The 144,179-nt window shown below is 39.3% G+C and overlaps 1 protein-coding gene across 1 annotated transcript; it reads right to left on the bottom strand.

The window, feature by feature from the left end:
• Positions 1 to 22,593: 22,593 nt before the first annotated feature.
• On the bottom strand, positions 22,594 to 139,846 carry Trpc6 (transient receptor potential cation channel subfamily C member 6). The gene is made up of 13 exons (XM_021172271.3): positions 139,409 to 139,846; positions 74,656 to 75,430; positions 66,464 to 66,646; positions 64,359 to 64,523; positions 54,801 to 55,017; positions 48,988 to 49,221; positions 45,286 to 45,550; positions 43,075 to 43,270; positions 41,706 to 41,909; positions 40,078 to 40,152; positions 25,376 to 25,459; positions 23,848 to 23,923; positions 22,594 to 22,987 (listed from the first exon to the last, which is right to left on the bottom strand). Exons 1-13 carry the CDS (start codon positions 139,573 to 139,575, stop codon positions 22,836 to 22,838), a joined length of 2,793 nt encoding a protein of 930 aa, XP_021027930.1. The 5' UTR covers positions 139,576 to 139,846; the 3' UTR covers positions 22,594 to 22,835.
• Between the last annotated feature and the right edge of the window lie 4,333 nt (positions 139,847 to 144,179).

Below are 144,179 nucleotides of genomic sequence, written 5' to 3'. Positions count from 1 at the left end.
CATCTTCTGAGATTTTCTTAACTTCTTTCTTCAGAGACTTGAAGTTCTTGTCATACAGATCTTTCACTTCCTTAGTTAGAGTCACACCAAGGTATTTTATATTATTTGTGACTATTGAGAAGGGTGTTGTTTCCCTAATTTCTTTCTCAGCCTGTTCATCCTTTGTGTAGAGAAAAGCCATTGACTTGCTTGAGTTAATTTTATATCCAGCTACTTCATTGAAGCTGTTTATCAGGCTTAGGAGTTCTCTGGTGGAATTTTTAGGGTCAGTTATGTATACTATCATATCATCTGCAAAGAGTGATATTTTTACTTCTTCTTTTCCAATTTGTATCCTCTTGATCTCCTTTTGTTGTCTAATTGCTCTGGCTAGGACTTCAAGTACAATGTTGAATAGGTAGGGAGAGAGTGGGCAGCCTTGTCTAGTCCCTGATTTTAGTGGGATTTCTTCCAGCTTCTCACCATTTACTTTGATGTTGGCTACTGGTTTGCTGTATATTGCTTTTATTATGTATGGGCATTGAATTCCTGATATTTCCAAGACTTTTATCATGAAGGGGTGTTTGATTTTGTCAAATGCTTTCTCAGCATCTAATGAGATGATCATGTGGTTTTCGTCTTTGAGTTTGTTTATATACTGGATTACATTGATGGATTTCCATATACTGAACCATCCTTGCATCCCTGGGATGAAACCTACTTGGTCAGGATGGATGATTGTTTTGATGTGTTCTTGGATTCGGTTAGCAAGAACTTTATTGAGGATTTTTGCATCGGTATTCATAAGGGAAATTGGTCGAAGTTCTCTATCTTTGTTGGGTCTTTTTGTGGTTTAGGTATCAGAGTAATTGTGGTTTCATAGAATGAGTTGGATAGAGTACCTTCTGTTTCTAGTTTGTGGAATAGTTTGTGAAGAACTGGGATTAGATCTTCTTAGAAGGTCTGATAGAACTCTGCACTAAACCCATCTGGTTCTGGGCTTTTTTTGGTTGGGAGACTATTAATGACAGCTTCTATTTCTTTAGGGGATATGGGACTATTTAGATCATTAACCTGATCTTGATTTAACTTTGGTACCTGGTATCTGTCTAGAAACTTGTCCATTTCATCCAGGTTCTCCAGTTTTGTTGAGTATAGCCTTTTGTAGAAGGATCTGATGGTGTTTTGGATGTCTTCAGGATCTGTTGTTATGTCTCCCTTTTAATTTCTGATTTTGTTAATTAGAATATTTTCCCTATGCCCTCTAGTGAGTCTGGCTAAGGGTTTATCTATCTTGTTGATTTTCTCAAAGAACCAGCTCCTTGGTTGGTTGATTCTTTGAATAGTTCTTCTTGTTTCCAATTGGTTGATTTCACCCCTGAATTTGATTATTTCCTGCCGTCTACTCCTCTTGGGTGAATTTGCTTCCTTTCATTCTAGAGCTTTTAGGTGTGTTGTCAAGCTGCAAATTTGTGCTCTCTCTAGTTTCTTTTTGGAGGCACTCAGAGCTATGAGTTTTCCTCTTAGAAATGCTTTCATTGTGTCCCATAAGTTTGGGTATGTTGTGGCTTCATTTTCATTAAACTCCAAAAAGTCCTTAATTTCTTTCTTTATTCCTTCCTTGACCAAGGTATCATTGAGAAGAGTGTTGTTTAGTTTCCTCATGTGTGTTGGCTTTCTATTATATATTTTCTTATTGAAGATCAGCCTTAGTCCATGGTGATCTGAAAGGATGTATGGGACAATTTCAATATTTTTGTATATGTTGAGGCTTGTTTTGTGACCAATTATGTTGTCAATTTTGGAGAAGGTACCATGCGGTGCTGAGAAGAATGTATATCTTTTTGTTTTAGGACAAAATGTTCTGTAGATATCTGTCAGATCCATTTGTTTCATAACCTCTGTTAGTTTCACTGTGTCTCTGTTTAGTTTCTGCTTCCATTGTCTGGCCATTGGTGAAAGTGGTGTGTTGAAGTCTCCCACTATTATTGTGTGAGGTGCAATGTGTGCTTTGAGCTTTACTAAAGTATCTTTAATGAATGTGGCTGCCCTTGTATTTGGAGCATAGATATTCAGAATTGATAGCTCCTCTTGGAGGATTTTACCTTTGATGAGTATGAAGTGCCCTTCCTTGTCTTTTTTGATGACTTTGGTTTGGAAGTCGATTTTATTAGATATTAGGATGGCTACACCAGCCTGTTTCTTCCTACCATTTGCTTGGAAAATTGTTTTCCAGCCTTTCATTCTGAGGTAGTGTCTAACTTTTTCTCTGTGATGAGTTTCCTATAAGCAGCAAAATGTTGGGTCCTGTTTGTGTAGCCAGTCTGTTAGTCTATGTCTTTTTATTGGGGAATTGAGTCCATTGATATTAAGAGATATTAGGGAGAAGTAATTGTTGCTTCCTTTTATTTTTGTTGTTAGAGTTGGCATTCTGTTCTTGTGGCAGTCTTCTTTTAGGTTTGTTGAGGGATTACCTTCTTGCTTTTTCAACGATGTGGTTTCCGTCCTTCTATTGGTGATTTTCTGTTATTATCCTTTGAAAGGCTGGATTTGTGGAAAGATAATGTGTGAATTTGGTTTTGTTGTGGAATACTTTGGTTTCTCCATCTATGGTAATTGAGAGTTTGGCTGGGTATAGTAACCTGGCCTGGAATTTGTGTTCTATTAGTTTCTGTATAACATCTGTCCAGGCCCTTCTGGCTTTCATAGTCTCTGGTGAAAAATCTGGTGTAATTCTGATAGGCTTGCCTTTATATGTTACTTGACTTTTTCCCTTACTGCTTTTAGTATTCTATCTTTATTTAGTGCATTTGTTGTTCTGATTATTATGTGTCGGGAGGTATTTGTTTTCTGGTCCAGTCTATTTGGAGTTCTGTAGGCTTCTTCTATGTTCATGGGCATCTCTTTCTTTAGGTTTGGGAAGTTTTCTTCTATAATTTTATTGAAGATATTTGCCGGTCCTTTGAGTTGAAAATCTTCATTCTCATCTACTCCTATTATCCATAGGTTTGGTCTTCTCATTGTGTCCTGGATTTCCTGGATGTTTTGAGTTAGGATATTTTTGGATTTTGTATTTTCTTTGATTGCTGTGCCGATGTTCTCTATGGAGTCTTCTGCACCTGAGATTCTCTCTTCCATCTCTTGTATTCTGTTGCTGATGCTCGCATCTATGTTTCCAGATTTCTTTCCTAGGGTTTCTATCTCCAGCATTGCCTCAATTTGTGTTTTCTTTATTGTGTCTACTTCCCTTTTTAGGTCTTAGATGGTTTTATTCAATTCCATCACCAGTTTCGTCTGGTTTTCCTTCAATTCTTTAAGGGATTTTAGTGCTTCCTCTTTAATGTCTTCTACCTGTTTAGCAGTGTTCTCCTGTATTTCTTTAAGTGTTATTAAAGTCCTTCTTGATGTCCTCTACCATCATCATGAGATATGCTTTTAGATCCGGGACTAGGTTTTCTGGTGTGTTGGGGTGCCCTGGACTGGGCGAAGTGGGCGTGCTGGGTTCTGATGATGGTGAGTGGTCTTGGTTTCTGTTAGTAAGATTATTACGTTTACCTTTCACCATCTGGTAATCTCTGGAGTTAGTTGTTATAGTTGTTTCTGTTTAGAGATTGGAGCAGACTCTGTGTCCCTCTCACCTGAAGTCTTAAGATCCAGTGGCGGGTGTCCTGGGCAGCTGGCAGGTGTCAGCCAACTCTGCGCCCTCGCTACCCCAGTACTGGTCGGACCGGAGGTAAATTCATTGTTTTTAATAGCTGAGTAGTACTCCATTGTGTAAATGTATCACATTTTCTGTATCCATTCCTCTGTTGAGGGACATCTGGGTTCTTTCCAGCTTCTGGCTATTAAAATAAGGCTCCTATGAACATAATGGAACTTGTGTTATTATTACCAGTTGGAACATCTTCTGGATATATGCCCAGGAGTGGTATTCCTGGATCTTCCAGTAGTATCATGTCCAATTTTCCAAGGAACCGCCAGACTGATTTCCAGAGTGGTTGTACAAACTTGCAATCCCCCCAACAATGGAGGAGAGTTCCTCTTTCTCCACATCCTCACCAGCATCTGCTGTCACCTGAATTTTTGATCTTAGCCATTCTGACTGGTGTGAGGTGGAATCTGTTTTGATTTCCATTTCCCTGATGATTAAGGATGCTGAACATTTTTTCAGGTGTTTCTTGACCATTCAGTATTCCTCAGTTGAGAATTCTTTGTTTAGCTCTGTGCCCCATTTTTTCATGGGGTTATTTGATTTTCTGGAGTCCACCTTCTTGAGTTCATTATATATATTAGATATTAGTCCCCTATCAGGTTTAGGATTTGTAAAGATCTTTCCCATCTGTTGGTGGCCTTTTTGTCTTATAGATAGTGTCTTTTGCCTTACAGAAGCTTTGCAATTTTATGAGGTCCCATTTGTAAATTCTCGAACTTACAGCACAAGTCATTGCTGTTCTATTCAGGAACTTTTCCCTTGTGCCCATATCTTCTAGGTGTTTCCCCACTTTCTCCTCTATAAGTTTCAGTGTCTCTGGCTTTATGTGGAGTTCCTTGATCCACTTAGACTTGACCTTTGGACAAGGAGATAAAAATGGATCAATTCACATTCTTCTGCATGATAACCACCAGTTTAGCCAGCACCATTTGTTGAAAATGCTGTCTTTTTTCCACTGGATGGTTTTAGCTCCCTTGTCGAAGATCAAGTGACCATAGGTGTGTGGGTTCATCTCAGGGTCTTCAGTTCTATTCCATTGGTCTACCTGTCTATACCAGTACCATGCAGTTTTTATCACAATTGCTCTGTAGTACAGCTTTAGGTCAGGCATGGTGATTCCACTAGAGATGGTTTTATCCTTGAGAAGAGTTTTTGCTATCCTAGGTTATTGTTATTCCAGATGAATTTGCAAATTGTCCTTTCTAATTTGTTGGAGAATTGAATTGGAATATTGATGGGGATTGCATTGAATCTGTAGATTGCTTTCGGCAAGATAGCCATTTTTATTATATTGATCCCACCAATCCATGAGCGTGGGAGATCTTTCCATCTTCTGATATCTTCTTCAATTTCTTTCTTCAGAGACTTGAAGTTCTTATACAGATCTTTCACTCCCTTAGTTAGAGTCACACCATGGTATTTTATATTATTTGTGACTATTGAGAAGGGTGTTGTTTCCCTAATTTCTTTCTCAGCCTATTTATCCTTTGTGTGGAGAAAGGCCATTGATTTGTTTGAGCTAATTATAAATCCAGCTACTTCACTGAAGCTGTTTATCAGGTTTAGGAGTTCTCTGGTGGAATTTTTAGGGTCACTTATATATACTATCATGTGGTCTGCAAATTGTGATATTTTGACTTCTTCCTTTCCAATTTGTATCCCCTTGATCTTCTTTTGTCGTCTAATTGCTCTGTCTAGGACTTCAAGTACTATATTGAATAGGTAGGGAGAAAGTGGGCAGCCTTGTCTAATCCCTAATTTTAGAGGGATTGCTTCCAGCTTCTCTCCATTTACTTTGATGTTGGATACTGGTTTGCTGTAGATTACTTTTAACATGTTTAGGTATGTGCCTTGAATTTTTTATCTTTCCAAGACTTTTATCATGAATGGGTGTTGGATTTTGTCAAATGCTTTTTCAGCATCTAATGAGATGATCATGTGGTTTTTGTCTTTGAGTTTGTTTATATAGTGGATTATATTGATGAATTTCTGTATATTAAACCATCCCTGCATCCCTGGAATGAAGCCTACTTGGTTATGATGGATGATTATTTTGATGTGTTCTTGGATTCGGTTGTCCCTTGCTCTAGGTAAAGGGACACTACAGCCAAGTGGTACACAGATGATGAGGGGTTCAATCATTCTTAACAATTTTTTTTCAAATTTAGTCAAAATTTGTCAAGAAAAATTAAACCTTTACTCTGCACATTTACCAGGTTCTTCTGTGTGTGTCTGTAACTAGACCAGATAATGAGCAGCCAGTGGAGGACTGGGCCACACCTTGACCAGAACTGTTCAGATGTGCATATACTTGGCTCACTAACTAAATTTTGGTTTCACTTCAGAACACCAAAGTTGGACCTATGAGGTCATGAGGAATGGGGCCTCAAATTTCCTTTCCAGTGTCTGCTTCCCACCCTTAATTCATCTCTGTCTCCTGAGGGTGGGCCACTGAACCTGGCTTGGATCACAGGTTTTAAGTCCCACATTCTGTGGTCAGTGGCGAACCTTGGTCTACAGATTCTCATTACTGTGTATGTTATGCCTCTTGAAATAGTGAAGGGAAATCCACACAAGACCAGCTTCAGCCTAAAGCATCTCTCAGGGTACAAGGGCCAGGATTTTCTTTGTGTCTCAGCATTGTTTTGTGTGCTTACGTTCAGTCACAATAAGTACATGGCCTTTCTTAGTCCTCGGTATGGTAATGTAAAGCCATCTCTTGGGGGCTTGTGTGTCTGTGGCTTTGGGATGTCACAGGTCCTGTAAGCTACAAGTTTTCCCCTAGGGCTGTGAAAGTGTGTGTGAGGGGGTGGGTTGGTTTTCTCGCCAGGGTAGGACCTGAAATTAAGCTGAAAATGAACCACCTCAACACTAAACATGCACACATCCTACTGCAGAAAGAAAGGCAGCCACAGCCCTGGGGTACTGGCATGCCAACTCTCACTCCTCACTCTGTCCATGTCTCTGCTCTGCATTTAAAGCCCAAAGCTCCCAAATACTCTCTGTGTGGCTTTGATCATAGTCTGTGGATTGGATTGAGCTTGAGCGCTGTCATCTCTTCCTAAGAAGTAGCATCTATGTGATGGAGTTTTCATGGAGATTTGAGTAAATAATGCAGATAAAGGAAGACCTGGCATGAACTCTACCTGGCCCCTATGTTTTAATAGATGGCAACTGTTGTTATTACTTCTAAATTATATGCAATATATTATTTCTAAATTTTATGCAGCACAAAAGAACTTTTTAATGGCAACATTTAGGTGATAAAATAAATTAGTTAAAAAAAAATAAGGTCTGTGTAGTAAGATGCTTGCTGTGTAAGAGAACCTGAGTCCAACTCCCAGGTGTCCAAAAGTGTAGGTGTGGCCATGTGTGCACCTATAGCCTAAGCACTGTGCAGAGAGAAACAGTAGGGTGGCTGGGGCTTGCAGACTGACAGCCTGGCTCTAGGTTCAGTGAGAGAGTGCATCTCAACAGGACAGTGATAGTGACTTAGCAGAATATGGATGCCCAGTGTCTCCACTGTCTTCTCAGTACCTGCAGACCATTGACTGTCTCCCTACACCTATCTCACCTACACCTACACCTACACCTACACACACACACACATACACACACACACACACACTTCACACATATGCCACATACGCACACAAACATCACATACCACACACACAGTACATAGATATATCTCAGGTACACACACAAACAACACAAAGCAGATCTCTCTCTCTCTCTCTCTCTCTCTCTCTCTCACACACACACACACACACACACACACACACACATTACCACACACAATATGCACACATACCTCATAGAAACACACACACAGAGCACATATCACACACATCAACACACACACATAGGTCCACACATAAAACCCTTTATTATTTTATTGTGCTTTTTGTTAAATCTGAGGATGTAAGCCTTCACAATCCAATATTTTAGTGCCATCCAACTCACTGCTGGGAAAACCCTATGAAGGGTTGGGTAGAAGACGATGTCAGGCCTTAACTACACTTGCTGTTTAGATGGTCTTCAGAGTTCCTCTCAAATGCCAGGATTAGGAGCACTGAGAACCTGAGGTGATCTCAGACAGCTGTAGAGCCAATCTGTGTCATAATGATCTGAACTGCTAGACAGCCTGTACCAGGGCACTCTGTCACTCAGCTGCCCACCCAAGCTCGCTCCTTGCCCCTGATTCAGCCAGGCCAGCTAAATGAAGGGCTGCAGCCATGACCTTTGCCTCGCCAGACAGTGGTGCTAGAGAGTGAAATGGAACAGAGATTATTACTGTATGCTGCTGCTGCTTCATTCTTGTGCCCTGAAGCCAATTTCTGGAAATAAAAAGAAGATATTTCACATTTGTTTTATAAAAAAAAAAAAAAAAAAAAGAGTTTTATGGGCCTCCTGATGTAATGACTCAGTGGGTAGAGCTACTTACCATCAAGCCAGACTAATAGAGGTCAATACCTGGACTCCCACATACCAAAGGAGGAAACCAACTCTGTCCTCTGACCACATCCATACGGTGGCACATGGACATAAGGGCATACACACATGTTATAGACAGACAGACAGACAGACAGACAGGCAGGCAGGCAGGCAGACAGACAGGCAGGCAGGCAGGCAGGCAGGCAGGCAGGCAGGCAGGCAGACAGGCAGGCAGATAGACATCATAAGAATTCAATAGGTTTTCTTTTTGACATAAGGATTCTGAGGCTAGTCCTTTGCTGAACATGCAGGGAGATTAGAAACGTGAAGGGTTCTTCTAATTTAGCACCAGGCAGTTTCTTGCTGCTCTAGCACTGGCTTCTAAGAGTTCACACTTTAGTTAGGTCCAAGTTTGTGACCTGCTGGTGGCAAAGAGCACATGTGGAAGGAAATATGGGGAAATGAGGAGGGGAGGAGGGAGAGTGATACAGCTAGCCATTGGAAGGAACTATGAAACAAGGGGTAGGATCAGAGTGTGACACAGATGTGAGGTCAACAAAGGACCACACTTTGCATGGGAGGTCCGACAAGCCTGCACTCCCCGTAACACACCAAACTGCATCAGGGTGGTAATGCTGTTGGGATATCAGGTAGAGTAAGAAAGGCAGACACTCCAGGCAGCAAAGCCATGCTGCCCTAGCTGACATCAGTATCCTGCTTTGCATCAGAGTGGAATCCATAGCCTTCCTGTGTCCTTCTCCACCTCCACCATGCTCAGTGGACTGTGGCCCTCCACCCTTGGCCCTTCAGTTCCTACTATACCCATCCTGTGCTCTGGCCTAAGAGTCATTTGCTTAGGCTCTTCCTGCCTGGTACATTTTCCATCTGCTTTACTCATTTCTCTGCCATCTTCAGATATTTTCCTACTTAAAACAGTGACTTACTAACTTGTCTTCACGATTCCTTGGAGTAATGATGTAATTTTACTTATGGTGGGTCTTCAGCCTCCTGGCTTCCAGGTCCATGGGAAGGCAAAAGTTATCTTTGTTATCAGCCTCACCCAGGTGAGCCTCTAGGATACACAGCACTTGGGGGATATTTATGGGACCACAAATGAATCATTCACCTGCTACTCATCAATCCTGTCTGTAGTGAGGTTAGACCTCCAAGGATCCCTAAGTTTCAAGCCTGAGAAATAACACGCATGTTCAAGGTAGTCAGGAACCCCATCGAGGCAGGTGAGTGAATTCATGATGTAGTAACCTACCTGACTTTTGCAGAAGACTGCAGACCAATGGATAAGCCCTGAAGATACCAGAAAACATACAGCCCCACATAGAAGTGTGTCTTCACTGGAAATAGCAGTAAATGTGCAAGCAAGACCATAGTGGACATTGGAGCTAAAACAGAACAATATTTGCTAATGACTACTCACACAAATGGATATGTTGTCTCCTTGTGGTTCTTGAACTCTGTCCTGTGTTTATGTCCTCTCTACATCCTGGCAGTGCTCTGTGTGAGGCTCACCCTGGTATCTGGTAACCCATATGCATACCTTGAGTCTTGTTTCAAGATTGTTTAATAAGCGTGTAAATAGCACTTCACAATTTAGTTGGGACATTGTGGGTAGACAACATACAGAATATAGATAAGGCCTGTTTCCTGGCAGTATCATCCAGGTGAAATTCTTAAAGACAGACCTTCTACATTTCTTATTCAATCCACCCTCCAACCCCTGACCTGGCAGGGTTCAGGGATATTCAGCAGTTTCCCAGATTCCCAGTAGCACCCGGGTTTTTCTTCCAGTCCTTCTCTATCTCTCCATCCATTTCTCTAGGGCCCCACAGCAACAGTAGGCTTTACCACTTCCTGTCTGATCCTCCAGGGCCTTGTCACAAGCCTGCCTGAACTGTGTCACTGTGACCTCCCAGTCTAGATAGAAAACAATGTGGTCTGGCCAACAACCACATATAAAGGAAACAGAACCTACATCTGGCCAGGTTTGTGCAGAAAGAGGTAATTGCCTGAGTATTGGAGCCCCATGCCCCTCATGAAGTCTTGGTGCCCAGGAAGCCTGAAGGGAGTTACTGAGATGCCACTGCCAAAATATTTGGCCAGCATATCTTGACTTGGTCCCCTTTGAAGTCTTTCTCTGCCTAGAAATTGTCCTTTTGTTCTCCTCCTGCATGAAGGCTGCCAGCCCTACTGAGGTTGGAAGTGGCACCAGAACATTCATTCATTAAACACAACCATTCATTAAACATCCTTTGCATCTACTAAAATGTACTTAGATCTCTGATAGTGTCTGCTAAATAGCTCCATGGGTCTCAAGCTTATGCAAGTTGTGGTTTGTTAGTTAGTTAGTTTGTTTTTATGGCCATGAGAATATGAATTTAGAGCACAAGCCCTTCAAAGGGTGCTTCTTGGTACATTGCATAAAGTATATGCTTCATTCTTGCATTCACTGAGGCTATCCAATACTTCCCTCCATCTCTCAGGTCAGAGACTGGCTGTGATGTTTTAATCCTACTAATCTGAGTTATAACCCCACTAAAACTAAGAGAAAATGCAGAGTGCCCAAGCAAATGAAAGCAACATGCTGACAATAGAGCATGGTCTGACGTCATTACCCAAAGCAATACAAGTGACTGCGTGGAGTTGAAGCAGAGTCTTCTCAAACAAGCACCTTATCCAACTGGAAGTCTTTTTGACAGGTAAAACCAACTCTTCCCCATACCATAAAACACATGTAGGGGCTTCTCCTGATGTATTACAGTGTTTAAACGGGCTGTATGTTTCAGAATTCTAGTAGGGTATGAACCATCTTAGTTACTGTCATGATTGTAAATAGAATAACTGAAGAAGCCATGAATTCCTTGTGCTTGTTTAGGAGTTTTGCTAAGCCTAGAACAAAAGTGAACATCAGACACTGCCTTGTAAGGCACACGCCAAGACACTTTGAGGACAGTATTACTGCAGTAAAGTGAACTTACCATGCCTTCCTGTTGGATAGTTTGTAATCCTACCAACAAAGGATGCAGTCCTCTTAAAGGACTGTAGAATGAGGAATTCAAGATGATGTAGACTATCTTATTGGTCACAGCTTGCAACCAACAGATTAGTGTTCAAATCTAATGTTTAACTTCAGGATAAATGAATCTCTGGAGATTGCTATGACCACAGAGTGGTGGACATTGCCATAACCACGGGTGAAGGAGGTTGCTATAACCACATAGTGTCAAAACTTTAGACCAGACCACTAAAAGGGTTGTGTTTCTTACAACCAAAACCAAACTCTGGATCTCAATATATTAAACACTTTTATCCTATATTGTCAATACTGATTTGTCCAGAATAAGAAATAGTCAAAAGGCCATGGGGACCTGGGAAGATCCACATACAGGGCTCCCATATGGAACTTCATTGAGCTCCTAACCTAGCAGGAAGAGGCCAAGAGTTTAATAGAAAAAGCTTAAATATATCTTATGTTCATGCCTGACTGTACTGAAGATGTATCAGAAATATAATGAGGTCCCAGAACAAACAGCATCCAGCAGAAGTGACATGCTAAGATGGGCCATGAACAAGAAGAGGCCCTTCCCATTGATGAAAACCATGAAGATGGGACCATGCTGCTGAAAAAAGAAAAAACAAACAAACAGATAGGTGTCAGCAGGAACTAACAAGTGTGTCAATTTGCTATTGCTTTCTTGAATTGCAGGATGACTTTTTTTCCTACAAAACAGAAGGAAGAAGTGAATAAATTAAATTCATATGCCTCAAGGAGGACTTGAAAACATGCCAGGGATCAGCCAGCTGGCATCTGCACAGTATCCAGGGTGTCTTCTAAGAAAGAAGAAACCACAGACCATAGCAGGAAATCTGAACTTAACAGAATCTTTTCAGATTTGCTTCTCCACTGAGGATCTAGAAGGTTCTAATGAACATTCATATTTTCCTAAGAAGACAGGAGCCCCTGCCCCTCCATGACAGCCCCTGGATCTGTCACCAAGAGCCCACTTAGTCAGTTCTGTGTCGAGTACTGCTATTGAAAGCAGTACCTAGAAGATTCCCACAACTGTCACAAGCTCCCAATAAACGTTTTATGGGTGGGATCTAACATAGTCTGCATCCCAAACAACCTCTCAATGCCATTATTTAAATGAATACATTATTGGGATCCAAAACAGAAAAGTACTTTGAAATTATCCCAAATGAACAAAAATGTTCAAGTGTGACTCATCTATTTTTAAGCATGAGAGACATGTCTCCTTAAGGTCAGTCTTATCCTAAACAGAGAGAACTCCTCTGTCATTCTTTTCTGCAATTCTAGCTGGGCCTCAGGATCCTTCTTAACTCTGTGCTCCAGGTATGGTATAGCAGATGATCAGAAAACATTAGTCGAAACCCAAATGGCACTTGGTTTGACTTGGCTTAAGATGGAAGAAGCTAAGACAATGGAAAAGGGAGTCTGTTCATCCTGCATCCCCCTCCTTTTTGGAGGGAGGGTCTCTTGTGTCTCAGACTAGCCTTGAATCTATTATTAAAGTTAGCCAAAGATCTTCAACTTCTGTTTCTCCTGCTTCTACCTCCCAATTCTTTGATTACAGGCCTGCACCATGACACTCAGGTATGTGATGCCGAGGTTCAAACCTAGAGATTCATGCACATTAGGCAAGCAGTCTACCAATGGAGTTTTCCCCATAGCCACAGAAAAAGAAATTTTTGAGCCACATAATTGTTGTACAATGGCTCCCATTAATGGAAGGCTTACTATGTCCCAAATACTATGATCTGAGTCTAAAATGTCTAAACTTATTTGATCCTTAACATCACTCAGTGTAGAAGGTGGCATTAGTTTTCCATCTATATAAGTGTGATACTATAGACTGGGAAACAAAAAGGGAAATGGAAAAGAATGCACAGATGAAAATTCCAGAGCTGGGATTTGAACCCACATATCCCGTTTCAGAGACTAAAAAGGGGGGAAATATTAAAATAATAATAAAAATCTAATTGGAAGGACAAGTAAGAAGAGAAAGGAAACAGTCAGCTTTGATTTGAAAATGTCTTTGATTACATATACATGTTTGTATAGGTGTGTAGTGCTATTATTTATTGTATACCACTGCAGATTATATGGATGTGTATGCACACACACACTTCTTCTGCATATTAATAACTTATAGCAACAAAGTGGACACGAGTGAACCTTTTTTTAAGATATGAGGAAACACTGTAATATTTGACCTTTTACAATTATCCTACTAAAAGTCCACCTACTGAAGGAAAGATGAGGGTAAATGTCAGACAGCAAATCACAGACTACTGAAAAGGTTACAGCACAGCAAAGCATCCCCACACTGCTTTAGCTCAAGACATGGTAATAAGGAACTTAATTTATTCTGATTAAAAATTCTTCTTGTGGTGATATGAGAGTCTATTTTCATGGACAACAATTAGGACCCAAATGCAAAGTTCAAGACTTATTTCCTGAATGGCATCATCAAGGTTCCTCTCTAGGGGTTTAGAAGAAACATCCACGATGTTCTTGTGTTTCCTAAAGGAATGGCCAATCCACCCACCTCTGTACACTCTCCCTACTGTTTGCCAACAAGAAAGAATAGCCCCTGCTGCCAAGTTGACATGAGAAAAAAAAGATTATGTATATACCCATGACTGTGGTCTGAATATTTGTATCTGCCTCCCAAATGCAGATGTTAAAATCTGAACCACAAGGCAGAGCTGTCTGGAGAGATAATTGTGGTGGTCAACACAGATTATCAGCTTGACCAAACTTTGGACATACCTATGTTGAAGTATCAAGATTAGACTAACGTAAGTAAGGAGACCCATATTAAGTGTGGACGGCATGATTTCATGTGCTGGAATCCCAAACTACATATAGAGAAATGGGAGCAGAGCGCGGACATTCATCTCTCTGCTTCATAAGTGTGGACTAAAAGTGATCTGCTGTCTTATACTCCAGCCACCTCCAGATGGTGAGTGCAGATACACTCCTGCAATCACAATCACAAGACAGGGAGTGTTGATACACTTCTGAATCAACAGTGAGCACAGACACACTACTGCAACCACACACAGTGACACAGACATACTCCTGCAATCACACACAGTGACACAAATATACTCCTGACACCACAGAGAGTATGCACAGATACAGTCCTGCAACCACAGACAGTGACACAGATATCCTCCTGCCACCACAGATACATCTTGCCTCTTTGTGTTTGTCAGAATGTCAAGAAAAGAAAGAAAGCCAGAAGCCTGGAAAGTATTAGTAATGAACAGAGTCAGAGAGGTCATGATAGATATCCCAGAGAATAGCATGGCCCCATCTACCATACAAGGGCACAGTAAACAAGGGTGTTCATGAAGCAGGAAATGGTCTCTCCCCAAACTTACTCCTCTCTAGAGTGTGGAAAGTGCAGGTGCTATTTATAAACTGCTTACTTTAGTGACATTGTTTAATAGCAGCAGAAACAGACTGAAATACATCTTTCTCCTGTTTTTTTTTCCACATCTCATGTAACACTGTAATTACTTATGATAATTGCTGTTAGTATTTGACCTCTTTCCTTTTCCATGAAACAAAATGGCTTCTAACATGTCATGTTTGAGAGTTTGAAATATATTTCTTGTAGACAGGATATGAATCCCAATCTCTGTCATCCACTCAATATAATTAACTATAAAAAATAGCATGATATTTAAAAAGAATAATCACACTGCTGGATAGCATAAAGTTAGTTACACACCAATCTCTGTAAAAGTTGATTCCAAAACAAGAGACAATTTTTGGTTATGACCAACCTTATCACCAGATCGTGTGTGTGGCTCTTCAAAGTTGGTTCTGCTGGGATCTAGAACTAAAAGACTTTAAGTAAAGTGTGTGGTTGAATATGATAATTGAAGCAGCTATAGCAGATGGAGCAGGTCCACTTTTGAAGATTATATACAGTCACTAGACATTGCTGTTTGTAACAAAATCTAAAACCTGTATGCAAATAAGTGTACTTAAATAAACACATGAAAGATTTAAAATTTGAAAATGATCTCTAGAAAGTTCTATAAGTACAAACATGAGATAAAAGAAAAAGTCGGCGCTAGCACCGGGTCACTGTGGGTGCAGAGTCAGCGGACACCCCCAAGGTCCCTAGAGGATTCTCCATGTGATCTTATGACCACCGGTGAGTGGAACACAACTTCTGTTCCATTCCAATCACGTAAAACCTGAGACAGCATTAGGGAAGCAGAAAACCCGGCCTGACCAGGATCACAAGTCCCTTCTGGTTGGTGCCAGCACCTGGTCACCTTGGGCATGGAGTCAGTGGAGACCCCCAAGATCCCTAGAGGACAGCTTCTGAGGCAGACCCCGTTTCAGGCTCCAGACATCCGGGCACCTTCCCTGCCAGAGGAGAGGAGTCCGCCCCACCCGGGAGGGCTTTGCTGGAGAACCTGGGGGAACCATCTTGGTTCCTGGATCCCACCAAGACTAGTCTGTGCAGGTGGGAGTGTGGACTACAGAAGTTAACAGCTTCTAGGACAGGCCGAAGCGACACAGCTTCTGGGAAAGGCCCTGTTTCGGGCCTTCATCTTCTGCCAGGAGGCAGATCTGAACACCAGGTATCTGTGGACCTTCCCTGTAAGAGGAGAGCTTGCCTGCAGAGAGTGCTCTGACCACTGAAACTCAGGAGAGAGCTGGTCTCCCAGGTCTGCTGATAGAGGCTAACATAATCATGAGAGAAAAAAGCTCTAACCAGAGACAACTATAACAACTAACTCCAGAGATTACCAGATGGCAAAAGGCAAATGTAAGAATCTTACTAATAGAAAACAAGACCACTCACCATCATCAGAACGCAGCACTCCCACCTCACCCAGTCCTGGGCACACCAACACACCCAAAAAGCAAGACCCGGATTTAAAAGCATGTCTCATGACAATAGTTGAGGACATCAAGAAGGACTTTAATAACTCACTTTAAAAAATACAGGAGAACACTGCTAAAGAGTTACAAGTCCTTAAAGAAAAACAGGAAAACACAACCAAACAGGTAGAAGTCCTTAAGAAAAACAGGAAAACAAAGGTGATGGAAATGAACAAAACCATACTAGACCTAAAAAGGGAAGTAGACACAATAAAGAAAACCCAAAATGAGGCAACGCTGGAGATAGAATCCCTAGGAAAGAAATCTAGAACCATAGATGTGAGCATCAGCAACAGAATACAAGAGATGGGAGAGAGAATCTCAGGTGCAGAAGATCCCATAGAGAACATGGGCACAACAATCAAAGAAAATGCAAAATGCAAAATTCACACATTATCTTTCCATGAATCCAGCCCTTCAAAGGATAATAACAGAAAAAAAAAAATACAAGGACGGAAACCACGCCTGAGAAAAAGCAAGAAAGCAATCCTTCAACAAACCTGAAAGAAGACAGCCACAAGAGCAGAATGCCAACTCTAACAACAAAAATAATAGGAAGCAACAATTACTTTTCCTTAATATCTCTTAATATCAATGGAATCAATTCCCCAATAAAAAGACATAGACTAACAGACTGGCTACACAAACAGGACCCAACATTTTGCTGCTTACACAAATCCATCTCAGGGAAAAAGACAGACACTACCTCAGAATGAAAGGCTGGAAAACAACTTTCCAAGCAAATGTTCTGAAGAAAGAAGCTGGAGTAGCCATTCTAATATCTAATAAAATCGACTTCCAACCCAAAGTTATCAAAAAAGTCATGGAGGGACACTTCATACTCATCAAAGGTAAAATCTTCCAAGAACTCTAAATTCTGAATATCTATGCTCCAAATGCAAGGGCAGCCACATTCATTACAGAAACTTTAGTAAAGCTCAAAGCACACATTGCACCTCACACAATGATAGTGGGAGACTTCAACATCCCACTTTCATCAATGGACTAGACAATGCTGCCCACTTTCTCCATACCTATTCAACATAGTATTTGAAGTCCTACTCAGAGCAATTCGACAACAAAAGGAGATCAAGGGGATGCAATTTGGAAAGGAAGAAGTCAAAATATCACTTTTTGCAGATGATATGATAGTGTATATAAGTGACCCTAAAAATTCTACCAGAGAACTCCTTAACCTGATAAACAGCTTCAGTGAAGTAGCTGGATATAAAATTAACTCAAACAAGTCAATGGTGTTTCTCCACACAAAGGATAAATAGGCTGAGAAAGAAATTAGGGAAACAACACCCTTCTCAATAGTCACAAATAATATAAAATACCTTGGGTGACTCTAACTAAGGAAGTGAAAGATCTGTATGAGAAGAACTTCAAGTCTCTGAAGAAAGAAATTAAAGGAGATCTCAGAAGATGGAAAGATCTCCCATGCTCATGGATGGGCAGGATCAATATAGTAAAAATGGCTATTTGCCAAAAGCAATCTACAGATTCAATGCAATCCCCATCAAAATGCCAACTCAATTCTTCAACGAATTAGGAAGGGCAATCAGCTAATTCATCTGAAATAACAAAAACCTAGGATAAAAAAAAAAAAAACTCTTCTCAATGATAAAAGAACCTCTGGTGGAATCACCATGCCTAACTTAAAGCTGTACTACAGATCAATTGTGATAAAAACTGCATGGTACTGGTATAGAGACAGACAAGTAGACCAGTGGAATAGAACTGAAGACCCAGAAATGAACCCACACACCTATGGTCACTTGATCTTTGACAAGGGAGCTAAAACAATTTAGGGAAAAAAAGACAGCATTTTCAACAAATGGTGCTGGCAAAACTGACCGTTATCATGTAGAAGAATGCAAATTAATCCATTCCTATCTCCTTGTACTAAGGTCAAATCTAAGTGGATCAAGGAACTCCACATAAAACCAGAGACAGTGAAACTTATAGAGGAGAAAGTGGGGAAAAGCCTCCAAGATATGGGCACAGGGGAAAAATTTCTGAATAGAACAGCAATGGCTTGTGCTGTAAGATCCATTATTGACAAATAGGACCTCATAAAATTGCAAAGCTTCTGTAAGGCAAAAGACACTGCCAATAAGACAAAAAGGCCACCAAGAGATTGTGAAAGGATCTTTACCTATCTTAAATCAGATAGGGGACTAATACCCAATATATATAAAGAACTCAAGAAGATGGACTCCAGGAAATCAATTAACCCCATTAAAAATGGGGCTCAGAGCTACACAAAGAATTCTCAACTGAGGAATACTGAATGGCTGAGAAGCACCTAAAAAAATGTTCAGCATCCTTATTCATCAGGGAAATGCAAATCAAAGCAACCCTGAGATTCTACCTCATGCCAGTCAAAATGGCTAAGATCAAAAATTCAAGTGACAGCAGATGCTTGTGAGGAAGTGGAGAAAGAGGAACACTCCTGCATTGTTGGTGGGATTGCAAGATTGTACAACCACTCTGAAAATCAGTCTTGCGGTTCCTCAGAAAATTGGACATAGTACTACTGGAGGATCCCGCAATACCTCTCCTGGGCGTATATCCAGAAGATGTCCCAACCAGTAAGAAGGACACATGCTCTACTTTGTTCATAGCAGCCCTATTTATAATAGCCAGAACCTGGAAAGAACCCAGATGTCCTTCAACAGAGGAATGGATACAGAAAATGTGGTACATTTACACAATGGAGTACTACTCAGCTATTAAAAACAATGAATTTACGAAATTCCTAGGCAAATGGATGGACCTGGAGGGCATCATCCTGAGTGAGGTAACCCAATCACAAAAGAACTCACACAATGTGTACTCACTGATAAGTGTATATTAGCCCAGAAACTTAGAATACCTAAGATACAAGATACAATTTACAAAACACATGAAACTCAAGAAGAACGAAGACCAAAGTGTGGACACTTTGCCCCTTCTTAGAATTGGGAGCAAAACACCCATGGAAGGAGTTACAGAGACAAAGTTTGGAGCTGAGATGAAAGGATGGACCATCTAGAGACTGCCATACCCAGGGATCCATCCCATAATCAGCCTCCAAACTCTGACCCCATTGCATACACTAGCAAGATTTTGCTGAAAGGACCCAGATATAGCTGTCTCTTGTGAGGCTATGCCAGCACCTAGCAAACACAGAAGTGAATGCTCACAGTCAGCTATTGGATCGATTACAGGGCTCCCAATGGAGGAGCTAGAAAAAGTACCTAAGGAGCTAAAGGGGTCTGCAACCCTATAGGTGGAACAACAACATGAACTAACCAATACTCCCCAGAGCTGGTGTCTCTAGCTGCATATGTATCAGAAGATGGCCTAGGAACTGCATATGTATCAGAAGATGGATCATTGGAAAGAGACGCCCATTGGCTTTGCAAACTTTATATGTCTCAGTATAGGGGAACACCAGGGCCAAGAAGTGGGAGTGGGTGGGTGGGGGAGTACGGGGGAGGGTATGGGGGTCTTTTGGGATAGCATTGGAAATGTAAATGAAGAAAGTACCTAATTTAAAAAAAAAAGAAAAAGTCAAGTAATCATTTGAACACGTGCATGCACTCATTTGCATGCACACACAGGCACACACACAGGTGCATGTACACACCCACACAGTACACAGACACACAGGCACAAGCACATACATATAAAAACATACTTAATGAGACTGAAAATATGAGTCTCATTAACCATCTATCTAAATATTTGTTCATGATTGTCTGCTTTTCATCAAACTTAAAGCAACATATGTAAGTTGATATATTCTGTGAGTATTTATTTCTGAAGGCTCAATGTCACAGAAGGTTAGTACTACATAAACCTGTATGTTTGGCTGTGTTTTGTTACAAGAGATTCAGTAAAAAAAAAAAAAAAATGTGTGAGTAACAAAAAATTTCTTTCTCCCCTATACCTACATCCACTTGGAAGCAGATCTTCTACTGATAAAAGCCTTCCTCATCAGAGGCTGTGGTCTGCTTCAAGCGGACATTGAGTGCTGGGTACAGACCAAAATTTCTTATTGAGAGATTAAACACAGTATGAGACTCCACCTCTAGCCGGTGGAGAGTAGCAATAATGGTGAGGGAGCTGTGCTTCACTCTTGACCCTGGCATTTCTATTCACAAGTTATTTATATTTTAAAAACTTGGTGTTTGTCTCATTTCTAAAATAAGTATATGGTTTTCATAAGCACGGCATCTGAGTAAGTTAGATAATGGATGTGGTGGTATTGTCAAAATGACAATCTTGAATCATCTTGGAAGGGACTCTCAGTGAGGAATTGCCTATGGAAAATTGCCTATGGGCCAGACTAGCCTATGAACATTTTTATGATAGATTATCTTAATTATGTTTATTAATGAGGGAAGACCCAGCCTACTGTGGGTGGCACCATTCCCTGGGTTTTGGTCCTAGACTGTAAGACTAGAGAAAGCAAGCTGAAAAAGTACCCATGCGTGCACGCATGTCTCTCTGCTCTTCCTATGATGAGCTGACTCCAATTCCTACAGTATTGACTTTTCTACTGTGATGGACTGTGACCTGGAATTGTGAGCTAAAATAAACCTAACTCCCCATAAGTTGCTCTCTGTTTTTGAAACAGCAACAGAAATGAAACTTTGGTATGAGAGGTGTGAGAGGCTGGCACAAGGTACATGCTCAGTAATCCTTTCTCCCAAGCGTGTGATGTCTCATTCCAATTTAGGTTCTGGCAGTTTCATCCATAGGCCTAGAAGTTGAGCTAGTTTCTTGTTCCTGTGTCTAAACACCAGACAAGAAGCAGCTTCAGGGAGGAAGGATTAATTTTAGCTCATGGCTTGAGGAGTATAAATTCTCTCATGGCAGGAATATCATGCTATGTTGTTGGATCCATCACATCATATTTGACCAAGAAACAAGGAACACTAATAAGGACAGACCAATGAACTTTGTGCTCTGCTTTCCAGTGATTCACTTCCTCCAGCAAGATCAGTGTTTGCAAATTCCCACAGGAAATTGAATGTGGGAGTTTGTCTGTAAATTGCTCAGAAATGGCACAATATTGTGCTGTCAAGGAACCAAAGAATTACAGTGTTTGGGACTTTGACACAACTGTAATAAAAGCGTTCTTATTGAATAGTAACTTTTAGCTACAATTTAAAAAGTCATAATAAATAAGTTTGAGGATTCATATTAGTTACAAAAGAAGGCAAACATGTAGTATGTGTGTATGCACACACAGACTTACATAAATGTGCATGCACATATATACTATACATATGTATGAGAACATGCATACACACATACACAAACACACACACACACACACACACACACACACACACACACACACACACACACACACACACTGGATAGCCCTGGTACTATTCACATTTTGATACTAATTCCGCTTCCCCAGGAGGGGATGCCTGGGATGAGGAGTGAATCACTACTCAGGTGACTTCTTGTGAGCCTTCCCCTAATGAATAAAGATTTCAAGGAACTAGTCACTGGGCATGTAGGTGGGATTTCTGGATTAGAGAAAGGGATGGCAGAAGAGGAGAGAATCTTGGTTTTGGGGACAGCAGAGGAGCATGGAGGTCAAAATGTAGAAAGCAGAGCCCCCCAGGTCAGGTGGAAAATATGTTGGGATCTGCTACCTGAGAATTAAGTTAGAATGGCTTACAAATTAGAACGCTTGTTGCTGCACCCAACAATTGTGCTAACTGTTGATTCTAAACTAAGTTTGGGTGGTGTTTTCCTTCATGTGGTGCTCAACTGGGTTCCAGAGAGAAAGGTACAGAGGCAAAGCATGGGTTTGTAAGAAGTGTACCCCAAAGAGTCTTGGGAACCTGGAAGTGTGGGCTGGCGTGGTAACGACCAGCCATGGGACCTGAGTGAGCCAGTGGGAGAGATTTAGGAGCTCTAGATCAGAAAGTCTGCCAAGACGAACACAGGCAGGTCTGCCCACCAACGCAATGCAGGTGGTAGCATGAATGCTTTTTAATATTCCATTGCCACACACACATACACACACACACACACCATGTTCCCTAGCCAAGAAAACCATTTTCATTGTTAAGTGTTTTTAAACAGGTGTGGCAGAAAATTGAACACAAGAATGGGCTTATTTTGTTTTGATTTTTAGACATGGTCTCATGTAGCCCAGAGAATCTTAACCATGTGGCCAAGGCAGACCTTAAGTTCCAGACCTTTCTCTATCTGCCAAGTGCTGATCTAACAGAAGTTTGCTACCACACAAGGCTCTAAAGCAAGTTGGACCAGGCAGTATCAATTATTTTGAGTACCTAGGTAGAGGTTACAGCACACTCTAGATTATTTTCTTCTATATTCTAGGGTAGGAAGTCCCTGGTGAAACGAGATGCTGCTACTCACTTTGTCAGGGAACAGCACAGAGCACAGGGAACAGCTTAAACATACCCTAGGCAATCTGAGGCCCATCACTGAGCAGACAGGAGGGGCATTCACACCAGCACAAGAGTTACCCTCCCCCTACCCAAGAAAGCTATCCAGAAAACAAGCTCCAAGGAATTGAGCAGGCTTTTCAGCATCTCAGCAATTGTTAGCCTCAGCAATGCAATTTAATCACCAAAAAAGTTGATATTAGGACTCTAAATGATCCAAGTTATCAGTTAACATACTTTTTATCATTGGCACTTAAAAAAATAAGTCAGAAAATAATATGGCTTCAAGTGGAGAAATAAATATGCACTTCTGAGGGGCTCTGCTCTATCTGTGGCTTTCCTCCAGCTTTGGCTCTAAAGACAGTCTCTCCCCGAGTTTCCTAATGAGCTCTGCTAGGTCTTCTGTGTTCTGCGATTTTTCTTCAAGGAGTTCATAACGGAGACTTGAGATGTCTTGCTTAATTTCCTTCAATTCCCCTGTGAAGAGGAAGAATAAAAAGAAGTTAACTATAAATAACAGATGAAGTTATCTATGAATATGAAGTGTAAACCAATGATCCTAGGTTAGAATAAAGACAATCCTGACCATATTCAGAATCTTTTTAAAGGAAACAGCTTCCCAATCAGAAAAAAAACTTTCTATTTTACTTAGGTAAGAAAATTAATTACAGCAAGTGTTAGTTATCTGCAGACTTGGAGAGTTGTGGTAGCACCGCTCGCCTTTCCCAGACACCTCCAGCAAGACCCCATAAAAATTACAATGTTTCATCTAGGCCATGCAGTCTCTGGACAAAGAGCTTGTGCCCTACCATTTTGTACCTCTGATGGTTGTGATCACAGCAAATATTGATTATTACTTGACAAGATCTAGGATCTTTTGGAGACTGACTAGCATCTGGACTAGTAAGGGATTTATGTCTAAGTGCCATGGGAAGATTCATCTAACCTGTGGGCTACACCAGACTCTTGGCAAGAGTTCCAATGAGACAAAAGAGAGCGTGAGCCTTACACAGCCACTCATTTTGTTTTGCAGACATAAGAGCTGCCTCCCGTCCCTCCCATCAGCACAATGTGCTGTCCACTTTCACTCTACTTCTCCAACATAGTGGACTGTCCCCTTAAACAGTGAAACAGAATAAATCCTCTTTCCTTTAATTGCTTTGTAGGGCAAGCTGCTTCAGCAGTGGGAAAAGCTACTAACACAGTCAGAGAGAGCTTATTCTTTATGGCTTCCTAAGGCTCATCTACTGCATGCCCAACTCTCTCTCTCTCTTACCTCCACATCTGAACACAGCCTTAACTCACACTGGAAAGCTTTGTTCTTATGGTCAACTCACCTTCATTCACCTCATCGCTCTCCTTATCAATCTGGGCCTGCAATACATATCTTTTAATGAGTCTCTTCATGATTTTCTAGACAAGACAAGGAGAAATCCACCTCAGCATTATGTTCATGCAAATATCTCATTTAGAATAGGGTTCTGGTCTACCTGCCTTTGGAAGTGATGGCTACCAAAGCACAGGTAATATTTAGTTCAAAAGGAGTATATGTCTCCATAATTTAGTTTTCTTTTGAAAGCAATTCTCACATTATTTGAGCTAATGACTCAAAAGTTAATTCTCAAAAAAAGGAAGATCATAGAGCAAACATTTAATTCTTTGTGCTTCTTCTTGTATTACTTGAAAGTAAAGCACAAACTTCCTGTCAGATAATTTATGCAGAACTCTTTGAGGAAGGAAGGAGATAAAAAAATGTCCAGTTCCCAACTCTACCAAGAATTGTAGACACTTTTGATTGTATAGTTGCTTTAAGAACCACCAGTTTCAATGAAATAAAGGTTCACTAGTGCCTTGGCTTGTGCATAACTATAAATATATATAAAATGTAAACTAATATGCAACAATTGTACAGAAAATTCTTATATTACTACACCAAAACTTACTACATAAAATCCAAATTAAAAGGTAATTAATACAGTTCGGTGCTGAAAAAATTCACATGAGGATGTAGTTTGGTTTATAGATGCAATGTTTTTAACATTGTAAAAACATTTTATATGTTTTAATAGTGTTTCTTACAAAAGGAAATATTAAGAGTCCACCAATAGTGAGGTTTTTCTTACAAAATTTCCATTTACTTATATAAAAGAATAAATCCATTATTAGTCACAAGAATATATGTCAGAGTGAAAGCACCCACTATAGAACTATTACACAACTTACTACTAATTCATGTGTATAACAGGACACATATATTACAGAACATTAGCATTTATAAAGTTGTACATATGTGTACATATATACAAGCAGCAGATAGACTATTCACAAGTAGGCCATCTTTATTTCACAGTGGGAGAATGTGAGGTAAATTTTGCTTTGGTTTTATTTAAAAACCTGTAGGGTTTTTATTTAAAATCATGTATATGTATGTATATCTGTGTGCACATATATGCACAAGAGTGTAGGTGCCCTTGAAGGTCAAAAGAGGTCAGATGTCCTGAAGCTGAAGTTATAGGTCATTTTAAACTGCCATGTGGATAATAGGAACTGAACTTGAATCCTCCGTAAGAGCAGTTTGTGCTCCTAAGTTGAGCCACTTCTCTAGCCCCTCTGTCTTGTTTTGTAAGGTTGGCCTTCCACAAAGAACCTAGGCTCTAAGCTATGTCATTGTCTATTTACATATTTTCCACTTGGAAAGTACCAGGCATATGATAGTTACTCCATAAGCACATGTTAAATGGATCGAACCTTTGATGTTGAAAAATATCTTGATACTTTATTTTAATTTAACAAAGTTCAGAGCTTGAAAACCTGAACTTAACCAACAGCTAGCTAGCTTTACATCTTTAAGTACTTCGTGCTTACCTGATATTGTCTTGGAGGATTACTGAAGCTATTTAAACGATAATCTTCTGAGCTCCTTGTACTTGATTGTTTGTGGTGTGCCAACTAAAAAGAGAATTAGAAATTCTAATTTAATTTGCATTGTCAAGTCATGTGTGTGAGATTATCAGTTACTCGTGTGAGCTAATGTCTGGTGCCATTTGTCTTAATTTCATAGTGCTGTTATATAAGATATAAGAATTGGTCCTGCTGGAGTCTTCAATTTCTGCTGCTACTGGAGATTGTGTGTGGAGCCCCTCAGACTTTGTGACTCTCACAATGTTCCCCTAAGAGTCATTTTTTAGCCTTGCAAGAGGTAGGTGTGTGGTACAAGAGGAAACAAACGTGCTGGGAACTTTGTGGTGATGCGAACATATCCTGTGTCTGATTGACAAACCAGCACCTGCCTGAGATGCTCACCAGAACACCAGGGGCCTCACCAAACAGAACTCAGATGCCATGGAAACTCTATTGAGTCCGTTTCAACTAGGAGATCTGGACAGTGTCCCCTTCAGTTGTACCCCTCACAAAACTCCCACTGTGGTAGCACTTTTAAAGAAAGAAAATGAAGTTTGGCAACACATAACAAAATGTGGTAATGCTAAAAGCCTAACCGAGAACTCTTCGATGCATTTTTTTCTAGGAGGAAAAAATGATTCTTTTTTTCTCAAAGAAAAAATGATTTTGTTTTACAAATAAACATGAGGTCTTGAGAAAAACAGAATATTTCTAAATCTGTATATCATGGGAATAAACCATCTTCCAATGAAATAAAACTTCTCCAACAGTCAGAAAAATTATTCATGCTTTAGATTCCCTAATAACATTTTAACATCATGCCTGGTTCCTAAGCCCTACATCTTGATAGCAGCCCCCTACCCCATTCAAAAACCCCAAATTCCGCAAATCAAATGCATCCCTGTGGAGGGTCAATGAGAAAATCACTTCAACTAATAGTTCATAAGCAAGCAGGTATTAACTAATAACAATCCTTTTCTGGCTAGTTCTGCTTTGAAGACATAAATATGTTATTTTAGGACATAATATTATCATTTTCTAATACATCACATCAACACAACTAATAGTTATTTGAAAATTGAATCAGGCAATGAAATGTGTAAGAGAAAATGTACTCAATGTGCAAAGAAGCATTGTTACCACATGGTGGCACAAAATCCTACTTTATCATCTGGTCCCATGCTCAGCTGCCTAGCTGGCTCTAAGTCTAGACAACTGCATAGCAGCAGGCTTGCCTTTTAGCACATACAAGGGAATTCAATTGCCAGTACGAAGAATATTTAAAATTTAGATATATGGGTACAACAGAGGCACAAAGGACCGAGTGCAAGCTTTGTTCTTACTATCTGTAAATATTCACTCTCTCCAATTCAGAACAAAGCATAGATTGCTCTTTCAAAAACTTTGTGTTTTGTGTATTTCTGGAAGAAATGGAGATCAAATGCATGAAGCTACACATGCTAAGTAGGTGCTATTCCATGAACTACATATTAATCCCATTTCTGCAGGTAGAGAGTTCTGGAAGTCTTTTTGACCTTGTAAGGATTAAATTACCAGAAGCCAGGAAAAATCAAGGAAATAAAAGTGTAGAGGTGATATTCTCAGGCCTCCCCAAATGTAGATGTGAGATGGACCACCGTGTACATTGCTGGCATGCATCCTTCTTTAGAACTAAGTAGCTGTGTGTGGGCTTGGGTTTCAACTGCCACTTGTCTAAGACTAGAATTTAGTCAAAGTATTTTACCTTTCTGAGCTGCAGAATGGAGAAAATATTGCAGAAGAAAAGGTATGTCAGTTCTGCAGCTTGGAATGGTGGGTGCTTCCAATACCTGTTATTATTATTATACAGAGACATACGTATGCACTATATGTTTTGAAGTCTGTTCATAGACAGCTCTGATCCTAGGATACTCTGCAAACATTGCTTTTGATTCATGTGTCCAAGTCCATAGCTAAGAATTTACAGAAGTACATAATCGTATTCCCCCATAATCTCCTAAGGTCGTTTCCATTTCTTTAAACAGGTTTTCACCACCCAGCCCTGGGAGGCCTAGGGCTCACTCTGTACACCAGGCTGGCCTTGGGCAGTAATCTTCCTGCATCTGCTACCTGAGCATCGGGATTAGAAGCATGAACTCCACACCCAACTTTCCTTGAGCAAATACATGTTTCCAGGATCCTTGGTCATATATTAATGTAAAAAGGAAACATTGAGAGTTCTTACAAGGTCATGTAGAAAGGCAGTCCAGCATTTCTTCTGCTTGCTTTTATAGATGATTTACTTTTCAGTAGCTCCTGCCCTATGTAGTAGCTAAAACTACAAGTCCTAGATATAGAACCAGTAAAAAACAAAACAAAACAATATTCTCACTGAACCCAGGGCAGTCGATCAAACTACCCCCAAAGGTATGAAACCCACTCTGACATCAACAGCCTGGTGACCTGTTTTGAGACAGGAAGCAGAGCAGGAACCCAAAGCATCACTCTGCATTAGCAGGTGTGTAATGGTGAATGCCAGAGACTGATTCAATTACACTCTTTTTTGACACTATGTGTCTAAAAAGCTGATGCTATCCTCTGTCAAAACCAGTAGGCACTCAAAATAAAACATGCGACAGATGATAATGAAAAGGTCTCCTCACTTAGTTTTGAAAAGAACTTTTACTTGGCTCACTCTATTGATTTTATGGTATGCCCACAGTAAATGAGACAAGAGCCTTTCCATAGCTAATTAAAGACTGTAACTTCCAAGCAGTCAGACAGAGGTCTTGAATAAAACACAAACTGTCATTCTAGAGGCCGACTTTATGAAAAAGAATGAGCCGATCTATTGGGTAATGAAGACTGAACCATGGGTGTTTGAACCTGTACCTATAGGACAAAGACATGTTCCCAGAGAAACCTCCCTCAGCAACACTGGGAAAAGGTTATTTCCAAATATAAATGGCTGATTTGAAATTAGTTTTTTTAAATAAAATCATTTGAAACCAGAGTCTTACATGGTAAAGAAAATTGGCATTTATGTTGATTTGATAATCCAGTAAGCAAGTGTCAAAGACAGTTCTCGAAGTTTGGGACATATCCAGAATTTCAGGTCATGTCACATGCAAAATAGTGGGCTTTCTTATAACAGGTACACATGTGTTATCATGTGCTCTGCTCATTCTCTTCATTGTTGCTCTCTCTCACTCTCCCTCCACATGCTGTTTCCCTCAACACTGAGGGTTGGCTTGCCTATGAAAGAGGGAAAGATACATAGATTGCCTAGGAGAAAGTCCAGCCCAGCGTCTAGAATTCACAGGGGGTGGGGGAGAGGTGGGAGAGAAAGAGCACCTCATAAGAACACAATCATAGCAAGAGAGGGACAAAGCTACAGTGAGAGGCTGCCAGATAATCCCAGAATTAGCACTTTCTTGAAGAAAAACATGAATGTCACATGTCCATGGCTGCCACAGTATACAACCACACGAAAAGGTCTTATTGTTAAATTGACATCAGAATCAACATCTCACCCCAAACTCCACAACTGGATCAACTATGATGTCACTTGTGCTCCCTAGACATTCACACCCTCTTCTTGGCCTAGGGACTGGTTACCATGCCATGACCAAGACAACCTCACCAAGGAAAAGGAATGAGAAGAAGGCACTAGCACAAAAATGGCAAAACATATGTCCCACCACGTGCCTTGCTTTGGAGTTTTTGTTTCTTTTAGTCTTCCTTTGAGACTCAGCCTGAGACATTCATGCAATTTGTGCAAATTCTTAGCAGGAGTGTAATGGGAAAATAAATATATACTGATGTGTGTGTGTGTGTGTACTGCCAAGCACATCCAACAGATGCTAATGTTGGTGCCATTCCTCAATTAATTGTATGCTTGCTTCCAAATGACATGATGATTTTCCATTATCATTAGTTTTTCCACTTACTAATTCACTTATTTGCAATTATTTTTCCAGACACACCCATTTATATTATTCAGCCAGACTCCATTCATTGTCTGTTCATACCCTTTCTCTAGGAGTTTAGGCCTAGTCTCAGCTCTGTCTCCCCATGTGACTATCAAATGTGTGCTTGTGTTTGTTCTTGCCGTAGTAATAAAAATAGTAAGTACCTACTCTATTCTACTCCACCTCAGATACTGTCATAAGCACTTTATCTGCATTAACTGAATTGATGCTCCGAATGCCTCTGGGCTGGCAGTGTTTGTTGCCTACATTCTACATATGAGCAAGGAGCCATCCTGGTAGTGTTTCTAGCACAACACTTATAGCTATTCACTATCATGTGGAAATCCTTTATAAATATTCAAATGTACTCTGTTTTCAAAGTGTTATTGTCATAACATCAGCACAAGCTCAGAAGCAGGAAGCTTCTATAGTGAACAGATAGTAAATACTGCAGAGTTGGGAGCCACATACTATTTCTGCCAGATTCTTCCCTTGTTTTTTCTATATTTCTTTAAAATGTAAACACACAGTGACACACACACACACACACAAACACACACACACACACGATGTCAGTCAGAACAAAGCAAGCTGGAGACCAAGCAAAGCTGAGGTGAGTGCTTTATGAGCTCCTTCCACTGCCCCAACCAACACACCAGCTCACCACAGAGAAAGTAGACCATGAGTTCTCTTGAAAACATTATTCCACTCTATGTCTCCTCTATCTGTACCCTTGAAAATACTTGGTGTCTTGGTGGGAAGAGAAACAGAACTCTGAATAGAAAGACTTGGTCAATTCCTCACAACACTGGTGGTGACTGCCCTGAGGGCTGAAGGTAATTTTTACTTCCCCTTCTACTACTTACTCACAGCCCCATGCTGGAAACTGAAGTCTCAGGCTGCAGCCAGGCTCATGGGTCCTGGGTCTATCATACCCATGCCTCCTTCCTACCACCCTTCCTGCTTGGGATTCTGTTCCATGAAACTTATTCCAGATAGAATTCCTAATCAGAATAGAGCTTCTATTTCTAGGAGTTCTTTGTGTATGTGTGTGTGTGGGAGGGGGTGGTATTAGATATTTTTTTATTTACATTACAAATGATATCCCCTTTCCTGATTTCCCCACTGACAAGCCCCTATCTAGTACCCCTTCTACCTGCTCACCAACCTACCCACTTCCTCTTCCGTATCCTGGCATTTCCCTATACTGGGGTATTGAGCCTTCACAGGACCAAGTGCCAAACCTCCCATTGATGTCCTACGATGCCATCCCGAGCTACATATGCACCTGGAGCCATGGGTCCTTCCATGCATACTCTTTGGTTGGTAGTTTAGTCCCTGGGAACTCTGGGGGTAATGGTTACTTCATATTGTTGTTCCTCCTATAGGGCTGCAAATTCCTTCAACCACTTGGGTACTTTCTCTAGCTCCTTCATTGGGTACTCTGTGCTCAGTCCCATGTATGGCTATAAGCATACGCTTCTGTATTTGTCAAGCACTTGCAGTGCCTCTCAAGAGATAGCTATATCAGGCTCCTATCAGCAAAATCTTGTTGGCATCTTGTTGGTGGTTATTTATGGGATGGATGTCTGGGTGGGACAGTCTCTGGATGGTCATTCTATCAGGCTCTACTCTGAAATTTTTCTCTATAACTCTTTCTATGGGTATTTCGCTCCCCTCTTCTAAGAAGGATCGAACTATCCACACTTTGGTCTTCCTTCTTGACTTTCATGTGTTTTGCAAATTGTATCTTGGGTATTCTGAGCTAATATCCACATATCAGTGAGTACATATCATGTGTGTTCTTTGAGACTGTGTAACATTACTCAGGATGATATCTTCAAATCTATCCATTGGTCTAAGAATTTCATAAAGTCATTGTTTTTAATAGCTATGTAGTACTCCATTGTGTAAATGTACCACATTTTCTGTATCCATTTCTCTGTTGAGGGACATCTGGGTTCTTTCCAGCTTCTGGCTATTATAAATAAGGCTGCTATGAACATAGTGGAGCATGTGTCCTTATTACAAGTTGGAACATCTTCTGGGTATATGCCCAGGAGAGATATTGCTGGATCCTGGTAGTACTATGTCCAATTTTCTGAGAAACCACCAAAACTGATTTCCAGAGTTGTTGTGCCAACTGGCAATCCCACCAGCAATATTCCATATTCTCGCCAGAATTGGCTATCACCTGAGTTTTTTATCTTAGCTATTCTGACTACAGTGAGGTGGAATCTCAGGGTTGTTTTGATTTGCATTTCCCTGATGATTAAGGATGTTGAGCATTTTTTTTTTGGGGTGTTTCTCAGCCATTTGATATTCTTTAGTTGAAAATTCTTTGTTTAGCTCTGTACCCCATTTTCTAATAGGGTTATTGGTTTTCTGGACTCCAACTTCTTGAGTTTTTTATATATATTATATATTATCCCCTATCAGATTTAGGATTGGTAAAGATCTTTTACCAATCTGTCAGTGGCTGTTTTGTCTTATTGACAGTGTCCTTTGCCTTACAGAAGCTTTGCAATTTTATGAGATCCCATTTGTCAATTCTTGATCTTACAACACAAACCATTGGAGTTCTGTTCAGGAATTTTTCCCCTGTGCCCATATCTTTATGGCTCTACCCCACTTTCTCCACTATAAGTTTCAGTGTCTCTGGTTTTATGTGGAGTTCCTTGATCCACATAGACCTGAGCTTTGTACAAGGAGATAAGAATGAGTCAATTTGCATTCTTCTAGGTACTGAACTCCAGTTGAACAAGCACCATGTGTGGGAATGGGTGGGTAGGGAAGTGGGGGGGCGCTATGGGGGACTTTTGGGATAGTATTGGAAATGTAATTGAGGAAAATATGTAATAAAAATATATAAAAAAAAAAGAAAATGCTGTCTATTTTCCACTGGATAGTTTTAGCTCCTTTGTCAAAGATCAAGGGACCTTAGGTGTGTATGTTCATTTCTGGGTCTTCAATTCTATTCCATTGACCTACCTGTCTGTCACTATACTAGTGCCATGAAGTTTTTATCACAATTTCTCTGTAGTACATCTTGAGGTCAAGGATGGTGATTCCACCAGAGGTTCTTTTATTGTTGAGAATAGATTTTGCTATCCTAGGTTTTTGTTATTCCAGATTAATTTGCAAATTACCTTTTCTAACTCAGTGAAGAATTGAGTTGGAATTTTGATGGGGATTGTGTTGAATCTGTAGATTGCTTTTGGCAAGATAACATTTTAACTATATTAATCTTGACAATTCAAGAGCATGGGAGAACTTCTGAGATCTTCTTTGATTTCTTTATTCAAAGACTTGAAGTTCTTATCAGACAGATCTTTCACCACCCAACTTAGAGTCACACCAAGTTATTTTATATTATTTGTGACTATTGTGAAGGGTGCTGTTTCCCTAATTTCTTTCTCGGCCTGTTTATACTTTGTGTAGAGAAAGGCCACTGATTTGTTTGAGTTAATTTCATAACCATGTACTTCACTGAAGCTGTTTATCAGGTCTAGGAGTTCTTTGGTGGAATTTTTGGAGTTACTAATATATTTTATCATATCATCTGCAAGTAGTGACATGTTGAATTTTTCCTTTCCAATTGGTATCCCTTTGATCTCTCTCTCTCTCTCTCTCTCTCTCTCTCTCTCTCTCTCTCTCTCTCTCTCTCTCTCTCTCTTGGTCTAATTGCTTTGACTAGGAATTCAAGTACTATATTGAATAGGTAGAGAGAGAGTGGGCAGCCTTGTCTAGTCCCTAATTTTAGTGGGATTGCTTCGAGTTTCTCTCCATTTAGTTTGATGTTGGCTACTACTTTCTGTATATTGGTTTTATTATGTTTAGGGATGGGCCTTGAATTCCTAATCTTTCCAAGACTTTTACTATGAATGGATGTTGGATTTTGTTAAATGCTTTCTCAGCATCTAAAGAGATTATCATGTGGTTTTTGTCTTTGATTTTGGTTATATAGTGGACTATGTTGATGAATTTCCGTATATTAAGCCACCCCTGCATTCCTGGGATGAAGCCTACTTGATCATGATGGATGATCGTTTTGATGTGTTCTTGGATTCAGTTTGTGAGAATTTTATTGAGTATTTTTGCATCGATATTCATAAGGGAAAATGGTCTGAAGTTTTCTTTCTTTGTTGGGTCTTTATGTGGTTTAGGTATCAGAGTAATTGTGGCTTCATAGAATGAATTGGGTAGGGTACCTTCTGTTTCTATTTTGTGGAATAGTTTGAGGAGAGTTGGAATTTGGTTTCTTTGAAGGTCTGCTAGAACTCTGCACTAAACCCATATGGTCCTGGGCTTTTTTTGGTTGGGAGACTATTAATAACTGCGTCTATTTCTTTAGGGGAAATGGAACTGTTTAGATCATTAATCTGATCCTGATTTAACTTTGGTACCTGGTATATGTCTAGAAACTTGTCCATTTCATCCAGGTTTTCCAGTTTTGTTGAGTATAGCCTTTTGTAGGATCTGATGATGTTTTGGATTTCCTCAGGTTCTGTTGTAATGTCTCCATTTTTATTTCTGATTTTGTTAATTAGGATACTGTCCCTGCACCTTCTAGTTAGTTATTTTTGGAGTTACTAATATATTTTATCATATCATCTGCAAGTAGTGACATGTTGACTTCTTCCTTTCCAATTGGTATCCCTTTGATCTCTCTCTCTCTCTCTCTCTCTCTCTCTCTCTCTCTCTCTCTCTCTCTCTCTCTCTCTCTCTCTCTCTCTCTCTCTCTCTCTCTCTCTCCCTTTGATCTAATTGCTTTGGCTAGGAATTCAAGTACTATATTGAATAGGTAGAGAGAGAGTGGGCAGGGTTTATGTATCTTATTGATTTTGTCAAAGAGCCATCTCATGGTTTGGTTGATTCTTTGTATAGTTCTTTTTGTTTCTACTTGGTTGATATCAGGTCTAAGTTTGATTATTTCTTGCCATCTACTCCTCTTGGTTTAATCTGCTTCCTTTTGGTCTAGAGCTTTTAGGTATGCTGTCAAGCTGCTAGAATATGTTCTTTCAAGTTTATTTTTGGAGGCACTCGGAGCTATGAGTTTTCCTCTTAGGAATGCTTTCATTGTATCCCATAAGTTTGGGTATGTTGTGGCATCGTTTTCATTAAACTCTAAAAAGTCTATAATCTCTTTCTTTGTTTCTTCCTTGACCAAGTTATCAGTGAGAAGAGTGTTGTTCCACATGTTTCCACGTGTATGTTGGATTTCTATTATTTACGTTGTAATTACAGATCAGCCTTAGTCTGTGGTGATCTGATAGGATGCATGGGATGATTTCAATATTTTTGTAGCTATTGATGCCTGCTTTGTGACCAATTATATGGTCAGTTTTGGAGAAGGTATCATGAGGTGCTGAGAAGAAGGTATAACCTTTTGTGTTAGGATAAATTCTTCTATAGATATTTGTCAAATCCATTTGTTCCATAACTTCTGTTAGTTTCAATGTGTCTCTGTTTAGTTTCTGTTTCCAGGATCTGTCCATTGACTAGCGTGGGGTGTTGAAGTCTCCCACTATTATTGTGTATGGTGCAATGTGTGCTGTGAGCTTTACTAAAGTTTCTTTAATGAATGAGGATGCCTTTGCATTTGGAGCATAGATGTTCAGAATTGAGAGTTCATCTTAGAAGATTTTACCTTTGATGAGTATGAAGTTCCCCACCTTGTCATTTTTGCTAAGTTTAGGTTGAAAGTGGATTTATTCAATATTAGTCTATTCAATGTCTATTCCAGCTTGTTTCTTGGGACTATTTGCTTGGAAAATTTTTTTACAGCCTTTTACTCTGAAGTAGTGTCTGTCTTTGTCCCTGAGGTGGGTTTTCTATATGCAGCAAATGTTGGATCCTGTGTACATAGCCAGTCTTTTAGCCTATGTCTTTTTATTGGGGAATTCAGTCGATTGATATTAAGAGATATTAAGGAAAAGTAATTATTGCTCACTGTTATTTTTGTTGTTAGATTTGGGATTCTGTTCTTGCAGATATCTTCTTTTATGTGTGTTGAAGGATTGCTTTCTTGCTTTTTCTAGGATGTAGTTTCCCTCTCTGAGTTGGAGTTTTCCCTTTATTATCCTTTGAAGGGCCGGATTCATGGAAAGACATTGTGTAATTTTTTTTTTTTTTTTTTGGTCATGGAATATATTGATTCCTCCGTCGATGGTAATTGAGAGTTTTGCTGGGTATAGAAGTCTGGACTGGCATTTGTTTTCTCTTAGGGTCTGTATAGCATCTGTCCAGGATCTTCTGGCTTTCAAAGTCTCTGTTGAGAAATCTGGTGTAATTCTGATATGTCTGCCTCTATATGTTACTTAACCTTTTTCCCTTTCTGCTTTTAATATTCTATCTTTATTTAGTGCATTTGTTGTTTTGATTATTATGTGTCAGGAGGTATTTCTTTTCTGGTCTAATCTATTTGAAGTTCTGTAGGCTTCTTGTATGTTCATGGGCATCTCTTTCTTTAGGTTAGGGAAGTTTTCTTCTATACTTTTTTGAAGATACTTATTGGCCCTTTAGGTTGATAATCTTCTTTCTCATCTATAACTATTATCCTTAGGTTTGGACTTCTCATTGTGTCCTGGATTTCCTGGATGTTTTGAGTTAGGATCTTTTTCCATTTTGCATTTTCTTTGATTGTTGTGTCCATTTTTTTTTTCTATGGAATCTTCTGCACCTGAGATTCTCTCTTCCATCTCTTGTATTCTGTTGGTATGCTTGCATCTATGATTCCTGTCTTCTTTCCTAGGATTTCTATCTCCAGAGTTGTCTCCCTTTGTGGTTTGTTTATTGTTTCTAGTTCCATAATTAGATCCTGGATGATTTTGTTCAATTCCTTCACTGGTTTGTTTGTAGTTTCCTGTAATTCTTTAAGGGATTTTAGTGTTTCTTCTTTAAGGGCATCTAATTGTTTACCTTTGTTCTCCTGTAATTCTTTAAGGGATTTTTGTGTTTCCTCTTTAAAGAGTTCTACCTATTTATCTGTGTTCTCCCATATTTCTATAAGGGAGATTTTAATGTCCTTCTTAAAATCCACTACCAGCATCATGAGATGTGAATTTAAATCTGAATCTTGGTTTTAGGGTGTGTTTCGGGTGTCCAGGACTCGCTGTGGAAGGAGTACTGGGTTCTGATGATGCCAAGTAGTTTTGGTTTCTGTTGGTAGGATTCTTACGTTTGCCTTTTGCCATCTGGTAATCTCTCCTGTTAGATGTTCTAGCTGTCTCTGGCTGGGCTTGTTTCTCCTATGAGTCTGTAAGCCTGTGTCAGCACTCCTGGGAGACCAGCTCTCTCCTGGCAAGACCAGTGCACAGAGGCCTGCTGAACAGCCCCACTTCCTGGCTGCAAATGTAGGCCCTTAAGACCCTGTCCTAGAAGCTTCATTGCCTGTGCTCTCCTGAGCAGACCTGCCTTAGACAGATGCTGGAAGGAAAATGGTGATCTCACCTGAGTCCCTGGGTCAGAGCACTCCCTGGATGCAAGCTCTCCTCTGACAGGGAAAATATACAGAGGATTGAGGATCATCTCCACCTCTTGGCTGAGGATGAAGGCCTGTAGGACCATGTGCAAGAAGCTCTCTTTCTTTCAAGACCCATGCTTTCCTGTACTGACCTGTCTTAGAGAGACACAGAAGAGAAAATGGCTATCCCACGTGAGTCCCAGTGTCAGAGCCTAGAGGGGGGTTCTTAAAGGATCTCTGTGGTGGGAAGAAATCTGGACTTGCCTTCTGAGCTGTCACTCTCTGTGAGAAGTATCTAGAAGAACAGGCCTGAGGTATGAGATTCTTGACAAGGATTATTTTTAATAGCTGTATAGTACTCCATTGTGTAAATGTACCACATTTTCTGTATCCATTTCTCTGTTGAGGGACATCTGGGTTCTTTCCAGCTTCTGGCTATTATAAATAAGGCTGCTATGAACATAGTAGAGCATGTGTCCTTATTACAAGTTGGAGTATCTTCTAGGTATATATCCAAGAGTGGTATAGCTGGGGCCTCCAGTAGTACTATCTCCAATTTGTTTTTGTTTTTTTGGTTTTGTTTTGTTTTGTTGAGGAACTGCCAAACTGGTTTCCATAGTTGTTGTCCATAGTTGTTGTACCAACTGGCAATCCCACCAGCAATGGAGGAGTGTCCCTCTTTCTCCATATTCTCACCAGTATTGGCTATTACCTGAGTTTTTTATCTTAGCCATTCTGACTACTGTGAGATGGAATCTCAGGGTTGTTTTGATTTGCATTTCCCTGATGATTAAGGATGTTGAACTTTTTTTTGGTGTTTCTTAGCCATTTGATATTCTTTAGCTGAAAATTCTTTGTTTAGCTCTGTACCCCATTTTCTAATAGGGTTATTGGTTTTCTGGACTCCAACTTCTTGAGTATATATATATATATATATATATATATATATATATATATATATATTAGATATTATCCCCTATCAGATTTAGGATTGGTAAAGATCTTTTACCAATCTATCAGTGGCTGTTTTGTCTTATTGACAGTGTCCTTTGCCTTACAGAAGCTTTGCAATTTTATGAGATCCCACTTGTCAATTCTTGATCTTACAACACAAACCATTGGGAGTTCTGTTCAGGAAATTTTCCCCTGTGCCCATATCTTTACGGCTCTACCCCACTTTCTCCACTATAAGTTTCAGTGTCTCTGGTTTTATGTGGAGTTCCTTGATTCACATAGACCTGAGCTTTGTATAAGGAGATAAGAATGGGTCAATTTGCATTCTTCTAGGTACTGAACTCCAGTTGAACAAGCACCATGTGTTGAAAATGCTGTCTTTTTTCCACTGGATAGTTCTAGCTCCTTTGTCAAAGATCAAGGGACCATAGGTGTGTATGTTCATTTCTGGGTCTTCAATTCTGTTCCATTGATCTACTTGCCAGTCACTGTATCAGTACCATGCAGTTTTTTATCACTATTACTCTGTAGTACAGCTTGAGGTCAGGGATGGTGATTCTGGAGATTTTTCTTTTATTGTTGAGAATGAATAGTTTTTGCTATCCTAAGTTGTTGGGGGGTTTTGTTTGTTTTTGTTTTTGTGTTATTCCAAATAAATTTGCAATTTGGTCTTTCTAACTCTATGAAGAATTGAGTTGGAATTTTATGGGGATTATATTGAATCTGTAGATTGTTTTCAGCAAGATGGCCATTTTTACTATATTAATCATGCCAATCCATGAGCATGGGAGATCTTTCCATATTCTGAGATCTTCTTCAACTCCATTCTTCAGAGGCCTCAAGTTCTTGTCATATAGATCTTTCACTTGCTAGGTTAGTGTCATTCCAATGTATTTTATATTATTTGTGACTATTGTGAAGGGTGTCCTTTCTCTAATTTCTTTCTCAGCCTGTTTATCCTTTGAGTAGAGGAAGGTTACTGATTTGTTTGAGTTAATTTTATATCTGGACACTTTGCTGAAGTTGTTTGCTGTAGTAAGAAAGGAACCTGGGAGACTGGGGAACATGGTCACACAGACCTTGGAGAATATCTGTACTTTGGTGTGGGACATAAAATATTCATTTCAAAGCAGACAGCAGTGGCCTCTCTCTTGGCCTTTGCTTTCCTTGGAGGAGCTGCACAACACATTTATGGGCAAGCAGAATAACAAAATTGGTGTAGAGGTGCTTTTGGGATTCAGATAGCTAGCCATGCTTCTTGGTACACATGCCTCTCTCATACCTTAACTGGGAGCAAAATGATGGGAGGAAAAACTCTCATCTTGTGTCTGTGACAACAAAACTCCAAGAGAATCACAGCCACTCACCCTTAACAAACCCCACATGCTGTCTCACTGGGGCAGAATAAATGAGGGGAGAAAAAAAAAACAACTGTCTCCCTTTGTTCATTAAGATTTGTTTTTTGTTTTGTTTTATTTTGTTTTATTGTGTACAAATGAACACAGAGCCTTCCTGATAAATCGCTCTTTGAATTTGTTTATTTAGTTTCTCTTTAGTGTCTGTTGGAACCCTATGACCTATGACTAAGAAGGAAAGGAGTAAATACCCTTATTACTGAGGATTTACTGTCTTCAATTTAGGAGGCTCAAAATACCTAGCTCATTATGAACTGTACTGGCCACAACATCTGTTGAATTCTCATGGTACCTTTGCAAACAGCTTCTTGTTGCCTGACAGACATCACTAGCTGTGTGCTCTTCACTTGAGCTTCAGTGTAATTAACACTTACGGTCCAATCCAGTGCCTTCTTCTTATCTTTAGCCTTGTGCCTCACCACCCATCAGTCCCCACAGATTTGAGGTTAACAGGTTGTTTACACATAAACTAATTTCCTTTTGCAAAAGAACATAGATGCATCCTCAGGTCTCAGTTACAAAATGTTTGAATGTTGTTGTAGTTGCAATTAATAATATTCATGTGGCTGTTATCAATTTCCTTTACTTTTTAAAATGTGCATTGATGTTTTGACTGTGTGTATGTCTGTGCCTGTGGAATCCAAAAGAAGACATTGGATTCCCTGGAAATAGAGTTACAAAAGGTTGTGGGCCACAATGTGTGTGTTTAGATTTGAACTTGAGTTCTCTAGAAGAGCAGCCTAAGCTCTTGAACACTGAGCGTTTGCTGTAGCCATTGCTAAACATCCACTGACATTGCTTCCAAACACTGATTTCTCTGACAAGATAACTCCAGTCCTGGGCAACCTAGGTGTGTCTTCCTAGTTTCAAATATTAACTTACCTGATTTTTGTCAAGTGAAAATTTTGAAAGGTCTTCGTGACTTCCTGAAATTCCAAATTTCTTTTCTTCATTTCTCTTTAAAAGATAGATATTAAAATGAGCCAATTTTTACTCTTTAATCCATATCCCAAAATTTATCTGCTTTAATTCTCTAGCATGTGACAAATTTATTGACAGAAATATATTCATTTTGAACCTTCCTTTTGGCAAGTCTTTGGACATTTATTTAAACACTAATTTTTCTCATGTTATAATTCTTATCAAATCTTACAACTGTATATTTAGTTACATTAAGTAAAAGATTTTTTTCCATTAACCCACTGAGTCCTATAAATCAGATATCTGGAGGAAGACCGTAGATCCATATTTCCCCCAAATTTCTATGCACAATTATTTTGGATTTTAAAATCACTTTTTATATTTATTTAATTTAATCTCTGCAATGCAGATGGAAGTTTGCTTCCTACTGCTGGAGAGGAAGTCTTGCTTGCTCTCGACCAGAGCACACAGCTGAAACAACTACTGAAAGGTGCTTTCCTTCCATCCAATTACAGCCAATGGTAGACTCTTAACATTTCAAGAACCCCCAAATCATTCTGTTCAGTGGGCCACACAGTCTAGGGAGGAACTCTCTGAATTCTACTTTCAAATACTCCTAGTTTTCTGATTGGCAACAGAGTTATAGGGGCACCCTACTTCCTAATATTAGCCACCACTCTGCTGGGTAAATATTATCATTATGAGTTTGTTCTTTATAAAATTCAAATTGAACTATTTATAACTTTTGCTCATTGCCTTACTTCTCAATTTTTGAAGAGACAAAAAAATGCCTATAATCTCTAACCAAAATGAATATTCTAAAAAGATTCTTGTTCCTTTCAAACTCCTTTTTTAGAAGAAACTGACAGCTACCTTAATTATTCACATACACTCTATGCACAGCTGCCCCTCCCTGACCCACCTCTCCTTGAAGTAGCTGGAAACTTAACGATAAGCCTTGGTATGCTACTCAGGAGCCAAGAAGGAGCCTTGTGCAGGGCACACATAGCACTGCATATGTGTTTGAAATATAGCCCAACATACTGCATGTACCCTATCACCCTAACACTACTCTTGATCTGTTGTTTGTTTGTTTGTTTGTTTTGAGATCAACTTTCCTGAAGGGATTCTTATTTGTAGTTAGTATTCTTAGACCGTCCTTCATCATGCACTTTGCTGCAGATACTGGCCTCCCACATTGTGTGTGAGCAATCATTACTGAACTTTGTAATGCAGATGTTATGTCAGAGACAACCTGGCTCCTATCAGATGTCCATAACTACTGACCCTTCACTAACAGTGAAGTGAGAAACTTGGGCATCAAGAGCACAATGAGGCTCCAAATGCTCTCACTTTCAGTACAAGAAAATGCATTGATTTAGTTACATTTCCTGGATTTTTCTTACATTCTTTTTAGGTAGGAATTGTTCACTGTGCTCTGTGTCAACAGATCAAGGAGCACCATATATGTAGTTAAGAGGAGTGAGAATAGAGGTACATCATTCATTCATGGGCAGCTTCCTTAAAAGAATATGGTTACTATGATGAGAAAAATTATGACCATAGAGATTATTGATCAAGCTGATTACCTTGTTCATCTCTGCATCTTCTTGGAAGCCTTGCTTTTGACCCTGGATGAGCTCAGACATCCATTTCTTAAATTTCAATAGGAGATAAAGCAAGGATTTTGGACTTGGCACAAGATTGAAGGGGACAGGAAGTGTTCTTCCCTCCTCAAAGTAGGAAAACCACAATTTGGCCCTTGCAAACTTCCACTCAACATCCGCATCATCCTGTACAAATAGATGTGATTGTTCAGCATGGAAACAGAATTATCAAGTTCTTGTAATACCACATGGCTAGAGAGAAGAGGCGAAGTCTACAAAGGTCTTAAGACTCCCAAGACTCAGAGCTCCATGATACACTTGAAGCCACATTCCATCTAAAGTCTGCTTCAGACTTTACTAGGCTACCAGGACAGCTGATCTCAAAACAAATAAGTATTTATAAACACTATGAAAGACATCAAGTGTACTTTCTTAAACTCTGAAGAACCTTGAGAAAGGGTATTCTTCACTCATTCATTCATTCATTCAGGGTACTTTTGGAATACAAACTCACATAGTCATCGACAATTGAGAATAGATTAATTCTGAACATACCTCAAAAACAGACTTGGATAGTAATATTATTTCTAAACAATTTTTTTCCTTTTTTGTTATTGCTATTTGGAAATGGAGTCTTACTATATAGCCCAACCAGGTCTGAAATTCATGTTAATCTATCTGCCTCAGACTTAGAAATGTTGGGATTACAGTTCTAGGCCACAACATCTGGTAATAACTGTTAACTAAAATAAGAATTCATCACTAAGCACAGTGGCACATGGACCCAGAAGGTAGAGGCTGGAGGACAAGGAGATCAAGGTCATTCTCAGCAATGCAGCAAGTTCTAGGCTAGCTTGAACTACAAAGAATTCTATCTCCACAAAAAGTAGAAAACCAAAACATCACCAAAAAATAAAAATTCACCTTGTTACAGTATTTTAAGTTTTTTTTAAAAAGATATTTTATTTACATTTCAAATGTTATCCATTTTCCTAGATTCCTCTCCCCAAACCCCCTATCCCCTCTGCCCTTTTCCTGCTCCCCAACCCACCCACTCCCATTTCCTGGCCCTGGCATTCCCCTATACTGGGGCATAGAACCTTCACAGGACCAAGAAACAGTGATACATTAGATATGAATAACCCCCTGGATTTTGCTGACTCAGCATATCCAATCAATACTGTGTTTAAGAGCAAGGTTAAAGTCTTCAGTATTCCTTGACCAACACTGACCAGAGAAACATGGAAAGTGGAGAAATAACAGGCAGAATCTGCTTCATTCCATTAATTATTTATCCTTATACTACTTGAAAGATGTAAGCATGAACTATAAGATCATATAGATTTCATACCTCAATTTCCTGGAATGAGCTATTGATCATCGCAATTAACATATTTAGCAAAACAATGACCATCGTGACATTATAGACACCATACAGAACGTAGCCGATGTTTTCAATGAACTTGTGATTGTAGTTAATGACCACTGACTTCACTTCAGAAAGACCAAATATGGCCCAGAACAGTGTCTTAAAACTTTCCTCAACTCTGGAGAATCAAATAGAAAGAAGAATATGAGAAAAGATATAAATACATAATAATAGAATCATCATAAATCAGTTGTTTCAATTTCCTTACAAACTACTAGATACACATGAGAAATCAAAATTGCCTGAATTTTTAGTTTCCTTTCTGTAAAACAGAGAAAATAGCAGATCTGGGTTCATTGCAAAAATCTGATACTATGAATCTGAAGCATATACCTTGAGCATTGGATAGATGGTAAAGGCTATGAGATAACGTCATAACTAATAGACATTTATATTTCAATGATTGATGGATTTGGCAAAGTTAAATGAATTGCTTTTAAAATACAACTTGTTAGAGTGATTTTGGTTTCTGGTTCACCTGTACTTCCGTTCACACAAAAGAAATAGAAAAAAATAATGTATCAGGAAATATGGCACTATAAAGATAGACAATGGCACCAAAATTCTTAGGATGCTCTGGGAAAAATTATGGTGCTATAAGCATAATGGCTTGTTCAAAGTTAAACCTATGTTTAGCCCAGTTGGTTTAATTTTCCCTTTAAAAATGCACTTCAGAAGAATATGAAAAACAGTAGGCTCCTCCTGAGATGCCATTTGTCGTGTGACATGAAGGCTATTACAGCACAGTCTTTTCTTTTCTTTTCTTTTCTTTTCTTTTCTTTTCTTTTCTTTTCTTTTCTTTTCTTTTTTTGATTTTTTAATTAGATATTTTCTTAATTTACATTTCAAATGCTATCCCGAAAGTTCCCTATACCCTTCCCCCACCCTGCTCCCCTACCCACCCACTCCCACTTCTTGGCCCTGGTGTTCCACTGTATTGGGGTATATAAAGTTTGCAATACCAAGGGGCCTCACTTCCCAATGATGGCCGACTAGGCCATCTTCTGCTATATATGCAGCTGGAGACACGAGCTCTGTGGGTTCTGGTTAGTTCATGTTGTTGTTCCTCTTATAGGGTTGCAGACCCCTTCAGCTATTTGGTTACTTTCTCTAGCTTCTCCATTGGGGGCCTTATGTTCCATCCTATAGATGACTGTGAGCATCCACTTCTGTATTTGCCAGGCACTGGCATAGCCTCATAGGAGAGAGCTATATCAGCTGGAAAGAGCCCAGATGTCCCTCAACAGAGGAATGGATACAGAAAATGTGGTACATTTACACAATGGAGTACTACTCTGCAATTAAAAAACAATGAATTTATGAAAATCTTGGGCAAATGGATGTATCTGGAGGATATAATCCTTAGTGAGGTTACCCAATCACAAAAGAAATCACTAGATATGCACTCACTGATAAGTGGATATTAGCACAGAATCTTAGAAGACCCAAGATACAATTTGCAAAACACAAGAAAATCAAGAAGAAGGAAGATCCACACGTTGATACTTCATTCCTCCTTACAATAGGGAACGAAATACCCATGAAAGGAGTTACAGAGATAAAGTTTGGAGCTAAGACGAAAGGATGGACTATCCAGAGACTACCCCACCAGGGGATCCATCCCATAATCAGTCACCAAACCCAGACACTATTGCATATACAGCACAGTATTTTCAAGTGTGTATGTGGGGTGGTGGTGGTGATAGGTTCTGGGGACTGAACTAGAAGAGCAGCTGTCCTCACACCTAGTGTTCCGCAGTCCCCGTTAATGAGAAATGCACAGGATTTAGGACAATGGATGCTACTTAGCAAATGTTTTCAGCACTTATGCAACACTGTTGAGCTTTAGTGAATTTTGGTTTCTTCTTTTTGTGGACTGAAAATAATAAAGGTATGTGAGGGAGGTATTTGTCATGTAATCTGACTCTAAAATCATTACATATAATTATTTTATATTGAGGAGGTTCCTTTATGCTAGTCTTCCTGCAATCCACTTTAAGATCTCCTTGTCTTGTTGACACACAGCAAGAGATAAGTACTGCATCAAAGTATAAACCTGCAAGCATAAATGCTAGTGGTCAAATGCCCTCCTAATCTGCAGTCTCTACCATCAGGACACCTACTACCACATACGTTGTGAATGCTTCATTCTGTTTTGCACCAATGTAGTAGGAGTAAAGGTTGAACATTCCAATCATAAAGGCTACAAACACCATGATGAATATGACCATGAATTTGAAGATATCTTTCACTGTTCTTCCAAGTGAAATCTGCAGAGGTCCAAAGCTTTCATTTGCTGGTAAAATGTAAGCTATTCTGGAGAAACTTAAAACCACAGCGATTGCGTAAAGACCTTCAGAGATGATCTGAGGATCAGTAGGGTCCCACTTTATCCTGGCTAGAGATAAAAAATCAGAGACAAATAATCAGATTATGGTAAGTTCCCATGAGTTGTTTATTTAGGTAAATTCTTTTCTGAGAAAATAAATGTATAATCACAATTCCCAAGTAAAACCTTGTGCTCTGAAGAACTTCTCAAGCGTGTGTAGTATATTCTGACTTGAATAAGGGGATTAGTTATGAATTCTCAATACGGTATAGTCCTGTAGACCAATTGAGCAACTGATTCTGTTGATTTTGCTGATAGTTACAACTGAAAAAACATATGCAAATTACCCCTCAGGTTCATTTTTCCCTCTCCAAAGATTAGGTGATTCTGCTGCTGTGGTTCTCATAAGCCTTCAAAATTTAATGCATTTACATATGGACAGTGCTTAAAAACATCTGGCACTTACTCAGTTGTAGCATTCATTTCAATACAATTCATTCTATTGTATTGAATACAATACAATTCATTCAATACAATCATTTGAGGCTTATCCTTCTTGTTATTTAAACTTACTAGAAATACTTTTTATTGGTTAGTTAAACAAGTCTATTTTTGCCACAAATATTTCTGTAATTCATTAAAAATTTCTTCTGCCATTATTACATCAAGCCATCAAAACCCACTTAAGAGACCATTATGAAGAAAAATGCAACACATTGTGTAAGAAGCAGGAAAATATAATTATAATTTTGCATTTCCTTATTTTCAGAGAATCAGGAAAGGACAAATAACTTATGAATATGTTTTCTTTTTATAGTGCTTTGAGTGTTCCCTATAAATAGATTGAATATATTTTTAGAAACTCTTTAAATAAAAACTTAGAATTGAAATAAATAGTAAGAATTCATAATGAGGAGGCTTTAGTGATACAGACATTAAACCCACAAAGATGCCAGTTGAGTGTTAATAGATTTCTTACTAGAGAGTTTCAATAAATATTCAAAAGGACTATATTTCCCCCAAGCCAAGTTTCTATGGGAGGGATGATTTTCCTTTGGCAAATATTGAACTTTGTTTACATTTCTTAGTCACTTTTCTCCTGGAGAGAGAAATAACTCACCTGGTTTATTAATCTGGGATGGTAACAAAGTCTGCTTTGATCTGGGGACTGGCATCATCATCTTTAATCTCATGGGGTTTCTCTGGTCCCCACAGAAGCATCCCTGAAGATCAACCACTTATTACAAACAACATGCCACCCCTCATTGAGAACACTGGCCTGACCCACTGCTAGCTGAAAAATGGATGATAATTCTTGCAACTTCTGCTACTCAGTCTTTGTGATCTATCTGGATCAGACTTATGACATCTACCCTTTTATCAGGTTTAGGAATGATGATTAGGACTCAACTCCTATTCATTTGGTTTTTTTGTTTTATCTCTCAACTCATTCAATGCCTGGTTAGAAACAGGGCCATTACTATTTACTGAGAGCCCTCTTGGAGACTTCAAAGACTCTTTTGGTTTGAAACAGTTTATATGTCATGAAAGGAAAATAGATTCAATTATAAACTTTTCAACTCATGTGTATGTGGCTTCAATGTCACATATGTTGACATGCCATAATGATTAAATTAATATAATTAACATATTAATCACCTTACATATTTTTTGTGTGGTAAGAACATTTAAAAATTACTGTCTTCTGTAATTTTCCCATGCACAATACACTGTTGGTAACTAGAGGCACCATGCTGTACAGAAGAACACCAGAGTTTGTGGCTTGTGTCTGACTACAGCATTTTCTTCTCTCTGACCCACATGACTTGATTCCTGCCAATCACCAGATTGCCAATCACTCATATGAGATCACACATATAAGTGACATCATGAGATTTTTTTTCCCATGCTTGTCTTGTTTCACATAGCATGATGTTCATCAGTGTTTTGCAATAATCATCTCCATTTTTATTTAAACTCAAATATCATTTCATCATGTGTACATAGTTCAAAAGTGAAATCTTCTATTTCAACATTTCAATAATTACTGAACATGTTTGATTAGACAAATGTCTAATGAACCCCTTCCATAAACATGTGATCCTGTCAAATGCTCAGACAAAGCCTGCATTAAGAAGCCAAGAGTGGTGGTGCTCATCTTTAACCACGACACCTAGGAGGCATAGGTAGGTAGACCTTTGTGAGTTTAAAGCCAGCATGGTTTACAAAGTGAGTTCCAGGGCACTGTCAAGACTACACAGAGAAACTCTATTTCACAAAAGAAAAGGAAAGGAAAGGAAAGGAAAGGAAAGGAAAGGAAAGGAAAGAAAAGAAAAGAAAAGAAAAGAAAAGAAAAGAAAAGAAAAGAAAAGAAAAGGAGAGGAAGGAAGAGGAGGAGGAGGGGAGGAGGAGAAGGAAGAGCAGAAGAAAGAGAAAAAGAAAAGGAAAGAGAAGAAGCCATATCTGATTCACTGTTACTACTCAAAGTTGTTCTTACAGAAGATGTATCAAAAGATGGCCTAGTTGGCCATCACTGGAAAGAGAGGCCCATTGGACTTGCAAACTTTATATGCCCCAGTACAGGGGAACGCCAGGGCCAAAAAGTGGGAGTGGATGGGTAGGGGAGGGTATGGGGGACTTTTGGGATATAGCATTGGAAATGTAAATGAGGAAAATACCTAATAAAAATATTTTTTTTAAAAAGAAGTACTACAAAGGAAGCTTGCTCAGGTCTATGCATTAGGTGAACAGTCAAATGAGTTTAAAAAGTGAAAGAATCAACAGGTTACTAAAATAGATGAAGGGGAGGGAGGGGTTCACAATGAGATCTCGGCTTTTTTTTTTTTTTTTTTTACAGTGTTATAGACAGAAGTACAGCCAAAATAAGATTTTACTAGAGGCTTTAGAAGGAAGGGTATGATTTCATGAAATGGAAGACATGATGGGTCAAATACCTATTCTAGCTCTTTTTGGATTACTGTCTAATGTGAACTACCTTGATAGACTAAGAAAAAATATAAAGCTAGAGACAAGACAGGACTCAGTGTTGAAGAATGATTGCTGCTCTTACAAAGGTCACAAATTCAGTTCCCATAAGCCCTGTTGAACAGCTCATAACCATCTGTAACTCTGACTTCAGTGGACCTAACAACTTCTGGACTGTTTAGGTACTTGATCTTATATGGGAAACACACACAAAGACCCATAAAGAAAAAGAAAACAAAAATGCATAAATGTAAGGTATGAGATAGTGATTCTCAATGGATTGATAGCTATCTAGTTGTTCTAAGAGAGAATGGGAGATGGTTCTTGTCATTAATAAAGGTTTCCAATCAGAAAGTAAGGAGAGGCAAAAAGCGTGATTTTTCAGATACTGATGCTATTTGTCAAATACAGATGCTATCAATAAACAATTTTGTGTGAAGTAGAGAAAAATTACTACTACTGATGTCTCTTTCATAAAACAATATTTATCTTCACTAGTTTAATCAGTATTATAAACTCACCCAGATTGTAGTATTTAACGTTGTCCCCCAGTGTGACTTTTGTCAAATCCTTTAAAGTGTCATTTGCATCAATGATGCTCTGAGCTTTGGATGCATGCCAGAACGCCATAAATCTTGCAATGAATGATGCTGCAAAGATTGCCAGCATTCCAAAGTCAAGCATATTCCACAACTCAAATAAGTATTCTTTTGGGCCTTGAGTCCAGATTTCTTTACATTCAGCCCATATCATGCCTGCATTAGTAAAGGATTAATATAACAGATCAATTTCATTCTAACTTTAGCTCTTCCATGAAGAAAAACAATTAGGAAAGTCTCATTGGCTATTCACAGCCCTTTAAACTTGCCCCAGCCTTCTTTCCCTACCCCCAGAAACTACAATCCAACAATAGCAGTGAGCCACCAGAAAGCAATCAAGTAATATTGATCACAAATCTCAAGTGAAATGCACTGAATTGGTCTTTTATTTCTAGCAATGGAAAAAGTACTTAAGATGTTCATTATGATAACCCAAACACAACATACCCACACATTCAAAATAGAAGTACTCACACTTTCACAATGGAGTTATACAGACATTGGATATGACATCATATAAATTACCATGAGTTATAGGTCACAGGAATAGCACACTAACCTCTATATACAGAACCTTTGTTGACCATGAGTCTCAACTACTGCCTCCTTAAAACCACTTCCATTCTTCCTACTGTGTGCTACTCCCAGTCAGACAGAAGAACACATAGAACTCCTCTGATGGGAACTTTTGTTCAAAGATGAATGTCCTTGTGGTATTTCTTAGTGTGAATGAAAGTTTGGACACATCTAACCAAAGATGTTTCCTCCCCTTCTCCAACTCTCAAGGCTTAATATGCACCTGGTTTGGCAGCCCTTGCCCTCTGACCCGCTCCACATTTTTTTTCCCTCAGAAACAATTCTCCTTATTAAAACCACACTTATTCCTATGTAAATTATTGTTTATTTAGTATCTCTATGTATATCTTGGGGGTACCAGAACAAACACCATAAACGTAAATTAAGAAATGTAAATGCCTTACAGTCTGTGAACAAATTTTTAATGACCATCTTAAAAGACTAAAGGAAATTACGGTAACTAATTAGTAACAGTGTACTAAGAGTAGTTGATGTCTTTGATGCAATTACTAATAACACTTCATGGTTTTCCAAATATTTAATTCAGGGCTTAGGAGCATTGTGATATCTTGCTTCTCCAAGAACTGGCTGTAGAGTCATTGGCAAAGAGTTTACCCTTCCTAGAATGCAGCTCACAAAATGAGGATGCAAATTTACCTGCTTTGCAAGACAATGTACAAATAAAATAGCCTGTGTAAAATGTAGGATCCAATACTGGCATTATGAAGAAACTATGGCAAACACATTTTGTCCATCCTTCCTTGATTTACTCATAACATTCACATATCTCCTTCCTTAACTTGAAGAATATTATTTGATTAAAAAGAAATTAAAAATGCCTTCTTGTCTGCCATTTCTTCTTAGTGCCCTATGGGGAAGTACAATTCACCCCCATGTTCAAGCCTTACCTTACAAATAACGTCCTAACCTGATTGAGAAGTAAGATGCTCTCCTAGCCTTCAAAAACTTCTACCCCAGCTTTCACAATCACCTCATGTCTATCACAGAACATGCCAATCCAACACCCAAGGAGCCCCGTGGAGATGAGGAAAATGTCATGGCCTGTGCTCTCCAAGAACACATCATGCACTTTTCTCAGTACAGCACAAAGATTAAGAGAATGTGGTCTTACAGGCAGACAATTTCACTACTCATACTAGGAATGTCAGGCTAAGGGAGCATTAGCACTGACTTCCTATGAACTCTTATAAATTTGTAAAAGGAAATAATACAAGACTCATGTTCACACCAAAACAGTGAACAGGATGGAAAAAGCTGAAGACATCTAAGTTCTTGATGTGTCTCCCAACCTCAACAAAGACTACCGTGATTGAGAGCAATACACCGGACTACTGGAAACTCAGCAATCTAGTAAGACACAGGGACTGATGGGGGCTTCCATCAAACTCACACAATCTGCCATCTTTTAAAGCTTTCCCATCTTCCTCATATCTTTACTCCATCTTTTCTATGGTATAAATGGTATCTCGCTAAAGCTGACAAACTACAGCTAACATTCAGAGATATTCAGCTTAAAGGAAATATGCCTGTCTGCTTCCCTCCCTTCCATTCCCACCCCTGCCTGGGCTGTTGCTTAAGAACCTTTGACACTTCCCATACCTAGTCTGGCTTCTCCCTTTTGCCAGAGAGTTCTCCATAGGGACCACACTGCTTAAGCAGCACTGGATGAGTGACTTACTACTTCTGAGAAAGGCTTACTCTGCTGCCAGATTGTGAGGTCTAGTTCTTGAAAGAGAATGTGCTACCTTATTTCTGCTCTCTAGAGCAGTGGAGTGTATCAGTTCTCTCTACATTTGAATTTCTCTAAAGGGCAACCAACTTGTGTGTTCTTCTCTAGCAGAGCCATGCTTAGGTTGAATGCTTCACTGTATCCTACTTGTCCCTCCTTCCAGGCATATTTTATCTTCGTTCTTTCTCTCTAAGTGTGCCCTCTCACCACCAATGAATTAAGGCTCAAGTTACAATATTGTGCCCCTTCTTTCCATTATCCTCAGTGATAAAAAGTACCCCTCCGTGCCCCACAAATCCTCCAAGGAACACACTGTGGGGTCGCTCACTCCACAATTTGCTAATCTTCTGAGGATCACTGCTGGAGGTCAGGCACGCACTGTCACTCATTCTATAGTTGCTGTGACAGGCAAGCACCCCCCTTTGCCTACCTTGCAACCCCAGTCTCCACAGTAGGACAGTGGCAGCCCTGACTGTGGTCTTACCCTCTTAGAGTCAACCCAGGATAGCGTGTGCTTTCCCAGAAGTTCACTGTGGCTGACAAACCCTTGGACTTGTAAACATTAAGCACTCTCAAGCATGCCCCCTGCCTCATGTTCCTGCTAGACCTTACACCAACATGGATGTGAAGTTATTCTGTCTTGCCACAAACCTCCTGGAATATCAGTTATACTATTTGGCTTTTCAAATTTTCATCAAATGAAAATCACATAGATTTGCTTTCTGTATATAAAAACATGAGCATTTTCTACCAACTAATATAACACATCCAGCCTGTGACCCACATAGGCAACTTCTTCTTAATATTTATAGTAGGCTCTGTGGCTTTCTTGCAAGAACAAAAACACAAGAAAGTAAACAATAGTGTCAGAAACTCAGCAAGGAACCTCACATATACTACATGTGCATAGCTTGCTGTTTTATTTCTGTATTCTCTTCAAATAAGCATTGTGAGATAATTTCTGAAGTAAAACAAACATTGGCAGAGCAGTTCTTCTATGGAAATGCTTTTCTTTATAACATTAAAGCTTAATGTAATATTCCCAGCTTTGGTTTCTTAGTGAAAAGTATCTAATTTTATACTAAAAATATCAAATTATGGGAAGAATGAATTTTGATACAGAATGAAATGAGAATTCATTATCTCTAATTCTCTCAATAAAATGTCTTTCTTTTTAAAAGTATATCTTGTACTAAGAAGACGTCTCTTTTCTAACAGCAAATGCTCACCCTATGAAGAAAAACAGATAATACCCACTGAAAATTTTAATAATTATTATTTATAGCTATTTGCAATTATCTGAAATTAACTAAGCCTGCCCTATGTGGCAATCTCTGTGTTGCATATCTTACTTATAGTGATATATTAAAAAGCTAGCTCTTAGTGTAAAAAGATAAAGGCAATATAATAGTATTTGCGCTTAAGTCATACAACAGAGTTAAATATATATCTTTTCCAGTTTTGTCAATTAAACTAGAAAAGAAAGAGTTAAAGAAAAGTCAAAGTCTTGCAGTGTGTCCAAAATTTGCCAATATTTTAGTAAAACCTAAGGCAAAACTGTTTTTTCAGAAAACATGCCAATGAAATGAAGTGGTTTAATGGTGTTGAATAACTCAGTAGCTATTGAATTTCCTCAGAGTTAAGAATAATCATACTTAATTATCATACTACTTCCTAATATTTCAATTGATCATCCATTGGGCTCCAATATGAAGAAGCCAAGAAGGAATGGATATCCTAGAAGTGGCATGAAATTGACTGCAGTTATTTCTCTGGTGACTCAGATGGACAGTTGATGGAGCAGACCTTATGGCCTATTGGAGATTCTATATAAAGGCCTCGTGAGTCTTCTCTACATAGTTCTTTCTACTGAGGGAATTTCATGCAGTTAAGGCCTTCAGAGTCAGAGTCGTGTGAGATTGAAGAATTTGTGCAAATTTGTCTCTGGCCAGACTTCATCCAGGAGCCAAACTTCTTATGGTTTAGTTGATATTTATCTCTGGAAATCCTGGGACATTTCAAAGTTAATCAGAAATTTAACGAGCAGTTTTTCATGCTCCCCATTCTCAGCATGGCCATCCATAGACTCCCCTTTAGAATACAGTAACCACCACTCCCCATAGACACATAACAATTACCAAGTTATTCACAGTTTAACCTTTAAGCCATTCTCAGCTCCTCTGCCATCCAAGCTAAACTCAGATTACTTTCCTCCAATTGGGCTCAGCCTCTGAACTCATCTCTCCTTCAGGCCTCCTCCCTCTACCTCAAAACCACCGATACATTTTTGAAATGTGCTCTGAACCCATCACCAACCACTGGAATTTACCCTCTGATCATTTTACTATCCACATCTTTCATCCACACTCATCAAACACCCTGATCCCAGGTAGGACAGAAACATAATCTTAAATGGCCCAGTCTTTTCATAGTGCCACAGCTCGACACCTAAAGCCTTCTATGTCCTTATCCTTCAAATTCTTGGTCTGATTCACATTTTCTTTTCCCTAAAACCTTAACTTAAAGATGCCATTGGTATTTAGCGAGGATTTCCTCTGCTCATTCTGCATCCTAGCTCACTCAGATTTAAATGTCCAATCTGCACTTAGGTAGTATCTTAAAAGTCTCCAACTATAGCATTTTCTGCAAATGAGATTTTATTATTGACTTATTGGTTTGTTACTCAAATTGCTTCTTGGAATGGAAAGACTCCATCCCATTCAACTCAGTGTCCTTATTGCTCAGTGACACTCAATAGCTGTTGAATGTATTTACTCATAAATATTCATGAGATATCTTTGTAATTTTTGACAATCCACAGGTATAATTGAGCTTTAAAGACAAATCAAATCTTGTAGTGCTTCATACTGAATTGCCCCTCTTTCACAAGCCACCCAAGGAAGTGAGTTATTTAATGCTCACAAACTCGATAAAATAGATATTATTATATATAACAGATTTCAAATCTGAGGTACTGTGTGGCTTGATGTATGTCAACAGCTTTGAGTATAATAAATTTTCAATAAAAACGTGTGGCTATTAGTTTCAGTTTCTATTAAATCTCAACATAAAAAAAACATGGTTGTTTTCAAGCTTGAAATCAAAGCTCTCCCAAACCACACATGAGAGGTTCTGCTTATTGATGGTAGGTTTGACTAACAATATCCTGCTGGTTTTCTTCCGTTTGGGGGATGAAGTGGGAATGCAATTATCACATGGCATATGAAGAGACTATAACTGGTAATAAGGCCACCATAGCAACTGTTTCAGATCACAAAGAAAGTCACAGTGCATGGAACACTGTTTCCTGCTGCACACATTTGTATGACTGATCATATGCAACAATCAGCATGATTCAGTCCAATTGCTAAGGCTGCAAAAAGGAACAAGACAGAAAATCAGTCTTTACCTATTACCCAGGATATAATGAGCATCTCCATCCATGAGAAACAGGATGTTTTCATCCTGAACAGCTGCCTTGCATTATCTGTGCTGGTTTCATTAGGGAGGAGCTTGGTGCCTTCAAATCTGTCAGCTGCATTCATGACGAGCAGCCCCAGGAAAATGGTGAAGGAGGCTGCGTGTGCTACAAACTTCATGAACGGTCCTCGCAATATCTTCCCCATCTGCCACAACAAACATCAAAAGAAAAATTTTAGCTTTCTCTCTCTCTCTCTCTCTCTCTCTCTCTCTCTCTCTCTCTCTCTCTCTCTCTCTCTCTCTCTCTCTCTCTCTCCTAAATAGTCATACACATTTACATGAATTGTATCAGAACAATGATTTTTATGCTGTTATAATTTTTTGGTCATTTCTCCTATGTATTAAGGTTTCTTATAATTGAGAACTAACTTCTCTATCAAGAATATTTAAATTCTTGTCCTAGAGAGATGGTACAATAGTTAAGAGTGCTTTCTGCTCTCCCAGAAGACTCAGATTCATTCCCCAGCACCCACATTGGGTGGCTTACAACTACCTGTAATCCCATCTCCAGGGATTCAATGCTGCCTTCTGCTCTTCTGCAGGCACTCACACAATATGGCAAACTCATAAATGCACATAGATGCGTAACTAAAATAAACATTTCATTAAATAATGTTTAAATTGTAAGGTATTGTTAATGTTGGTTCAAATGCACAGGACTATAAAATAAGTCTACGTTATAAAGCAAAGACCCTTGGTTCTTTCATCCTGCATTTCTCTGACATACAAGGCAATTCAGGCTTTGGATAATGCTAATGTCTTGTGGCTACTGTCAGGGTGTAAATGTCATGAGGATCAGCACAGAATATCCCATGGATGTCTGGACACTCTGGAGCAGCAGGTAAAAGGTCAGACTTTCAAGTTTAGCTCAGGCTCCACCTTTGTCACTGTTCACTGGGTGACGATAAAAACTGGATTCTTTATATAAACTAGAAAAATGATTAAGACCTACTGTATGACTACAGTATTGAATTATTTTTCTATCTGAAATGTGACCTGGGCAGAGGGATGGGGATCTGGATTATACCTCAGGGCTCTAAACATCTAAAATGATGAACGAAACCCACAAAATTCAGGGCTAGACATATATAAATATCCAATGATATACCTGTAAAAATGTGATGAAATCTACATATTTTTGTACATTGAAAATATTTAAAACTTTGGTGAATTTTAAAGCAATCAGACGAAAGCAAACAGAAAGTCAGTTTCCAGGAAGTCAAAGTAGCATATTTGAATCCTCACATTCTTTTTTCTTCCAGAAAACTAAACAGGCTCTGACTAAGAAGCTTTGGAATCCTCCAGCATCTGCCAATTTACTGCGAGACTCACAAGTATGTGTCACCACACCTGGCCTTATCTCTCCTTAAAATAAGGAGATTTTGGCATGTCTCAATGGACTTTAAGAATTAAACAATAATTATTTTTATAAATTTTGCCATTCATATTTTGGGATACAAATAAATGTATAAAATATAACTATGGATAGAAAAGTGTTGTTTACCAGATTGTCAAACAAATTCAATAGCTTAACTAATTATTAAGTTAAATATATTAAAATAAATACTTCTCAAATTCTTAAGTTACAACAGAAAGTAATTTATTTGTGCTCTTTCTGATTTTTTTTAATGCAGACACTTCCCTCTTAGAACTGCTTCCTCTGCCCTTAAATACTAGATTTTGGGCAATGGGCTAAAAGGAATGGCAGAGTTATTATTAACAGACAACACCTCACACGAGTCATAAGGGCAGCAATTGTGTCAGGAAAAAGCATAGAGACCGGGGCCTGAAGTATCTATGGGATAGTCTTAGACCATGTCTGATCAGTATGAATGGTTAAAGACAAAGGGATTCACTAGCTTTGGCCTCTGGCTTGAGTTGTACTTTCTGCTCCAGGTTCAGCGCTGGGTATGGGTAGGTCATGGTGCGGGCAGCACAGGACTGAGTGGATTGGCCTGATGCCCTAGCAGGTTGTCAAGAGGATTGAGGCTCAGACACAGCTGGGGTAACAAGGACCCTTTTTGCTGTGTGTTCTAAGAGGAAGCAGCCTGTTATTCAGGAGGTGGGGTTTTTCACTTTTAGAGCCAGAGCTACCTTCAATTTTCTCAGGGGACTGGATAGTTTTATTTTCACTCAGTTATTTTTATTTAAACTCAGTTTATTTTCACTACTAGAGTTTTGTTTGCTGTGGATCTCAAGTTTTATTGGGTAATGGTCAGATAGTGTATGTGGGATTATTTCAATTTTTCTGCATTAGTTAAGGTTTGGCTTTTTGTCATCTATGGCAGAGATGCTTCCATGTGCTGCTGAGTAGAATCTGTGCTCTTTAAGCATCAGAGGACTGCTCTATAGACATCTGTTAGGTCCATTGATGTAATATCTCACTTAATCCTGATGTTTCTCTGTTTATTTTTGTCCAGATGACTTGTATGTTGTAAAAAATAAAAATAAAAATAAAAAAGGTGGGACACTGACTACCACTATTGAGGTTGTGTTAATCTGTGTCTTTAACTCCACAAACATGCTTTGTTTAAAATTGGTGCACTAGTATTACATTTAGTATTTTGAATTTTCTCCTGAATAATTGATTAAAACACAACCAAGTAGATGGAAAGAAAAAAAATAAAAATCAAAGCAGAAATTAATGAAATAGAAACAAAGAAAACAATACAAAGAATCATTAGATCTGAGAGCTGGTTCTTCAGGAAAATAAAGAAGATTGACAGACCCTTGGCCCCACTAACCAAAAGAAAGAGAAAACCCAAATTATCAGAATCAGAGAAAAAGAGAGAAACATTACAACATACATCAAAAAAACACAGAATATTTTAAGGTAATACTTAGAAATCTGCCCTCTATTAAGGTGGAAAATACTTTATTTTCTTGATTTATCCAAACTATGATATTAAACCAGTAAGAAAACAACAAGTTAAACAAACACAGGAGGAGACAGCAACTGTAGTAAGTCTTCCAACTAAATGTTCCAGGCTCAGATGTATCCATAGCAGAATTCTACCAGACTTTCCAAGAAGGAGTTACAATGAATTCTTCTTATATTCCCCTCCCCAAAGTAGATCATAAGGGTTACTTCCAAATTCATTCTATGAAGATAGTATAACTCTAATACCCAAACCAATTAAAGACATAACTAACACAAAAAGAAAACAGGACAATATCACTGATCAAGATAGATTTTAAAATCCTCAATAAAATACATACAAGTATAGGCATATATCAAGAATATCACCCTCTTCTATCAAACTGGTCATATCCCAAAAATACATGTTTAGTTCAACATACCTAAGTAAATAAATAATAATGAATCATATAAATGGATTAAAAGACAAAAATCACATCATCCTCTCAGTAGATGTAGAAAAGGCCTTTGACAAAATCAAACATGATTTCATGATAAAAGGCTTAGAGAGACTAGGTCTGGAGGGAACACACCTCAATACGATAAAGGTATGTGTGATGAATCCACACCCAACATTATCCTGAATGGAGAAAACCTTGAAGCAATACTATTAAAGCAGGGAATGATACAAGTCTGCCCACTATTCTTACTTCCTTTCAATATTGTTCTTGAAGTACTAGCTGGAGTAATAAGGCAAGAGAAGGAAATTAAAGCGATAGAAATAGAAAAACAAAAAGTAAAAGTATCCCCTTTTGCAGATGATATGATATTATGAATAAGAGATCTCAAGAATTCCTTCAACAAACTTTTAGAAACAATCAACAATTTTAGCAAGAGTAGCCTATAGTTTCTTGTCCATAGTTATTATTTTCCTGTTTATTCAACTATTTCTAGGAGAGATTGTTTCACAGTAAACTTTCTGGTATTGTGAGTTTTATAATTTTTCTGCCTGTCTTCCATGAAGTTCCCTAAGTCATGGATGCAGGAGCTGTGATGTAGATGTAACTGCTAAGCCTGGGATCCCCATGATTGATCTCTTGATTACTATGGTGTTTCTAGTAGTGGTTTTCTGTGATGATCTCCATTTGCTGTAAAGAAAGGCTTCTTTCCTGAGGAATGGATCACATATGTGTAGATATAAAGGACATATTTAGAATGTGGTAAGGAATCATGGTGGTCTAATGAAATGGAGTTAGTGTTCTTTTCTGAACTTAATGACCTCACTAGCCCTAGAAAGTTAGCTAGGTTTGTAATATTAGGCAGAATTTCCCTCCTGAGTGAGCCTCACATCCAATTAGAGAGATGTTACTTTTAACATGTGTGTGCCAAATAGCAATGCACACGAAAATAAAATATAGTTAAAAAGAAAAGAAATGAAACAAAGTGCTTCTCTTTAAGCATTATTAATTCCACTCTTAGTTTTTTAATCTATGAGTGACTGGAGGAGAAGCAAGATTTGTGAAGATACATATTTCTAAACTTTTGTCTATATTTTTGTGGCTATATAAGAAAACCTAAAGTATTTTAAATAAAGGCATCAATTTAGCCAAATATATCATTATTAAAATAAATCAGTTCTATGGCCCAATAATGTTTAGTTCACTGAGAAAAAGAAAATTACAAACAGACTTTATCACTGTTACTCTAAAGCTAAATAATACCCAACAAAACAGATTTTAGATACGAGAAAGATGCTTTGATAATGCCTATTTAATCTGGCTGTTTGTCTCAGTGCTGATAAATTAGGGGTGAAATCAAGTGTCAGGAAGAACCATGACCGTAGCAGAAGAAATGGTGACAGAAATCAGGTAGTTAAGATTCGGTTAAAATGTGAGAAATGTATAAATCTGGGGCAAGCCACAATTGGCCCAAGTGACAGCATATGGAGGAACCATGATTTCCGCCCCCTGCTCCCAAGAAAAGCAAGGTATTCACTTAGAAAAGTTGTCACAGTTGCATGGTCACAGAATGAGAACGAAGACGAACCAGACACTTTACTTCAGCTCCTCAAGCCTTGGGAAACTGAAGCAGAGACCCAAGAGGCTACAGACACAGGTGCAGCCTGTGTCCAGAAGAGGTGGTTAGAATACACCCAGGTAAGAAATTCTAACTCAAAAGAGAGAGAAGGCGGATGTTAGTATGAGAATTTGGCAGCTGGCTGTAAACCATATTTCCTAAATGTTAAACCCCAGACCTACCATTGTCAACTCCAAGTATGGACAGATTTCTTAACTTTTCTATACTCAAGTTTTCTTAGTTGTAGAATTGGAGGTCATCATGGCAATTTACTCTTCTGAAGGCTTTTAGCTGCTATCAAGCTATGATATGTGTTTGGGAATATTGCGTAGTATTGCTACTGTAAAGAGACCAGAGGAGTTTAAATATCAAGTAATGTAGAGCTTTCAAATATACTAAGGTAGGGAGAAGCATCGGGTAAAAAGAACAAGAATTCATCATATAATATGATGAATATGCAATCTCAAACAAAAAATCTAAATTTAAAAAGAATTTGTTGTGTCTATGAAAAATGGGAGCAGTGCCAACAAGATGGCTGAGCAGGTGAAGGTGCTTAGGTCCTTGGGTTCTTGGTGCTCAACTTTCACAACCTGAGTTCAATCCATGAAAAACACAGAAAAGTGGACAGAAAGAATTAACTCCATGAAGCTGCCCTCTGATCTCTACACATGTTCTCTCTCTCTCTCTCTCAGTCTCTGTCTCTCTCTCACACACACACACACACATGCATGTGTGCATAAACACTCATGAACACAGATGCATATACCCACACATACCAATACCACACCACATATACATACATCACACACACACACACACACACACATGCATATACACACACCAAATACCACACACCACACGTACCTACACACACACATACACCATACACCACATACCACACACTTGCGCACACACACAAATACATTCATACATGAGTATACACACACCACACACACCAGCACATGCACATGTATGCTTATGCACACAGATGCATACACACACACTTACCACACAGGAGAGAGAAAGAGTAAAGATAAATGTTTTTCAATTAATTTAATTGGAACTGGAATACAACTTTATATAAGATAAACTGCACTATAAATATAATTTCTAACAAATCCTTTATTGTTAGTGTCATCAATGTGTACTTTATAGATGATCAAGTTTGGTCTCGTGCATTATAAGGGGGAAATCCCATGGTGGTGGATTTGATTCTCATGAGGACATGTTTTCAGTAGTTTCTAATGTCATCACTGTAAGTAGTAAGAAAGTAGGCACTGCTTAAGAGACCTTGTACTAAAATCTTAGTGTGAGTCAGTACAAAGACCTCCAGTGACTGAAATGCCTACAGTGTATCTGAGTCATAAGACACCATGCTGAGAAATGCTGACCTATGTTGTCCTCCACATAACAATGCCTAAAATGAGTCCCACCTGTGTCTAGCAACTGCATTCACTGCCTGATATGTCTAGCCAGAACACAAAAATAAATGGACCAGAAGGTGTTTATCTGTGAATTATTTCAGTCAACCTCTCAGATATGAGATTTACACAGAACTAGAAAGGTGGCTTCAAAAACATGAAAAAAAATTGTTAGTAATGCAGCTTCCAAATTCATATTCCTGTGTAACAGAATGGTAAGTCAGTATCCCTCATGCTTAGCATAGCAGACCTATAGGCCCAGCTACATAGGATTCTCACTGGAAGATTACAAGTTCAAGGCCTGACTAGGCAACTCAGTGAGACCCTGTCTCAAAATAAACAGTTTAGAAGGAATCAAAGATGTCACTCGATGATAGAGTGCTTACCTAGCATGTTCAAGGCCCCATATTCAACACTCAGTCCTGAAAAATAATTCTTTATTCTGTTTAAACTTTCAGCAGGTGGCCATTGCTGCTTATCTCCAGTGCACTTCTCTTTGATATAGACATTCTTTACTGAAACAAGCCTTATAGTAGCATTTCTATTAGTGTTTACTGACCATATAAGTGTGGTGCTTTGAATAAGGCAGTGACACTATTAGTAAGTATGGCCTTGTTGGGATAATTGTGGCCTTGTTGAAATAAAGTGTGTCACTGTGGACATAGGTTCTAAGACCCTCACCTTAGCTGCCTGAAATCCAGTAGTCTCCTAAAGGTCTTCAGATGAAGATGTAGAACTCTCAGTTCTTCCTGCATCATGTCTGCCTGGATGTTGTCATAGACTATTGGGATAATTAATGCTAATTAGTTGGAGCTGAGAAATTAACAGTGATAAAGAGATCAGCATCACTGAGGTGAAATCTTCTGGGAAGTATTTTCTTTTTTTGTTTGTTTGTTTGTTTGTTTTGTTTTTTTGAGACAGGGTTTTTCTGTATAGCCCTGGCTGTCCTGGAACTCACTTTATAGACCAGGCTGGCCTCGAACTCAGAAATCTGCCTGACTCTGCCTCCCGAGTGCTGGGATTAAAGGCGTGCACCACCACACCTGGCTGGGAAGTATTTTCTAAGGGCACAAAGAAGCTGTGTTCCAGATATAGCCAAGGATGTACAGCTGCAGCTGTACTTGGTAATACGTAAGGGTCACCCAGGTGTTACAAGTTTTGACGGCATGAAAAACAGCTGAAGCTTGACACTGTAAGAAGCCATAGAAGGCTATTGGTGAAAGTACAGCCTCAGTTGCAGTTGATGTCCCAGGACTGAAGGGATCATGCAAAGAAATTGAGGCTTGGCATTGCAAACAGAGCCTATGAGAGGCTATTGGTGAAGCCTAGTTGCAATGAGAAACTCCAGTATATTAGAAATGCCAGTACCATGGGATGACCACCAGGAATGGAATGGAGTCAACTAGAGTGTAGAGTGCTACAGGGGGCCTTTTGGAGGATCCCAGAAGATCATGTATGTATCTCAGACATTGGAATAAGAAGCTGTAAAGTTGATGTTGCCTTGGATACCCCAAGATGTTAGAGATGTCAGAACAGTGGGATGCCTGTCAAGGAAAGCTGCTAACTGGGAATAGAACTAGCCAAGGAGAAAGAAGTTTGATGCTGCTGAATGTCAACAGCAGTCAACAAGGAAGAAAGAAGTTGGAGATCTGAAGAGTGCTTTGACATCAGACATGGAGATGTGAAGTTTGGAGTTTGCCCAGTGGGTTTTCTAGTTTTCTATCTTGCTTAGGTCCAGGGTTTTTTTTTTACTTTATACAGTATTACAGTTAAGAGACTCCATGGGTCTCAGAAGAGATTTTGAATTTTGGACTTTTAGCATTGTTGAGCCTGCTAAAGACAATGGAGACTTTTGAAGTTGGATTAAATGTATTTTGCATTATATTATGACTAGGAATAACCCTTACAGATTCATGTGTTTGAACAAGGTTATGGGGGTCATAGAGTGGAATGTGGTGAGGTGAGTACGTTTGGCCAGGGAGTGGCACTATTAGGATGTATGGCCTTGTTGGAGTAGGTGTGTCACTATGAGCATGGGCTCTAAGATCCTCATCCTAGCTGCCTGGAAGCCAGTCTTCTCCTAGAGATCTTCAGATGAAGATATAGAACTCTCAGCAACTCCTGCACCATGACTGCTTAGACTCTGTCATAACCAGCCCCAAATATATATTGTCCTTTTATAAGTCTTGCCTTAGTCATGGTGTCTCTTCACAACAGTGAAACCTAAGAGACAAGGTAATATGCATACAAAATATATCTCTTATCTCAAATACTATTGCAGAAGAAACAAAGAAAGGAATAATAATCAAATTTGAGGAAACCTTTGATAGATGAGCTCAATAAAGCTAGGACTTTTTAAAATGCAAAAAAAAGTCTATATGCTTAGAGGAAAAATAAGGAAATAATAAATTGACATTTTATTTCGCACATAGTGACAGTATTCTGTTTCAGGAGAATTTTCAGGAATTTTTTTTTCGTTTCTCATTGGAAATAAGCATTATTTTTAGAAAAATTTAAAAGTTTATGGCACTGTGGAGTTGCCAGCCCTAAATGAGGCATTTGTGTGGCACTGCTGCCTTCCAAGGTGTGAGAGTCATGCTGAATGAAAGGAAGAAGAGATTGTAAAAGCCAGAGATAATGGTGGAAGACTGAAGCCAAACAGGCTCTTCTAGATATGATCAGGCTATTGTACAAGTAAGCTCAAAGCAGCTGTGCTGCTTGTACAAGTCTTGCTCAAATCAAGGCAGACAAAAGCTCAGCATGTGGTCGGGGGGAAAGGTCAGGAAGTCCCACCCTGGCTGGAAAGTGTTTGGCAAGTAATAGCTGCTGAGAATGGGACAGAGGCAGTTGCTAAGAGGTTACCCGTGCTCTGGCAGGCAGCCTACAGCCATGCACATGCTGGCAGTACTAAACAAACTCTGTGGGCTTTTAAAAGAGCACATGAAGTTAGTGTATGCAGGGAAAGAGTGGGAGCTCAGCTTGTTCAAATACATTACATGCATGTATGAAATTCTCAAACAAATAGAAAGATCATGTGAACCTGTGTACTTCAAATCAGATTTTCATTTTGGAGCTAGATCTTTGCCTGTTGGACAGAATTCAACTAGATGGACTGCAGGACTCACAGACATACCTTGCTGCAAGGAGCACACCAGTATATGAGAGCCAGGAAGGGCAATCCAATGGCAACGGCAAGGACCACAAGGAACTTCACTGCCATGGTCTGCTGCCGTAAACCAGAGAGGTTCTCATACCATATGGACAGGAGCTGCTGCTGACAGTTTGGATGAGCCACAAACTAGGGGTGAGACAGCACACAGAATGATCCGATTAAAACCAACTCAGCTTAGGCTATCCTCTGGAGCTCTGGTGAATCGTTCTATGCTTTTCCAGAAGAAAGGCAGTTAGAATTGAGGAACAAACAAGGCATCTATCAGGTAGCAAGCAAAACGGTTCTAAATGTGTTCTACATATTCAGATATTCCTGTTGATGGCCCTTCCCTATGACTGGTAGCCTGTCTTTTAAAATACAGAAAACACTTGGGGTTTTAACATTATAAAAAGATTTGCACAAGTGCTTTTATGCATTTTATATATTTTTCTTTTTAGAAAGAAAGAGCAAGATTAAGTTCATCCTAGCTTAAATGTGGGCATATAGCTTGATTATAAAGATTTGCATGTTCATGTGCACACATGTGTATGTATGTGCATGATTGTGTAGGTGTTGTTTATATATGTGTGCATGTGTGTGTAAGTGTGTGTGTGAGAGTAACTGTGTGGGTGTTGTGTATATGTGTTGTGTGAATGTGTGTGAGTGACTGTATGAGTGTATATGTGTTTGTGTGTGAGTGACTTGGATGTGTGTATGAGTGTGTGTGTGTGTGTGTGTGTGTGTGTGTGTGTGTGTGTGTGTATGTGTGTGTTCACATGAGTCCACATGCCTTCAGAAGCCAGAAGAGGGAAGGCATCACACACACCCCAGAAGCTGACACACACACTCACACATATTCACACAACACACGTACACAACACCCACACAGTTATAGGCAGTCTGTGAGCCTTCTGATATGTATGATAGAAATTGAACTTGGTTATTCTTTAAAAACAGTGTGTGTTGTTAAAGCATACACTGAGCCATCTCTCCAGCCTCAAATCACTGCTTCAAAACAAATCACATTTTCCCTTCACTGCTCTAGAGTGGCATGCTTCCTACAGGGATCACATTAAGATTTGCATCTCTCAGTTCTATCCACCCAGCTCCACTGGGAGTCTCTCTTATCATCTTAAACCTTTCAATTAATTTTTTTCTAGAATTCCTTCTTCTTACACATTTCATTTGAGTAATGAGTTTTCCCTCAAAGAGAGGTTAAGGTTAGTTTGTATTTAAAAAGTAATCATCTAAATTAAAATTTCATAAGAAAAATATCAGGTTATGTTAAAAAAAAACAAAAACTCCATCCAGATGAGTCTGGAATACGCAGTTATGGAAGGAAAGAGTGGTGGTTAATTACTCTCTGGTTAACTGGCAGGTTGAGAGGTAGTAGGTCTACTCTGAATAATAGCTACAAACAGATAGTTCTTCTATTTTATATATAAAAAAAGAACATATTTAGTTGCTTGTTAATGGCTGGAGAGATGGCTCTATGCTTAAGAGCACTTGATGCTCTTTCAGAAGAACAGAGTTCAGTCCCCAGCATCCATCAGACTCAAGCACCAGAAACTGCAGCTCCCTGGAATCCAACACCCTCTCTGGTTTCATCCAGCATGCACATGTGCACACACATATAAATAAATGAAATAAGTAAAATAAAAGTCTTCATGTCCTAGGAAGGTTGTCAAAGAAGTAGGGATCATTGTCAAAAGAAGAATCTGAAAAGTATTTTGCAAAGACCCTGGAAGGATTCAAACTGAAAATGGAATTGAAACTGCTGGTCCAACTCAGAAACTAGCAACCACCAGGTAAAAGGTGGAATCTGAAATACTGTGACTCCATTCCCTTCATACAGACAATGCCTTAGGGTTTCTATATACTGAGTCATTGTTGTTATTACCTGAGTCAAGCAAAATGGCACTGACTGTGATATTCCACATCCAAGGGCCAGGATTTTAATGACTAACCAGCCCTATGAGTTCTGTGCCTCACTAGATGCTTCCTCGGGACGACCCCCTGCTCTTTCCAGCTTGGCATATCCACGCACACAAACTGAAGTAACAAAGGGGCCTCACGCCCGGCCTTACTTTTTTTACTTCATACTTAATAGCAAGTTTTAAACGGCTGAGATTTGGACGGCCGAGGTCCCCGGGCTGGCGAGTCTCTTCATCCCCGTTCAGGATGGCCTCCACTTCCTCTGTGTTTCTGCAGAGGTCCAGGAGACCAACAACGAAATCCTTGCACTGCATAGACAGCTTCCTGTAGTCATTCTAGGAAAGAGAAGTATGGTTAAAATAAGAAGAGCTAACTCATATTCCATGCATGGCAGAAATTTTCAGATATTCGAGGGATTGTAGATTTCAAGAGGAAAAATCAGATTTTAGTTTTAATACACCTGATTTGTTTTGTTCTGTTTTTGCTTTGAAACAAGGGTCTCACACTGCTAATACCTATGCTAATATGAAACTTACTGGTCTCAAATTTACAGCAAAATTCCACAGTAGTTTCCCAAGTGCTGCAGTCAGGATAAGCGGCCATGTCCAGCTTACTTTCACTGTATTTTATTTTAAATATATTTTTTTATCCTACTCTGCTGTCAGTCCTCTGTGATATTTTATCACCATGAAGAATTTTCTCTAGACTCTAATATCTGCCCAAGTCATTACCAAAGTTATTGTAAAAGATTTTGCTATGCTAAACTCATCAACTAATATGGGAGAAACCTCCATAATACAACTACTATACTTTTCATAGATCCTGTCCTATATTATTTCACCATCGATGTATAAAATATATACTTTCGAATGTCAAAAGACTTTTAGAAAAGTGCCATAAAAAGCAAGCAAGCACTTGACAATTATCCTCCTTCCCTTCTTTATTCTTCCTTTCTCTCTTTCTCTCTCCTTTCTTTCTTTCTTTCTTTCTTTCTTTCTTTCTTTCTTTCTTTCTTTTTTGTTGGTGTTGTTAATTTATTTAGACTGATCCTCAAGTACCTCAAGGTGGCTTTGAACTCCTGATCCTCTGCCATCACCTCTCAAATGCTGAGAATAAAGATGTGTTCTACCATCTCTGATTTATCAATTATCTTTTTGATGAATGCTATTTCTTATATTATGAATCCAGCACAGGGTCAAAATATAAGATCTAAGAATAGATTCTGAGAACTGAGATCTCTTTAAAGAAGAAAAAATTTAGCCAGGTGGGGTGTGTGTGTGTGTGTGTGTATGTATGTATGTATGTATGTATGTTCCCTGCAGGTGTAAGGGAGTCCCTGCAGTTGTGGAGGGTAACTTTAATCCCAGCACTTGAGAGGCAGAAAGAGAGGGGTGATGAGCAGTGTAAGCTACACAGTGTAAGCTACACAGTGAGACAGTTTCAAAACCTACCCATGTTTAATGGAGAAATTTTAACTGTGCTGTTTTGTCATTCCAATGAACTAAAGCACTGCTGAGAAGAATCAGGATGAAGGTCATATTTTAGAGAGCATAAACTGCTGCTGCCCTTCTGTACAGCATCTCTACACATCTTCATTTGTGTCTTCCCAATACTTCCTTCCTCCTTGTTTTCTTACCCTGAAATAAGGTCTTCCTTCTATCGCCAAATGTTAAACAAAAATCTGTTATCAAAACCTGGGATAGAGCCGGTAAATGCAATCCTACTTATTTGCCATATAATATACTAAGTAACTGTTGATATCTGACTCGATATAAATCTGTTTGGCCCCAAACCATGTTGCTAAGCTAGGAGACTTTACAAGGGAAATGCATCTGAAGATCAGGATTAAGACAGAATACTACTCTCCAGATAGTGACAGGTTCCCAACCATGCTATAGGAACTGATTTCAGTCCGGCACTTCCCTGATCTTAGGGTAATGATCAATAAATGGCTGACTCATCACAGCTCTGCCGTAGTTGATGTGAGAAGGAAAGGAGATAAACAGGCACTACCTTTTGGGAAATGTAAAAGTAAGTTTGATACAATTTCAAGTAAGAATTAGGGAAACACATTCTTCTATATTCGTCAGATGCCAACAACTGTCCTGTCATTTTCACTAATGGAGCTTTTGATGATCAACATTTATCCTTCTAGGTTCTACTGCAGCTTTGAGGCTGAAGGAGCAAAATAGAAAAGGGTGTGCAAGAGATGTGGATGGCATCAGATCCCAGAAGCAGGCTGTCCCAATAGACCTTTCTGTGGCTATGAGCTGTCGCAGACCTAAAATCTGTTGGAAAGAGACAATTTTATGAGGTCCCATTTGTCGATTCTCCATCTTAAAGCACAAGACATTGCTGTTCTATTCAGGAATTTTTCCCCTGTGCCCATATCTTCGAAGTTTTCCCCCACTTTCTCCTCTATAAGTTTCATTGTCTCTGGTTTTACGTGGAGTTCCTTGATCCACTTAGACTTGACCTTAGTACAAGGAAATAGGAATGGACCAATTCACATTTTTCTACATGATAACTGCCAGATGGGCCGGCACCATTTGTTGAAAATGCTGTCTTTTTCCCACTGGGTGGTTTTAGCTCCCTTGTCAAAGATCAAGTGACCATAGGTGTGTGGGTTCATTTCTGGGTCTCCAATTCTATTCCATTGGTCTACTTGTCTGTCACTATACCAGTACCATGCAGTTTTTATTGCAATCGCTCTGTAGTACAGCTTTAGGTCAGGCATGGTGATTCCACTTGAGGTTCTTTTATCATTCAGAAGAGTTTTTTTTTTTTTTTTTTTTTTTTTTTTTTTTGCTATCCTTGGTTTGTTGTTATTCCAGATGAATTTACAAATTGCAAATGGTCTGAAGAAACAAGCTGGAGTAGCCATTCTAATATCGAATAAAATCAACTTCCAACCCAAAGTTATCAAAAAAGAAAAGTAGGGGCATTTCATATACATCAAGGGGAAAATCTTCCAAGAGGAACTCTCAATTCTGAATATCTATGCTCCAAATGCAAGGGCAGCCACATTCATTAAAGAAACTTTACTAAAGCTCAAAGCACACATTGCACCTCACACAATAATAGTGGTAGATTTTAACATCCCACTCTCATCAATGGACAGATCCTTGAAACAGAAACTAAAGAGAGACACAGTGTGAAACTAACAGAAGTTATGAAACAAATGGATCTGACAGATATCTACAGAACATTTTATCCTAAAACAAAAGGATATACTTTCTTCTCAGCACCTCATGGTACCTTTTCCAAAATTGACCATATACTTGGTCCCCAAAACCCTCAACAAATACAAAAATAATGAAATTATCCCATGCATCCTATCAGATCACCACAGACTAAGGCTGATCTTTAATAACAACATAAATAATAGAAAGCCAACATTCACATGGAAGCTGAACAACACTCCACTCAATGATATCTTCGTCAAGGAAGAAATTAAGAAATTAAAGACTTTTTAGAGTTTAATGAAATTGAACCCACAACATACCGAAACTTATGGGACACAATGAAAGCAGTTCTAAGAAGAAAACTCATAGCTCTGAGTGCCTCCAAAAAGAAAGTAAAAAGAGCATATACTAGCATATATAGAGAGCATATACTAGCAGCTTGACAACACACCTAGATCAAAGAGAAGCAAATTAACCCAAAAGGAGAAGACTACAGGAAATAATCAAACTCATGGGTGAAATCAACCAAGTGCAAACAAAAAGAACTATTCAAAGAATCAACCAAACCAGGAGCTAGTTCTTTGAGAAAATCAACAAGATAGATAAACCCTTAGCCAGACTCACTAGAGGGCAAAGGGACAGTATCCTAAATAACAAAATTAGAAGTGAAAAGGGAGACATAACAACAGAACTTGAGGAAATCCAAAACATCATCAGATCCTACTACAAAAGGCCCTACTTAACAAAAATGGAAACCCTGGATGAAATGGACAAATCTCTAGACAGATACCAGGTACCAAAGTTAAGTCAGGATCAGATTAATGATCTAAACAGTTCCATATCCCCTAAAGAAGTAGACACAGTCATTAATAGTCTCCCAACTAAAAAAAGCCCAGGACCAGATGGGTTTAGTGCAGACTTCTATCAGACCTTCAAAAAAGACCTAATTCCAACTCTCCTCAAACTATTACACAAAATAGAAACAGAAGGTACTCTATCCAGTTCATTCTATGAAGCCACAATTACTCTGATACCTAAACCACATAAAGACCCAACAAAGAAAGAGAACCTCAGACCAATTTACCATATGAATATCAATGCAAAACTACTTTTTAAATTCTCACAAACTGAACCCAAGAACACATCAAAAACATCATTGATCATGAACATGTAGGCTTCATTCCAGGGATGAGGGATGGTTTAATATATGGAAATCCATCAACGTAATCCACTATATAAACAAACTCAAAGACAAAAACCACATGGTCATCTCATTAGCTACTGAGAAAGCATTTGACAAAAAACCAACAACCATTCATGAAAAAAGTCTTGGAAAAATCAGGAATTCAATGCCCATACCTAAACATGATAAAAAGCAATCTACAGCAAACCAGTAGCCAACATCAAAGTAAATGGTGAGAAGCTGGAATCAATCCCACTAAAATCAGGGACTAGACAAGGCTGCCCACTTTCTCCCTACCTATTCAAAATAGTACTTGAAGTCCTAGCCAGAGCAATGAGACAACAAAAGCAGATCAAGGGGATACAAATTGGAAAGGAAGAAGTCAAAATATCACTACTTGCAGATGATATGATAGTATATATAAGTGACCCTAAAAATTCCACCAGAGAACTCCTAAATCTGCTAAACAGCTTCAGTAAAGTAGATGGATATATAATTAACTAAAAACAAATCAGTGGCCTTTCTCTACACAAAGTATAAACAGGCTGAGAAAGAAATTAGGGAAATAACACCCTTCACAATAGTCACAAAAATATAAAATACATTGGTGTGACTCTAACTACAGAAGTGAAAGATCTGTATGATAAGAACTTCAAGTCTCTAAAGAAAGAAATCAAAGATCTCAGAAGATGGAAAGATCTCCTATGCTCATGGATTGGCAGGATCAATATAGTAAAAATGACTATTTGCCAAAAGCAATCTAAAGATTCAATGCAATCCTTATCAAAATTCCAACTCAATTCTTCACTGAGTTAGAAAAGGCAATTTGCAAATTCATCTGGAAAAACAAAAAACCTAGGATAGCAAAACATATTCTAAACAATAGAAGAACCTGTAGTGGAATCACCAAGCCTGGCCTCACGCTGTACTACAGAGCAATTGTGATTAAAAACTGCATGGTACTGGTCCAGCAACAAACAGGTAGATCAAAGGAATGGAATTGAATACCCAGAAATGAACCCACACACCTTCAACAAGGGAGCTAAAACTATCTAGTGGAAAAAAGACAGCATTTTCAACAAATGGTTCTGGCACAACTGGCAGTTATCATGTAGAAGAATGAGAATTGTTCCATTCTTATCTCCTTGTACAAGGCTTAGGTCTTAAGGGATCAAGGAACTCCCAGAGACACTGAAACTTATAGGAAAGTAAGTGGGGAAAAGCTTCAAAGATATGGGCACAGGGGGAACATTCCTGAACAGAACAGCAATGGCTTGTGCTGTAAGATCAAGAATGGACAAATGGGACCTCATAAAATTGCAAAGCTTCTGTAAAGCAAAAGACACTGTCAATAAGACAAAGAGGTCACCAACAAATTGGTAAAGGATCTTTACCTATCCTAAATCAGATAGGGGACTAATATCCAATATTTATAAAGAACTCAAGAAGCTGGACTCCAGAAAATCAAATAACCCTATTATATAGTAGGGTACAGAGCTAAACAAAGAATTCTCAACTGAAGAATACTGAATGGCTGAGAGGCACTTGAAAAAATGTTCAACATCTTTAATCAATCAGGCAAATGCAAATCAAAACAACCCTGAGATTGCACCTCACACCAGTCAGAATGGCTAAGATCAAAAATTCAGGTGACAGCAGATGCTGGCGAGAATGTGGAGAAAGAGGAACACTCCTCCATTGTTGGTGGGATTGCAAGCTTGTACAACCACTCTGGAAATCAGTCTGGCGGTTCCTCACAAATTGGACATTATACTATCGGATGATCCAGCAATACCTCTCCTGGTCAAATACCCAAAACGATGTTCCAAATTGTAATAAGGACACATGTTCCACTATGTTCATAGCAGCCTTATATAATTTCCAGAAGCTGGAAACAACCCAGATGTCCCTCGACAGAGGAATGCATACAGAAAATGTGGTACATTTACACAATGGAGTACTACTCAACAATTAAAAACAACGAATTTATGAAATTCTTAGGCAAATGGATGGATCTGGAGGGTATCATCCTGAGTGAAGTAACCCAATCACAAAAGAACTCACATAATATGTACTCACTGATAAGGGGATATTAGGCCAGAAACTTAGAATACCCAAGATACAATTTGCAAAACACATGAAACTCAAGAAGAAGGAAGACCAAAGTGTGGATACTAAGTTACTTCTTAGAATGGGGAAACAAAATACCCATGGAAGGAGTTATAGAGACAAAGTTTGGAGCAGAGATGGAAGGAAGGACCATCCAGAGACTGCCCTACCTGGTGATCCATCACATATACAACCACCAAATCCAGATACTATTGTATATGCCAGAAAGATTTTGTTGACAAGACCCTGATATAGCTATCCCTTGTGAGGCTATGCCAGTGACTGGCAAACTTAGAAGTGGCTGTTCAAGTCATATATTGGATGGAACAGAGGGCCCCTAGTGAAGGAGCTAGAGAAAGTACCCAAGGAGCTAAAGGGATCTGCAATCTGATAGGAGAACCAACAATATGAACTAGCCAGTACCATCCAGAGCTGTGTCTGTAGTTGCATATGTAGTAGAGAATAGCTTAGTCAGCCATCAGTGGGAGGAGAGGCATTAGCTATTGCGAAGATAATATGTCCCAGTACAGAGGAATGCCAGGGCCAGAAAGCAAGATTGGATGGATTGGGAAGCAGAGCAGGGGGAGGGTATAGGGGATTTTCGGGATAGCATTTGAAATATAAATGAAGAAAATATCTAATAAAAATAGGCTCAACAGTAGCTCCTCTGCTATTCTCTTTCCCCTTTCTGCAGCAGAGACATCTGGAGAGCCATGTGCATGGCACAGACCTCTAGGGATAGCTATTTGACCTAGAAAGGCTGCAGGAAAACTTTCCCTTCGGAACTATAGGGATGCTGATGATCCTTAAGGCATACGTGAAATGAATGTGGAACTGGAGCCCTAAAATGCATCATTGTATTACTACAAGCAGCCTATGAGGTATTGCAGTTCAGAAAAGAGTCTATAGAGTTAACTTACAGAAACATGTGGTGACTCCAATGGACCTATGGGTTTGTCAACAAGGCTGTACTGATCTCTCCCTGATCTCTCCCTTTGAACTTTCTCACTCCTGGTTTGACCTTAGACTAGAGCCAGGAAATCTGCTCTTCTATAGTATTAAAATAAACTCTCTGGGCTTCCATTTTTGGTTTTTTGTTTGTTTGTTTGCTCGCTTCCTTGCTTGCTTGCTTGCTAATTTTATGTCCACTACCAAGGCTTAATTCTGTCAAGCTTACAATAGTCAAGACTACCCATTTAGGACTGTGGTCAATGCAAAGTATCTGATAGAAAGTAGATCATTTCAACAATAATTATACTTCTTGAATGAAACATAAAATTGAGACTGGGAAAATGGTTCAGTCAATAAAGTCTCTGTTGTACAAGAATGAGTACTTTAATTGAGATCCCTGGAACATGCTGTTAAAAAAATGCACACTGACACATGTCTGTAACCCTAGAACTAGGTCCAGATTCTGGATACCGGAAGCTCATTACCCAGACATTTAGCTGTGTTAATGAGATGCAGGTTCAGTGAGAGATCCTGTCTTAAACAATAAGGTAGAGACTGATCAAGGAAGATACCCAGTGACAGCAGTTGACTCCACATACACACATGTGCACACGCACCCATTAGCACACACTCACATAAACACACATACCACATACATTTCTCATCCCCACCCCCCAACATCTCCAATAAATCCTAACAGGCACAGTAATTAGCACATCATGGAAACACACCGTGGCTTTACTTTCCCTTTCTCTGAGCCTTCCAAATTCCTGTCAACTTTTCTGCACATAGCTGAAATGACAGCTTCTACAGAACTTTGCTGAAACCTGGTAGACATTGTATATTCCTTGCTCTGATATTTTACAGCACATCGCTTATACATCTACTTAGTACTTGAACTTTATGAACAACCTACCTTGAACTCTTTCTCAATGTTGGCAAGCACTGCCAGCTCATTGCTAAGTTCTAAAGCAGTCATGACTGGATCTTCACTGGACAATGACAGGTATGCTGGACTTGCCAGACCTTTGTATGCATTGATCCTGGATCTAGAGTGGCTGAAGGAATCATGCTTCTGCTTCTGGCTGCATTCTGTACACTTGCAGAAGTAATCATGAGGTCGCTCAATCCGGGCACCCTTTCTCAGGAGGGTATGCACAATTTCATATTCCTGGCAATGTGCAGCAAGAATGATTGGTGTCACATCATGGGAGAACCGGGTCCCATCTTCATCATAGGCATAAAAGTCATCTTGCTGAAGTTCAGACTGGCTGGGGCTTGTCGCTAACCTTTTGCCTTCAGCAAAAGCTGGATGGTTGAGGATTGCCTCCACAATTCGTACATAACCTTTACTAATGGCTAAAAGTAAAGCATCCCCAACTCGAGACAAGTTTTCCTTCTTGAGTAGCAGCTCTGTGATTTCCAAGTGCTCATTGGCCACAGCCAGCTGTAGGGCATTCTGGCCCATGTAATCCACACAGTTAACATTGAGGGAATGACACTCTTCTAGCATCTTCCGCACCACTGGGATGTTGCCATATTCAGCTGCATCTAGAAAGCGTTCCTCCTCAATAGACAGGCTTGTTGAGTGATCATTAAACATGTATGCTGGTCCTCGATTAGCTAACCTTCTTCCCTTCTCACGAAGAACCGTCTGCCGCCGGTGAGTCAGTCTGTTTTCATTACCCCGGCTGCAATAAGACAGAAAGACAGTGGAGAAATCATATTAGGAGCATTTTTGTATGCCAAATGACCTGTCACTCACCTAATGCAATTCTCAAGTATATTAGATGTTGCCTCAGCATCTCTAGATGTTCTATCTGATAAGATGAAAATTAATTTATTTGCTAATGAATTCCAAGAACTTCTTATTTAGGAAAGATAAGTACATTACAGAGTTTAACATTCCAATTTGAGGTAGAGACCCTGGTGACTGACTTCCTTTTTCTGTGTCGTTCACTGAGAGACAATGGTATTTCTGAACTGTAGATGGTAAAAACTTAGGAAATGCTATTGGTCACTGTGGTGGTTAGTTTGAAATGTCAACTTGCCACAATATACAGTCACCTGGGAAGAGTCTTAATGAAGTATTATCTAGATCTGATTGGCTTGTGTGATTGGCATCTTAAGCAACCTGATGATCATAGGGGATTTTCCTGGTTGTACATTGACTCAGTACACTGTGGGCAGCACCTTTCCCTGTATTAGAGCTCTGGGTTGTATAAGAGTCAAGAGAGCTAGCAGAGTAGTAAGCAAGGCAATATTGTGGATGCATTTGCTCCTCTCTGCTCTTGCTCGTGGCTGTGCTGTGATCAGCTGTCACGAGCTTCTGCCCCTGTGACTTCCCTCCAGGGATAGAATGTAACCAGGAATCAGTAGCCAGATAAACTATTTTTTCTAAGTTGTTTGTGTCAAGGTATTTGTAATATTAATAGAAATGAAACTAGAATAAAGAACATGAAAGCATTTTTAACTGGCAAACAGGATAGTAAATTTACCCAAGTCTTCAGTGTTTAGTCATTCCTATGTACATTACTCCAGGAAAATTGTGACTGAAAAATATACTATTTATTTCCTTAAATCTTATCATCTAAAAGCAGAAGTCAGCACACTTCCCCATTACTGTCTGCTTTGCTGTTGTGATGAGCCTAGAACATGGCCTTCTAGCCTCGCTTCTAGGAGAAAATGTGTCAAAAATGGAAGAATGACTAGTCCGATAAATGTGTATTTGAGAGTTGGGGCTTGAAGTGAAAGTAAATGGGAGCTTTCTTCAGCAGGGCCCTTATGTGGGACAAGAAAGACTTCGACTCTGCCAACTTGCAAAATTGCTGCAAACTTGAAGAAGTCGTGATCAAGAGTCCAGGAAGAAAGGGAAGCATCACGGTGAGGAGACTGTGGCCAAGAGGCTGCTGGCCTCCACTCAGCCCTTTAGCCTATATAGAAAGAAACTTAAGAAACCTTTGTCCTGATCAAAATGCTATAAGAAGAAATCTATCCTTTATGGATCGAAAACTTAGTGTCAGAACTTCTTCTTGTGGTTGGAGGACTCTTTTTCAATTGATCTGTTCAAATCTAATAAGATGGCAATAACCATCACCTACTGGAAAGCCAAAGAGGAACAGGACAAGCGTACTTAAGGGAGGAGCATAAATGAAGGAAACAGATGGCAAGTGATTAGTTTCCTTGTTATGTTCAAGGGAGTAGCTTCCTGCAACAGACCCTCCAGTATGAGGAGAGTACCAATGGATTGATACATGTCCCAAGCCACCTTTCCTGAATGTAGCCAGGTCTAGAAAACCTAATGCCCTTTCATTTCTGGACTGCATCTGCTTTCTTGACTATGTTGTCTGTAAGAGTGATGCCCACCATCAAAAGGAACTTAGTGAAACTTCATCAACTCCAAGATTATATATTACAATGATCTTTCATTTTCATTCAGCATGTCCTACTACAGAGATACTAGCTCATCCATGTCCACTAATGTCATACTCAGCAACCAGGAAATGGAAGTAACTTAGATGTCCATCAAATGACGAGTAGCTCAAGCATTATTATGGGAGAGGGATCAGGAAAACTGTAGAAGCCAAAGGAGCACGAATTCTGTTGTGAGATCGTATCTTCTCAACATGTCAGAGTGGCTATACCTTGGGATCTTATCAACATGGCTACCCAAAGAAGTCCTGACAAGTAAGACACCAATAAACATACTAATGTGGAAATGGGAAAGCTCTTGTGGTTGGCCTCCACTCTAGACAAAGAACTACAACAATCAGAGAATACTGAGAGCCGGAGAAAGGCTCTTCCAGTGGAAAAACCCTTTTGTTGTTATCCAATCATCTGTTGCTTTGAAGAAAAATATCCCCATGGCCTCCTGTATTCGCATGATTTCCCAGATGATAAATTGTTTGGGAAGGATTAGGAGGTGTGGCCATGTTAGAGTATGTTTGTCCTTGTTGAAGGAATTATGTCACCGGGAGTGAGATTTGAGGTTTTAAAAGCCCATGCCAGATACAGTCTCCCTACCCTTACCCCCCCCCCATCTCTCCAGTGAATCTGAATGTTGCCTGTAGATCAGGATATATGAAAAGTCCAACTTCCAAATCTAGGGAGTTAAACATAAAAGGCTAAAGTAGGAAGCAACATTGTCTAAGACCTATTGCAGAAATGTTCTCAGAGCTGTAGAGGAGAAAAGGCTCCCTGCCCAAACCTTTCATCTAATCTTAAAAGAATAGAGACAAAGAAGTGACCATGAATTCAAAGCACATTATGCTTTTCAAGCACCATGCCTTGTCTGTCCCTCAGCCTGCCACTGCCCTCCCACCATGAAGATGATGGGCTAAGCCTCTGAAGTGTAAGCAAGGCCCCAGTTACATGCTTTCCTTTACAAGAGTTGCCTTGATCATGGTGTCTCTTCACAGCAATAGAAGAGTGAATAGGGCAAATACCAAATGGTCAGCCCTGAGATAATATGCATACAAATGAAATTACATAGACTGAGAAAGTTATGTTTCTGTATCTGTAATTAGTAATATGAATGTATATGTATGTATATATGTAACAATCAGTTTCTTTTAAAATGAAGCCATGAAACTGAAAGAGCAAAGGGGTATATGGAAGGGGTTGGAGAGAAAGAAAGTGAATGTGGAGAATAATATATTTATATTATTTCAAAAAATATTTTTAAAATCATTGTAAAAATGTGGTACATTTACATGATTGAATATTTATTATTCAGCTATTGAGAAAAATGAAATTCACAGGTAAATGGAAGCAAAAGTTTTGTAGATGAGCCATGCCTAAAATGACTTAATCCCATCACCAAGTGTAACCAAGGGTGTGCTTGGATGAGGAGCTCTAGGTTGCCAGAAATCCTGAAGTTCGATTCTAGTTCTGAAGCAACTGCTGAAAAGCATAATGTGCTTTGAGTTCATGGTCACTTCTTTGTCTCTATTCTTTTAAGATTAGATGATAGGTTTGGGCAGGGAGCCTTTTCTCCTCTACAGCTCTGAGAACATTTCTGCCATAGGTCTTAGACAGTGTTACTTCCTACTTTAGCCTTTTATGTTTAACTCCCTAGATTTGGAAGTTGGACTTTTCATAATTGATATTTAAATTTATTACCATTTTCTCTCATTTCCAATTATTTATCTGTGTATATCATATTCTGGGAGAACTTTTTTATCAATTTTATCCTGTGGTATAACTAATGAGTTATTTTTCTTCGGCTACTACATTTTTAGTTTTCAAGATTTTTTCAAATGTTTCTTTATATTTTGCTTTTGTTATTATATTTTTCCTTTTACAATCATATGTTTGTTATTAATATATTATAATAAAATATATTCCTTTTTGTTAACCATTATATTTTATTATTATTATCATTATTATTATAACTACTGAGTGTGTATATGGTGTGAGGTGGGTGCTTGCCTGTGTAGAGATCAGGGGACAATTTTCAGGAGTGTTTTCTCTCCTTCCACATGAACTCCAGGAACCTAGCTAGGACCTTCAGGCTTGCGTGGCCAGGGCCTTTCTGCACTTAGTCATCATACGGCATAAACATTTATTCTGTAATATTTTTTTCAGTGTCCTTTTATATCCCTCTGGAGATATTAAGAAAACAGGCTGTGCAGATTGTAGTTCTAAGAATTTGCTCTGTAGTTACTTGCTTCCATATGTTTGCTTTGGTCTCTGTGTGTCACAGTTTTTCCACACATAGACCATGATGCATAATGAATTAGCTTTCCTGTTCTGTAAAGCAGTCCTCATGTGCTTATGAGAGTTCCACCTTTCCCTAGGAGAGTTAGGCTGATGTTGGTCTAGCAAAGCAGGTTTCCTGAGTAGAACAGGAGTGTCTGGGAGAGGCATTACTTCTAAGTTAACAAGACGGATGAGGTGTGTTATAAGAACAGCATCCATCATCCTTCCTATGAAATTCTTAGCCCTCTTCCCTCTCTGTCATTTTTCTAGCTTCTGATAATCTCCTTGGGCTTTCACTTCCTGTGATTGATATATATATATATCAATCTTCATGATTGATATATATCTTCTATATATATACCATCTTCATGATTTCTGTTGTAGACAAGAATGTTGAAAGATGAAGAAAGAAGAGGAAATGAAGATCTGTCAGCTGAAGATGAAGGATGGTTTGAAAAATATAACAACAACGGGGAAAAGGCATAAAATATTACCAAGTAGTTTTGAGATCAAAAACCAAGTCTCTTTTTGTTCATTTTTAAGTAGTTATCTATGTTTAATTATGTTCATATACCTGCATGTGCATGTGCCACCTTATGAGTGCAGGTATCCTACAGGCCAGAGAGGAAATTGGATCCCCTGGGGCTGGAGTTACAGATGCTTGTGAACCACCTAATGTGTGGCTGAAACTGAACTAGGATCCTCTAGAAGAGCAGCAAACACTCTTAACCACTGAGTCACCTCTTTAACCCTCGTGGTTGCTCTTTGAAACTCATTAAAATGGGAACAAATGACTATGGGAGCTTGCCTCAAAGTATTACCCTGGGAGTCTGTTAAAGTTAAGAGTTGGAAAGCACTTAGATTCGAATTGCATTTGTTTGCATCCTCATGACTAGGCACTCAAAAGAGCAAGGGCACTTGGACTTCACCATTTGCTACTCTTCATTCAAGTAAAGCACCCTAGCAAAGCCCAAACTACAATGATGGCTACACAAGTGGCCTTACCTCTTCTATAGACATTAATACATCACATTTTAACTCTGCCCCCCAGCTGTATTTGTATGCAATGCACATGTAAGTTTGAATTGAACTTATATTGCCTTAGTAGTGACATACTTATTCTAAAATTTAAAAATAAAAATTTATTATCTTACTATTTCTTTGAAAAAATGTCATGTTCTATTTTGACAAGCCACTAGTCCTGGGACATACCCTCTTTTCCTTTCATGCTCCGGTTTCCCTCTTGAATAAAGACATCCCCATGGGAAAAGAATGCTGTTTTCTAGGGAGAAGCCACCCTGTCCTGTCCTAATGGTTCTGCTACAAATATATGTGAAATGCAGTGACATTTTCATTTTAAAAAAATCTGGCTTTCCATTTTGTCTTTTATGTTGTTTCATTGAAGAATTGGAGACGGGAATGCTTACATATATGTGCATTGTCTACTGCCTTAAAAGAACAATAAATACAGGCATGGAGAGTTTAGTTCCCACGGCATGAGGTTGTGAGCTGCTGCTCCCAGGCTGGTAGACACATGACTTCTGTCTGCCCCTACTCACTCAAAGCCACAGAGTAAGAAAACAATGGAAAGATCTGGTTTTTGGTTTGGTTTAGTTTTGTGTTTCATTTTTGGTCATGAGCTGCTTGATTCCTGATGAGTTTCAGGACAGCCAGGACTATTCAGAGAAACCCTGTCTCGAAAAACCAAAAAAAAAAAAAAAAAAAAAAAAAAAAGCGATTCCTGACGTTTAACTGTAAATGCAAAGTGGGTGAAGTAACCTTTAATATCAGAAATATTTCAGCTCTTCCAGGGAATAGATGACCTGTTAATAGACCACATTACCTCCCTGAAAGTGGGTTTTATAAAGCTGTTATATAGGACTGGATCTTAATAGAAAACACAGCCCGGGACAAACACCTATTGTAAAGAACAACTCCTCAGTCCGTAACACTGGATCAACAAGAGACATTTTCATTTCAACTACAAGGTAATTTTGCAAAATCATCTCTTCTGTTTTAAAGATGTGTACACACACACACACACTCTCTCTCTTTTCCTTTCTATTCAGTTATATTTAGCATGGTTAAAAGTTTAATAATCTATATTTTTAATCTCTATATTTTTACATTTTGCCCTCATCCCTATATATAAATAACAGTTCTAGGAAATAACTCATATTAACCTCCAACGCGTATGATGCTCAGCCATCAAGTCATGAAAAGCAGGTTTTTACATACCTCATTTCCCTGATTCTTGTCTCTGGCCAAATAGTGCCTGTTGCCCCAGATAGCGAATGATGGAATACTCCATCTCACTTGTAAAAGCCAGCAGCATGAATTAGCTGCTGAGCAGAATGACTGTGTGCTAGGGGCCAGAGCATGTACGGTAATTTTCTCTACTTCCTGTTCCAAGATAGTGTGCTTTTATCAAATGAAAGTGCTCCTGTACAAAGTAAGCCCCAAGATAAGTGCCTTGCTTAGCTTGCAGTTGTTGTTGTGGTGGTGGTTTTTGTTTCATGTTTTTTCTGTAAAATTCTGGTGAATATGAAAACTCAAGCACAAATCTGTTTACTAAAGTTAATGTTAGAGATCACAAAGTAGACTTTATAGATTTAGCCTTGGAAAATGGAAATGAGCGATATCTGGAGATATATATTTTATTACATGTCCAATTATTCCCCAGAAGAATCAGACATGGTTAGAGACTGTTGATCAATACAAGTAACAAGTTTACAATCATTGCTCAGGATGAATGATAGAAGTCATTTCATTATAATTGCATAATACTATGTCTGTTCTGACCCTATCTATTTAATTTCTCTCTACATATTCCAGGCCTTCCTCTGGGGTTGAAGAAGCAATAAATATTAGTGGGATGTGTCTTGTTCTCTTGGGAGCAGAAACTATTTGGCTTTATTCGGCACTGAATTCACACATTTGGGAGAGTGTTCTGTGAGAGGTCAGTACATATATGAAATGAGTGACTCCTATCTGTCAAGGGAATCAAGTTCACAGCCTTCAAACGCTGCATTCACCTGAAAGCAGTCATAATGTTCAATGCTCCAGCAAAGAGAGAGAAAACATACAGCCTAAGCCACAGTGCAGCTTGCTGTGCAAATGTAACACTGTGTACTCTTCAGCAAACAGCAACATCAGTGGGGAGTAACGAAATGAAAGGTGTGTCTTCAATGCTGCACATCAAGATTGTTTTACCCTTAAAGATAGAACTAATAGCCTCCCAGGAGCTCTGGTCTTCCTGCCTGACTTGACACTGCACAAAGTCTCTGGCTATCCCTCTTCACAATACATACCAGACCTTGCTGAACTCCAGAGAGTTTTCTAGGTAGCATTTTTTATTCTGCTTTCACTCAATTGGCTTTGGTTTTCCTGTGAACTTATTTTACCTCATCAAACCTAACTTTCCACTTGATCAGTCACATTCCATCACTGCCTGTCTTCACAATCCCTGGACAAAAGGGAGCCAGAGATGCCTGTCATTCAGAGGTAGCAAAAATGTTGATTAAAAAAAAAGATCTTGCTCATGGCACAAACTGTGGATTGCATGTTTTGGTTTTATTCATCGATTATTATCTAGTTTGAGTCAGTTATATGCCAAACTTTAACTTCCTGGAAGTTATAGAGCTTGGCTTTTATAGAACTACATCTGATATGCATAGCTGTTCTGTGTTTTCAGCTTCCAGTTAGAGTTCAGCCATAAACATTAAAATCCTGTGGTTTATAGAAAAATGGATGAACCTACAGGATATTAAGAAAAATAAGTCAGGCACAGGAGGACAATAGCCCATATGATTTTGCTCATATGTGGATGCTGAAAATGTTAATCTCATACTAGTAGCAAGTATAGTAGTGATTGCAAAAGACAGGAAAGATCACAGGTAGAGGGAAAGGAAGAGACTGATTAATGGGTACAGTGCTATAATTGGGATCAAAGTATAGTTTTCAATGAGTTAATAATGGCCTAAATGTTATAATCATTAGAAGGGAATTTTAAATGTTCTCACTACAGAGAAACAATAAACTACTGAGGTGATGCATATGCTAAGCCTGATAGGATCATTATAAATTGTATAGCAGAACCCATATTGGTGTGTGAAATCATTTATACGTCAACTGAAAATAAAATGTGTTTTAATACTATGACAATTTAGCAGAATACTAGTATTGTGTTCTCCCCCAGGGCCAATTTAGCCACATGTTCTTATCCTTTTAACAGTGACAAATAGGAAATACAACTCATGGAGTGGATTTAGAGTCAATAAGAAAGCAGTCAGTTACCCCCATAACACTCAGGCCAGTATTGCTTCCATGAGGTCTTTATCAGAGCCACCGTCATGACCAAATTAACATCTTCAGTGCCTTGGGTTTTATTTATCTTCATTGTATTTGTGCTTTGGCCTGGAAGACACTGTTCTTAAAGTGCATTCCATTATTCCAACTTGGGCCTTCATTATATATTTTCCAATCTCTTCCTGTGCATCTGTGCTCTGAAACCCTAAACTCTTCTTTGGATTCCAAAGTCAAGACGAGACAAAGCACAAACTCTAATGAATCTATAAATAAATAAACTAATAGAGAGAAACTATAAAAAGAAAACTGAATCAAGATCATTTGGGGGGCTTTCAATCTCCAAAAATGTTGTGGAAGTGCTTTATTATTCCACATCTAGAAGCTTTCAATCCACTGATAAACTAATTTACCTTTAATAGCTACATCGATAACATCCATACTATATGGGCTTCCTATTCCATCTGAGAAATAATTTTAAATGACATGAGCTGTATACTATCAAGAAACTGTGCGTCTTCCAGATTTCCATATGACTCAGGGGAGGAAGGGGAGTGAGCTCAATGCATACTGAGACCATGTTTACTTTAAAGCACATGAAATTACTATCCATAAGATTTTACTTATCATCAGAGTACAACCTCCTAAATCACACATCGGGTTTTAAATCACAAGTCTGAAAGTCAGTTTTACATCTGACTATATAAGTTGTCAGAAGACTAAATTTATGCACTTTTACACACTCTTTTGAGATAACTAAGATCTTTCTATAATATATAATTCTGTTTTTTAATGAGCTAATGTCTTAGACATGTTGGGTCCAGTTTTAAGAAGCATTATAAACAGTAAATAAACCCCAGTGGATTTCAAAATTGATCCATTTTCTGGAAAATTGTCCTTATGATATTCTTATATCATGATGTAAGACCTGAGGCATTGTGTGTACCTGTGTGCCAGCATGCTGCATGTGCATTTGTAAGCACAAGTCTGGGGGCTATGTGCAGTGGGTTGACTTAATGCTGCTTGTATTCTAATGCTAATTTCGGGGCCCCAAGGCTGTTTGCTCCAAAGATAAGAGAGTCCAGGGGTAAGACACTGAGTGACTCTGCCCCAGTTGACTGTGATTGGTGAATAAAGATGCCAACAGCCAATAGCTTTGGGGTTGGGAGGAAGAGAAATAGATGAGGTTGGGTTTTGGCAGCCTGAGAGTAAGAAGAGAGGACAGGAAGAGAAGCCACAATTAGACCAAAGAAGAACTATTGCGTGTAATTTTAATTAATCCACACTTGCCCCAGCTAGGTGCTGGTGGTCTCACCCAGCCCCCAAGGCTAGCTTTGCCAAGCCTCTCAGGTCTCTGTTCTTTGCCCGGTGCAAAGGCCTTCTCATCCAGCTCCCATGGCTAGCTTACACTTTCCCATAAACGCTGGGAGCTGCTCTCTCTCTACACTGACCATCCACCCCTGTGGCTGGCTCTGCTCACAGCCAACAACCAACCGCCATGGCCTGTGCACTCTCTCTTGCCCACTTGAATTGTCGCAAATGGAAAACGACAGACAATATTTAAATTCAGCCAAATGTCACAACCTCTGGGCTTGGAATTTATTGCCATAAATTCATCAGTTATTCTAGGTTAGAATTCATCTGGCGGTGTAGGCCACCACTGGCTCTAACCTGAGCTAACCAGGCTACATGGAGCCCATGCTCCTCTCTCCACTGCCTGGCCAAAATGACTTTCTCTATATCCTGTCCTCCTCTTCCTCTCTAGGACCCGGAAAACCCGCCTCCATATCTCCACCCAGTGATTAGCTTCTGCTGTCTTTATTTAGCCAAGCAAACAATTAGGGAACTAGATTTTAGTTATCAACTCCTCCACCTACAAAGAAGAGAAAGAAGAGGAGAAAGGAGAGCCACCAAGAGTTAGCAGTGCCATGAAAAATGTGGCCATGTGGGTGAGTCAATTGGAGCTAAGACCAGCCCAGATGAAACATAGTAAGTAATAGCTTGGATTAACAATAGAAAGGTAGATTCTAACACCATGGAAGGTAGGTAATTGCCCAGCTATTGTGCTGCTTACGGCATATTAAAATATAAAGGTTGTGTGTGTGTCTTTCATCTGGGAACATAAACAGTCTAAGATGGGTAGAAACCCTGCACCAGAATTACTTTTCTTTCTTTCTTTCTTTCTTTTTTTTTTTTTCTACAATAGCTCTGCTTGCCAGTAGGGGCTGTGGAGGCTAGACGCTCATGTCAGCTGTCTTATTCAACCACTTCTTCACCTGGTTCTTTTGAAATGGGTAATCTCACTGATTTGGAATTTCTGTTTCTTCTAGTCTGGCTTACCCATGAGCCTATGGGCTCTTTCCCTCTACACCATCTAGATGTCACATCCACCTTTTACATGGATGCTGAAGATCTCAACACAGGTCTTCATACTTGCTCAGTGTGGTGGCTCTTCTTGGCTGTCAACTTGACTATACCTGGAATTTTTTAAAAACCCAAAATGGAAGGCACGCCTGTGAGAGATTGTTGTTTAATTTGAAGTATGAAGATCTATTTCTAATCCAGATCTTTTGAGCCAGGGAAAGATATATCTCTAATCTGGATCTTGAGGCAGAAAGACACACCTTTAATCCAGATTCTATTAGATAGGAAAACCCATCTCTAATCTGGACAATACCTTCTGCTGGAAGCCTATTTTGCAAAAATGGAAGCTCTTGCCTTTTGCCTATTCACCCTCGCCTTGCTAGAAGTCCATCCTTTCACTTACATTAGAGCCTACTTCTTTGGGATTCCAGCATATACTGAACACTAGCCAAGACATCCAGCCTTGAGGACTCAGTAGCTTGGACTTTCCATTCATAGGCAGCCATTGTTGGATTAGCTTGACTACAGCCTGTACATCATTCTAATAAATACCTTTTACACATACATACACGGAGAGAGAGAGAGAGAGAAGAGAGAGAGAGAGAGATCCATTCTGTAAATTGGGTTACTCAGTAGAATCCTGACGAGTAGTACACACAGTAAGCCCTTTACTAACTTATATCCTCTGTTGGCCCAGACATTTTTTATTCTTTGCTTTTAGGTCCTCATTCCATGCTCAGATTTTAGCACACATACCAAATTCTGACGACTAAAAGCACAGATGCTAGAGGAAGCAGACATGGATTTTGGTTCTGGCGTTACCATTTGTTGACCGTCTTCCTGAAAAATGAGAATAAAAATGTTGTTCTCACAGGAGTGACAGAAGAGGTGTGTGTGTGTGTGTGTGTGTGTGTGTGTGTGTGTGTGTGTGTGTGTTAATTTGGAAAATTCCACTTACAGCTCTTGCAGAACACAAAGTTACTGAACAGGGTGGCTTCATGAACAAGTACAGATGTAAGGCTGCAAATTCAGGTTAGCAGATGGTCATATTTTGACATTTTTTTCCTTGCTGTGATAGAAATAGGTTAAAGAAACTACAATTTTTAAGGAAATAATGGATTTGATAACATTTAGCTCCCGTTCCTACCTAAGAATTGCATCATTGATCATTAGAAGGAGCAAGTCTCTGGCTTTTATGTTAAAATCCTCTTAGTTTTATAGTTGTTTTTTTAACTAAATAAACAAACAGCAAAATGAAGAAATCCTGCCAGTGTGCACGATTGGAGGCTGTTTCCTAACACACGGAGAAGCTTGAGATTTGCTGTGTCGAGCCTGAAAACCAGCACAGAGCTCCTGGGTTAGTCAGCAGCATATGGTGAGCCAGTCCTGGGAGTTGTGAGGCTCAACAGAGCAGCAGCAGATGTCTGGGAAGCTGGCAAGGCCAGTGACGCCCATCTGCTGCTCTCTACGCTGTCCCAAATGCACAGGTCACACCACAGCTCAGAGAGGATCACCCTTTTCAGGCAATTCCATGTCACCTTTAGAAGTAAAGGTGTTAAACACAGGTTTCTTTGTTTTATCATATGATCTCTTTTATCTGTACTGTTTTAAAGTTTTATATTTTTAACAAGTATGCGTGAATGTATGCCACATACATGTGAGTGCTGTGTAAGCCAGAAAATGGTGTTAGATCACCTGGAACTGGAGTTACTTGTGTCCTCAGAAGGCCTGGAAAATGCTCTTTTCCAATGGGTCACCTCTCCAGCCCCTTGCCTATATTGTTTTTAAGACCAGTTCTGCAAAACAAAACACTGAATGATTACAAAAGCTACCTTAGTGTGACCAGCCAGTGTCTGCAAAGCAGCCACTTATGTTGTTAAGGATGAAATAATGCTTCCATTTGCAACTTACTTCTACTTAACGTGGATTGGTGAGGTGACTCCACCTATGAAGTTCTGAGACTGCTCTAAAGTGAATTGGGAAAGGAAGCATATAGATGAGCCAGCCAAGCCACATCAGTGGGCACAACACAAACACGAAGCTAGTTGACTACATCTTGCACACAGCAGCCAAAGGTTGGGAAGACCTAGTGTAAAGCAGTTTCTTATAGACACAACACTATTGCACTCACAAACACCCGGCAGCTGTGTTTGCCTGCAGGAGACTCACTCAAGATCAAGGAAGAACAGTGTGGAGCATAGATGGGGCTGGGGGATGGGCTCACTGGAGTCTGTGCTTTTGGAGGCTGCTGGATTAGGGGCAGTCACTTTTCTTCAGGCAATGACCCCTGTTAGGTGCCCATGTAAATGGCCCTAGATCCATGCTTATAAGACCAGTACTGATCAATAGACTGAAGTTGGAAGGGGACATGAAGGGGTAAAGATCTGGCAGAAACTGGAAACTAAGTTGTAGGTTGATATAGTCAAAAGGTATGTGTAAAAAGAATAAATAGGGCTGGAGAGATGGCTCAGTGGTTAAGAGCACTGACTGCTCTTCTGAAGGTCCTGGGTTCAAATCCCAGCAACCACAACCACCCATAATGAGATCTGATGCCCCCTTCTGGTGTGTCTGAAGACAGCTACAGTGCACTTACATGTAATAATAAATAAATCTTTAAAATAAATAAATAAATAAATAAACATACATAACCCTGTCATACCAAAGACAAAACTTTTAATTCCATAGAGAATTTGTTACTATCTTATTCTCTCTATGACAAAAACAACTTCCTACAAAAACAACTCTCACTGCTATGCTGCTGAGTTTTAAACAGAGTTCTACCCAAGGTTCCTCTCTCCTCTTGGCACTTACCTCTGCCATTCTTTATTAATGGCACTGGTCCAGGGGTGTCAATCATTTCAGTACTCACCTGCACCAGATGCACTTCCAGGTCACTTCATTACTGACTACACAAACAAGGGTGCTGGCCCCCACCCCACACTGGAGATGGAGTTATAGTCCTGTGGGAATCGCAAACTTATGTGTCAGCCTGACTTGGAAGTGATCTCTTTCAGCCTTGTCAAATATATGTCTTGCATCTTCCTAGAGGGATTTTTTAAATTTATTTTTTAATTAGGTATTTTCTTCATTTACATTTCAAATGCTATCCCAAAAGTCCCCCATACCCTCCCCCCCCCCGCCCTGCTCCCCTACCCACCCACTCCCACTTCTTGGCCCTGGTGGTCCCCTGTACTGAGGCATATAAAGTTTGCAAGACCAAGGGTCCTCTCTTCCCAATGATGGCCGACTAGGCCATCTTCTGATACATATGCAGGTAGAGACATGAGCTCTGGGGATGCTGGTTAGTTCGTATTGTTGTTCCACCTATAAGGTTGCAGACCCCTTTAGCTCCTTGGGTACTTTCTCTAGCTCCTCCATTGGGGGCCCTGTGATCCATCCAATAGCTGACTGTGAGCATCCACTTCTGTGTTTGCTAGGCTCCAGCATAGCCTCACAAGAGACAGCTATATCTGGGCCCTTTCAGCAAAATCTTGCTGGTGTATGCAATGGTGTCACCATTTGGAGGCTGATTATGGGATGGATCCCCGGGTATGGCAGTCTCTAGATGGTCCATCCTTTCATCTCAGCTCCAAACTTTGTCTCTGTAACTCCTTCCATGGGTGTTTTGTTCCCAATTCTAAGAAGGGGAAAAGTGTCCACACTTTGGTCTTCGTTCTTCTTGAGTTTCATGTGTTTTGCAAATTGTATCTTGTATCTTTGTGATTGAGTTACTTCACTCAGGATGATGCCCTCCAGGTCCATCCATTTGCCTAGGAATTTCATAAATTCATTCTTTTAAAAAGCTGAGTGGTACTCCATTGTGTAAATGTACCACATTTTCTGTATCCATTGCTCTGATGCAGGATATCTGGGTTCTTTCCAGCTTCTGGCTATTATAAATAAGGCTGCTATGAACATAGTGGAGCATGTGTCTAGAGGGAAATTTTTAATTATGGGGGGACATTCCACATGAGAAACCTGAGGAGCAAAACAACTTGTCCAACGTCAAATGGATGCGTGTAGCCCATAACTGTTGGCTTATTTTGCTTCATGTTCTACTATTGCAAACTAATTGTTTTTTAAGGTAAATTCATTTCTTGTCATATTAAGAGGTGCTTTCTGTGGCAAAGATAAAATTTGAACACCATATTTTCTCCAGATAATCCTGTAGTTGATTTTATCCCCTGCTCTGTTTACACTGCAACCAGATAAAAGCAGAATTGTTTTAGGCCACAAGCTGTCAGAGTTCATGCTTCTCGGCCTGTAGCTAAGGCCAGAGTAGTGACTTAAACCACATGATTGTCTGCTAGTCGTGTGTGTGTGTGTGTGTGTGTGTGTGTTGTGGTTGTTGTTGTTAGTTAGTTAGTTAGTTCATCTGTCAGTTATTTTCTTTGTTTTAAATTTTTATTTACATTTTTTTCTTACAACAGTATTTTGATCACATTTTCTCCTCCTCCAGCTGAGCTCCTCCACTATGGTTTTGTTCTCTCTTCCCCCTCATCCTCCTTCTCCCTTCTCTTCCCTCTCACTCATTTTCCCTCCCTCCTCCTTTCTTCCTAGAAAGAAAAAAAATCCAGTAATACAAAAAAAATTAAAATAAAGTGTACACACACACACACACACACACACACACACACACACACACACCATGTGCCAACTGCTCCTGAGCATGGGTTGCCCTGGAGTGTGGATGATATAGCATCCCAGCATCACTCCTTTGCAAAAAAATTCCCTTTCCCATTAGATATCAATTGCAAATAGCTTCTCAGCTACAGGTAGAACTCTGTTTCACTTCCCCTTGTGAACTCAGACTTGTATTTGGCAAACACTATTTCCTTTGTTACACGGCACCAAACCAAATAGATCAGGTCAATATTTCATGTCAGTTCAAAGAAAAAAAAAAGAAATATTTTCCTTCACCAGTCTTCTAATTTTAAAGCAGCATGTCCTCTCCCCCCGAGATATATTCCAAGTGTGTGGAATACACCCACCACCTAACAGAGGTCCACTGAATGGATGAGCACATCATATTGTATGACTTGATGCCTAAAAGGAAATAAGAGGTTCAGGTTCAATATAAAATATCTCATATCTTCAGAAAGGTAGATGAAACTTGTTAATCTCTATCAAAATGATTAGAAACAAACAAACACAACAACAACAACCATCAAAAAAGAAAAGGAAAGAAAAAACACAAATTACAAAGTCTCTAGATGTTAAAAGTGTAATAGACTATGGATCATTTTAACCCTATACATTGAATAAAGACTAGAAAGAAAATTTAGATGAGACCCCCAAAACACGGTCTGTGAACATCCAGGGTCTGGGAGAAAGTATGTGCATGTAGCCTACCCAGTAAAAGACACATAGAAAGAATAAAGAAAAGACTTCAAACACCAAAATAAGACTTCAATTAAAATGTTGGGGACTTGGATGTAGCTCATTGGGAGAGAGCTTGTCTACCACCCTAAAGGCCCCATGTTCAATCTCCAGAACAATAAACAGGAAGAGGGTGAAGAAAATCCCAATAAAATCAAGAATTCAGCTTAAACGTTTTTGATTTATTATTTGTGTATGCATATGATGTGTGTGAGTAGAAATGCATGTGCACATCAAAGAACAAATTTGCAGGGTTAGCTCTCTTCTTTCACCTTCTGCAGGTTGCAGGGACACAACTCAGGTCCTTAGGCCTGCATGGCTGGCAGCTTTGTATGTTCTTCTGCCTCTCTGGCAAAAGAATTCAATTTAAAATGACTATATTTAGCAGATCCTTCATGAAAGCGTATATGGATAACAAATATCAACCCTTTAAGAAACAAACGAAAACCCCTATGAGGTGCCACGGCAGGTTCATTGGCATGGTCGGAGGTGAGGAGAATAAGGGCAGCTTGCTTGATGACTGGCCACTTAGGACCTGTATCCCCTAGCCTTGCTGCATGGAGTAAGATTCCCCAGCTCAGTGGCACCCTCTTCTGTCCGCACTGCAAAGTTCAAGCACTCAGGTCTCTGAGCTGCTCAGGCAGCGCGGAGTTTGCACACCTTCTAGTCTTTTGGTTGTCTGTTGTATTTGTCAGAAAGATCCAGAGAAACAGAACCAAGGAGATTTACTGTATAGAAATGACCTTTAAGTTAGGTGAGCTGAGAAGGCCTACCATCTGCACACAGTAGATCAGAGAGAATGATGGCGTCATTCAAGTGTGAATCAAAAGGCGTGGGACTCAGGAAGGAAAACAATGGGAGTTCAGGTACTTTCTTGTTTTGGACACTCCAAAAATGGAGTAACGAGGATCCGGGCTCACATTTGGGGTAGACCCTCACTCCTCAGTCCACCAGTAAGCATGTTTGTTTTTCTGAAAACCCCATCACTGATACAAATTGACAGAGGTTACCCTATGGCTCAGTCAAGCTAACACAAAATTAACTGACAACAGTCAACAGAGGGGACAGAGACCTGTGTCTCTTTCTGGTCTTTTCTCTTTCACGATGTGAAAAATAAGAACTTTTTAAAAGTCACTTGGCTCTTTTTAACTAGATGTTATACCTTTTAAATATTTTAAAGCATTTAAATCATACATGCTTTTTAATCACTTTACAATTCATGTCCTTGTTTAGTTACAATTTTTTTCCAGATTTTGGATTACTTTTTTTCTCCCTGGAAGTGATTTTATAAGACACGAATGCCACTCACTTTGTGGGGTTTTGTTTGTTTGTTTGTTTGTTTGGACTTTTTTCCTCTTCTTCTTTGTTCCTTGTGATTTTTTTTTCTTTTCATGGTGGAGAGAAAAGTCAGGAGGATGGCAGAGCAACAGGAGGATCTGATAGGGTATTTGATAGAAAGATCATATTTGGAAGTTGGCTTCCCCTCAGTCTCCGTGTTCCATAATGGCATCCCTCCCTTGGCGCTTCCCCCATTCTCTGTCCAGCATAATTTCCAAGATGCATTACAGAATGAACTGAGCAGGTGGTAACATCGTCAACTGCTAGAAATTTCTGTTCTTTGGCCTTTCTTGTAAAACATTTAAAATAAATTGCAGTAAAAGTTAAAAGAAAAAAAGGAGCCAGCCACATAGATCCCATTAAACATTGGAGTCTAACTTTGTGATGCAAACATTAATGCTCAGTAGAGAGAAAGAAAGAAAGAAAGAAAGAAAGAAAGAAAGAAAGAAAGAAAGAGAGAGAGAGAGAGAGGAAGGAAGGAAGGAAGGAAGGAAGGAAGGAAGGAAGGAAGGAAGGAAGGAAGGAAGGAAGGAAGGAAGGAAGATTTATATTTGCCCTTAAGTTAAACAACAGTTCACTTTGCAGATGGATATTATAGGTGAATTTATTATTTTTAAGGACTAAACAACAGCAGTGGTTTTAAATATATATTCAATATCTATCCAAATATTTTGCTGTGATGACAATGATCATTTAAGGGAAGTCAGTCTAGAAAAGGGGAAAATAAAGATGTCTACATTTTTTTGACCATAAAAAATAATCAAGAATATATATTGTCATTCTATGAAAAAAATCTACTTGTTCCTGTAGCAACTTTGGCAAAGCATGTCTCTCCATTACTCCTGTCTGTTGTTTCCTATCTGTTGCAGTTTCATAACTATAATGGCTGCTGACTTGAAAAGCACTTATCTTAAAGGGAAAGCTTTGTCCTTGGCAAAATAAACATGAGGTTATTCTACTTGTGTCTATTTGTGTCAGCACTCTTGAGACCTAAAGGTGTGTCTCATTCATTCTTCCATCTCCACAACTGTGTTCCCTTTACTAGTGGGCACTGTGGGTACCATGATAGGCTAAATGTTTTCCATAAAAGGCATAAGGTCCCCACCATGCAGCTCTGTTGTAGTTATCTTATGAATTTCCTTCAGCATAGTAACAATACTTTTAAAATAAAGTTGTTTTCATTTTTTCCTTTGATTAAAGTTTTATTGCATTATGATGAGAAAAGATACATAATTTCAATTTATCTGAATTTGTTAACATTTAAAAACATATATTGAGTAAATAGATTTACATCACATTCTTCTTTCCCTTTTGTACCCCAACTCTACCCGGAGACCTCTCCCCCACACACACTTCAAAACCTGCAATACCTTTCATTTTTTATCATATTCTTTAAAATTTATAAAATATTGTAACAATAAAAATGAGTATTATAAAAGTTGTTTGACATAAAACAACAATCAATTGAACTGTTCATTGGCTGTGATGATTTTGAAAAGAATTCATCTCAGAATAAGAGTAACTTATAAAGTCCTCTTATTCAAAATTGATAAAATAATTATAAATACCAAGCAAAGCCTTCAATCTCACTCTTTGTTGTTCTCTTACAAGCCACCTCCCAAATTAATTGTCTACATTTCTTTTGGCTCTATAAATAATTTTGAAATATGTGAGCTGTTCTGAAAAACATAGTATAGTGTAAAACATAAAATAAGCAATCCTACTAATAGAGAGGCTGAGATAGAAGAAGCATGATTTCAAGACAATTATGTGGCACACAGCAAGACCCTGTCATGTAAAAATAAGCAGAAAATGTATATGGATTGTATAATATTGGACCTATTTCTTCCATTACCAAATTAGAGAGACCATGGGATGACAGCCGACAAGTTTCTAATTCCTCATATTTTTGAATTTCAACCAATTAGAATATGTTGATAGTATTAATCTTCATATTAAGAGATATTAAGGAAAAGTGATTGTTACTTTCTGTTAATTTTCTTATTAGAGGTGGAATTATGATTGTGTGGGTTTGTTGAAAGATTACTTTCTTGCTTCTTCTAGGGTGTAGTTTCACTCCATGTGTTGGTGTTTTCCATCTATAATCCTTCGTAGGGCTGGATTTGTGGAAAGATATTGTGTGAATTTGGTTTTGTCATGGAATATGTTGGTTTCTTCATATATGGTAATTGAGAGTTTTGCTGGGTATAGTAGCCTGGGCTGGCATTTGTGTTCTCTTAGGGTCTGTATGACATCGGCCCAGGATCTTCTTTCTAGCTTTCATAATTTCTGTTGAGAAGTCTGGTGTAATTCTGATAGGTCTGCCTTTATATGTTACTTGACCTTTTTCCCTTACTGCTTTTAAAATTCTTTTTTTGTTTAGTGCATTTGATGTTTTGATTATTATGTGAGGAATTTCTTTTCTGGTCGAGTCTATTTGGAGTTTTGTAAGCTTCTGTTATGTTCCTTGTCATCTCTCTTTCTCTAGGTTTGGGAAGTTTTCTTCTATAATTTTGTTGAAGATATGTACTAGCCCTTTAAGTTGGGAATCTTCACTCTCTTTACCTGTTATCCTTAGGTTTGGTCTTCTCATTGTGTCTGGGGTTTCCTGGATGTTTTGAGATAGGTGCTTTTTGCTTTTTTGTGTCTTCTTTCATCTTTGTGTCAATATTTCCTATGGTATCTTCTGCACCTGAGAATCTCTCTTCTATATCTTGTACTCTCTTGGTGATGCTTGCATCTATGACTCCTGACCACTTTCCTAGGTTTTCTAACTCCAGGGTTGTCTTCCTTTGTTATTTCTTTATTGTTTCTAGTTCTGTTTTTAGATCCTGGATGTTTTGGAACCTAAAAAGGGGGGCTCAGGGGAAAGGGGTGGGGGAAAGACCCACACTCTGCCAGAGTTTTACCTACCCTCTGGTCTGTCATGTGTGGGAAGGCTGCTAACTACTTTTCACTCCTCTCTGGGTGGGCATTCAAGCCTCTGACCCACTCTTCAGGGGGTGGCCAAGGGGCAGCCCTACCTGGGAACCCTGAAGCTACTTTGCTAAAGCCACCAGGGTTATAGGAGAGAGGGGTGAGGGAAGAGGTTCCCAACACCTGTGAGAGTTCCTGCAGCAGATCTTGATGAGTAGAGACTCTCTATGGTTTTACAGCTTTATTATAGAAAGGCAGGGGGAAAGAGAGAAGGGAGAGAGAGAGAGAGAGAGAGAGAGAGAGAGAGAGAGAGAGAGAGAGAGAGAAGGCTAGAGAGAAAGAGAGTAAGAAGGAAAGAGGAGAGGAGAGGAGAGGAGAGGAGAGGAGAGGAGAGGAGAGGAGAAGAGAGGAGAAGAGAGGAGAAGAGAGGAGAAGAGAGGAGAAGAGAGGAGAAGACAAAGAGAAAGGAAAGAGGAGAGAGGAGTGAGAGAAGTGAGAGATAAGAGAACAAAGGAGTGAGAGGTAAGAGAGCAAGGTGGGGCTGAACAGCCCTTTTTATGGTCTTCACTGTTGCTAGGTAACTGGGGAGTTTAGCCTGAAGGTCAGAAGCTTGGGCCATTGCCTACATGACTTTTAGCCATGCTTCTCTTGTGGGGGCTGTGGGAGGTGGTAACTTAGACAGGAGCCATAGTTCCAGAAGCATGAGGGAACACCCACCATGTCATGTAGGTGAATTATGACCTCAGGGTTCGGCTCAACTGGAGAACAACCTGTTTGTGCAGAGCCCAGTGCCCCACATGGATGGTTTTGTTCAATTTCTTCACCTGTTTGATTGTGTTTTTCTGTAACTCTTTAAGGGATTTTTTGTATTTCCTCTTAAAGGGCTTCTAGCTCTTTACCTGTGTTCTCCTGTATTTCTTTAAGGGAGTTATTTATGTCCTTCTTAATGTCCTCTATCATCATAATGAGAAGTGATTTTAGATCTGAATCTTGCTTTTCAAGTGTGTTGGGGGTATCCAGGACTTACTATGGTGGGGGACTTGGGTTCTGATGATGCCAAGTAACCTTGGTTTCTGTTGCTTATGTTCTTATGCTTGCCTCCCGCTATCTGGTTATCTCTAGTGCTACCTGCCCTGGCTATGTCTGACTGGAGCCTGCCCTTCCTGTGGTCCTGGTTGCGTCAGAACTCCTCTGAGTCAAGCTGTCTCTATGATCCTGTCATTCTGGGATCCTGGGATCCTGAGATCCTGGGTGTGTTTGAGCTCCTAGGAGTCAAGCTGCCTTTGGGACCTTGAGATCCTGGTGTCGCCAAGCTCCTGTGATCCTGTGATTCTCTGATCCTGGGTGTGTTAGAGTGCCTAGGAGTGGAACTGCCTCTGGGTGTTGTAGGGCTGGCTTCGGAATTTGTGCCCAAGGTCTGCTCAGGGCACCAGCCCAGACCTAAAACTGCTTTCTTGATGAAAATGATACATATCCCAGCTATTCCATTCCTGTAGTATTTGAAGAACTCTAAGTCAGCATACCACAGAAATACTTTCACACCATAATAGCCAAGTTATGGCAAAAATGTAGATTTTCAACTATAAAGGAATTAAAGAATGTGATTATATAGATATATATTATATACAACTCTTAGTCATGAAGAAGTCCACAGTTACATAAATTATGGAAAAATTGGTGCAACTGGATATGACATCAAGCTAATTAAGCCACTCTCAGAAAGAAAAACACCACATGTTCTTTCTCTTTAGTGCTTCCTAGATTTTTGTCACACAAGATTTTATCCACGTATATATTAAATGAAAATAGAAGTGAAATTGTCCATAGAAACAAAGGGGATTAGCAAGAAAGAGAGGGATGAAAAATAAAAAACAGGAGGAATAAGAAGACAATTCACTAGCACAATATATACTGGTAAGAAAATTTTAGAGTGCAAGATCTAGAAGTGCTAGCCATAGTTTCTGGCCATAGCAGGGCAGTTGCACATAGAAACTCTGACAGTAGTTTGCATAAGGCATCTCAAGTTCAAGCCAGGAAAAAAAATCCCTGCATGGGGAGGTCAGAGGTAGATTTGAATTCCCTCCTTAGCTAAGGGAGTTTGGCAATGGCTAGCTTCCAAGGGAAGGAGAGTCAGTTTTCCTTAAGGGTGTAACACCTGGTAGGTAGATCATACTGCAAGATGGCTGCACACCAAATACATGGGCAGCATAAACAGACTGAATGAGTTGTTTGTTTGATTTTAAGGGTAGGTGAGAAAGACTGGCTCTGAGAGGAATTGAGAGGGGTGTATGATAATGTTCAGAATACACTGTATTACATTCTCAAGCAATTCATAGGGTATTAAGAATAATATTTCATCCACTTTCCAGTTATTTCTCAAACCCTGTGCCTTAGAAACAAAATGAAGCTGCCATGCCATTCCCTCACTCCTAGCAGCCATTGATTTAGGCAGAAATCTTAGAGAATTGTTAAGAGATGAAAATGCTCAAATGCCTAGCACCAATTATGTTAGTGGATTTATTGTAACCATGGAAAGAACTATACAGCAAAATGAATCCAAATGATCATTTTAAAGTGGTGTGACTTTGAATCTTCAGCCATACCACCCTAAGTGTGCCTGGTCTTGGCAGTGTGATGTCATTTTGAACAGGCATGTATGACCATCAGCATACCACTCCCCTGGGAAAACATCATGGAATTTGGCTTCAATTTTAGCTTTGTGACTTAATAAGTATACAATTTTTCAGCTAATAATTAAAGTACTCTTGGCTACAATTTCTCCAGCTGTGAAAGAGTAATAAGATTATTGAAGTTGCAGGATTGTTTCAATAACTAAAATTAAAAAGAAAAATAGTTCACAGTCAGACACCTTGTATTGAGTCTTTAGGAGGAGGGGATAAAATGAGTGAAAGGGGGAGGGGAAGGAGCAAGAGCAACCAATTCTGGAGTAGAGGGCTAAAACAAAAAACTACATGGTGGGTATGAAGTAGTCAAGTAGAGGCTTGGTAAAGTGACATGGATATTCTAGAAAGAAGGAGCACACTATGATCTTACAGCTCAAGATAGTTCAAAATTGTTTGATGGAACAGGATACTCCAAAAATGAGCTGAGAGAATAACAGGGTAGTTGTAAATGGAGTTTTATACTAGGATGCAGTGTTAGACATTATCCCAGATTATAGATAGGCACTAAAAGCTACTAATTTAATCCATAGTTACAAGGAACAGAAAGCAAAATGACCAATCATGAGTCAACATTCAAAGGTTTATTTGGTATGTTGATAGTCTACATTAGGAGGGCAGAGAGCAGTGGGAACTGAGAACCACACCAGGACAGTTTCCAGAACCCACAGATGGAAGGTGGCTACCCTGTCATGGCTCAAAGCCCACTATCCTCCCTACCCACCCTGAGTGCTTATTACATGAACTGTATAGTAGACAAAAAGACAGAAGCCCCAGCTTGTTTGCAGCCTTCACACAGCCTCTGGCACAGGAAGAACATTCAACAGATGTGAATTGATGAAGAATATACATCTTCCTCTAGGACCTATTTTGTGCCTGTCCTTTTAACTATTCATGGGGATGTGAGGACACTTTCAAGTACTAGGATGATTCAATGTCAGTCTTACAAAGACTGCTGACTTCAAGTGAAATCGTGTTAGTAACTAAATGTGGGGGTCATTTTTGTCCATAAAACTCATGTATAACATATATTTTTGACTTTCAAGGAAGGTAAATGTCAGTGAGTTGAAGTTGTTCTTTTCCTCTTTAAAGTGAAAAACAGCAAGTAAAGTAATTTTTTAACCAAGCATGTTTGAGGTGGGTATGCTATTCCCAAACTGTATCATCCTTTGTATAAATTTCAGAATGTTTTTTGGGGATGTTTTTTAAAAAGTGTGTCTGTGTGTGTGTGTGTGTGTGTGTGTGTCTAAATGTGGGCATGTGTGCATGGATGACTTGTCTAAAGGAGGCAGAAAAGATGAATCATCTGAAGCTGAAATTTCAGGTGTTTGTCAGCAGCCTGGTATGGAAGCTTACAACCAAACTCAAGTAATCTACAAAAATAGTACATACTATTAACAGTTAAGCCATTGCTCTGCCCCCAAATCCCAGAATATCCTGACTATCAAAAGATAATTTAATTGAACAGAGTATGTTCCCAAACGTGGGTGGGGGTGGGCTGTGTTATACAGCATAACTATTCACTGTGTACATGAATACTGGACAAGTGAAAAGGAACATAAATTTAAAAGGTACTATGTAGGTGAAAAGCTGTGTAGCATTCTGTAAAACAGAGGCTGACACTGGAGAAGAGAAAAATATTACCAGTGTATAAGCAATTTCATTTCTTTACATTTTTAGAAGGAAAACTAACTTTTGTCTCTTCTTGTAACAGATTTGATTCCCACTGAAATTTATATTATGCCTGAAATGTCAGCTGTGGTTTCTCAGTTTTGCAAAGCCCACTTAGATTACAGCTTCCTGATATAATAAGCTTTTACTAATTACTCTCAAATTTGAAAAGCAATATTAGAAGATGTATGCTTCAATTGTATTCCTCTATTCATATATATGAATATATATAATTATACTTCATGTCTCTATGACACCTATTTTTTCTGAAGCAATGATTTAGCTATGTTATCCCATGTCCTGTCTGATGTTACTGAACAATCAAGCATCCCTGTGCAATACTGAGGCAAACTTTTAGGCTATCTGTGATGTGTGTGTGTGCATGAAACACACACACATGTGTTTTTATGCACATGCATGTGCACAAATGGAGGACAGAGCATGATATCAGTGTCTTTGTCTGCCATTCTCACCACACAGCCTTGTGCTAGGGTCTCTCACTGAACTGAAAACTCACTGTTATGGAAAGGCTGGCAAGCTGAAGAGCTCTTAAGAACGGGTTTTCTCCACCCCTTGATGCTGAGGTTACAGACACACATGGTGATGCCTGACCTTTTTGCACAAGTGCTGGAGAGTTAAACTTGGTTCCTCATTGCTTGCAGAGCAAACACTCTTGACCTCAGAAGTATTACTCCAAATTCTTAGTGTTTATGTATGCAACAGATACTGAAAATTCTTTCTTCTATTTTGAGGTATACAATATGTTCACCCTTCTGTGTCACAGAATACACCAGAAGTTATTTTTCCAATCTAACTATATCATTATCAACTTTCACTAAAATAATAAAAAGTAGAGCAAATACAGAAACCAGCCACAGAGTCATTTGTAACCATTAATTTACATCAGGTATGACACAGAATCACCTTGCTGTACTTTTATGGGGCTGATAGGGAGATAGGACTGTTTCCCAGCTTCTTCCTGAATGTGTGAGGAATATACTTTTTGATGTTAGCATGGCTGCTGTGTCAGTGAAAGATAGGAATTCTTGCAGACCCATTGTAATCTCACAGGACCCTACTACATTGTGCATGTTGCTCTTGGCCAATCTGCTGTTACCCAGGGGATGCTACATTTGCTAGCTACACAGGAGATGTAACAACTCTGGCAAGCAGTATTTATGTGTGTGTAGTCATAATTCTTTTCATAGGCATATTGTTTGGGTTTAAAAAACAATTAATTTAAAAATAAATAAATAACTGCTGTTATGATTTTCTCTCAGTTCTGTACAATTCATAGATCCTTTCTGAAATGTGAGAGTACAGAATATGTATGTGTGTACATATGTATGCATGTACATATGTATCTTTAATCAATATATAATTCTATGTTTCAATACTTTAAATCTCCATATTCTTTATTATATTAAAGTACACATAATAGAAAAGACAAAAGATCAATTGGAGATCTTGAGATTCTGACACTAAAATATGACAACCATATGTGGACTGCAAAAAGGAAGTACATCAGTAGGTAGTAAATGATGCATGACCATATGGTGAAATATTTAGGTAAAACTTTATCTTTGAAATGTAGATATTGCCAGAGAGCCTTGACATGTCCGTCATCTTACCAGGTTAAGTAGATTGGACTAAGCCTTACCCTTGACATACACTTGACAGTGAAATGTTACTCTCATCTTATTACCATCATATCACTAACTCATAAGTAATCATGTCAATAAATAGTCTTTGACTCAAATAGAATTTTGACTAACTGTAAGATTCAATTTTAAGCTACTGTATGTATGTAGGTAGGTAGGTATGTAGGTATGTGTGTATGATGCATGTGAATGGGTACACATGCTTCATGGCATACATGTTGAGGTAGAGAACGTCTTGTGGGAGTTGGTTCTCTTTGTACCTAGTAGGTCCTGAGGATTAAACTCGTCGTCAGGCTTGGCAGCAACTGCTTTTACTTACTGCCCACAAACTGCATAGTTTTTACATACAGAGAAATAACTTTTCTTAAAAGACATATAAACCACTTGGCATCTACAGTTATGACATATTAATGATTCCTGGAAATAATATATTCTTAGTTTGGGCACGGAGTTGGCAGACACTCCCAAGGTTCCTAGAGGATTCTTCATGTGATCTTAGGACCTCTGGTGAGTGGAACAAAACTTCTGTTCCATTCCAATCGCATGGGAACTGAGACAGCATTAGGGAAGCAGAAAACCCGGCCTGACCAGGGTCACAAGTCCTTTCCAGTTGGTGACAGTACCTGGTCACCTTGTGTGTGAAGTTGGTGGACACCCTCACAGTCCCTAGAGAACTCTCCATGCAATCTTAGGTCTACTGACCAGACAGCTTCACGCTCCTCAAGGAGACACCACTTCCATGCACTGTAACACGACCAGGATCTTTGACAACAGGATCCCAGGATAAAAGGAGCTTGGTCACACCAGTATTTCAGTGTCTAAGAGGAACTTGACTGCCAAGAACTCTGACACACCCAGAATCTCAGGTTCACAGGAGCCCACAAGCAAAGCATCACAGAGAAAGCTGGACTCTGAAGAGTCCTGAATCAACTGGGATTATAGGAAGGACAGGCTCCAATCACATATATTGAGGACAACAAATACTTGAGATAATAAGATGGCAGGAGGCAAGCATAAGAACAGAAGCAATAGAAACCAAGGTTACTTGGCATCATCAGAACCAAACTCTCCCACCATAACAAGTCCTGGACAAACCATCACACCAGAAAAGCAGGACATAGATCTAAAGTCACTTCTTATAATGATGATGGAGGAACTTAAGAAGGAAATACAGGAAAACACAGGTAAAGAGATAGAAGCCTTTAAAGAGGAAACACAAAAATAACTTAGAGAGTTGCAGGAAAACAATACCAAACAGGAGATGAAATTGAACAAAACCATCCAGGATCTAAAAAGGGAAATAGAAACAAAAAAGAAAACCCAAAGGGAGATAACTCTGGAGATAGAAACCCTAAGAAAGGAATCAGGAACCATAGATACAAGCATCAGCAACAGAATACAAGAGATGGAAGAAAAAATCACAGGTGCAGAAGATTCCATAGGGAACATGGACACAACAATCAAAGAAAATGCAAAATGCAAAAAGATCTTAACTCAAAACATCCAGGAAATCCAGGACACAATGGGAAGACCAAACCTACATATAATAGGAGTAGATGAGAATGAAGATTTTCAAATTAAAGGGCCAGAAAATATCAACAATATTATAGAAGAAAACTTCCCAAACCTAAAGAAAGAGATGCTCATGAGCATACAAGAAGCCTACAGAACTCCAAATAGACTGGACCAGAAAAGAAATTCATCCCCAAACATAATAATCAGAACAACATATGCACTAAACAAAGACAAAATATTAAAAGCAGCAAGGGAAAAAGGTCAAGTAACATATAAAGGCAGGCCTATTACAATTACTCCAGACTTCTCACCAGAGACTATGAAAGCCAGAACATCCTGGACAGATGTTTTATAGACACTAAGAGAACACAAATGCCAGCCCAGGCTACTATACCCAGCCAAACTCTCAATTACCATAGATGGAGAAACCAAAGTATTCCATGACAAAACCAAATTCACACAGTATCTTTCCACAAATCCAGTCCTTCAAAGGATAATAACAGAAAAAAAAATACAAGGACAGAAACTACACCTTAGAAAAAGCAAGAAAGTAATCCTTCAATAAACCTAAAAGAAGACAGCCACAAGAACAGAATGCCAACTCTAACAACAAAAATAATAGAAAGCAACAATTACTTTTCCTTAATATCTCTTAATATCAATGGACTCAATTCCCCAATAAAAAGACATAGACTAACAGACTGGCTACACAAACAGGACCCAACATTCTGCTGCTTACAGGAAACACACCTCATGGAAAAAGACAGACACCACCTCAGAGTGAAAGGCTGGAAAAAAATTTTTCAAGCAAATGGTCTGAAAAAACAAGCTGGAGTAGGCATTTTAATATCGAATAAAATTGAATTCCAACCCAAAATTATCAAAAAAGACAAGGAGAGACACTTCATACTCATCGAAGGTAAAATCTTCCAAGAGGAACTCTCAATTCTGAATATCTATGCTCCAAATGTAAGGGCAGCCACATTCATTAAAGAAACTTTAGTAAAGCTCAAAGCGCCCATTGCACCTCACACAATAATAGTGGTAGACTTCGACACCCCACTTTCATCAATGGACAGATCGTGGAAACAGAAACTAAACAGAGACACAGTGAAACTAACAGAAGTTATGAAACAAATCGATTTAACAGATATCTACACAACATTTTATCCTAAAACATAAGGATATACATTCTTCTCAGCACCTCATGGTAGCTCCTCCAAAATTGACCATATAATCAGTAACAAAACAGGCCTTAACAGTTACAAAAATATTGAAATTATCCTATACACCCTATCAGGTAAACACAGACTAAGGTTGATCTTCAATAACAGCATAAATAATAAAAAGCCAACATTAACCTGGAAACTGAACAACGCTCTACTCAATGATACCTTGGTGAAGGAAGAAATAAAGACTTTAAAGACTTTTTAGAGTTTAGTGAAAATGAAGCAACAACATACCCAAACTTATGGGACACAATGAATGCAGTCCTAAGAGGAAACTCATAGCCCTGAGTGCCTGCAAAAAGGAACTAGAGAAAGCATACACTAGCAGCCTGACAGCACACCTAGAAACTCTAGGACTAGAGGAAGCAAAATTCACCCAAGAGGAGTAAATGGCAGGAAATAATCAAACTCAGGGCTAAAATCAACCAAGTGGAAACAAAAAGAACTATTCTAAGAAACAACCAAATGGGGAGTTAGTTCTTTGAGAAAATCAACAAGATAGATAAACCCTTAGTCAGACTAAATAGAGGATACAGGGACAGTATATTAATTAACAAAATCAGAAATGAAAAGGAGACATAAAACAGAACCTGAGGAAATCCAAAACATCATCAGATCCTACTACAAAATGCTATACTCAACAAAACTGGAAAATCTGGATGAAATGGACAACTTCCTAGACAGATGCCAGGGACAAAAGTTAAATTAGGATTAGATTAGTGATCTAAACAGTCCGATTTCCCCTAAAGAAATAGAAGCAGTCATCAATAGTCTAAGCCCAGGACCAGATGGGTTTCCTGCAGAGTTCTATCAGACCTTAAAAGAAGACCTAATTCCAGCACTCCTCAAACTATTCCACAAAATAGAAACAGAAGGTACTCTACCCAATTAATTCTATGAAGCCACAATTACTCTGATACCTAAACCACAGAAAGATCCAACAAACATAGAGAACTTCAGACCAATTTCCCTTATGAATATCGATGCAAAAATACACAATAAAATTCTCACTACCCGAATCCAAGAACACATCAAAACAGTCATCCATCCTGACCAAGTAGGTTTTATTCCAGGGATGCAGGGATGTTTTAATATATGGAAATCAATCAACGTAATCCACTTTATAAACAAACTCAAAGACAAAATCCACATGATCATCTCGTTGGATGCTGAGAAAGCAGTTGACAAAATCCAACACCCATTCATGATAAAAGTTTTGAAAAGATCAGGAATTCAATACCCATACCTAAACATGATAAAAAGCAATCTACAGCAAACCAGTAGCCAACATCAAAGTAAATGGTGAGAAGCTGGAAGCAATCCCACTAAAATCAGGGACTAGACAAGGCTGCACACTTTCTCCCTAACTATTCAATATAGTACTTGAAGTCCTAGCCAGAGCAATTCGAAAACAGAAGGAGATCAAGAGGATACAAATTGAAAAGGAAGAAGTCAAAATATCGCTATTTGCAGATGATCTGATAGTATATATAAGTGACCATAAAAATTCTACCAGTGAACTCCTAAATCTGATAAACAGCTTCAGTGAATTAGCTGGATATAAAATTAACTCAAACAAGTTAATGGTCTTTCTCTACACAAAGGATAAACAGGCTGAAAAAGAAATTAGGGAAACAAAACCGTTCACAATAGTCACAAATAATATAAAATACCTTGGTGTGACACTAACTAAGGAAGTGAAAGATCTGTATGATAAGAACTTCAAATCTCTGAAGAAAGAAATCAAAGAATATCTCAGAAGATGGAAAGATCTCCCATGCTCATGGATTGGCAGGATCAACATTGTAAAAATGGCTATCTTGCCAAAAGCAAGATTCAACACAATACCCATCAAAATTCCAACTCAATTCTTCAACGAATTAGAAAGGGCAATTTGCAAATTCATCTGGAATAACGAAAAAACCTAGGACAGCAAAAACTCTTCTCAATGATAAAAGTACCTCTGGTGGAATCACCATGCCTGACCTAAAGCTGTACTACAGAACAATTGTGATAAAAACTGCAGGGTACTGGTATAGCGACAGACAATTACACCAATGGAATGGAATTGAAGACCCAGAAATGAACCCACACACCTATGGACACTTGATCTTTGACACGGGAGCTAAAACCATCCCATGGAAAAAAGACAGCATTTTCAACAAATGGTGCTGGCACAACTGGCAGTTATCACGTGTAAGAATTCGAATTGATCCATTCTTATCTCCTTGTACTAAGGTCAAGTTTAAGTGGATCAAGGAACTCCACATAAAACCCGAGACATTGAAAATTATAGAGTAGAAAGTGGGGAAAAGCCTTGAAGACATGGGCACAGGGGAAAAATTCCTGAACAGAACAGCATGGCTTGTGCTGTAAGATCAAGAATCGACCAATGGGACCTCATAAAATTGCAGAGCTTCTGTAAGGCAAAAGACACCGTCAATAAGACAAAAAGGCCACCAACAGATTGGGAAAGGATCTTTACCTATCCTAAATCAGATAGGGGACTAATATCCAATGTATATAAAGAACTCAAGAAGGTGGACTCTGGAAAATCAAATAACCCATTTAAAAATATGGCTCAAGAGACAGCTATATCAGGGTCCTCTCAGAAAAATTTTGCTGGCATATCCAAGGAGCTAAAGGGGTCTGCAACCCTATAGGTGGAAAAACAATATGAACTAACCAGTACCCCTGGAGCTCGTGTCTCTAGCTGCATATATAGCAGAAGATGGCCTAGTCGGTCATCATTAGGAAGAGAGACCCCCTTGGTCTTGCAAACTTTATATGCCTCAAAACAGGGGAATGCCAGGGCCAAGAAGTGGGAGTTGGTGGGTAGGGGAGTGGGGGGGGGGAGGGTATGGGGGACTTTTGGGATAGCATTTGAAATGGAAATGAAGAAAATACCTAATAAAAATATAAAAAAATAATATACTCTTAGAAAGCTTATCTAATGAGTACATAGTCACTTTAGTAATCAGAAATGTAAGTGACGGGCAGGTTCATTTTCCTTCTTTTGACAGGCTGAACCTCAGTTGGAAGTAAGGACTAATAAGTAACTTTTCTAAAGAGTCCTCGTATCCTCAGTATCAGACTGGGTCAAAGGTTAGAAAAAGCTCGAGGCTTCACTAAAAGTTTAGGGCAATCAGAATATGCTAAGGGAGTTCAGTGCCTGATGCATACTTCAAAGGATAAGCACAGGATAATGCATGTTCAGCATCTGTCATCCAGAAAGGATGGGGAGACATAGAGGAAGCAATGTCTAGTTGAAACGCCAAGGAAGCATCCTGGTGAGGAAAGGCCTGCCTCAGAGCACTCTCCTAAGGGAATCGATTGATGCTGGCATTTTATTAACTGAGTTAAGTAGCTTGCATAAAAGCTTGAGTATGCAACCAGTAGTTTTTTGTCTGTCAACACAGCCCTCTGATACACATAATGTTTCAAAACTATTTGTCCTATATAGGCTCATCCAAAATCAAAGTAAAGTAGTGTGGAAGCTTGTGCAGGATATGGCTTGTTCTGTAGAAATGCAGAGCTTCGGAATGAGGAAAGACTTCAAAAAGTACTCACTCCGTGCAGTTTAATTGTTATTTTCTTTTTTGTTGTTTGTTTTTGTTTTCTGTTTGTTTTTATACAAAGAAAATATTTTTATTTGTGTATCAAAGACACTAAAGTTAACAGTTGATGTAAAAACACAAAAATGGTTTGAAAAACTACAAATAATCACTGTGGGTTCAACATGCTAAATATTATTTTCTAAACAAGCACTCAAGGACAGTGAGGTATTATAAGTGGAGGCTTTCTTGTTCATATATCACACAAGAACAAGAATTTAGCAGCTATCAATAAATCAAGGCATCTCTGTGTGATCCATGGATCCAAGGACAAGAATGTAAATAAATTCAGTGGGCACCAAGACAAAGGTGGTTCCCTAAGAAGGGAATTTGAGGGCACATTTTGCTAAAATAGAGGCAACTTTACTGTGTGGTGATGTAAATAGTAGGTTACTAGTCACCACTAAAGCCAGCAGCCAAACCTAGACACTTTTTTGAAATAAGTCAAAAAAGTATCTAGTATTTTAAGGCCTGTATTATGAAAATTAAAAAGAAATATATTACTGAAAGAAATATAAAATGAGAGTATTAACTAAAAATGGCATAGAGATATTTTGCTACTGCAAAGGCCATCAAGTGATGAAGAGGAAAATGAAAACAGCACAAAGACATTAAAAACTTGAAGCTTCAACGCATAAATAAAACTTCAAAGGAAACATGAGATAATTTGGGGACCATTGGATACACAAAGATTTTAATAGAATTTTAAAAAACATAGATCCTAAGCTGGGTGGTAGTGGTGCATGTCTTTAATCCCAGCACTTGAGAGGCAGAGGCAGGTGAATTTCTGAGTTCGAGGCCAGCCTGGTCTACAGAGTGAGTTCCAGGACAGCCAGGACTATGCAGAAAACCCTGTCTCGAAAAACAAAACAAAACAAAAAATTCATATCACAGATAGCATAATACACAGGGAAATATTTTAAAATAAGTATGTAGAGCTGGCTCAACACTTAAGAGCAGTGGCTGCTCTTCCAGAGGACTCGGGTTTGATTCCCAGCATATGGTGCATATGGTCATTCACAACTGTCTGTAGTAACTCTAGCTCTAGGGTTTCTGACACCCTCTGCTGGCCTCCATGGACAGGAGGCACACACATGTTGCACAGATATAAATGGAGGCAAGCATTCACATACATAAAATAAAAATAAATAAATCTCTAAAAACAAATGAATAAATAATCAAATGCCTGATACACACATAGAAAGGTCCTCAACATGAAGTGGCTAATTAGAAGTCTTCACTATATCAATCTGATGAGACTGTAGGTTTCCTGGAGCTCACACATGCTGGTATCTAGCCCCTTTGGAAAGTACACTTATAAATTCTTAAAAGTTAAACACACATGTATCATCTGACCTGTCAACCTCACTCCAAGGGTTTGCTTTGTAAACCTCACATTAGTTGGTGTTTTTTTCTGTGTGTGTGTTTTGCTTTTCCAGGAACACGTTGGGAACACTAGTACTAGCTTCTTAGGAGTTCATTCAGTTCATAAGGACCACCTATACATCCAAGTTGGAGACTCTTACAAGTCACAATCCCCAAATGAGATCTCTGTTGGTCTTTACATGATGCATATGTGTCCACAAAATCAAAACAATTGAAGCATGTGTTTCTCATGTGCATGGACCTATTTTAAGCTAGATTTCTTGAATCTGTTTTGAGCTGGAGGCTTCTAACTTGTAATCCAATGTTCTGCCCCATATGATAGAGCCTCCTGATGGAACTAAATCATTCTACAAAAAGTTTACTCAATATCAACCTTAGCACATTGTGAGCAGATATATTGCTCCACTAAAGTCAGTTCTAGGCTGTAACATCTATCCATTTATCATTTTCAAGGACACATGGATATTGTTCAGTACTAATGTACTAAATAAATGAATATAATTGAGTTTTAAGTTGACCCAAAGTTCTGAATTCAAATCCCAACTTCTCAACCTAATAGTTGGAAATCCAGGGCTACTCCTTAGCCCTTGTGGTCCATGGCTTCTTGATTGACAAGATGATCATAGTAACATCTGTCTTAGTCAGGATTTTACTACTGTGAACCAAAGCAAGGCTTATAGAAACAACATTTAATTGGGGCTGGCTTACAGGTTCAGAGGTTCAATCCATTATCATCAAGGTGGAAACATGGCAGCATCCAGGCAGGCATTGTGCAGGAGGAGCTGAGAGTTCTATGTCTTCACCCAGAGGCTGCTAGTGGAAGACTGACTTCCAGGCAACTAGGGTGGGGATCTTATGCCCACACCCACAGTGACACACCTACTCCAACCAGGTCATACCTATTCCAACAAGGCCACACCTCCAAATGGTACTCTCCCTGGTCCAAGAATACACAAACCATCACATTCCACTCCCTTGCCCCATAGACTTGTTCAAACACATGAGTCTATGTGGGGCCATACTTAACATAGCATAATGCAAAATTCATTTAGTCCAACTTTCAGCATCCTCATAGTCTATACCAGTCTCAACAATGTTAAAAGTCCAAAATCTCTTCTGAGATTCATCCAATCACTTAACCATAATCCTCAAAGAAAGACAGGAAACCAGCTGGGCAAATTCCAAACTTTGCATCTCCATGGCTAATGTCAAAGCTGTCTTCAGATCTCCACTCCTTTTTCATCTCTGTTGATTGCAACAAACTGCTTTCTCCTGGGCTGGTTTCACTTCCTGTTAGCAGCTTTCCTCACCATGTATCCCATGGCTCTGGCATCTTTAACATCTTTGAGTCTCCAAGGCAATTTCAATGTTACAGCTTCTTGTTTCAGTGTCTGGGATTCCACTTGATCTTTTGGACTCCTCCTAAGGGCTGGCATCACTTTTCCAGCTCTGCCTCTGTAGCACTCTAAGTTCAGGTTGATCCACTCTATTATGGCTTTTGTTCTTAGTGATCATCTCATGGTACTGACATCTCCAATACACTGGGGTGTTCCACTCCAATTAGGCTTCACCAATAGCCTCTCATAGGCTCTCTTCAGGGTGCCAAGCTTCAAATCCTTCCCATGACCCCTTCAGTCCTGGGCCATCAACTACAACTGAGGCTGCACCTTCACCAATGACCTTCCATGGCCTCTCACAGTGCCAAGCCTCAGCTGCTCTTCATAAACCCTTCACACCTTCAAAACCACTACCACCTGGGTGACTCTTACACATTACCAAGTCCAGCTGCAGCACGAGGTACAACCTTGGCTATTTCTGGAACACAACTTCTTTGTGCTCCCAGAAAAAATTCCCAGAAGATTTCACCTCAGTGATGCTGGTCTCTTCTTAATCATTGTTAATTTCTTATCTCCAGCTAACCAGCATCAATTGTCCCAGTAGTTCCTTCCATTCTTAGCTCTAGAACCAGAGCCACATGGCTGAAGCTGCCGAGTTCTGCTGCTTGCAGGAATTAGAACATGACCTGCTTATACTATTACATTGTCACTGGTTTTCTGTTTTCCAACTCCTTCACTGCCTAAGCTTGGCTGTCCTGGATCTTTCTCTGTAGATTGGCCTTGAACGCAGAGATCAGCATACCTGTCTCCGGTGATTAAAGGTATGTACCACCATACCTAGATCTAGATTTAGCTGAGTAAGATCTTGCACCAAGGTCCCACACCCTTAATCTGTTATCCTAGAACACAGGATTTTGCTCCATTTCACTTCCTGGTATCCCTTTAATACTCGAATCATATATTTTATATTTTTCCTTTCTAAGCTTGCTATGCTTGTTCAAATTTCTCTTCATAAGACTTGACCAGAAAACAAAAGTCTTTGCTGGACTTCTTGGAAATTTCCTTTGTCAATGCAATTAACCTGAGTCTCTTCACCTTAGCGTCAGGCAGACTTTTCAGTCAAGGGCAAAAAGTAGCCACATTCTTCACCAAAATACCACAAAAACAGTCTTTATGCCACATACTGAAATTCTTCTCCCTTGAAATCTCTTGAAACAGGTCAACACAGTTCAAATTACTCCCAGCAACATAGTATTCCATATTCCTACTAGGATGACCCATTAAGCCACATTTAAAGCATTTCACTGCGTTCCAAATACAAAGTCCCAAAATCCACATTCTTTCAAATAAAAGCATGGTCAGGCCTATCACAGCAATACCCCAGTCCCTGCTACCAATTTCTGTCTTAGGGTTTTATAGCTGTGAACAGACACCATGACCAAGGCAAGACTTATAATAACAACATTTAATTGGGGCTGGCTTACAGGTTCAGAGGTTCAGTCCATTAACATCAAGGTGGGAACAGGGCAGCATCCAGGCAGGCATGGTGCAGGAGAAGCTGAGAGTCCTATGTCTTCATCCAAAGGCAGCTAGTGGAAGACTGACTTCCAGGCAACTAGGGTGGGGATCTTATGCCCACACCCACAGTGACACACCTACTCCAACCAGGTCACACCTATTCCAACAAGGCCACACCTCCAAATGGTGCTCTCCCTGGTCCAAGAATATACAAACCATCACAACATCCATTTGTAAAAATGGCCCGAGACTTAGACAAGATGTATCCAAAGCATCCATCATGTTCTTGGGACAGCAGAAGACAATGAGAAAAAAGTAGTGTGGTTGTAGGAAAACTCTTAATACAATTCAGCTTCTATCAGGATATTTTAAAAATAAGTCTTTTCCTATCCAGAAATAGAGACAAACTTATTCTGATTAAAAAAAACAAAAAAAAAAACAAACAAAAAAAAAAACAAAACTACTAAAAACTAGGTAATGCAATGGGCCATAGAAACTGAGAAACCCTTTTCTTTTTAAATTTTTCTTTTCAAGACAGGGTTTCTCTGTGTAGCCCTGGCTGTCCTGGAACTCACTCTGTAGACCAGGCTGGCCTTGAACTCAGAAATTCGCCTGCCTCTGCCTCCCAAGTGCTGGGATTAAAGGCATACACCATCACACCTACCTGGCCTTTTTTTTTTTTTTTTTTGAACTGGGAAGCTCTTAAAATAAAAATAAATAAATAAATAAATAAACAATAAAAAAATAAAACCAAGTTAGTAAGACTCATCCTGCCAGTAAGACTTACAATGGAGCTTTGGTGGGAAAAAGAGTAATGTTGAAATACAGGGAATAAGACAGACACCAGAGCAGACATTGCAAGCACACACAGGCACAGCCTATGTAATGCAAGGATATTGATGCAAGAATTTAGATAAAGAATATAGTTTTCAATAAACACTGCTGAGGAAATTGGTTTTCTTTATTGAAAAAACAAAATTTTACACCTAATAAAGTAAACAAAAACAAAAACAAAACAAAACAGAAAACCCCCAAGTTAAAAATTCCCTAACTGAGAAAAAAGCAAACCTACCAAGGTTCTAGAGAACAACATGGAGAAAATGGACCATGCCTCTGAGCAGGGAAGAGTGTTTTAACAAAACACTCAAAAATAGTAGCCATAAAGGTCATGAAATAAGGTAAGTTGCATTTAATACCATATTTGTATCTTTGGTTTTTGCCCCCAAAAAGGTCATATTTCCCTGTTTTGACCAGGCTGGTCTCATTCACAGAGATCTGCTTGCCTCGGCATTGTGAGTGCTGGGGTTAAAGGTGTGCATAACCACACTCAACAATACTTTTTTAAGAAGTAAACCACATGCATATCAAAACAACCATGAGATTCCACCTCACACCAGTCAGAATGGCTAAGATCAAAAATTCAGGTGACAGTAGATGCTGGCAAGGATGTGGAGAAAGAGGAACACTCCTCCATTGTTGGTGGGATTGCAAGCTTGTACAACCACTCTGGAAATCAGTCTGGCGGTTCCTTAGAAAATTGGACATAGTACTACCGGAGGATCTAGCAATACCTCTCCTGGGCATATATCCAGATGTCCCAACCAGTAAGAAGGACACATGCTCCACTATGTTCATAGCAGCCTTATTTATAATAGCCAGAAGCTGGAAAGAACCCAGGTGCCCCTCAACAGAGGAATGGATACAGAAAATGTGGCACATTTACACAATGGAGTACTACTCAGCTATTAAAAAGAATGAATTTATGAAATTCCTAGGCAAATGGATGGACCTGGAGGGCATCATCCTGAGTGAGGTAACACAATCACAAAGGAACTCACACAATATGTACTCACTGATCAGTGGATATTAGCCCAAAACTTAGGATACCCAAGATAGAAGATATAATTTGCTAAATGCATGAAACTCAAGAAGAATGAAGACCAAAGTGTGGACACTGTGACCCTTCTTAGAATTGGGAACAAAACACCCATGGAAGGAGTTACAGAGACAAAGTTTGGAGCTGAGACAAAAGGATGGACCATCTAGAGACTGCCATATCCAGGGATCCATCCCATAATCAGCTTCCAAACGCTGACACCACTGCATACACTAGCAATATTTTGCTGAAAGGACCCAGATATAGCTGTCTCTTGTGAGACTATGCCGGGGCCTAGCAAACACAGAAGTGGATGCTCACAGTCAGCTATTGGATGGATCACAGGGACTCCAATGGAGGAGCTAGAGAAAGTACCCAAGGAGCTAAAGGGGTTTGCAACCCTATAGGTGGAACAACATTATGAACTAACCAGTACCCCGGAGCTCTTGACTCTAGCTGCATATGTATCAAAAGATGGCCTAGTTGGCCATCACTGGAAAGAGAGGCCCATTGGACACGCAAACTTTATATGCCCCAGTACAGGGGAATGCCAAAAGAATGTGAATGGTGGGTAGGGAAGTGGGGGGGGGGGTATGGGGGACTTTTGGGATAGCATTGGAAATGTAATTGAGGAAAATACGTAATATAAAAAAATATTAAAAAAAATAAAAGAACACATACACACGAAAGAAATAAGCCATAGATTAGGAGACCATTTTGCAACACAAAATTGAAAATAAATCATAATGTAAAGATGAATCCAAATAGAACAGGAATCAAAGAGCAAGCAGAGACAGGGATCTCAGAAAAGGATGGGACAGGTACAGAGCCGAGGGAGTGAAAACTTAGATGGCCAGTGCATTTTTACTCTGACTATATATGTACATATGTAAGTATGTGTAGGTATGTATTTTATCTGAATCTGTGTTTTCTATGTGTTCCACTGCATGTGTGTAAATGTCAAACACAGTTATGAGTGCCCTGGATTGAACTTGGGTCAATGGGCTTGGTGACAAGAGCCCTCGGCCCTCTGATCCATCTTGCCAACCATAGCCAGGGCTTAGCTTTGCTATGTTTAAAGTTTAACAAGAGAACACATATGTAGAGGACTTGCTCAAACTCTGGTAAAGAAAAGTAAAACTATAATTAGATAGCATGAAATTTCTGTGAGATTTGAAACTATTAAGACATCTAAAAAAATCTGTAAAGGGTCGAGTTGTGTTCCTCAGCCTCAAAATTCACACAATGAACACAATTAAGTCCTAAACCAGTGTCACTAATTGTGACCTTATATGAGATTGAATCTGAACAGGAGTCATCAAATGAAGGTGAGATTATTAGAATGGGCTCTAATCAAACAGTATGGGAGTGGGAAGAAGATTTGAACTTAGAGATACCTACAAAGAGAAGACAGCCCTGAGGAGAAAATAAGGTTGCTAACTAACATCTCATGTCAGCTTTGTAGCTTCCAGAAATGGAAGGTAAGAGACTTCTGCTGTAGAAGGGCACTCAGTTTGGGATCCCTTGTTCTAGCGGGACTCAGAGACTAATACAGTCTGAGCCAAACTTTGTTCCAAAGTTGGCCAAGGTGGATGCTCAGACCCTGATAGAAGAGAATCTGGAAAGATGTTTGAAATTCAGTTTAGCATTATCTGGTAAAGCTCTGAGTATTTCAGGAGTTATCAGTTCTCTTAGATATCCACTTCACAGCTTGGCCACATAATAAAACTTTCCAAAATTTTATTAGTTGGTACTGTACTATACAATAGATATAAGTCAAATATTGCTATCAGATATTTGAAGCAGTTATTATAATTAAGGACCTGAAGTTTTTGTACACCCACATTGTGGGTGTGGGGAGAGAGAATACACAGGTAGATATGGGTGTACATGAGGAAATTTTTATACAAGTTTGTGGAGGTCAGAAGACCACTTTAGGAGTCATTTCTCAGGTACCTTCTCTAAAGCCTGGAACTTACCACATAGGTCAGACTAGCAGAGCAAAGAGCTTTCCAGAGAGCTGCCTGTCTCTGCCTCCTAAGAAACCATTGCTGGGGTTGCACCATGCCCAGCATCTTCCCTAGGTTTGCTTATCAGGCTTAGGTTTTCATGCCTGTGAAGCAAGTGATTTTTTTTGACTGAGCAATGTTCATGTGAACATGTATATAGAGGTCAAAGGAAAATCTTAGTTGTCCTTGGGAATGCTGCCCACCTTCCTCGAGATGGTTACTAAGTGACCTGAAGCTCATCAATTAGGCAGGGCTGACTAGACAGCCTTGGGGATCCTCTTGCCTCTTCCTCCTTGCATGCTACCACACAAGACAGTATTTAAACATAGTTTCTGAAGGTCAAACTCAGCCCCACATTTATAAGGTAAAGACTTCATTAACTCTACCATTGCTGTGTCCCTTCTGACTTTCTAATAAATTTAAAAAGTTTACAATGTGGCTCTATAACACCTGAAAGTATCCAAAACATGCAGATATGAATGTCCACAGCAGAATTGACTATAATCATCTAAATCTAGAAATAACACAAGTACCTAGCATAATAGAGTGCATAAATCAATTATTGTGCTTTTATGCAATGGGAAAATACAGAGGCATGAATAGAAATAATCATATAAAGTTGATGAATCTCAAATTATCTTGTGAGCACATTAAGCAAAGCATGAAAGAACACAAGTAGCCCAATGCATTTGAAGGAAGGCTACAATAGGGTAAATACAGAGTGGTAAATGATAAGTAAAAACAAAGAAATTATCCCAACAAGACTGATTGGGAAGAGGTTTGTGGGCATAGCCTGATATGAACTGTATGTATATATTTTCCTTTATTGAAAATATATAGCCAGGTGGTGGTGGCGCACGCCTTTAATTCCAGCACTTGGGAGGCAGAGGCAGGCAGATTTCTGAGTTCGAGGCCAGCCTGGTCTACAGAGTGAATTCCAGGACAGCCAGAGCTATACAGAGAAACCCTGTCTCAAAAAAACAAAAACAAAAAGAAAAAGAAAAACAAAAGCAGAAAATCTATTTTTCTGTCACCTCATTTATGCAGATTATGGTTTAGCCTTCCTCCACTCCTCCCAGTTCTCTCCCTTCCCTCCTCCAGACTCCCTCCTTTTCTGTCTCTCATTAGAAAACACATAGGTTTCTAAAAGATAATAACAAAATATAGTAAGATAAGGTAAAAACTAACACATCAGAATTAGACAAAACAAACCAACAGAAGGAAAAGATCCCAAGTGAAGGAACAAGAAACAGAGACCTACTCATTCCCACATTCAGGAATCCCATAGAAACACTAAACTGAAAGCTATAATATATACAGAGAACCTGGTGCAGACCCTGTGACTTGATCTCTGTGTGTGCATATGAGCTTTTATCATGCTGATTTAGAGGGCATTGCTTTTGCTTTTGTTTTGTTCTTGCTTTTGCTTTTGTTTTGTTTTGCTTTTGCTGTCTTCCATCCCCTCTGGCTCTACATTCTTTCTGTCACTTCTTCTGTAGGGAGGACTCTCTGAGGCCTGGGGTAGGGGAGAGAAGTTGATGCAGACATCCTTTGATGCAGACATCCTATTTAGAGATGAGTGTTCCAAGGTCTCTCATTCTCTACACAATGTCTGGCTGTGGGTCTCTGTATTTGTTCCCAACGACTGCAGGAGGAAGCTTGTCTGATAATGGCTGGTACTGATTTATGCCTGTAGCAGAATATCACTAGGAGTCATTTTATTTCTACTTTTGTTGTTGTTTCTTTGGGTTTTTATTTGTTTGTTTGCTTTTAGAACATGATTGTTTATTTTTATCCTGGGTCACTCTCTGAGCTATCTAGTCTCAGTTTGGCTTTTTTGTTTTTTTCGTTTGGTTTGGTTTGGTTTGGTTTGGCTTGGTCACCCAAGCAGTGTTGAGTATGTATACCATCTTGTGAAGCTGTCCATAAGTCAGATTAGTTGGTTACTTCTACAAGTTTTGTGTCACCATTGCTATAGCATATCTTGCAGACAGGACACTAGTGTAGACCAACATGCTTATGGCCTGGTTGGTGTTTTCTTTTTTGGTAGCTATAGTAAGGATGCTAACAAGTAAGGGTGAAGACTCTCTGTAGGCACAACTTCTAATTTTCCATGTCCACTGAAATGTGCAGGTGTCTTCAGCAATGGAACTTTGCCATCAGTTGTGAAAAGCAACCTATAGCAACAGCCTAGTTTGTTTAGGAATTCCCATAGGATCCCTTTGGTCAACAACTCAATTAAATATGACCTAATCCCCAGTACTGCAAGTTTTATTTGGTCACTGATGTCCAGTTTGGGCTATCTTCCTTATTATGTGTATATTTTAGGAAGATTCTACAGTATTGGATTTCCATACAATCCCTCAAATGTCCCTTAAATTTATCTGTTTCTCTTCTCAGTGCCCCCCTCCTCTCCCAATTCCTACTTGATTCTCCCATTCCATTGCTTCCCATCCATGCATAATTATCTATTCTATTTCCCTTTCCGACTGAGATCTGTTTGTCCTGATTCATGTCTTACTCCATATGTAACCGCTGTGGTTTTCAGCTTGGTTATTGTTGACTTAACAGCTAATATTGTAAGATCCTGGTGAGCCTTAGCTTAACAGGGACTCCCTGAGTGAATGACACAGAGCTGAGAATCAATGCAAAAGGCAAGAGGAATTTATTGTATCAACATGTTGGGGTCGCAGTGCACATGGAGAGAGAGAATGACCATGACAGCCAGTCTGGCAAGCCTTTACATAGTTCTCAAGGCAGCAGCCATTAGATACAATGTGATTGGCAGAACACTGATTTTTAAACTGATTCATCTTTAGGTAATGAGGTAAGTGGCCAATGGTCACGAAATGTGTCTATGAGCTCTGGGCCTCCCCTACCCATGGGTGGCCAGTACCTGGTGGCCAGTCCCTCCTCCCTGTGGTCTGAGGAATGTAATTAGCCCCTCCCTTCCGGAGGGGGGTTGCCTATGCTCTTTATGACCTTTCTCTTCCAGGAGGGGAGGGGTCCAGTGGAGTTTTCTAAAGTTCCTGAGCTGACCTCTTCATTTTCCTCATGCAAGTGAATACCATATTTATCTTTCTGGGTTAGGGATACCTCACTTAGAATAATTTTTTCTAGTTCCATACATTTACATGTGTATTTCATGATTCAATTTTTTAAAGGCTGAGGAATACTCCGTTGTGGAAATGTACCACATTTTCTTTATCCATTCATCTGTTGAGCTTGTTTCCAATTTTTGGTTATTATTACTAGAGTAGGAATGAACATGACTGAACAAGTGTCCATGTGAGAGGATAAAGCATTCTTTGAGTAGATGCCCAAGAGTGGTGTACCTGGATCTTAAAGTAGATTGATCTGCATTTTCCTAAGGAGTGTCCATACTGATTTACACGGTGACTACACAAGTCTGCATTCTCACCAGCAATAGTGTCCCCCTTATTCCTCATCCTTGCCAGCATGTGCTGTCACTTGTATCACTGATCTTAGCCAGTCAGATGGGTGTAAGGTAGCTAAGACTGTCAAACACTTCTTAGTGTTTCTCAGCCGTTTGTGTTCCCACTTTTAAGAATTCTATCTATACTGCAACTTTTTAATTGGATTATTTGCTTTCTTGATATCTAGCTTTCTGAATTCTTTATATTTTGGATCAGATAGTTTATTACATGTATGAGTGTGCTGTCTCGCAATAAAAATGAGAACAAAATGTAGATTTATCATTACTCTAAGGCATTCATTATGTTTAAGTAATTAACATCACTTTTCCTTTAAATGTATAAGATCAAAGCATAGAAAATTAGCGACTTTCAATGGAAATTATTTTTTATCTTCTTTCTTGTGTCTGAGTATCTCAGTTTAAAGGCACAGCCCACCAGATCAGTAGGAGGAATCTTCATAAGTGACTCTGCTGATCTGAATACAAGTTAACTAATGTTCTCCATTTATAGGACATACTCACTGACATTTAACTGTGGCTATATACTTCTCTCTCAGCAGTGTGCACTTATTAGTGGGGTATAAATATAAAATGAGCCAGTGATTTCTATGAGAAGTTATTTATATATTGGCTGTAGATAACAGGGAAGAGTCTACAAAGAAAAGTATTATTATTGTTATTATTATTATTGCTAGAGCTGTAAAAAAATATAAAAATCAAAATTTTGAAGATTTCTGTACTTGAGCTGCTTGAAGGCAGTTTTAAATTTCCCATTCTACAATTTAATTTCTCATTACACAATCAAAAGATTGAAAATTTCACACAAACAAAGGTTGACTGCATAATTCAAATATGGTATAATTGATTGTGATTGGTAGGAGACAAACTAAAAAATTACAACAATATACCAAAACAAAATCTACATGAGGCTCAAAGAAAATTACTAACATTACATCAAAACATCAGTGAGCCTGTCTTATTTTATGATTTCAATTATGCTCTAACTTAATATACTAACCTTGAGGCAATCATTTTTCATGTCTTTATTTCAGTCAACACTTTCAGCTTGACTGTTATCTACCAATGCTAATAGTTAGAAGACATTAGTTTCACTGCCATGTACTGATGTGATTTGTAGAAGACATCAGTTTAACTGTTATCTGCTAATGTTAATTGGTAGAAGGTACCTGACATATGTTGGAGAAAAGAGACAGGCAGAGTCCAGATAGCAAACATTTTCAAAACTGTCAAATAGTCCCACTGTCTCCGTTCTCTACAGCCAAATTCTCTTCAAGCTATTTCATCAGGTAGGTATGTTTATGCCAGCAAGCACTCTTGATCAATGCTATTATTGACTTTCATGCTGAAAATTCAATGGCCAGTTTATTTATTCCTGTTTTTGTTGTTGTCCCAGGATTGATGTCCTGTCTAGTCTACTTTGATTCATGCCTCCAAAAATCCATTTCATATTTAACTCTAATAAGTCCATATTACTAGGTCCTGCTGACTCTTCCATTCTGAGCATATATGGAAATCTAATAAGCATTTGCAATTTAAATGTCCAATGTGAGACTCAGATTCCATTTCTTCTGTTGTCCAGTTGGCTTCCACTCAACAGATGGACACCACATCTGCTTTGGAGTAGTCATGATCTCTTTTTCTTTTTCCTACAGCTAATATCTATACAACAAACTACATCTATCTGGAATCCACTCTTTAGAAATATATCAACTTATAAAACCGTAGTTTATGTTCCTGTCATCTCTGTTGTGCGTTAGGCCCCTAACTGGTCTCCAGTGTCTAGCCTTATCTCCTACTCAAAAGTCTATCTTTCTTAAAGAATAAAGTCAGACTGTATCTTTGCTTTGGTAAAAGAAACTATAATTGTCTCCTACTGCAATCAGTTTGTATATAAATCCCTTTACAAGTTCTCTGGAGAAAAATCAAATGGATATCTTAGAGCTCGCTGCTCACCATCTTCTGCTATGCTCCAGAGGCCAGGATTTATTTCTTTGTTATTCCTGGAATACACCAAACCTATTCCTGGAAGTACCCTCCTTCTATTGCTTCAGTAGAATGAGGCCTGGAGAAAATATACTGGAATTTTGACTAGCTTGTTCTTGTGCAGGTATTATGTGAGCAATCCCCAGCTCCTTCTCCCAGTAAAATAACTCTACCTATTAGCAACTCGAACAGATCCCTAAGATTCAGTTAACTCTAGCTGTGTCTAGAGTCCCTACACACTTTGGGATGAGGCAATAGTGTAACTTTTATAAGAATGTTTTCAAGAATGGTACAGCAATCAGTCTTCTAAGATAGAATGTCCCTGTACTGAGCTGAGGACCTGTCAAGATTCTTGCTCTCTACAGTAGGTAAACAGAACTCTATCACACACCTCTCTGGAGGTACAGGTAACATCTCATCCTTTTGCACATCCATGAAGAAATCAGGGCATGGGAAAGCAATTCAGAATTGAGAACACATTGGTTGCTGTCATTGCTGTAATAGAAACCTGATTACCTGAGACCAAGAAGTAAATTAGTGTCTTTTCCCAGTATCTACAAAACTATGGCAGGTTATCTTGTAAATATGCAACTGGAAATCCCAGGTCTCTCATCATGATTGACATCACTAATATTGCAGGCTTTCTCTATGTTCATTCATTATATCTAGCATCCAGAAAGTTATGATTTTCTTTAAATAAACAAACTAAAGTTATCAAAGTCAATGTCTGAATCACATCTAGACACACAGGAGAAATAAGTAATAAAGATGGTGGCGAGAGGAAGGCCATATGACCCATGTTTGAATGACAGCATAGGAGACAGATTTGTGTAACTGTCTGAATGACTTGGCTCTCAACATGTCTATCAGCTTCTGTTGCAGTAGTTTGCATGTCAAGAGAAAAAAATGTTCTGGGAAAGATTTGTACCAAATAATTAAGGTTGTGTCAACATTGAACAGAAACTGAGCCACCAAGTCAGAAATCAAGTTCTGCTCTGGGGATTTCTTTTTCTTCTCATATTTGCTGATTCATTTCCCAGATTATTTTAAAAGGAGGCATAACTTAATCCTTCACAACAGATCCTAGAAGAAATGAAATCCTAGTTTTACTAAATCTCTTATGAAGAGAGTAGATGTCTCAAACTGTGTATCTTCCTTAGAACTTATGTATTGCTCTTTCTACTGGTGTGGAGAAGGAATTTTATCCCAGCGGAAAAGCACTTTGTCTAATTCTGGGCTCTAGGGGGGGCCGAGAATAACAGACATGAATATGACAGGGCATGTTTATGAAAGGCAGTGATGAACTTCGTCAAACTTGAGTCAGAGTGGCTTTTCTGTTCCAAAGGGCAGATGTAAGGTAAAAATATCAGAACCAAGGAATCTTTTTTTTTTTAGATATTAGAAAAATCTTTTACTACTAGACATATGAAAATAGAGGGTGCCTTTAAGTCTATATCTGCAGAAATTATGGAAGTGGGTTCTAATGGGAAGCCAAATCATGGTCATGGGATAAAGCACACCAAGAAAGAAACAACGTCCATCTCCTTCTGCTCTGGCTGAGTCAGGACCATGAACCTGAGCTAGCCTGGGTAGCCACAGTTGCTCCAGCCTGGAAAAGAGATGTCTTGCATATGCCCTGGATTCCGACCCTAATACATTTGCTTTACATGTTGGATTTTGTCTCTTCCACATTCAACTTTGTCTTCCTTTTCCTGCACCTCTGTCACTGCCAATATTCCAATTCATGCTGAGTGAACAAAAGCAGACAGATGCCACCATAGGCTGAGTACATATTTTTAACTGCCCACTAAGTCCTTTTGACTTGGTCACCAATCAGATCAGGCTCTTGACATCAATTTTAGCCTGAAGTTGTAATAACAGTCCATGTGTGGACCATTATCCTACAGAAAAAAAAATACTTTAGGGCCACCTATCTGAACAAGACTAATAGACCCTTTAACATTTCACCATAAGTTGGTGAGGAACTATTAGCAGTTAATGGATGCTAGAGAAGGGTTGTCATTTTCTTCAGTGGTATAGCCACTAAAAAGTTGCCCATGTTCTAGTAAGCAACCTCCTGTTCATGCTCAAATGAGAAACTCCAGTTAAATTCAGGATGCAGCACATAAAATAAGACAGGAAAATAGGAGGCGGAGCTTGTTGAGAGGAAGAGCTCCAACCAGAGAGGAGGAGTGAGAGAAGAGAATATAATGTGAAATTACTAAAATTATTATATAAAACTCCGAGACAATAAAATAAAAACACTAAAGAAGTCTCCAGGGTGCCTTTGCATTCAGCCAGTTCACCTGTAGACATAACAGCTATGCCACACCACTAAGAACTGTGCAGGATCCTATACCTGTCAAAAGGCCTTCTCTTCACCCTCTTTTAGCTCCACAGTTAGCATTAGAGGAGTCAAAGCACTCAAGGATCACTCCCTCCACAAAAAATGCTTGTAAGACTTAATGTGCTGCTAGCAGGGGACAGTGGGAGGAAGCGTTTTGTAAGTGCCTGCCTTGTTCTGCACGCTGTTGCAAGATCTCATAACTCAGTGGAGAAATGTTGGGAGGGTATTTACATGTACTGTGCACAGAATAAAGAGTGGAAATGCTGGAGTCTCCACTGAATTTAGAGGTAGGTGAAGTCTAAACTACTGTGATCAATGCAATTGATTCTATAAATAAGCAAAAACGATCAGTACTCCAGGCAGAGATACCAGAGTGGGCAGTGCAATGGATGTGAGACAGAGCACTACACCCTGGGTTTCAACAGGATGAGCTCAAAGGGGAAGCTGTCTCTCTCTACTTCTGCCTGTCCATTAACTGAAGAGTTGTATTGAATTGGACCCAAAGTTTACAGTTTAGATTTACCTACACTCATTTATAAAGCCTTCATTTGCATAAATGCTATACTTATTGTATTAACTGGACACATGTGGTTATTTCAAAGAAGAGCAACACTGAAACTGGATTTGGTAAGGGAGGAACAACAGCTCATTGTGCTTGACTCTTTACCATTTCCCAGGCTTGCAGGAATCTGGGTAAAACCTATAAGGACTGGGAATATGGTGGGTGGGTTTCCCTGGCAACGCTGTTGCACAATGGTAACCTCTGCAGTCTCCTCCCAGCCTAGCCTGTTTCAGGGAGTGGCTGCCCAAACCAAGCAAGGAGAGAAAGAAAATCAGGACCCTCACATGAAGAGTCAGGGAGGAACAAAAGAACATGGAAAACAGCCAATCAACGAGTTTCCTTACTAATTAAAAGGTAGTGAGCAATAGTCGCTAAGCTTCAAGCTGAAATGCTTAGCCACTGGACTGACAAAGCTAGAGGTTGCCTCATCAGCCCTGTACCCTTCAGTACTCTGTCCTCCTGCTAAGCACTCATGTCTTGGACATTTGACTTCTTCCCTTCCTGCCTTTTCTAGGCTTGTCTTCTCTGTTGCTAAGTCTGGAGACAGCTATCATGGCTCCACTCTGCAGCTTTGGCTTTTTCAAGGTCAGATTGGTGTTTCTCTTGTCCCACAGCTCACACTGAGTGCTGATGTCTCTCTGAGCCCACATTCTGTGCTAGGCCACAAGGACATAGCTAGCAACAAGGGAACTGTAGATTTTGGAGTCATGTCATGCGACTTATATATCAATAGGTGATTATACAACTAACCCCCTTTTTGGTGTGAAATAAGCTTTTTTTTTTTTTCCTGATTCTTCAAAGGCAGGATGCTTTAGGCTTGGGGTCAGCTGGTCATGGACCATATGGTGGCTCTTTATTATTTCTTCTGTTCAAAAATATCTTCTTTTTCGACTCTGTGACAGGGCATCCTACTCTTTCACCAAGCTGCACTAAGCCCTCTCTGCTATCCCATACCCTTTAAAGACTTCCTCTCAGTCCCATAACTTCCTTTTCCTGTCTGAGAAGGGTCCTATGGGCTGTATGTTTGTTCATGCTCTGAGCTTAGAGAGTAGTTACGTTTATATTTTCTTTTGTGCAGTCATCAGTGTGAGTCATGGGCTTTTCCCCAATTTTAGAACAAATACCCCTGAGCTTGTGGTACAGCCTAATGACACACAAAGTTATAGATAAACACATTACATCTCTCTGGGAGAAGTTAACATGGGAACATTGTGGAATCAGATGCAAACTTTTAATATAAAACAAACATTAAGAAATATTTGTGCTTACAGCAGGATGTACCAGATCTCTTTGAGAGCAAGTCATTTTTATTCTACAGTGGGGAACATAAAACATTAAGAATTTTATATAAATAATTTTTCATTTGTAAAGTTCAACATGCTCCGTCTCAGCAAGTCTCTCTGGAATGGTTTTTCATGACATTATGACCACAGACGTTAAGCCTTAATAATTACGACCTGCTGTGGACACTGCCCAGAAGTTTTTCCAGAGAACTCAAAAAATATCTTGGTGATGTGAAAGAAATATTATCAACATCATGTTTTAAAGATTTATTTCTCCAAAAACTTACACATATCCACATTTTATTCAATATATCTTTTTATCAGTTCATTTTTAAAGTGATGTCTGGTCACCTTGTGAAAAAGAAAGGGCTGTCCACCTAACTTCAGAAATCAAAGGAACAGAAGGCTCTAGTGCTTCATTACAATTATTGATCAAAGCCAAATAGAGATTGTCATTGTCATGAAGGGCAGCTTCACAGAAAATATGTCCCCTACCCTTCCTATCTTTTCATCAAACTTCTTAACTTTTTCTTATTGGTGGATGAATTTGAATTGGCTAAACTAATCCATGCATCAGGCATTTTTTGTATATCACATTGTTCTAAATGTTATGAGCATAGTACTCAACCCTAGATCCTGCCCTTAGTATCAGAACACCTCAGAATGTCCTTGTACTGAAGTATCTAAAAAGTTCCAGTAAGTTTCCCCAGAGAATTATGGGAGCTCTAAGGAGAAGCAATGTGGACTTCAGAGAAAGCTGACGATTCTTTGAGGAATGACCTGATAGAAACAAGGCAAGCATAACCTGTCTCAGGGAAGAAGAGCTACAGCATCAGGAGCAGCAGCCATTTGTTGTTAAAAAAAAAAAAAAAAAGGTTGAAAACACAAAGAGAACTGATGTTGGAGACCAGGACAGCAGTCAGTCAGCAGGAGTCAATAGACTGAGCTTGTTCCCTGGAGCATCTCATTGATTTGATCGATCATTGCCTACAAGTCAATCCACAGAGAGGAGTGATCTATTCTGTTATCATGTTACAACACATGAACATTTATTAACATAAAAAATTAGATTTAAAAACCTCAAAGTGGCTATGATCATGGCAGTTCCTAATGTTTGTGTGTCTCCTTCTTCTTATTCTCCTGAAAATTGATAAAAGAAAATCTCATAAAAGAAAGAGAAGACACAAAAACTAAAATCTGCAACTGAAGAGAGAAATATGCATAGGAGGAGGGGGGGAGGGGAAGGAGGAGGAGTATTGGAAGTGGAATGAGCACAATGGATGTGCTCAGAGTTCAGTTGGGGAAGTTCCAGCCTTCAAGAGAACTGTGACCTCATCCTGAATCCCAGAATTTCCCACAGCAAACCCCATTGCAAACCATGCTGTCATCCTTTTCTCTTTTCTCTTTATTTTTTTAATTATTGAGCCATATGAAAATGTCTGTTTCTGTAAAACTTCCCATTTTAGAATACCATCATAAATTAAAACATAAATGGGAAAATGATCTTTGCCCTTGTTCCTGACCCATTTGAAATATGAGTTTGAAAGAAAGTATTAAAAATATCATCTTACTTATCCAAGAGTACAGAAAGAGCATTGTAGATATGTACCATGACATCAAAGTACTTGAGTTTGAATCCCACCTGGATTAATTAAACACATGACTTTTGGAGGATTACTTCATAAGTTTGCACATTTTTCCCTATCTGTAACGTGGAAAGAAACAATAAGCCTACTTCATAGAGTTTCTGTTGGGTATTAAAGAGTTTGCACGTATAAAATGCTAAGCTAGTGCCTGGAACACAATGCACCCTTTAGTCATGTTTCCTCTGCCAGTGCTTCAAGAAACTGATCAATGTTCTGGCCCAGCCACATAAAACAATGGACATTGATGAAGATTAAACAAAGTTAGAAGTCACTTCCCACTTTTATTCGCATATTCCACATCCTCCAACACAGAGGACTGCCATATGGGACAGAGAAAATGCAGAACTTCTCTACCACTATAGTAGTCACACTTCTGTAATTGTCAATAGCCATAGATGCAACAGCAAAGACTCACAAGACAAGAGAGAGGACAGGACTGTGATGAGACAAACAGCTGTTCGGGGGTTGTGTGTAATTCACTCTGAGATGGTTGACAATGAATCTCTTGGAGTTTCTGATTCAGGAGCTGTAGCGCAGAACCTGGCAAGCAGAATTTCTAATGAGTTCCTAAGGGAGGATTGGAGCATGCCACTAAGAAGTGCCACCCAGGGCAATGGTCCTTACTTGGAGTGTAGGCTCTTGTGGGGTGTGTGAAGTTTGTGTTCTAACAATATCCACGTTTTCCTAACATTTCTTTTCTAATGTTCTTTCAGCGAAATTGCCACACTGGCTCTCCATCCCACCTCCCATTTCACAGTCTCTCCCTATCACTTTACCAGTGAAACTTGCTGTCTTCCCTCTCCCTGGCATTGTGCTAATGTCCAGAGCTCTCTCAAACATTACATGTCTCACAGTTCAAACCAAGACTCCTTTAACTAAAGCAACAAAAGTTTCTCATCTGTCTTTTCAAAAGACGCATTTCCAACAATCATTAAACAGTGAAATAAACCTATTATTGGTCAAATATATTGGGTTTTGATCAAAGCAATATTAATGGTGGAGGTACTCTGCATGAGATCAGAATTAGCTGGATTCTTTAACAAATTCTTTAATTTACACACATATCATATCTTCATCTCAAAATGCAGGTGATGATAAATTCCTCTGAGAAATGCTGGGAGAACCGAATAAGTTCATACACGGAATAAACTTACTAGAACTGTACTAGTCACAGAAGAAATACTAAGTGTTAGATACCATTATTTCTATTGGCATTGTTAACCATAGAGAATTGTGTCAAAGAGCACCCGTTGCTCTTGCAGAGGACCTGTATTCAGTTGTCAGCCCCCACACAGTGGCTCATGGAAATCCCTATCCCCAGTTCCAAAAGAACCAACACCATCTTCTTACTTCCACGGTTACCAGGAATGCATTAATATATGCAAGAAAAATACCCATATGCATAAAATAAAACAAAGAAATCTAACCTTAAAACTAATTCTAATTTTTAATTTATATGTAGGCTTTTTATGAAACTTTAAAGGAAAAATGTGTGAAATAATAAGCTCTCTGTAAAAAGCAATGCAATGAGCTGAAGAAGAGCTTGGGTCATTCTGAACTTCTCTTTCCTCTTTTCTTCTCTTCCAAGTGGAAATTATAGTGATTACCACTGGGTTTCCCATGAGAACCCAGCAAGTTAATGTAAATAAAACAAAGAACAACAATATTTCTATTGTCAGCTAGAAAATATAAAGTGCAAGCCAGTGAAATTTGCAACAGACCGTAAAAGATGGTTGCCCTTACCCTTTCATATAGTTCCAGCATACTGGGCATTATATTTCATAATTACAGGATATATGTTTCTCCTATTTTTAAACTACATTTTTAATTTAAAGAAAATTACATCATTTCCCCTTCCCTATCCAACCCTTTCCAGGTACTCTCTCTCCCATGCCTTCTGTGCCCCACAACTCTCAAATTGATGGCTTTTTCTTTGGTCATCACTATTGCATACACACACACACACACACACACACATGAATCCTGCAGGGTCTATTTTGTTATATGTGATTTCAGAGCTTAACTTTGCACTAAATAACAAATGGAGGGGCCAGATAAATGTGTTACAGTGTGGTTTGTATATTAGTGGAATACTATTTAGCTGTAAAAAAAAAAAATGCAGTCATAAAATTTGCAGGTAAATAGATGGACCTAGAAAATCTCACAGTGCGTAAGGTTGCTCAGACCCTGATAAAATGTTACATGGTCTCTCATCTGTGATTCTTATCTCTAAACCTTAAGATATGAGTCTACAACATGAAATAAGCACAGAAACCAGGAAAGTACAAAGGGACTATAGTGGGAGTGGAGGGCTCTCTTGAGAGGAAAACAGTAAGGTACAAGTGATATAAAATGGGAAATGAAAAAGTAGAGAAGGGCTCCAAGTGGGGTGAGGATCCAAGAGGGAGGAGAGAGGTCAATACAGAAGGAGAAGAGAGGAAACAGGACAAATAACATCAATGTGTGACAAAGCCTCAAGGAACCATATTATTTTACACTTAGTAGAAATTATACATAAGACATTTAAATATGGGCCGGGCGTGGTGGCGCACGCCTTTAATCCCAGCACTCGGGAGGCAGAGGCAGGCGGATTTCTGAGTTCGAGGCCAGCCTGGTCTACAAAGTGAGTTCCAGGACAGCCAGGGCTATACAGAGAAACCCTGTCTCGAAAAACCAAAAAAAAAAAAAAAAAGACATTTAAATATGTATTTATCTACATACACATATGACAATGGTCCCCAAAAGAACCACAGCCCCCCCCCAAAAAAAATAGCGGACATGAGAAATCTCCTATTGAAGTGTTGGTCAGGGGAGTCCAAGTGTCTCCCAACAGTCTAGACTATTGATGGTTGACTCCCAGAGGTTGAGGGTAAGACCCTACTGCTGAAGATATCATACACTTAGGATATAGGACTTGGATGATTCTAGCAAAATCTAACTAAAAGCCTCCTTCCTGAAGTCTAGCCTACATAGAACTAGGGAATACTGTGCATACTGCTAATGAAGGAAGCAAGCTTTATTCAGCTGCAGCACCTATGAATCTCAGCAATGAGCAGCATGACAAGATATTCATAAAGGTATAATAAGCGATACTCGCTTGTCCGTGGTAACCAACAGCTGCCTAACTGATCATAAGATCCACTCGAAAGGAAAGAATGTTTGTTCCCATGCCTGGGACTAGAAACCTAGCCAACTTCACAGAGTAAGTGAGGTCACAGATCTTAGAAAGAATCATCATTCTGCTAGACCAGCATTACTATATTCTAAACCTTCTCTTTATACCCACAGATAAATATACCCATCATCAAAGAAGTATCTCTTTACAGCAAATGGAGCTCATTACAGACAACCACAATTAGACATCATCAAAGACAAACAGATCATGAGGAGCCCAGCCCCATTAAAGACCAACAGATCATGGGGTGCCCAGCCCCAATGGATACATCTACATCACAATTCCTGCATTTATTCAGGGAACATTATGGAAGAAGGGGCAGAAAGACTATAAGAACCAGAATACAAAGCAGTCTGGTGTGAAACGGTCTCTCCTGGAAATAGTTACATAAACAAGACCAGAACAATGTCAGTATCAGTAGACATGCTAATGTGCAGAGGGGTTGTTCCATGGGGTCTCACCCCTGGACTGAGAAGTACCAGCAATTCATGACTGCTGGGAGAGCTGGCTTCTCCTAGTGATCAGCCCATTTCTCCTATTTAACAAGCCTGAAAGTGAGTGTGTCTTTATATTGTAAGCCTCTGCACTGAAGCTCTGTTGGGTAGCTGTCATTGCTGTGACATATCTTTAATCAGCAGTGCCTATGGGAACATTAGAGGCAATAGCCTCCATGAGTTCAGTGGGGGATAAAAGTTCAAAAGTAGATCCTAAAAATAGTGTGAAATATTTTCGACACGCATAAGAAATAAATAAATGTGTATGTGTGTGTATGTCAGGAACTGTAGGAAATCCATAAGGAACAGCAGTGAATTGGGTTCTTTAAGCAGTGCTCTGGAAACATATAACTATGAAGTCAGTTTAATTGCATCCGACCAATCAATTGCATAACTTGAGTTAAAAACCAAAAAAAAAAAAAAAAAAACCAAAAAACAAACAAACAAACAAAAAACCTATAGTAGAAGCTGAGGAAATGACTCAGGGGTTAAAAGTACTTGCTCTTGCGTGAGTTTGGTTCCCAGTGCCCACATCAAGCAGATCACAACATCCTGCAACTCCAGCTCCAGGGATGTCTAATGCCCTCTACAGTTTTCACTGCATCTGCACACATGTATACACAAACACATACATACACACATGTATGCACACACACATAATAATAGTTATAATAATAATGATAAGTAAATGAATAAATCTTAAAACTGTTCCTACACCAATATTCTGTTTGTCGTTTAGGACAGCACTGTGTAGAATACAGGGCCATTCAAGAGTCTCAGATAAAAAGGATTCAGGAAAGTCATTTCTTGAATGTGAAGTATTCATGATCAGGTAAGAAAAAAAATTATTTTATATCCATCAACCTTTTAGCTATGTGATTCTTTCCTTGTCAGTAAAATAAGAGTTTGGAATGTTCACACCTCACAGCTTTTATTCCAGTTTGAACTGCTTAATATCTCTGAAGCATGGAAAAGTCCACAATGCCACAGGTAGGTTACAGCATTAGGGAGAGCCTCCACTCCAGTTGTTGGGGTGCCCACATGGAGATTGAGCTGCACATCTGCTGCATATGTGCAGGGAGCCTCATTCTAGGACATGTGTGTTCTTTGGTTGGTTTCTGTGACTGGCCTCAGTGGGAGAGACTTGATGCACCAAGGTGGCATGATAACCAGGGGAGCTCCACCTTCTCAGAGGAGAAGAGGAAAAGAAATAGCGGAGGGTCTCAGTGAGGGGGAACCGGGAACATGGGCAGTGCCTGGGATGTTAATTAGTTAATTAATTTAAAAGTCCACAATAAATTTTTAAATTCTCTTTACTGGATGTAACCATGTCAGGTCAATAGAGATGAGTAAATAGATTCAGAAAGCAATTAAATGTCTGGGGTACGTAGGTTGACTCTGACCAGGAAAGATGGAGAACACTTTTAAAATAGAAAGACATAGTCAAAGATGCCTAGTGTCTTGCAGATTCATAGTCTTTGTTCTCCTGTCTTCTGAATATATTGAGCATGTCACAGATATCTCTGCTGCACATATCAGAGCCAGCATGTGACTTTTCATATTATCTAATGTAAAAGGAAGAAAGCATAAGGGAGGGATGATGCTGTGCTGAGCCCGGTTTGTGTGTACAAGCATGATTGTGTGGGATGCTGAGAGGGTAAAAGATCTTTCTGTACATGCGTGCCACATGTGCTTCTGAAATGCATTGGGTTGGGCTTGCATGAAGACTTGCCAGCTTTATAATTTCCTGCTCATGCCTAACATCTGTAAATTTCTCCATCATTATTTGTAAAACAAACATTAAAAATAGCCAAGTGGCTGCTTTTAAGACTCAACCACATTTGTACAAGAAAAAGACTTACTACAGAGTAGGTATCCCAAAAATGTGAGATCCCCCAGATAGAGGTAAATATTTTGGATCAGCTGTCTGTAGAAACAGAAACTTACATTGCATTGTATACAATTCTTCTTAGAATTTTTTTCTTCTCTTCCTAAAGCCTCAATTAGCTGAAAGGGAAGCCAGTTATGTCACAGCCATGTGCTATGGGATAGCTGTAACACTTGTTTGTGTAAGAAATGTGATTCAGTCAACTCCAGCGGTTTAGAATCTTGAGACGCATACCAAATTTTAAATGCCAGGGTTTAATTGAAACATGGTGTAAAGATGAAGATGTCTCCTTGCATTGAAACCAGCAGAACACTCCTAAACAAAGAGCAATCACAAATGGTAATTTAACTCATTAGATCCAATTATAGCTAGCATTTTAATGAAACAGAGAAAGAAAAAAAGGAAGAGTGGACTCAACAAAATGTCCTTTTTAAATGATTTTTACTCTCTAAAAGACAAATTGTCCTGGGAAGTTAGTTCTGACAACCCAGGGGACATAACTGTATGGAGAAAAATGATGTGCCATTTCCTTAGACATTAACAACACTCTAACTAGAGAGACTGCTACAGATGGTCAAGTGCATCTGAGGGTCATTCATTGTACAATCCTGTGCTGTAAAAACATTTTTCATGACAATCAGTGTTTCCCAGTGGTTATTAATTACCTCAAGCCATGGAACATTTTGAAAAAAATAAAGTGTGTCTGTCTGCAAAGCCCACTCCATTAAGTCAAGGGTGAGACCCTTCTGTATTGTGAGTGGCTAGGGAAGTACTGATCCCTAAATGAAACTGGAAAACCAAAACCAACATTGATTTTCACACCTGCTTTTCCCCTGAGACACGGCTCTAGAACATAAACTTTTTTACCATTAAACATTGGTTGATAGTCATTGATGTTTCTATATATCTCTGCATTTGGAATATGCTATCTCCAAATTGTATTTTTAATTGTTTCATTGAGTTTTTTCTCTAAGAATTGTATTTTCAGCCATGTATGGTGCTCCACACCTGTAATTTCAGCACTCAGCAGGAGTTCAACCTTTACTACATCATGAGCTCAATGTTAACCTGGACAAACTAGTGAAACTCTATCTCAAAAATAAAAATGGAGTTATATTTTTCATGAATAGATGATCTATTTCCCTGCTTTAACCAACATTCAGGATTTGTCATTAGTGTTACTGATGTTATTTCAAAGGGAATAACAGTTAATTACGATTCTCACTGAGTTCAAAACACCAACTGTGTATTTTTGTTTTCATAATAGGAAATATAAAATGGAATTAAATATTTCTTTGAGGTTTGAAGAGATGAGAGTGCTTGTTCTGCAAACATGAGGATCCAAGTTCAAATCCCCAGAACCCAAGGGGAAAAATTCATATATGGTTGCATAAACCTGTAAGACCAGCATCAGGAGGTAGAGACTAATTGATTCCAAAAGCTTACGAGCCAACCAGGCTAGCTGAAAGAGAAGCAGATGGGTCAGAGAGAGACCTTGCCTCACTATAAGAGGGAGTAAGGCAAAGAACCATAGAAAATCACACTCAAAGTCCTGCTCTGTCCTCCACATGCACACAGGAGCACACAGCTGCAGTCACGTGCAATCACCATGCACATAACACACACACAAACACACACGCACATGCACACAAACATGTACATATACACACTTGTAATCAACTTTAAACATAGAATTGGATTATTTTCTTCTATGAGTGTATTCTCACACATATATGCATATATACAATAAGTCAATAATTTTGATAAAAACTTTGTAAAATAGAATTGCACTCTTTTCTTTTGTAGATGTTCCATCTGTCACTTTCTAAGTTTCATTCTTTCCATAAGGTTTTCTGTTTTTATATTGTGATATTTTATACACACTAACTTTACATCTTTCCCCTGGTTACACTGTTATTCTTAGTTTCTAAGGCCCTAATACTGCTGTTTTCAGCTTGCTGTGTACTGGGTTCTGCTGTTACCTCACTCTCTGACTTAACTGTTTCCCAGTGTGCTCAGTCACTGGTTGTAGTGAGCCTGTTTTCAGTGACTTTCTCGTGGATGAATCTCCTAATCAGTCAACATGGATGGGACTATTCCTTCTTCATGACTTAGGGTCAGGGTTAATACACTAAGATCCTAGGCTTGATGAGTATCTCCAGTTAAAATTGCCAGGGGTGGAAATGTCTTCTTCCTGATAATTGTTCTGACTCGCTGCTAGTGGGCATCATTTTTCTACCCTAACATCTCAGTATTCTGAGAGTCCTGGTTTCAGTCAAGCTACAGCTCAGTTCTAGCTCTCACCTCATTTACAGCTCAGACTTTTCCCACTTTATATTCTCTCTGGTATCTTTGTTCCTGACATACAGCAATCCCTTATAATTTTTTAGCAATTTAAATAATGTTCTTGTTTTGTTTTGTGGTACTTTTGATCAAATCCAGGGACCTTGGCTATGCTGACAAGCATCTTACCATGAAGCTATATCTATTCCCAGCCTGTCAAGTTACTAATGTTTGAAAATATTTTAACATATATTATTACAGTATGCTTGCTATAATGGTATAATTTTTACACTTATTTATTGGGGGTGTACATTACTGTACAGTATACATACAGAAATCTGAGGATATTTTTCCAAAGTTAATTTTTCCCTCCCCAGATCAGACCCCAGGGATCAAACTCCATGCACATACCACACACACACACACAAGTGGCAAGTGGTTTTAATTCTAGTTTGAAATTAAAGTGTTTCAAAACAACAGAGACTAGTTGATTTAGTTCAATTGGTCATTGGGTTATAAATCATTGAATTGTTACTATTATATTCAGATGGTGAATAATGACATGGAAAAAAAAACCTGAAACAATGACCAATCTGATAATGTTAGTTTAAAGCAACAAGAAAAACTTATGGTAGCATAAGTTTTTATAGTAGTTTTAAAGGTGTGACTAGAGACACACCTTTAAATAAAGGAGCTCCTGGGGCCTTGACGAGACTTGAGACTCTATTTGATTCATCACTCAAAATGACTGTAATAGGATATAACATTCCTAATTGGAAGTTAGAAAAGAAAGTGATAATCTTTATTTCAAAAGCACTATCATTAAAATGTTTACACTCCCACTTTCCAAAGCTTGAGAATGTGCAGTCCGTCTCCACAAGATAATTTCCCACAATCCTCAGAAGTCAAGCCCTAAAACTACATGTACAAACATTCTTTTTAAGAAGAGAAATGTGGGGCTAGAGAGATGGCTCAGCGGTTAAGAGCACTGAGTTCAATTTCCAGCAACCACATGGTGGCTCACAACCATCTGTAATGGAATCTGATGCGCTCTTCTGGAGACAGTTACAGTGTAGTGTACTCATAGAAATAAAAATAAACAAATATTTTTAAAAATAAATAAACTTATTTTTAAAAAGAGAGAGAAGAGAGATATGAAAGAAAATTTGTTAGTGAGAGTAGGTGAATTTGTATCACCAGAATAGCCATTAACAAAGCTCTGGAATCTTATAGGGAAATCTCAAAGATTTGAGAAACTAGCTACCCTGTACCTGAGATGCAACAGTGGTTGCTACAAATCCACCAGCAAACATCTGACTGTGGAAAAAAAAGAAGAAGGAAATGAAAAACAAAAGTCACCCATTCACAAGCTTAAAAGACTCTACCAAAGGGAAATGATTCTCTTCAGCATTTTCTCCTGTGTCGTACATATGGAAGAACTGGTGTTTACTGGCTAAACTTTTCCAGTTATATTTTCATTCGACTGTAAAATCTTAAAACTTTGACAGAGAGCACAGTGGACTAAAATAACCCTGAACTTTTTTGGGAAATAACAGATTTGAGAAAGAAAAGGTTTAATTGTTGTGAATGGTTCACTCTCAACATGAGTCAACGAATGGTGCCCATCATGAGGTGAAGCCCATTACAGTGTCTTTCCGCATCCTGTTCCTTACCTGTCCACATGAAGAGTGGGCTGAAACTCCTAACCTGAAGGAGAAAAGTACTTTTGCTCTAAATAGTATATTTAGAGACCTGCTCTAAATATACAATTATCGAATATATAATTGTATACAAATTATTATATACAATAGTAATTTAAAGAAATTAGTGGTTTAAACAGCAAATTACATTTGAAGACATTATATAAAGTGTTCAGAGAACTTGGAATTCTTACTTTATTTAATCTCACTGCTGATAACAGAATAAGTATTTAAAGCAAAACATTTTCCTAAAGACAAAGAAATAAATCAAAATAGAAATTGTAGAATAAACATGTTCTGTTAATGAGACCATCTTATTTTTGAAAAGGCATCCAGTTACTAAATCCCTTAATTTAGCTAGTTGATAATGTTACTAAATAGTGTCAGAGCTTGGCAGAACTCAGTTCCAAGACAAGGTCTCCTCATGCTGCCCAGACTAATCTCAAACTTGAAACCTCCTATGCGGCTAAGACTACGGGTATGGACCACCTGGCCCAGCTTCACAGGAAAACTGCAGATAGCTATGTATGAAATTCTAGGGTCAATTCATTTTTCTATAATTATTTCTTCTTGCCATGCATCTTCTTGTCTTTAGTGTTATACTATCCAGGAGCATATCTAACATCCAGCTACATCTAAGACCTTGGGAACTGGAGTTTTAGCAGAATCTCCAGGTGATCATGTGCCTATCAAAGTTTGAGAAGTTTTAAGTCTGTCTGAAGAGACAGAACATTTTAGGGCTGGGAGAGGGCTTAGTTGGTAAAACTGCCTATTGCAAAATCATGAGGACCCACGTTCAGATCCCCAGCATCTGGTTAGAGTCCAGTCTGCCAGTCTAAGCAAAATGATGAACTTCAGGTCAGTGAGAGACCCTGTCCCCCAAAAAGTAATATGGAGCACTGTAGAGGAAGACAATCTATGTCCATCTCTGGCCTCTACACACTAACATGTGGGCAAGCACATCTGCACAGTACCACCCCTGCACACCCTCAGGGACGGAGGCAGAAGGAAGGAAAGAAAGAAAGAGATTTCTAATTGGACAGCAAATATAACATTGACAAAAATGTCCTGAAATTACCTATAGACTGTGAATACAAAAGGTAATGACTATTACATTAGGAAAAAAATGCTGGACAGTATAACTTAAGAGGTGAGTTTTATGTTGTCTGAATTATATCTTAATTTCCCAGAAATGGAAGGGTCAGTTAGAGTAGATGTGTTTGACTTGCACAGCTCAGATGAATGGAACCACATCCAACTTTTGGTTTTTGTTTTTTTTTTTTTTTCATCCTCAAGAAAATGTAGATGCCCCATTTCCTGGGGGCTCAGCTCTCACCAAGAAAATAAACCAGAGCAGGCTTTGACTCTCTCAGCCCTGATCACAGCCCTAAAAGCCAAGCTATGTCATCAGGGTATGCCAGGTTCCCCCCCCCCCAATGGAGGTGGGTTGGATATCACCCTCCCTCCATACTCTAGAAGAGCTAACCAAACTGATAATGGCTTTCCCAGGAAACAGCTTGCGGAAGGCTGTGACAGGCCAGGAAACCTGGGTATTCGGTCAAGCAGAGATTAAGGGAAGGTGTAAAGAGCCAGAAATACTGTCGGTCTACTACACAAGTGCTCACAGCCTGCCAGGGGCAAAAGAGAAAGGAAGACTTTGTTTCTCCATTCTATTATCTGCTGTCTGTCCCTTCCCAGCACCACTGTCACCAACCTAATGGAGGGGGGGGGGTCAGTTGTTGTTGTTGTTGCTGCTGCTGTTGCTGTTGTTAAAAAGGGCTCGTAGTTATTGAGATGCCACTAATAAAGAACTGGTCTCTGTTTTTCTATCCTACGTACAAAATCCTGAGGTCTATCTCCCCCGTTTAATCTCAGCTCCAGGGTGAGAAGGAGGTTGCCCATTCTCTCCCTAAGTAATCCGTGCTCAAGACCAGAGGACTTGGTAGAACTGGAGAGTGCACTATGGTGGGTTTCTTCAAAGACCCTTAGAGTTCTGATCACACAAATCTTATCACTGGAGCAAAGACTGGAACCTGATCAGATCGTGCCTGTTGAGCAGAGTTCCTCAGGGTAGCAGGAGCTGTAGACATTGACCAAGCATAGCTCTCCTTCCCCCTATGGTGACAAGCTTTAGGTCCCCTGTGGTGACCTGGTATCCCACCACCAGTAGTGGGGCGGGAACCACATGGGCTCAATCTGAGGGTGAGCGCAGCCTTTGAGTGCTCACCAGCAGCCAGCCTCATCCCATCTGCGCTCGCACCCCTCGCTTGTCTGGGAGTCTGGAGAGACAGCACTGTTGAGGCGCGCACGGGACCCACTCGTGTAACCCATGCTGCCCTCGCCCATACTTACAAGCTAGGGTAGTAGCCATATGGTGGCAGCGGGAGCTGTGGGTAGCCGTCGTCTCCCAGCTCGTCCATCAGCAGATAGTCCTGGCTCTCGTTGCGCCGCGTGCCCGCTCCAGAGGCAGCCTTCGGAGAGCCGCCCCTCCGGGTCACGAACCTCGGGCTCTGGCTCATGGCACAGTGCCTGGCCGGCCTGCACCCCTGCTTCCGTGGATGGGAACCTGGAGAGAAGGGGCCGCGTCACCAACTGAGCTGGCCCGGAGCAAAGCAATGCCAGGGAGAGGATAATGAGGGAATAGATGCAGATTCCTGACTGGCTAGGTTCTGCCAATGGCTTCCCTGCCCGCCAGAGTGGAAGTCACTAGTTAGGGGCTTGGGAGACAGCCGCGAAGGGAACCTTGACCTGAGCGCATCCGGACCGCGCAGACAGGCGGCCCCAAGCTCCCAGGCAGAGGGCACAGGCGGGGCCTCAGTGGCAGCCGCCAGGGAGAGCCGCTGAAGAGTTACTATGTCAACCGTGACTCTCCAGCCCTCGCCTCCCGCCTTCTTCCCCCACATCCTCCGTCACGATCCCCACCTTTAAAGGGATCGAAAGGACCGTCCAGAAATCCGCCGACCCCTGTCTGGAAGCCACAACTTGCAGAGCTAGAATAAACTAAACTAGTGGGAGCCAGGCACGCTCTTTATTTGGGCTTAGGAGGGTAAACTGCTCCCAAAGTAGGGTTCTTAAGTAACACTAAGGGAGGGCTTTGGAGGAAGTTTCTTTTAAGTAACACTCAGAAATCAGGATCTTCTCCTTCTTCCACGCTTCCTTCATTTTCTTGAGATGTTTCTCTCCCATTCCCAAGCTCCGACGTAATGGAAGAGCAGTCTGTGTTCTTACCGTGGAATGTTCCTGGTTCCTGAAAAAACCAACAGAAAAAAGGCATTTTCCGTTGATGTCTGCTTGCTTTAAGGAAAATCCTTCCTGATTCATTTGAATGCCTTAAATCGTGGCTCTGCCTGGTGTATTTTCTCCAATGTCCTAACTGCTTTGAAAACTTGTTTTAAAAATCTGATCAATTGGCATACATCTGTCAAAATCAAAACCTTCTCAACAAGAACAAATGGGATTTCTCTCACTGGTTAAAGTGCTTGGAGCAAAAGAATGGGGACATGCGTTGGGGTCTCCAGTATTTACATAGCAGTCTTCCTTAGTGAAGGGCATCTCTAATGTGAAGCTGGCTGGCCAGCTAACCAGTGATCCCTGCTTGAAAAAGTCTGGTGGAGGGTTGACAGAGAAAGAGAACTTAAATTGATGCACATGGGCATTCAAATTCCCCACCCTATGCTCAGTTGCACACAGAGACAGATACACAGAAAGTCACACAGAGATAGACTGACAGACAGACAGACACACGCACACGCACACACACACACACACAATAAATGAGTATTTGTAGTGGTTGAATTAAAAGAAAATTAAGAATCCATTCACTCACTATTCATCACTATTTAATGCATACCAACAACCATTTTAGGATTCAGGGGCAATCAGTTAAAGGACTGTCTGTCCTAACAGTGCTCCCAGGAAAGAGAAATGTTGGTTAAATAATCAGAACATATAACACTCACCTCTAAACCTTGCACTTGGAATCCTGAGGCAGAAGATTGGGGTGAGTTCAAGTCTAACCTTGACTACATATGAGTTCCAAGCAAGCCTGGCCTACAGAGTCACAATCTGCCTCAAAAGAAAAGATGAAGAAAAAAAAACATATAAATTTAAAAGCACATACAATCTTCTATCCCAGGTCCCTCAGAGACCAGTCTGCACAGGAGAGCACTAGGGCTGCAGAAGCAACATACCTTCTAGGACAGGGCCCCTTTCAGGCCTTCATATTCAGCCAGGAAGCACAAGTGAGCTCCAGACCTCTGTGCACCTTCCGTGCACGAGGAGAGCTTGCCTGCAGAGAGTACTCTGACCACAGAGATTCAGGAGAGAGTAGACTCGCAGGCGGGGTGACAGAGGCTAACAGAATCACAGGAGGAAAAAGCTCCAGTGATAGCTATAACAACTAGTGCCAGATATTACCAGATGGGGAAAGGCAAACTTAAGAATCTTACTAACAGAAACCAAGACCACTCACCACCATCAGAACCCAGCACTCCCAACACAGTGAGTCCTGGATACACCAACACACCCAAAAAGCAAGACTCAGATTTAAAATCATATCTCATGATGCTGGTAGAGAATTTTAAGAAGGAAATAAATAACTCACTTATATAAATACAGGAGAACACAGCTAAACAGGTAGAAGGCTTTAAAGAGGAAGCACAAAAATCCCTTAAAGAGTTACAGGGAAACACTGCTAAACAAGTAGAAGGTCTTAAAGAAGGAACACAAACACCCCTTAAAGAATTACAGGAAAGAGTAGGTGCACAAGCCCCTTCCGGTCCAACCAGCACCAGGGTAGCTAGGGCGCAGAGTCAGCTGACACCACCAGCTACCCAGGACAGCCACCACAGGATCTTAAGACTTCTGGTGAGTGGAACACAGCCTCTGCTCCAATCTCTAAACAGAGACAACTATAACAACTAACTCCAGAGATTACCAGATGGCAAAAGGTAAACGTAATAATCTTACTAACAGAAACCAAGACCACTCACCATCATCAGAACACAGCACTCCCACTTCGCCCATTCCAGGGCACCCCAACACACTGGAAAAGCTAGACCCGGATCTAAAAGCATATCTCATGATGTTGGTAGAGGACATCAAGAAGGACTTTAATAACACACTTAAAGAAATACAGGAGAACACTGCTAAACAGGTAGAAGACATTAAAGAGGAAGCACAAAAATCCCTTAAAGAATTGCAGGAAAACCAGACCAAACAGGTGATGGAATTGAATAAAACCATCCAAGACCTAAAAAGGGAAGTAGACACAATAAAGAAAACCCAAATTGAGGCAATGCTGGAGATAGAAACCCTAAGAAAGAAATCTGGAACCATAGATGCGAGCATCAACAACAGAATACAAGAGATGGAAGAGAGAATCTCAGGTGCAGAAGACTCCATAGAGAACATCGGCACAGCAATCAAAGAAAATACAAAATCCAAAAATATCCTAACTCAAAACATCCAGGAAATCCAGGACACAATGAGAAGACCAAACCTACGGATAATAGGAGTAGATGAGAAGGAAGATTTTCAACTCAAAGGACCGGCAAATATCTTCAACAAAATTATAGAAGAAAACTTCCCAAACCTAAAGAAAGAGATGCCCATGAACATACAAGAAGCCTACAGAACTCCAAATAGACTGGACCAGAAAAGAAATTCTCCCAGACACATAATAATCAGAACAACAAATGCACTAAATAAAGATAGAATATTAAAAGCAATAAGGAAAAAAGGTCAAGTAATATATAAAGGCAGGCCTATTAGAATTACACCAGACTTCTCACCAGAGATTATGAAAGCCAGAAGATCCTGGACAGATGTTATACAGACCCTAAGAGAACACAAATGCCAGCCCAGGTTACTATACACAGCCAAACTTTCAATTACCATAGACGGAGAAACCAAAGTATTCCATGACAAAACCAAATTCACACAATATCTTTCCACGAATCCAGCCCTTCAAAGGATAATAAAGGGAAAACACCAACAAAAGGGTGGAAACTACACCCTAGAAAAAAAAAGAAAATAATCTTTCAACAAAACTAAAAGAAGACAGCCACAAGAACAGAATCACAATTCTTAAAAAAAAAAAAAAAAGAAGAAGCAACAATTACTATTTTTTAATATCTCTTAATATCAATGGTCTCAATTCCCCAATAAAAAGACATAGACTAACAGACTGGCTACACAAACAGGATCCAACGTTTTGCTGCTTACAGGAAACCAACCTCATGGAAAAAGACAAACACTATCTCAGAGTGAAAGGCTGGAAAACAATTTATCAAGCAAATGGTCTGAAAAACGAAGCTGGAGTAGCCATTCTAATATCTAATAAAATTGACTTCCAACCCAAAGTTTTCAAGAAAAAAACAAGGAGGAGCACTTCATACTCAGCAAAGGTAAAATCTACCAAGATGAACTCTCAATTCTGAATATCTATGCTCCAAATGTAAGGGAAGCCACATTCATTAAAGAAACTTTAGTAAGCTCAAAGCACACATTACACCTCACACAATAATAGTGGGAGACTTCAACACACCACTCTCATCAATGGACAGATCCTGGAAACAGAAACTAAACAGAGACACATTGAAACTAACAGAAATTATGAAAAAAAATGGATTTAACAGATATCTACACAACATTTTATCCTAAAACAAAAGGATATACCTTCTTCTCAGCACCTCATGGTACCTCTTCCAAAATTGACCATATAATTTTGTCACATAACAGGCCTCAACAGATAACAAAATATTGAAATTATCCTGAGCATCCTATCAGACCACCATGGATTAAGGCTTATCTTCAATAACAACATAAATAATAGAAAACCAATATACATGTAGAAGTTGAACAACACCCTACTCAATGATACCTTGGTCATGGACAAAATAAAGAAAGAAATTAAAGACTTTTTAGAGTTTAATGAAAATGAAGCCACAACATACCCAAATTTATGGGACACAATGAAAGCAGTCCTAAGAGGAAAACTCATAGCTCTGAGTGCCTCTAAAAAGAAACTAGAGAGAGCACACACTAGCAGCTTGACAGCACACCTAAAAGCTCTAGAACAAAAGGAAGCAAATTCACAAAAGAGGAGTAGACAGCAGGAAAT

Source organism: Mus caroli, unplaced genomic scaffold, assembly GCF_978045245.1.
Source record: "Mus caroli unplaced genomic scaffold, Mus_caroli_1 scaffold_11, whole genome shotgun sequence".
Lineage (NCBI taxonomy): Eukaryota > Metazoa > Chordata > Mammalia > Rodentia > Muridae > Mus > Mus caroli.
This window is presented reverse-complemented; position numbering and strand designations above follow the sequence as displayed.

What these genes read in the sequence shown, in the direction of transcription:
- Trpc6 (XM_021172271.3), bottom strand. Translation starts at nt 139,575, where the DNA reads ATGAGCCAGAGCCCGAGGTTCGTGACCCGGAGGGGCGGCTCTCCGAAG. An exon ending in TATGGCTACTACCCTAGCTT is followed by an intron (nt 75,431 to 139,408) that starts GTAAGTATGGGC and finishes GTCTTATTGCAG; the next exon opens with CCGGGGTAATGAAAACAGAC. An exon ending in TTTCACTTGACAAAAATCAG is followed by an intron (nt 25,460 to 40,077) that starts GTAAGTTAATAT and finishes TTCTCTTTTTAG; the next exon opens with TTGGCACACCACAAACAATC.